We start from the raw sequence: 144,179 nt of genomic DNA, 5'->3' as shown, positions 1-144,179 counted from the left end.
GGTCAATCATACTTGGTGACAGTGCTTCTTACTTTTACAAATGGCTTTTTCAGTTTGATTTGATATACCTGTGAAGTAATTCTACACAGTACTTTGTCAAGTAGAAGGCATTAGAGCTGACTTGATAAGAAAAAATGAAACACTGGTCAAACGAGACAACACTTTAATTAAGATTTTGTAAAGAATAGGGGTGCCTGGGTGGCTCAATTGGTTAAACGACCGACTTTGACTCAGGTCATGGTCTTGAGGTTTGTAAGTTTGAGTCCCAGGTCTGGCTCTGTGCTGACAGCTCAGAGCCTGGAGCCTGCTTCAGATTCTGTGTCCCTCTCTCTGCCCCTCCCCCACTCATGCTCGCACTCTCTCTCTCTCTCTCTCAAATAAATAAACATTAAAAAATTTTTAAAAAGATTTTTTAAAGAATAAAGATCATCATATGAATAGCAAGCCATTTTGGTGTCATTCAAAATATATTGAAGAATAACTGTCTTTTATCAGATGTGTCTTGTAAATTTTTTCTCCTAGTTTGTGGCTTGTCTTCTCATTCTCTTGACACTGCCTTTCCAAGGGCAGAAGTTTTTAATTTTACTGAAGCCTGGCTTATCAACTATTTCTTTCACAGATTGTGCATTTAGTGTTGCACCTAAAAAGTTATTGCCATACTCAAGGTCACTTAGGCTTTCTTCTATATTATCCTTTGTTTTTAACGTTGAAAGAGAGAGAGAGAGAGAGAGAGCAGGGGAGGGGCAAAGAGAGAGGGAGAGAGAGAATCCCAAGCAGCCTCCACACTGTCAGTACAGAGCCTGACTTGGGGCTCTAACTCATGAACTGTGAGATCATGACCTGAGCTGAAATGAAGACTTTGACACTTAGTCAACTGAGCCAACCAGGTGCCCCTCTTCTATATTATCTTCTAGGTGTTCTTTGGTTTTGTAATTTACATTTAAGCCTGAGATACATTTTAAGTTAATTCTTGTGGAAGGTGTGAGGTCTTTGTCTAGATTTAAGTTTTTTGCATGTATATATCCAGTTGTCCTAGCACCATTTGTTGAAAAGATTACTTTTGTTCCACTGTATTTCCTTTGCTTCTTTGTCAATTATTAATTGGTTCTATTTAGGTAGATCTATACCTAGGCTCTCTACTCTATCCCATTTAATCTATTGGCCTATTCTTTCACTGATACCACGCTGTCTCGATTATTGCAGGTATATAGTAGGTATTGATATTGATTAGTACCAATTTTACCACTTTATTCTTCTCTCTCAATACTGTGTTGACTATTTGCATGTTATCCAAAATGTACAATAATTCTTACAATTCGACAGTAAGAAAACAAATAACACAAATTAAAAATGGTCAGAAGACCTTAACAGATTATTTTACCAAGCCAAATACACAGACAGCAAATAAGCATATGAAAAGATGCTCGCTATCACATGTCATCAGGAAAATGCAAATAAAACAATAAGATACCACTACACACCTATTAAAATGGCACAAGTCCAGAACACCAAAAACATCAAATGCTGGCAAGAGTATGGAGCAACAGGAACTCATCCATTCTTTGCTGATGGAAATGCAAAATGGTACAGCCACCTTGAAAAGGAGTTTGGCAGTTTCTTACAAAATTAAACATACTCTCACCATACGATCCGGAAATCACACTCCTTGGTATTTACCAAAGAGTTAAGAACTTATTTCCACACACAAAAAAAACCTGTATGTAGATTTTTATACCAGCTTGATTTATAAATGCTAGAACTTGGAGGCAATCAGGATATGCTTCAGGATATCCTTCAGTAGGTGAATAGGTAGGTAAAACTATGGTACATCCAGATACTGGAATATTATTCTGTGCATAAAAAGAAATTAGTATTAAGGCATGAAAATAAATAAAGGGAATTTAAATGCATATTGTTATGTGAAAAGGTTATATTATGTTGATTCCAATTATATCACAGTTTAAAACAAAAACAAAACTATGGAGACAGTAAAGAGATCATTGGCTAGGGGAAGGAAGGGAAGGAATAGGAGGAACATGATTTTTCGGTCTGTGAAAATACTCTGTATGATCCCATAATGATTGATAAGTGTCATCATTCATTGTCCAAATCCACAGACTGTACAACACTTAGAATAAACTATAATATAAGGTATGGACTTTGATTCATTATGATGTGTTAATGTAAGTTCACCAACTATAATAATGAACACTCTGGTGTGTGGGGGGATATTAATAATAGTAGATGCTGTGCATGTGTGGGGGCAGAGAATATATGGGAAATCTCTGTATCTTGCCCTCAATTTTGTTGTGAACTCCAGATGGTTTCAAAAAGTTGTCTTAATTAAAAAAATACTTTGAAGGTGGTATATGTTATCCTATTGAATAATTCCTCTATTGTTTTCTACTTTGAATTTAAAATTTTTTTAATTTGTATTTTTGTTTACTCAAAGTCACCTTACATCAATATTCAAGTGCTCTATTTGATTCTCCACGGCTGCAATTAACATTCCTTTTCCAGTTGGTCTCCTTGAAAATCCATTTTTATAAAGAAGCTACATTAGAGAGTCATTTTTTCTCAGAATTTTTTTTTTATTTTATGCTTATATACAATATAATTATACAATATCTTTGGCTTTATCACTATCATATTATATTTAAAATTTTAGTTTGTATTGTTCCCTCAATATTTTGGCTTTAAATTTGTATTCCTAAGGCGCCTGGGTGGCTCAGTCGGTTAAGCATCCGACTTCAGCTCAGGTCATGATCTCACTCTTAGTGGGTTTGAGCCCCACGTTGGGCTCTGCGCTGACAGCTCAGAGCCTGGAGCCTGCTTCGGATTCTGTGTCTCCCTCTCTCTCTGTCCCTCCCCCACTTGCACTCTGTCTCTCTCTGTCTCTTGAAAATAAATAAATGTTAAAAAAAATTTAATTTGTATTCCCAACTCAGTATTATATTTTATTCAAGATACAATTTGTTTCATTATAATTGGATTCATCAAAACCACAAGATACCTGTCAGAATGGCTAGAATCAAAAAGACAAGAAATAACAAGTGTTAGTGAAGATGTTGGGTGAAGGGAACCCTCATGCACTGTTGGTGGGAATGTAAATTGGTGCAGCCACTGTGGAAAACAGTATGGATATTCTTCAAAAAATTAAAAATAGAAATAACATACAATCCAGTAGTTCTACCACTGGGCATTTACACAAAGAAAATGAAAACAATAATTTGAAAATATTAATCAGCTCTATATAGGAATGGAATCTTGCCATTTGCAACAACATGGATGGACCCTGAGAGTATTTTGCTAAGTGAAATAATTTAGACAAGAAAAAGACAAATATCATATAATTTCACTTATATGTACAATCAAAGAAAAAAACAAACAGACTCTTAAATACTGAGAACAAACTGGTTGTTCCCAGTGGGGGGCAGGGTGGGGAATTGGTGAAATAGATGAAGGGGATTAAAAGGTACAAACTTCCAGTTATAAAATAAATAAGTCATAGGGATGAAAAGTCATAGGAACTATAGTCAGTAATATTATAATAATGTTCTGTGGTATCAGATGGCAACTATACTCATAAAAAGGGAGTGTAGTACAATATATAGAATTGTTGAATCATTATGTTGTACACCCAGAGCAAATATAACATTGTATGTGATTTATTTTTTAATAAAAATAAATTTAATTTGTATGTTTCAAACATACATTCTACCAGTTGTTCTCACTTAGAATAGTATAATAGTTATTCACTGATTACCTGTCCTGAGTATTCTTTTCTCCAGTTCATTCTCCACTCTGTAGAGTGAAATTTTCAGACAGAGATGCAATCATGTGCAGCCCTGCCTCTTTGGACATCCTCAGTGATTTTATACCACCCTTATCATAAAGATCAAGCCATGGACATTGCTTGCTTACAAGACACTGTGTAGTTTGACTTCTTCCAGATTTTCAGTTACCTTTCAACACATCCGTCCTCATTTCCAGACCTCTGATATCCTGGATTCTTTTAGTTCCTCTAAATCATCATGGTCCCTCTCCTTGTGTTTCCATTGTGACACCCATTTCCACATTCTTCCCTCTATTAACTAACACTTTTTTTTTTCAGATCTCGGCTTCAATTCTGTCCTAGACCTAATGGCTTGGTTCACATGATATCTACTTACATTTTATTCCTATCATCCAGCAAAGTCCCTAGTATTTAGTAGACTGCCAATAAATATTAGTTAAGAGAATGAATAAACATTCCTAACACCACACTTTTGCCTGGCCCCAATTCTCTATTTAGAATACTGTGTCCCAGGTATTCTCCACCTATAAGGATCATACTCTTCTAAATGCTAGCTCAAATATTGCTTCTTCCATTATTCGACTCAGTCCCTCAGCTAAAAGCAGTTTCTTACTTCCTAAACATGGATTGTACTTTCTTTAGTGAAAGCAATTATATCCTCCTTAATGAGAAACATCAATATCAAAGTTAAAAAAATGCTTATCTTTATAACTTCTATAACATTTAGCATGATTCCTACCATATTATATCATCAATATAATCAATATTATATGTCATCAATGTAAATTCATTATGCATATATTATTCTCCCAGATAATTATCTTTATGACTTTCTTGTACACCACTTTCATGTTTTCCCTTGAAGATAAGGAACACAACCCTTTCTGATTTCTAAAGTCTCTAAAATAAAGTATAAGAGAAGCAAGATTATTCTGGATGTTGCAATGGAAAGTGAGTAAGAGCAAAGTAATTTGATCAGTCCTATAGTAATGACAACAGTTGGACGTCTGTTAGATGTTTAATATACACTAGTCATTTTCTGTTATTTACCTGCATTATACAGATAAATCCTTAAAAAATTCTCTGAGATATGGCTGTTAATAACATTTCACTGATGAGGAAACTAGGGTTAAAAAATGTCAAACATTTTGCCCGAGGTTGCTGCATAGTTCACAATATAAAAGGAACAAACATACAGACAAACATCTATTTTGACCTCATGTTAAATGCAAAAGAGTTATTTGAAAAATCTCTCTATATAAAGTGGGTAAACTTTACTGTACAGGATAACTTAATTATTATTTTTTACCATTGATTTTAGTCAATTTCTTAAGTAATTTTAATTTTAGGTGTACTTCCTTATCCTTGTTTTGAATTCTACAATTCTATAAACTTAAGAACTTCTAAACATCTCTACAAATGTTGAAAAAACTGGAATCTAATTAATAGAGTTATCCTTGTAGTCTTGGTTTCATTGGGGTTTCTGCTTCTATTCCATTTGTAGAGCTTCTTGTAAAACTATGTCAGCCTAACATGAAATCACACATGTGAGCACACATACATGTTCAAGTTAAAATCATAAATATTCTGGAAAAAATTCACTATAAACTATTTATGTGTTGTTTTTTTTTTATGGCAATTGCAAAAGAGAGCACTGGAGAACATATAGAAATAACCCTTCCTTAAGTATGGTCATCAGTCTTCTTTCCATCTGATGTCTTCCTTTCTACTTTCTTTGCTTGCTACCTCCCATTTCTCTTTTAGAATACAAACAAAGTTATCTCCATGCAGAGAACGTCTAGTATGATGTTAAAATAATATAATTGTACATATATGTATGTATGCATATATGTATGTATATATACATTCATTCATTTTATTCAACTAGTTATTAACTAAACATAATTAATATTTAAAAAACTTTAATCATCCTTGAAGTAGTAATGAAGCAATGATATAAATCTAGAAAAATAACCACAAGGAAATATTTTTAATTATCTTCTAGAGGTATTGGTTACCTAGGAAATACCAGCTGGAGAAAGTATAATTAACATGGCTTTTCAACTGTATTATTAAAATTGAAAAATGAAGTACAAAGTCTACAACCTTTTCATTGATTACATTTTTCTCTAAACTTGGTTGTAGCTAATGAAATTTCTAGTAGTTCATTAATGTCTTTAATGTATAACATTTGACTTAGTCATGAATGTGTACAGTAAAAACTTCAAAACAATATAACCTAATTCTTCATTTTTAAAATAATTTTGAAACATGATATTTTCCTATAAGGAGTATAATTTCTACATACTTAAAAATATTATTTTTCAAAACTCTACCTATAGCACTCAGAAAGTGTCAGGGAATTCAAACCTGAATTTTTGTTCTATTGTTTATTCTATAGACCCTTTCAAAATTCAAATTAGTTTCTACTTCCTATGTTTCCCATCTGAAGGAGCTTGATTATTTCTGCATGTTCATTTTTGTATGTATGAGCATGTACATGTTTTATGTGTTGACGGAATGAAACACATACCTTAAGCATTGTTAAACACCTGATTAACCATGAATGTATGTATAACACTAAATTCCCTAACTCCTTTTTTGTCTCTACTTCATGTAGGATCCTAGCTCCCAGAGAGGCCATTCAGATTTGCTTTGGAGTCACCAGAAGTTTTGCCAGACATCATCATCATGCAGCTAATAATAATGTTCTTTCTCTCTGGCTCTGTCCATCATCGCCTCCCCTTAAAATGTTCACTCCTGGCAAAGCTAATTGTGGTTTTCTCTTCAATGTCATTATTGTGGCTGCCTACTTAAGAACATGCTTGATCAGAAGTCATTATTATCGGGGTGCCTGGGTGGCTCAGTCGGTTAAGCTTCCAACTTCGGCTCAGGTCATGCTCTCACAGTCCGTGAGTTTGAGCCCCGTGTCGGGCTCTGTGCTGACAGCTCAGAGCCTGGAGACTGCTTCAGATTCTGTGTCTCCCTCTCTCTCTGCTCCTCCCCTGCTTATGCTATGTCTCTGTCTCAAAAATAAATAAAAACATTAAAAAAATTTAAAAAATAAGTAATTATTATCTATATATGAAGAACCAGAATAATGCCATGTGTAAGGATAAAATGACAGAATTCTCTTTGAGGAAGGAGGGACTACCTTCTCACTTTCTCCTTCTTAGTGTGTCTTCTTTAAAACATAACATAACAGACAATAAAAGGAATAACCTTTTGAGATTTTACAATGCAAGATCACAGGCTTTCTGACACTTAGAACTATGAAAATATACCTCACCAGTGAATTCAGGGTTCTTTCTGGGAGTACAAAGGAGACAATCACAAAGTGCATCCATGCATCTCTCAAGGAGAGAAGAGAAGTTTTCATTGTTCTTTCTTTTACTTTACTACATACATGTGTGTGAGATTCAGTCTGGACTTTGTAGTTTTTATGAATTTGAGGTCTTCAAATAAACCATCTTAATGCTTATCTTTCAAAGTTAGAAAATAAAAATATTTTAATTTTATTTTGGAAAAGTTTATTACTTTCAGTTTTCCCAAATACATATAATGTATCAATCTTTACCTTCAGAACAAGAAAATGAGTACAATAATTTGTAGACTCATTGTGTCCTAAAGAGTATATGTCTTGTTACTATTTTAAACTGAATTTTAATTATATTATTAAATATAATTAAATTAAATGTAATTCATCTTTCTTTCTTTCTTTCTTTCTTTCTTTCTTTCTTTCTTTCTTTCTTTCTTTCTTTCTTGGCCTCTGTTCTATTTTGAATGGTATCAGAATTACAAAACCCAGTTATTTGATATAAGAACTCTTACAATATATCTATCACTATTGTTTTCCAGTCTGTTTACCACACATTACTTGAGTGCTTCATTTTTAAAGTAAATCATAGTTTCACTTTTTTTTTTAATGCTTAAGAGGTTAGGAAATATATTTAAAGATGTTTGTAAACAATATTTAGTGATTACAATTTTTTCTGTTATTTCAGCTTTAGTAACTAATGGAATTCTGGAACTTTTTAGGTGATTCAAAATAGTCAGGAAGAAAATGTTTAAAAGCAAAAAACAGTATAGTATACAACTAATGCCAGCTAAAATAGAACCTAGTTTGTTTTCCTGATGGGAAATTATGCTGTTTCGCCATTATTGAATAGTTTTGTGTAATTAATTCCTTTTTTATTCTCATAGCCAGATTTGAATTTACACAGCATATCTTTTTATAACTTAAACACAAAACTCTGTAACTATTTCAGTCAACATATCTATGTTGTCATAGAGTACCAACTGCTTTGCCTAAAAAGGCAAACTTTCAGAGGAGGCAAAAGAAAGCTAGATCTATGGACCTTTCACATTTAAATAACTCTCTTTCAAACAATGAATTCATTTATTCAGAATGTATGAACTAAATCTGGTAGGTTTGTAAAGTTATTGAAGAATTTATTAGAAAAACTTAATATTTTTTGTTGCATAACTTCAGGTCTCCTAGGTATAACTGCACTGATTTGTGCTGTTTCCAACTTTCTGTCAACTGATAATACTTACAATGATCTTTTATATTCTTAGTACCAATTGTATTTCATCATTCATAATTTTCCTGGTTAAATTTTACTATTCAAAATACAAAAAAGAAGAGGCACCTGGGTGGCTCAGTCAGTTAAGCATCCGACTTTGACTCAGGTCATGATCTCAGAGTCTGTGAGCTTGAGCCCCTTGTCTGGCACTATGCTGACAGTTCAGAGCCTGAGGCCTGCTTCAGATGCTGTGTCTCCTTCTCTCTCTGCCCCTCCTCTACTCATGTTCTGTCTCTCTCTGAAAAGTAAATAATCAGTAAAATACAAAAAAGAAAAGAATTCATAAAAAAAAAAAGCCTTGAGTATGTATGCAATTAGAGTTACCTTAAATTTTTCTTGATTCAAACATCAACAGATGTGATTATCCTTAAGTGGTCTCACTCTTCCTTTACTGTTTCCCTAACCTTTTTTCTTTATCTACATTGTATCATTAATAATAACTCTTAAAATGTACCTCATATTCTTATATGGCCAATTTTCAGATATACTGTAGATAATAAAATAAGGGAATGGCTATGTCTGGGTAAAAGACAGGAAAGTGGTAACACTTTATGATAAAGTCTATGTTTTAAAGATAAGATAAAAATGCTTTCAAAATTGATGTTTTACCATGTAATTCAGCAACCCAGTGTGGGTGTTTTTAGGTGGAATCTTCATCATGTGCTCACAATTGAAGTGCAGACACTTCAAGTGTTTCATATAAACACTTGACGTTTTTGGCATTTTATTATTTATATTTATTTGTCTATTGGGCTATAAATTAAACACTAATCTATGTATAATTTTACACAGATTAGATCATTGTATTTTTTTAAATATTTTGACTCTTCTGTTATACTTGTTCATTCAAGTAAAGTTTATGATAATTATATAAAATTTCAAAATATATCACTGGAAATTTTATTCAAATTATAATAATTTCATAGTTAATCTTCTATGCAAAAAAGATAGTTTATAGAAAATGCATTTTACATGCTAGAAAGTAGTATGTTTCCCCATTTATTTTCAGATAATTTTTTCAGTTCTAAGTAAAGTATTTTAGGTTTTTCTATGTAGGTATATCACTTTTATTTCTAGTAGTTTACCTTTTTCTCCCTATTGCTGACTATGGGATTATCTTGCTTAGCTACATGGAAACCATTGATATAGGTATATCGTGATGGTGATATTCACCCTAAATAAAATTCATTTATTATTTTTAATAATTTTTAAAGTAGTTTTCTTGTGTTTTTCAGGTAGGAAATCTTAAAATATCTGAATACATATTTGTTGTTGTTGAAAGAAGAGGAACATGAGATCAACCCTCTTAACAAATTTTTAGGTGTATAATAGAGCACTGTTAACTATACGTGCAATGTTTTATAGAAAACATCTGGAATTTATTTATATTGCATAACTAAAACTTCATACATAGAATAGCAATTCCTCTTTCCTCCCTCTCCCCAGCCCAGACAACCACATTTTACTTTTTTTTTTCCTAATCAGATTTGATAAATATACCTCACCTTGTCAAGTCTCAGGACCTGATCATTCTCTTAAATGTGGTTACTCATAACATTCAGGTCTCATCTCAAATTCTATCTGCCCTGAGAAAATACCTCTGACAACGCTACCTATCTTCTTCCTGAACTCCCTGACTCTATTATAAAAACCTATGCAATTCAACAATTCAATCTCTAAATCCCTCAGTTTCTGTAGTCATTATTTTTTAACTTGTTTAGCTTTTTTTTCCCCCCAATTAGAATGTCTTATTTTCCTTTGTATTTTTGGTGTGATTAAAAGTAATAGTAATTAAAAAAAATAATGTTTACTTTTGAGAGAGACAGAGAGAGAGAGAGAGAGAGAGAGAGAGAGAGAGAGAGAGACCATGAGTGGGGGAGGGGCTGTTAAAGGGAGACACGGAATCTGAAGCAGGCTCCAAGGCTCAGCACAGAGCCCAACGCCCAGGTTCAGACTCACGAACTCAGGAACCCCTGAGATCATGACCTGAGCTGAAGTCGAAAGCTTAACTGACTGAGCCACCCAGGCACTCCAGTTTTGCTTTTCAATTGGGGCATTTCATCAATTTTCTTTCAACTTTCAAATTACTGAATGTATCCTTAAATCTATGTTATAGACTGACTTCTGATTTTTAATTCCTCATTATTCATTCCTTTTTGGCTTTTTCTATATGAAATATATTTTTGTCTGGGTTAACCATTTTATTTTTTTAAATTATTTTTCCTGAGTTAATATAAAATAGTATATTTTGAATACTTTTTATTTTTAACAAAGATTTTCACATCTAACTATTTTTCCATAATGAGTTAATCAGGTATTTTGATCCTAATTTTCATGTTTACATTATTTTTATTATAGTAGCTCTTCTTTAAAAAACACAAATGTTTTTAATTTTTTTTTTGAGAGACAGAGTGAGCATGAGCAGGGGAGGAGCAGAGGAAGAGGGAGAGAGATAACCCTAAGCAGGCTTTATGCCCAGAGTGGACCCTGATGAAGAGCTCAATCTCACAACTGTGAGCTCATGACCTGAGCCAAAATCAAGAGTTGGATGGTTTAACCAATTGAGCCACCCAGGCACCCCTTAATTTTTACGTAGATTTAGAAAAAAAATGTCTTGACATAATATAATTACTTCTCCATACAGACATATTGTTATTATTTTCTTTATTAGTTAACAGGAACTACTTAAAAATAAATTCATCAGTAAATATGCAGAAAACATATGAGTATCTGTTGAAATTGATGTTGAGATTAAAATTTTTGTTAAGCATAAAATTATATTCTATAAATGGAAGACAGACACATTTAAATAATGTGTAAATTTAATATAATACCAGTATGATTACTAAGTGTTCTGGTAAAAAAGTATATTATCAAATGTTTATTTATTTATTTTTTTTTAGTAATCTCTGCACCCAACATGGGGCATGAACTCATGAGCCTGAGAGCAAGAGTCACGTGCTGTTCCAACTGAGTCAGCCAGATGCCCCCAACCTGTGAAAATGACACTAATGTATCAAAAATAGTAAATATATAAGAATAGTTTAGTTAGTCATCACATCTCTTACTTGGAATACATAATTCTAAAATCACGTTTACATCTAATTTACCGCCTAAATTTTTCAGTGAATCCTTATCTCTGATAGAACAATATGTAATGTGTGTACCCTAAAATTATCATTTTGAGATAATCTGTGTTAGTGTTACAAGGAGGCTTGCATGCACATGTACACAAATGTGCATGTGTGCATGCCCCCACACAAATAAATGCTTGCAATAATACCCTGCATAGACTTCAAATACTTCTCTTCACCAGCATTTTCAAATGATAAAATTAAATCCATATGGTGATAAATTTTAGTTTTTTACCACTCACAAACTGTGTTTCAATGAATATTTTCTTTTTGATTTCTCCAAATAATTCTCACATAAAAATAATTTTTTGGCAGTGAGAAATGTCATGGTCATTGACTAGGAATAATAAATATATTACAACTAATATTTTATTATAATTAATAAGTAGGGATACTAAATATATTGCATTAAATATCAATCAATAAATATAGTTAATTATAAGATGATAAGAACATATGACTGTGTTTTGGAAAGTAGATAAAATAGCATTTAGAAAATAGGATGAAAATATCTGCCAACTTGTATTCAGAGAAAAACTACGTTAACAGCTGACTTCTCAAGAAAGGAAAGTAAAAATAAAATTATAAGCCAGAAAAATATGGAATGCCATTTTGGAACTCACGATGAATATATATATATATATTCATATTCACATATATATCCATATATATATTCATATTCATGTCTATTAATATATTAAATGTCTATTAAAATTATCCCTCAGAAATGAAGATTCCCCAAAAAGAAACTTTCAGGCCCAGAAATTTTAGTTGCAGAATTCTACCAAATATTTAAATAAGGATTTACATAATATTTACACAGTATTTCCCCCCCACCACAAAAAAGAAAAAACGAATACTTCCCACTGCATTTTCTAAGGCTGTTATTACCCTGATAACAAAATGAGAGAAGCCAATACAAAAAAAAGAAAATTCCAGATGAATATTGCTCATGAACTTCTATGTAAAATTCATTAAAACATATTAGCAAATCAAATCCTACAATGTATAAATATAATTTATATGCAATGACAAGGGGAATTTAATAAGGTATGCAAAGATGGTTCAACATTAGAAAATCAATCAACGTAACCAACCACAACTGGCTAAAGAACAAAAATTACATGAGTATCTCAACTGACTAAAAATAGCATTTAACAAAATGCAACAAACAAAATTCTCAAAGAACCAAAAATAGAGGGAATCTTATTAACCTGACATAGAGCATCTACAAAGAATCTATTGCTGAATGGTTAAAGACTTAATGCTTTCTCCCTAAGATCTCCCTAAGGTCCAGAAGAAAAGAAAGATTTTTTTTTTTTTAAAGAAGGATGTTTACTTTTATCCAACTTGGTCCTGGGTTTTCAAATCAATATACTGAAATAAGACAAATAAATTAAAGTTATGCATAAAGGAAACAAAGAATTCAACTATATTTATTTATAAACAGCATGACTTCCTACATTGAAAATCCTAAAAATATACAAAAAAATCTTTCCTAGACTAATAAGTGAGCTCAAAAATGATGCATGATACAAGATCAGCATATAAAAAAATAAGACAAATTTCTAAATGCTAATAATCAACACGTGGAAACCAACATTCAAAACATAGTATCATTTACATTTACTCCAAAGATAATGAAATACTTTGGTTTGAAAAAGCAAACAAAAACTACAAATGAAAAATATATTCAGGGCACCGGGGTGCTCAGTTGATTGTGCATCCTCCTTTTGATTTTGGCTCAGTTCATGATCCCAGGACTACGGGATCAAGCCCTGCACTTGATAATCTTTTCAAATTATTTTCAAGTTGTTTTTATAAATTTATTATAATTTCTATCAAAATCCAAACAAGGTTTTTTATAAACATACATGAGTTAAACTATAATTTATATAGAAAGGCACAGATACCAGAATAGCTAAAACAAGTTTGAAGAAGAAAAAAAAAAAGAACAAAGTGGGGAGATATTATTGTTCCTAATTATAATGCTTATTATATAGCTACAGAATTTAATAGACTGTTATTTTGACAGAAAGATGGATACATGTATCAATGGAATAGGATAAAAAATTCAGAAAAAGACCTACAAAATTATCCCCAACTAATTCTGACAAAGAGGTAAAATCAATTAAAACCAATTTGGATAGTCAAATAGAGTTTGCAACTACTGGTTCTGGAGCATCTAGAGATCCATGAGTAAAAACAATTGAACAACCAATCAAGGCTTAAACACTATGATACTTGTTGAAGAATAGTTGGCTATAAATGTATGGAATTATTTCTGAGGTGTCTTTTCTGTTCCTTTGGTTGATATGTCTGTTGATATGCCTGTTTTGATTATTGTTGATTTGTAATTGATTTTAGAATAAGGAAGTGTGATGCCTCTAGTTTTGTTCTTGTTCAAATTGCTTTCAATTCTTTAAATCCACATACATGGGACATTTTCCAATTTATCTCACACCATATACAAAAATCAACTTAAAGTATTAAAGACTTAGAAATAAGACCCCAAACTATAAATCTACTAGAAGAAAACACAGGAAAAAAGCTTCTTGACATGGTGTGTCAACATTTTTTTAGATATGACATCAGAACAACAAGCAACAAAAGCAAACAAAGTTTGCATCAAACTAAAAGACTTCTGCACAGCAAAAGAAACAACAGAGTAAAAAGGCAGCCTGCTGAATGGAAGAAAATATTTAAAAGCCACATATCCAACATGGAGTTAATTTCCAGAGTATGTAAGGAACTCATACAATGCAATATTAAGAAAACAAATTGGTCAAAGTGGACAAAGGGCTTTTAATTTCTCCAAAGAAGACATAAAAATGGCCAACAAATGTATGAAAGATGTTCAATACCACTAATTATCAGGGAAATGGAAATTAAACCACAATGAGCTATCATCTCATACCTCTTAGGTTAACTATTATAAACAAATCAAAAAGATATCTTGGCAAGTTTGTGGATAAATTGAAATTCTTCTATACTATTAGTAGGAATATAAAATAATGTAGCTCTTTTGGAAAACAATATCTAGGTTCCTCCAAAAATTAAAACTAGAATTACTATATGATCCAGCACTGTCACTTTTGAGTAGGTATCCAAAAGAACTGAAATCAGGATTTCAAGGACATCTGCATTTCCATGTTCAATGCACCAAAATTCATAATACGGACGTGGAAACCAAATAAAAGTCCAATGATGAAGAGGTAAAGAAAATGTGATACATACGTATAACAGAATATTATTCAGCTTTTAAAAAGAAAGAAATCCCGCTGTTCGTGATAACATGGACGAACCTGGATGACATTATGTTAAGTAAGATAAGTCAGTCATAGGACAAATACTACTGTATGAGGCATCTTAAATAATCCAATGTACAGACGTACACAACAGAATGGTGGTTACCATGCAATGGAGGATATGAAAAGGAGAATATGGAAACTTATTTAATGGGCATACAGGGACAATTAATTATACAGAACAGGGAGGCTCTAGAGATCTGCTGTTACAAAGTGCCTATAGTTAACAATAAACGACTGGATATTTAAAAATGTATGAAGAGGATAGATCTCATGTTAAGTGTTCTTACCACAAAAAATGAAAGAAAGAAAGAAAGAACAAAACAAAGAAGGAAGGAAGGAAGGAAGGAAGGAAGGAAGGAAGGAAGGAAGGAAGGAAGGAAGGAAGGAAAAAGAAAAGAAAAAAAAATCACATCAACCAAAGGGCACAAGGAAATTTTTGGAGGTGACAGGTATGTTTACTTCCTGGATTGTGGTGATGGTAATATGAGTGTATGTATACATATGTCCAAACTCACCAAATTGTATGCATTAATTATATGTGGGTTTTTTGTATATCAATATACCTCAATAAATATGAAAAGAGCCATTAATAGATATCTCAATAGAGAGACTATATGGATAGAACACGCAAAAAGATGTTCAACATAATTAGTCATTAGGGAAATGCAAAATAAAACCACAATGAGATGTCACCACCCACAATACTCTTGTCAAAAACTGAATAAAATTAAAAATCAAGTTTCTCAGTGACACTAATCTCATTTAAATAGCCACATGTGGCCAGTGGCCACTATACTGTATAGCACAGATTTAGGATATTACCAACCTAATTTTAGTACATTTATCATAATACATCTCTGTCAATTTCCCACATAAACTTTACTCATCAAAATGAGATTATGCCCTTAACCGTTTGAAGGAACCAGCCGAATGAAGTCTCATTCAGCACTGCCATGAGGATAAAGATCCTCTTTTGGAAACCACTGCAAGGCAGTGGACCATCGCCAAACCACATGCTGCTATTGCTCTTACTGTCCTCTTTAGTTCTGACTCTTGGGGAAGCCTGGAAATGGGAGACATATGTAAAATATAGACAAGATCCCATGGGTAATATGTGTATGTGGAGTGATTGGGGCCCTTATACTAATCATGGGATGAGGGGACTTTACCAGAGGAAATTGATAGGGGGTTTTCAATCACCTTGTATTGGGTTCATTTATAATCAGAAATATTATTCTGTAAGTCATCCTACTAGTACTAGATATACTGCATAGAAAGTTCCTTGGAAATTAGTCAAAGATATGTTTAAATGTTGCCCCTGGCCAAGATATTGCAATGCATTGTGTCCTAAGTTTATGACTAATCCTAAAGGTTGCCATTGTGAAGTGTACAATGGATTAGAAGACAACCTGTACCCTAATGTGTATAAATAAATTGTAAAACTCTGACTGCGTCAATATGAACACAACAACATTGTAAAGTTTCTTAGAAAAGTTAAATATTTACTTCACAGGAAGATCATGACCCTGAGAACCTGGTGAACTTTACACGAGAATTGTAATAAGATAAATGATCCTGTTTGTGACATTGTTAAAGATTTCTTTTCATTGTATCTACCTTATGTAAATTGAGGAAATAACCTTTGTGAAACTTTCTATAAACTTTGTACCTTCCCCTTTCCCAAAAAATAATCATGTTAGACTATATATGTCGGTACACACATGCCTGCCTCATGCCTGTCATGTAGAATTAATCATCCCCCACCTGTTTAGACTCCGGTCCCCAAGTGATAAATAACTCCTTTGCTACCTGCAATAAAGGCTGATGTGCAGAAACTGAAGTGTGACTTCCTTCGCCGACGTCCACCCATCCCAACAGGACCCTGACTGCTGGAGCAGGTCTCCGGCAACCGTTGATACCCAACAACAATATCCAGAGGCTAACCTCACACAAACATATGGGTAATGGTAGGATGAGTCCATAACCTATTTATTTGACTCAAGTTGGAATGCAAGGCAGATAAAACCCAAGCTTCTTTGACAATAATATAAGCACCACTTAGAATTGCACCAAAATACACAAACTTACTTTCATAAAAACACAGAGAATACAGGCAGCAAGAGAGAGCCTGATGGACGTGTAAGGAAGTCAAATGACTTCCCCTATCAAAAGCTTCCCTCATCTAACTTTGGATAGTATTTCTTGTACTTGTGTTTGGCTCAAGATTCCAATAGATATTTGAGCAGTGAAACTCCCAAGTACTTCACCTAAAACCCATACTAGCTTCAACCTTCCAATGCCACAAAGCAGTTTTCCTAATAGTCTTCCTGGTATTAACCACCCTAGGATCCATGGCTTTTGACGCTGTAAGAAAAGCATAAGTGTGGGGCACCACAAAACAATTAAAGGAAACACAGACAGCCATGTCCGAGGAATTATCCACACAAAGGCATATACAAAACAAAATGGTTGGTTAAGGTTGTCATACAAACAGGCCAAAGTTGGTACCTGTGTATTGGCCCCTCTGTTGATTACTTCCTAGCAAGCTAGGAACATTAGCTTAAAGGCTGCTGGCACAAAACTCAAATTCTTAAACATCCAAGTACAGCTTGAAGTATAGCTCAGATCAGCAACATTTTAGCCATATAGAGCCTACCTGCTTTCCATAACATGTGAAAATTCACTCAGCATCCAATAGTCATGGAAAAAAACACAAAACTTGTAACTATAGAAGACCACAATCTGCTGCTGTTGGAGCTCAGCGATGCATATTCCTTCCCCACCTTGCTGCTGAGCAACACCATCTAGACATGTTAAGTTGCCTCTCCACATTCCCTCTCCCCTGAGAGTTCCCTTGCCATTTCTATTTTAGGCTATGATCCTGCACTGCTGCCTCTGGAAGATTTCTTGGTGTGAATGAATCCTTCAGGCAATCCTTTTTAAGTGGCCACCCAATAAAGATTACTGTGCAATATTGCCTTCTCATGGTCACTTTTTTTGGTCAGCTCTGAAATGCTCATACTTATCACATTCACTTACTTGTAGCTTTCAGCCACCACTTCACATTTGCATCATGGACACAATCTCTATATTCCTGTACTTTTCTAAGTAGTAGACTAGTTTTTCTTGTTTCTTCATAATTGCTAGCTTGGTGGGAGGGACAGAACTTGTTATTTAATCAAAACATTAAACAATACTTAACCAAAATATTAAATAATTAAAAAGAGTGTATACCAGTAAAAATGAATTTATAAAAGTTCAGGTGTTTATAGAATATTTACAGTGGTAGTATCAAATATTAGTTATTTACCTGTCATAAGGAAATCAGAATAGTAGCATAAGACTTCTGTAAAATGTATTATTTTCAATGGAAATAAGTTATATATATACTTAATTTTTAGTATTTTTTTCTTTTTGGTAAAATTAATGGAAGCAATGCCTAGAAATCTATACTCATCTGAATAGTCTACTTTTTCTCCAACAGTCATCGATATTTAGCATTTTAAACAATGTGATTCTCAGTGGGCCCAAGGGCTGTCACATTCTTTTCTAAGAAAGACTACAGGGGTGTCAGAGTTTCAAGATAGCATTATTAGAATAAAACCTTCTACTCATATCAAGCATATATGAAAATCACTGTTGTATAACAGCTTGAAAGCTCTGGGCTTTGTTAAGTAGATAGCATCACATCTTGTCAGAATCATCAACCACCAACTGGGACTGTGATATAAGAGTTTAAAGAAGCACTGTTACCTTTTCAGTGGAGGGGATTAATACTTAAAATGGTAGTTTTCACCCTCTTTTATATTTCTCTGAGTTGAGTTAGTTGATTGTTTTACTCTGGGCAAAACCATTCATAAACTTGTGAATTTAATCATTGTATTCCTTACCCAAATGCTTGCCTTTATAAAATAGTTTCCATTTAAATAATTTTTCAGTTTATTTGTGGCTAAAGAATAACAGTTATTCTTTCTAAAAGTTTAAAAAACTAATTAAATGGTAACAAAGAAAAGTCTATCTCTTCCAGTTTTGTTATCCAGAGCCTCAACACTAGGTAGTAGGTATTAGACAAAATGACAAAACTTATTTAATAAGTAACACATGTCATCCCATAACTAAATCTAAAATTAATGAAAAAATATTTCTCAATTTATATGAATAAACATTGCTTTTATCCTGTAATCTATTCTGTCCAAATATTCAATTAAAGGGAGTAACTTAAATATGACACATTCTATTTGTTTTGATCACTACATTTACTATTTAAAAATTGTTCAAATGTGATAACTTGATGGATAAAAACTGTAACATTTATCTTCTTAAGTGAAAATGTGTACTTTAACCCAGGATTTATAATGTTCAGTTTTATAACTTGTATACAGTTTTTGACTCGGTTGATACTGTGGGTGCCCCATCTACAGCCCTTAGGCCTTAACAATTCCGGTGTCTTGGACAACTTCCAGCTGCCACTATCTCTACCTCTGCCTGAGGGCTTTCTCCAGGGAAGGCTACCATATGCAATCAGAGCTGGGAGTTCAGGACTGGGAGAAGCTCTCAAATAAATTTATACCAACTTCCTGTCTCTTGTATGGAATAACAAATGTGTGTTCTACACTCTTTCTCATAGTGCTAGCTGGTTTGATAATACAACTTCATTGGCTTCTTTCTGTTTCAGTTTCAAATTTCCACTGCCCTACTGGTATTTCTCTACCTTCTAAATAAACTACTTCTTGATTCTTATCTCAATGTTGTTTAAAACATTCATCAATTAGCCTTTTGTAGTCTTGCCAACAAATTTTCAACTTCTGTTAGTTTATTCCCAAGATAAATGAAGTTCTCTATTTTTATAATAATAACACAGAATAGTTTCCCCACCCTCTTATTTTTTTTTTAAGTTTATTTATTTATTTTGAGAGAGGAAGTATGCATGTGAGCAGGGGAGGGGCAGAGAGAGAGGGAGAGACGGAATCCCAGGCAGGCTCCACACTGTCAGTGCTCCCATGCAGGGCTCAAACTAATGAACCATGAGATCCTGACCTGAGCAGAAGTCTGCCCCTTAACCTGAATCATCCAGGTACTTCTTTTTAAACATCATATTCCCCTCCAGATTTTCTTGTTTCTCTGCTCATCTTCTACTCATCTCTGCTCATAAACACTTTGAAAAAGTTTATATCACCTGGGTGTGCCTACTCTCCCTTGGTACAGGGCCACAAGGCATCTCACTCAATTTCTACCTTTCTTGGTATCCTAGGTGCAGTGGGGATAACCTCAGGCTAAACAAGAGGGACTAATGGGATGGCTTGGCCCATGATTCACACCAACTTAGAGTTATTAGAAACATGAGGGCAAGAGGTGTGTTAAGAAACGAAGTGCACATGAGCTAGCTCCTCCGTACCTGCAGACAGGCTCCCATGGATGGGTCCATGTATGAGCCCTTCAAGACTCACCATGGCCTCAGGGGGGCACCTGTGAGGAAACACCATCAATGAATACTTCTTGATAGCATTTCTTATAGAGTATCACCTTCTAACACCTTATTTACTCTTCAACCCACTCTATTCCAGCAAAAAAGCTCTAACTTTTCCAGATTACCAAATGTGTTTGTCAAAGTAACTATATTTTTAGATCCAATGAGCACATCTCTGCCTGCATCAATAGGAGCAGAATTTGGTACAATTGAACACACCCTACTTCTTATGAACCTTTGCACTTACATGGCTCTCAAACATTTAGCTGTTTCCTTCTACAGTTCAGTAACAAACTGTAGAAATGATTCCTGAAAGTATAGTCTTTCCTCTCTTTTTCTAAAATGTGCTTTACACGAGCCATGAATGTCTCTTTAAGTTTATTCTTTCTCTTATTTGTAAATGGAGAACCAATTTATACACAGCCTCAAGACAAATATGAATCTATGTAACTTGCTCTATTTATCTCTGATGATATACATTAAAAAAAATAAACCTCTTTGTTTATAGAACTTTATTTCATCTCTTTCTTTAAAGCTTTCAATATCCTCTCAATCTCATCATGAAATTCTGGACCAGGTCACCATCATCATAAGCCTGAATAATAAAAAAGCATTTTCAACTGGTATCTGATTCTGTGCTTGCTGTCTCTCCCTAATCTATTCTTCACACTGGAACCAGAACGACTTTTTCCTTTTTTTTTTTTTTTTTTCTGACACAAGCCCCATGCTTTAAGAATATGATTTAAATTCATTCCTGTAGCCTAAAAGTCCAACAGAATCTGACTGTGCACTAGCTTTTACCTATCATTTCCTAACAGTCTTCCTTTTCTGGATAAGTTTTTGTTATACAATTATAATGGATTAAGGTACTGTGAGACTTTAAAAGAATATAAATATAAAAAATATTGAAAAAATATATGAGAGTGAATACTAATTTAGAATGTGCAGAGAAATCACAACAAATTACATCTTTTTGAAGACTTACATATTCTATAACATCACAAAATACAAAAAAAAACACCCCACATTATTATTAATTAACTTCTTCAACTATTCTATAAGATTATCCTTGTGTTTGAGGGTTGGATATTCTAATTGTGTTTTCCTATCACAATAATTTTGTAATGTAATTTTCTAAATATAAGGTTAGCAAGATAATTTAGTCTTATATCATGATTGGTCTTTATTTGTTATTATGTTTTGTTTGATGCCTAAGCTATGAGCATTTGAAAACAGACATATTATGGTTTGTGTACTTAAATGCACAGATTTTGATCACTTTAATTTCAGCTTTTTTTTTAAGAACTCAGGTTCTTTTTAAAAAATGTTTATTTATTTTTAAGAGAGGGAGAGAGAGAGCACGAGTGGCAGAGAAAGAGAGAGATAGAGAATCCCAAGCAGGCTCCATGCTGTCAGCACAGAGCCCAACGTGGAGCTCGAACCCATGAGCCATGAGATCATGACCTGAGCTGAAATCAACAGTTGGTTGCTTAACCAACGCACCATCTAATTTCAGGTTATTTCAATCAAAGAAGAAAAATAAATTCTCTGTTTATATACTATGTGAGGTGCTCAGATCAGATGGGGGGGCACCAAATGTGGAGCCTCCTAATTGGGTGGGGGCTGGCAGTGCGGTCACTGAAAGAATTCATCCAAGGCAGAACAAAAGGGACAGAAGTTTATTTAATACACTGCTGGAGTGGCAGTCAGAACAGCAAAAGAGAGACTGTCTGTCATGAGGTAGTGGTGAGATGCCATAGTTCTAGGGCAGAGTGAAAGAGTATGGGCACATATGGGATTTTCCCTTTTTGGTAATCTTAGAAACTTGCCTGCTTATATTTGGTCATTAGGGCCTCTGGCTACTTCGAGGTGGGTTACTTAATGAGCCTATCTGCATTCAGCAAAGTTTCCATTGCTCAATCCTGTTGCTTAAAAGTGGTCTCTATATACTACAGTATCAGTTCCTGATGGGTGAGAATTTCCATTTTAACTAGGCCTCAATGGGAACTAAATCTTCCACATTATGATTGGTAATTTTTCTGTGTTCATTTCAAATTTTGTTTCTCCTCCATTGTACCTTATCCTTCCAGTATGCATTACCAAAGCCCACCTTTTTTTCAAGGTTTAAGTATATCCACAGAATAAATGAGGGATATTCCTAGAAGACATTTGCATTCAAGAATGATTAAGAATTACCATTATACTTAACAGTATACTGAAGACACTGGTATGTATCTACATCTACATCTATATCTATGTCTTGCTAAATCCAAACCAAATGTATCACCAACTAAACATCCATTCACTGTGTCCCCAAACCATTTGTTATACTTTGAATGTTAATCTTAGTGCTTTTTCTCCTTCCTTGTGAGTAACTTGTCCTCATAGTAAGAGGCATCCACACTAATGGTAAGAAAAAATGACTTTTAATATGGGAATTGAAGGAAAAGAATTTAGTTAATTTTCACTTTTTTGACACACAGCATTTGAAAAAGGAAAAGGAAAGTCTGAGAGAAATGCTACTAGAAGTTAGAAATCTAACAAATGAGATTGAGAGAGAAAGTGAGATAGAGAAGGAGAGAAAGGAACTACTTAAAGTCTTCAGAAAGTTTGTATTGAAAAAAACGGGGATCAGTAAACATTCACTTCTGAATTTTGGGTGTGGGCCTTAAGGACACAGTTATGTACACACAGTTATGTGTCCCTTGAGGGACAAAGACAATGTATGTCCATGGAATAAATGAATAGATGGATGAATGAATAATATTTGTCTCCTTCAAAGTCCTGTACATTTATGTTAGGAAATAATTAAAAAATAACTTTTAGAATATGCTCACCATAACTTTGAGTCCCTGTTCTGTTGTTTACTAAATCTCTTTTATCTTCACTTGGGATGAATAGAAAAGAAATAACAAGAAATAAATTTATCTAAAATGAGTAATCACATTAAATATAAATGATCTAAGTCTAATTAAAAGATAGAGATTATAAGATTTTATAAAATAGCAAGATCAAAAAGAAACCAAATTAAACATAAAGTCATAAATGGATTAAAAGTAAAAGAATGAAAACAGATATCAGAGTTAGGGATTTTAATACTCCTTTCTTAATAATTGATAAATCAGTAAACAATGACAATATAGATAAATACTATCAACCAACTTTACCTAATTGACATGTATAGAACACTCCACCCAATAACAAAAGAATATACATTTTTTTCAAGTTTACAAAGAAAATTTACCAAAATAGACCATTCTATTCTGGGCCAAAAAATAACTGAATTAATTTAAAGGATTTAAGTCATACAAAGTATGTTCTGATTACAGTGTAGTTTTATTAGAAGTCAAAGACAGAAAAAAATCTCTGGAAAATTCCCATGTAATATGAAACAAAGTAACAACTTTTAAATAATGCACGAATCAGAGAAGGTATTAAAAAGGAAGTTAGAGAATATTCTTATTGAATGAAAGTAAAGATGGCAGTTAAAAAAGTAGAAAGATTCTTTTAGTCACTGAAGATAAAAATACAAATATAAAATATTTTATATACTGCCACTAAGGAATGATACAGTGGTAAATTTATAGTAGTATTTGCCAATAGTAGGGAAGAAAAATAGTTTCAGAACAATGACTTCAATTTACAACATAATAAACAAAATGGAATTAGTAAATCTAACCTAAAGTAAGTAGAGGAAATTCAATGATAAGGATGAGATAAAAAAAATCACTAAAATAGGAAACATAAAGACAGTAGAGAAAATCACTTGTGACAAAATCTGGTTCTTTAATAAAATCAAATGAAAACCCATGGTCAGGGTGATGATGAAAAAAGGATGGATGACAAAAATTATCAATATAATTGATATCACTACAGATTCTATAGTTGTTAAAAGCATAATGTCTTAGCCAGTTCAAGCTGCTATAACAAAATGTGATGGACTGGGTGCCTTTTAAACAACAAAGATTTATTTCTTGCAGCTCTAGAGGCTAAGGAGTCCAAGATTAAAGTGCCAGAAGATTCAGTGTCTGGTAATAGCTGCTTCTTGGTTCATAGATGGCCTTTTTTTTTTCTTTCTTCTGTGTCCACAAGGAAGAAGTGGCAAGGAAACCCTTGGGTTTAAAAGGGCACTAATCTTTTATAAGGGAAAAACCCCCATGACTGATGGGCCCAAAGGCCCCACCTCCAAAATTCATCACACTGGGGATTAGATTTTAACATATGATGTTGAGGGGACACAGATATTCAGCCTATAGGAAAGAAAAAGGAATTACAAACTAACTGCATGTTAGTAATTCTACGGAATGTGAAATAGACAAATTCTCATAAAACAAAATTACCAGTTATTCAAATTTAATTAAACAAATTAAATTTATACATATAAGTCTTTCTGCAAAGTCTAGCCTCACAGGCTTCACTGATTAATCCTACCAAGCATCAAACAATCTATTAGAAAGTGTTTCCAAAAATTGAAAAGGAGGGAATACATTCGAACTTATTCTATGAATTCAGTATTACCTTATAGCCAAAATCATTACCAGAAAACTACAGATTATTATCCCCTATAAATGTAAAAATTTTACATGTAAAATTTTATAAATGTAAAAATTTTAAATAAAAATTTTTGCAAATCAAATTCAGCTATAAATAAAACAGACAATGCATAATGACCAAGTGAAGTTTATTTCACTAATGTATGGTTGCTTTACCTTAAAAAAATCAATGTAATCTATAATAATAGCAACACTTAAAGGAAAATAAATATGATATTCTTAAATGATGGAACAACAACAACTACAAAAAAAAACACGCTTGATCAATTCCAACGTCCATTACTGATAAAAACTGAATACTCTAGGTGTAGAAGGTAACTTTCTTAATCTGAAGAAGGCATTTATGAAACTCTTTACTAGCATCAATCCAAATAACAAAAGAATAAATATATCCACCCTATGATCAAGAACAAAACAAGTATATTTATTGTCATTGCTTCTATTCAACAATGCACCAGAAGTTCCTGTGGATGCAATATGCTAAGTAAAGGAAAGACAACAAGACATTCAGAATGGAAAGGAATCCAAACACTGCCTTTATTCACAGATGACATGAATAACTATATCAGTGGTTTTCCACCAGTGGTGATATTGCCACCAGGAGATAATTGACAATATCAGGAGATATTTTTAATTATCAAAACAAGTATGGTACTAGTGACACCTTGTATAGAGGCCAAGGATGCTGTTAAACATGCTACAATGCACAGGACAGCCTAAAATGCCAATAGTATTGCTGTTGAGGAATTCTGTTCTGGCAGAAAATATAATGAGGTCTACAATAAAGCTAGTTAAAACTATTAAGTGAGTTTAGGCAGATTTGTATGACACAATACCAATACACACATACCAATTGTATTTATATATAAGAGCAGTAGACAACTGGAAATGGAATTTCAAGTCATCACTTATGAGAGCACCAAAAAATATAAAATACTTAGAGATACCGATATAACTGAATACCTACATAACTGAAACTACAAATATTATTGAGGTAAATTTATGAATACGTAATACATAAATGCACAATACATAAATAAATGAAGATACATACCTTGTTCATTGTCAGAAGACTCTGTGTGTGCATGTGTATGTATGCAGCTGTATATATATTAAAGTTACAAGGTCTGATCATACAAAGTCTAAGCAGGGTTATGGATTACCTTTCCCATTCACTGTTATTAGGGATGTAAAATGGCACAAACACTTAGAAAATCTGATAGTTTCTTAAAACATTAAACACATGGGATGCCAGGGTGGCTTAGTCAGTTAAGCGTCACATTTCAGCTCAGGTCATTATCTCATGGTTCCTGAGTTTAAGCCCCATGTCAGGCTCTCTGCTGTTAGCACAGAGCCCACTTCAGATCCTTTGTCTCGCTCTCTCTCTCTGCCCTTCCCCCACTGGTGTGCACTCTCTCTCCCTCTCTCTCTCAAAAATAAACATTAAAAAAATAAAGTTAAACACATACCTTTCATATGACCCAGCCATTCTCTTCCTAAGTATTTATCCAAAAGAAATGACAGCATATGTACTTTAAAAAGCTTTGCATGAATGTTCATAACTGCTTTACTGTAGTATCTAAAATCTGGCAACTAATCAAATGTTTACCAATTGGTGAATAGATAAATAAATCATGATATATCTGTGCAATGGAGTACTATTCAGCAATAAACAAAAGGGACCATTTGTATCCATAATGGATTCATGAGTCTTAAAAAACAATCCTACTAAGCATAAGAAGTCAGACTATTAACCACCACTACCATCGATATAAAAGAGTATGTAATGTATGATTCAACTTACGTAAAATTACAGAACATGTGAACTAATGTGCAGTGACAGCAGATCTGTGGCTTACTAAGGACGAGGTCATGAGGGATAATAGGCAGGAATTCCAAAAGGGCCTGTGGAAATTTATGAGATTATGAATACATTCAGTATCCTGATTGTGGCTTCAAAACCCATCAGTTTGCACATGTTAAATGCATGAAGTCTACTGTGTGCAAATTATACTTCAATAAAGTTGTTAAATATCTAAATAAAATTCATATTATGCATTTTCAACTTACTACATTTATTTTCAAATATGTTCATACCACTTTATTTTTTTAAAGATCAATACAACTGTAAATGCCCATTTCTTCTCTTCTTGCTTTTGTGCCATTTTTATTGTACATCTCATCTCATATTTTGTTGTAAACTACAGAAAACATTGTGTGTATTTTTAATCTAAGTCGACAGGATTTTTTAATACTCTTGAAAAGATACAGAACACTATTTTATATTTACCTACATATTCATAATCTCTTGTGTCTTCTTTTATTTTGAATATACAGATTTCCAATATGTAAAATTTTCTAGAATTCATAACTATAAATCTCAATTTTCCTTTAGGTATGAGGTGCATGAGGTGATTTTTTTTTAGTGCACCAGAAAAATACAAGACTACAGAGGAGTACAATAATTTGGAATATTCCCTTTAAGTCATAGGAGGTAAATATGATTTAAATATGTTAATCTACAGTTATTTGGGCAAGAATGATATATTTCACCATAGGACATACTCAAAAGCTTATGCAAATGACTTATGTTCTACATCTCACTAGCCTGACCTTTTATTTAAAGCACATAAATATTCATTTAGCATTTTTATTGTGCTTTCAATTAGCAAAATCTTCTAAGCTGTTCTTAGTCAATGTTTGAGGAAATCTTAACAGTTTGGAAGAATTAATTATTAATGAAATACTTTTATAAATATTGAATGCATATTTTATAGTATAAATATCATTGGTAATGAAAATATTAACAATTTAGTAAGCTTGCTAAGCATCACTAATAAGCAATATATTTTTAATGTTATTCAATAAGTATGAAATAACAAAGTAAAGGTAAAAATCCATATGCAAAAAAGTTCTTAAATTGCTTATTTATAATTAAATTCACTTCTTTCCACTTGTGTTGCAGATAACAATTTCTGTGAATGGCCAACTGTTTATAGAAGGAGAATGAGAGCTATTAAACTTCTTGTTATCTTTTATTTTTTCAAGATTAGATGTTTCTCAAAATAAGAGGTAAAATTATAGATTACTATAATTATTTAACAATAAGCAGTAAAATAGTTTTATAAACAACAGTTAATTTTTGAGTACTTATTATTCTTTAGAGGACTGTTCCAAGAACTTTATAGGGATTAACTAATTTAATTTTATAGCATTTCTTTGAAAAAGACACTATCAATAACTCTAATGTATGGATGAGGAAACTGACTTGCAAAGAAGTAACTAGTATAGGATTCTAATATAGAATATTGGGAAGCTAGGGTTTGAACATAGGCAAATAGGACACAAAGCTCACATTCTTAATTATTATGCTTAACTATATGAGACACAGGAACAGCAAATAAAATAAATTGACTTTGTATAAAGTACAACCTTTGCCGGTCTGCTTTCATAATGTTAATATTTTAATGAGGAGATTTTTAACCTGAAAGTAATGCCAAGTTCCTGGATGACAGTGACATGCTGCTCAAACTATTACACTTATGCTTAGGCATTTCATCCCTGAAGAACTATAGTGATTGTCACAATTTCATATAATTATCTGCCTTGGAAATGAAAAGAACTGAAAAAACATCCATCAAATGTCTGGGTTTTTTTTTCCTATGAGCTTAGGACCTTCTGACAATAGTTGTACATTTCAAGGCTATGGCTCAAAATCCCATGATACTAAAGAAGAATCTGAAAATTGACATTATGCATTTTTCCCCACAGCAACATGCCTTATTATATAGATGACTTCATCTATTTCAAACTGTGCTCCAATTTAAACATCCTCCTCAAATGCCTTCATATTTAGCATCTATTCTTAAATTTGGGACTAGAATAAAGTTCTTTGTGGTTTCTATGGGGATGATTTTGGAAAGTAAGGTAAAAGAAAATGAAAAGTTTCTTGACCTCTACCCATTCCAATTGTTTGAAACACCTCTTCACAACAAATTCATATTATAGATACAAAATATTTCACTGTGAAAACTTTCATGAACTGGCATTGAAGACAGTGCTAAAGAGATAAATTTCTGTAACTTATAAGGTCACAAATAACAATATTTCCTTATGTATTTGAGGTATTCATCCATGAAACTATCAGGGCATAAAGTAAAATCCAATAGAAAACAAAAGGAATAATTTGTAATCTTTATAAGAAATGCATACTATTTTCAAATATATACAACAAAAGTACCCAGATAAAAATAAGAAATGGAATTTTTAAAAAGCATACCTTAGAAGAAATAAGAAATATATAATAATATAGTCACACCAAATATTGTCTTGGACATACACTTAATTTTTAAAAATAGATATTATTTTTAGAGTGATCTTATGTTCATACAAAATTGAGGAAAAGTACAGAGTTCCCATATACCTCCTGTCCCCACACATGCATAGCCTCCCCTACTATCAACATCCTTTTCCCAGGGTGGTACATCTATTATAATTCATGAATCATACATTGACATATATTTACCTAGGGGCTCACTCTTGGTGTTTATAATCCATGGATTTTAATAAATATAAAATGAAATTTTTCTATTATTAGAGTATCATACAGAGAATTTCTATTGCCCTAAAAGGCCTCTGTGCTATGTACATTCTTATTCATTCTCTGACTATTCTTTCTTCCCTATCCCCTGACCTTTGATATCCAGTGATATTTTAGCTATCCCTATAGTTTGTCTTTTCTAGGATGTCATACAGTTGGAATCATACAGTGTTACAGTACTTTCACATTGTTTCTAATACTTAGTAATATGCATTTTTAAGGTTCCTCTCTGCCTTTTCATGTCTTAATACCTCACCGTTTTTTGTTTGTTTTGTTTTTTTCGTTGTTTTTTTTTTTTTTTTTTTTTTTTTTTTTTTTTTTTAGTGAATACTATTCATTGGATGTATCACAGTTTATTCATTTATTGGTGCATTTACCTATTGAAGGATCTCTTGGTGGCTTCCAAGTTTTCACAATTATCAGGAAAGCTGCTGCAGATATCCATGTGCAGGTTTTTGTGTGGACATAAGTTTTCACTCATATTAAGGAGCACACTTGCTGGATTGTATGGTAACAGTATATTCAGTTTTTTGTTTTTTGTTTTTTTTTAATTTTTTCTTAATGTTTATTTTTGAGAAAGAAAGAAAGACACACAAAGATTTTGAAGCAGGCTCCAGCCTCTGACAGTCAGCAAAGAGTCTGAAGAGAGGCTTAAATTCACAAACTGGGAGATCATGACCTGAGATGAAGTCGGATGCTTAACCGACTTAGCCACCCAGGCAACCCAAGTGTATTTAGCTCTGTAGGAAACTACCAAAATGTCTACCAAAGTAGCTGTACCATTTTGCTTTCCCTCTAGCAAACAAATGAGTTCCTGTTGCTCTATGTGCTGGCCAACATTAACATGATCTACATGCTCAACTCACATAAATACCATTTTGTTGTTGTTGTTGTTATGGTGAGAACGTTAAGCTCTACCCTCATAGCCAGCTTTGGGTAGTATTGACATTTTGACAATATTTATTCTTCCAATCCATGAGCAGGGAATGTTTTTCCATTTCTTTATATCTTCTTCAATTTCCTTCATAAGCTTTCTATACTTTTCAGCATACAGATCTTTTACATCTTTGGTTAGATTTATTCCTAGGTATTTTATGCTTCTTGGTGCAATTGTGAATGGGATCAGTTTCTTTATTTGTCTTTCTGTTGCTTCATTATTAATGTATAAGAATGCAACTGATTTCTGTACATTGACTTTGTATCCTAAAACTTTGCTAAATTCATGTATCAGTTCTAGCAGACTTCTGGTGGAGTCTATCGGATTTTCCATGTATAATATCATGTCATCTGCAAAAAGTGAAAGCTTGACTTCATCTTTGCCAATTTTGATGCCTTTGATTTCCTTTTGTTGTCTGATTGCTGATGCTAGAACTTCCAACACTATGTTAAACAACAGCAGTGAGAGTGGACATCCCTGTCGTGTTCCTGATCTTTGGGAAAAACCTCTCAGTTTTTCCCCATTGAGGATGATGTTACCTGTGGACTTTTCATAAATGGCTTTTATGATCTTTAAGTATGTTCCTTCTATCCCGACTTTCTCGAGGGTTTTTATTAAGAAAGGTTGCTGAATTTTGTCAAAGGCCTTTTCTTCATCGATTGACAGGATCATATGGTCTTATCTTTTCTTTTATTAATGTGATGTATCACGTTGATTGATTTGCGAATGTTGAACGAGCCCTGCATCCCAGGAATGAATCCCACTTGATCATGGTGAATAATTCTTTTAATATGCTGTTGAATTCGATTTGCTAGTATCTTATTGAGAATTTTTGCATCCATATTCATCAGGGATATTGGGCTGTAGTTCTCTTTTTTTACTGGGTCTCTGTCTGCTTTAGGAATCAAAGTAATACTGGCTTCATAGAATGAGTCTGGAAGTTTTCCTTCCCTTTCTATTTTTTGGAATAGCTTGAGAAGGATAGGTATTATCTCTGCTTTAAACGTCTGGTAGAACTCCCCTGGGAAGCCATCTGGTCCTGGACTCTTATTTGTTGGGAGATTTTTGATGACTGATTCAATTTCTTCGCTGGTTATGGGTCTATTCAAGCTTTCTATTTCCTTCTGATTGAGTTTTGAATGTGTGTGGGTGTTTAGGAATTTGTCCATTTCTTCCAGGTTGTCCAGTTTGTTGGCATATAGTTTTTCATAGTATTCCCTGATAATTTCTTGTATTTCTGAGGAATTGGTTGTAATAATTCCATTTTCATTCATGATTTTATCTATTTGGGTCATCTCCCTTTTCTTTTTGAGTAGCCTGGCTAGAGGTTTTCAATTTTGTTTATTTTTTCAAAAAACCAACTCTTGGTATCGTTGATCTGCTCTACAGCTTTTTTAGATTCTATATTGTTTGTTTCTGCTCTGATCTTTATTATCTCTCTTCTTCTACTGGGTTTAGGCTGTCTTTGATGTTCTGCTTCTATTTCCTTTAGGTGTGCTGTTAGATTTTGTATTTGGGATTTTTCTTGTTTCTTGAGATAGGACTGGATTGCAATGTATTTTCCTCTCAGGACTGCCTTCGCTGCATCCCAAAGTGTTTGGATTGTTGTATTTTCATTTTCGTTTTCATTTCCATATATTTTTAAATTTCTTCTCTAATTACCTGGTTGACCCATTCATTCTTTAGTAGGGTGTTCTTTAACCTCCATGCTTTTGGAGGTTTTTCAGACTTTTTCCTGTGGTTGATTTCAAGCTTCATAGCATTGTGGTCTGAAAGTATGCATGGTATGATTTCAATTCATGTATACTTATGAAGGGCTGTTTTGTGACCCAGTATGTGATCTATCTTGGAGAATGTTCCACGTGCACTTGAGAAGAAAGTATTTTCTGTTGCTTTGGGATGCAGAGTTCTAAATATATCTGTCAAGTCCATCTGATCCAATGTATCATTCAGGGCCCTTGTTTCTTTATTGACCGTGTGTCTAGATGATCTATCCATTTCTGTAAGTGGAGTGTTAAAGTCCCCTGCAATTACCACATTCTTATCAATAAGGTTGCTTATGTTTGTGAGTAATTGTTTTATATATTTGGGGGCTCCCGTATTCGGTGCATAGACATTTATAATTGTTAGCTCTTCCTGATGGATAGACCCTGTGATTATTATATAATACCCTTCGTCATCTCTTGTTATAGCCTTTAATTTAAAGTCTAGTTTGTCTGATATAAGTATGGCTACTCCAGCTTTCTTTTGACTTCCAGTGGCATGATAAATAGTTCTCCATGCCCTCACTCTCAATCTGAAGGTGTCCTCAGGTCTAAAATGAGTCTCTTGTAGACAGCAAATAGATGGGTCTTGTTTTTTTATCCATTCTGATACCCTATGTCTTTTGGTTGGCGCATTTAGTCCGTTTACATCCAGTGTTATTATAGACAGATAAGGGTTTAGAGTCAATTGTGATGTCCGTAGGTTTCATGCTTGTAGTGATGTGTCTGGTACTTTGTCTCACAGGATCCCCCTTAGGATCTCTTGTAGGGCTGGTTTAGTGGTGATGAATTCCTTCAGTTTTTGTTTGTTTGGGAAGACCTTTATCTCTCCTTCTATTCTGAATGACAGACTTGCTGCATAAAGGATTCTCGGCTACATGTTTTTTCTGTTTATCACATGGAAGATCTCCTGCCATTCTTTTCTGGCCTGCCATGTTTCAGTAGAGAGATCGGTCATGAGTCTTAAAGGTCTCCCTTTATATGTTAGAGCACGTTTATCCCTAGCTGCTTTCAGAATTTTCTCTTTATCCTTGTATTTTGCCAGTTTCACTATGATATGTTGTGCAAAAGATCAATTCAAGCTACGTCTGAAGGGTGTTCTCTGTGCCTCTTGGATTTCAATGCCTTTTTCCTTCCCCAGATCCGGGAAGTTCTCAGCTATTATTTCTTCAAGTACACCTTCAGCACCTTTCCCTCTCTCTTCCTCCTCTGGAATACCAATTATGTGTATATTATTTCTCTTTAGTGCATCACTTAGTTCTCTAATTTTCCCCTTATACTCCGGGATTTTTTTATCTTTCTTTTTCTCAGCTTCTTCTTTTTCCATAGTTTTATCTTCTAGTTCACCTATTCTCTCCTCTGCCTCTTCAATCTGAGCCGTGGTTGTCTCCATTTTATTTTGCAGCTCATTAATAGCATTTTTTAGCTCCTCCTGGCTGTTCCTTAGTCCCTTGATCTCTGTAGCAATAGATTCTCTGTTGTCCTTTTACTGTTTTCAAGCCCAGCGATTAATTTTATGACTATTATTCTAAATTCACTTTCTGTTATATTGTTTAAATCATTTTTGATCAGTTATTTCCTGGACTTTTTTTGAGGGGAATTCTTCCGTTTCATCATTTTGGATAGTCCCTGGAGTGGTGTGGGACTGCGGGGCACTTCACCTGTGCTGTCTTGAATAACTTGCGTTCATGTGTGGGGCCGCAGTCAGACCTGATGTCTGCCCCCAGCCCACCGCTGGGGCCACAGTCAGACTGGTGTGTGCCTTCTCTTTCCCTCTCCTAGGGGCAGGATTCACTGTGGCGTGGTGTGGCCCATCTGGGCTACTTGCACACTGCCAGGCTTGTGGTGCTGGGAATCTGGCATATTAGCTGGGGTGGACTGGCAAGGTGCACAGGGGCGGGAGGGGCAGGCTCAGCTCGCTTTTCCTTTGGAGATCTGCTTCGGGAGGGGCCCTGTGGCACCGGGAGGGAGTCAGACCCACCAGAGGGATGGATCCGCAGAAGCACAGCGTTGGGTGTTTGCGGGGTACAAGCAAGTTCCATGGCAGGAACTGGTTCCCTTTGGGATTTTGGCTGGGGGATGGGCGAGGGAAATTGTGCTGGTGAGCTCCTTTGTTCCCTGCCAAGCTGAGCTCTGTCGTCTGGGACTCAACAACTCTCCCTCCCGTTGTCCTCCATCCCTCCTGCAATCTGAGCAGAGCTGTTAATTTATAACCCTCCAGATGTTAAGTCTGCTTGCTATCAGAACACACTCCATCCGGCCCCTCCGCTTTTCCCAGCCAGACTCAGGGGCTCTGCTTGGCCAGAGGGCCGCCCCTCCACCCCACCTCCCTCCCACCAGTCCGTGTAGTACGCACTGCCTTGCCGCCCTTCCTACCCTCTTCCGTGGGCCTCTCGTCTGTGCTTGGCTCCGGAGACTCCGTTTTGCTGCTCTTCTGGCAGTTTTCTGGGTTATTTAGGGAGGTGTAGGTGGAATCTAAGTGATCCACAGGACGCGGTAAGCCCAGCGTCCTCCTATGCCGCCATCTTCCCCTGTGCTCCTCATAGCAAGTTTTAACTATAGTAACCAGGCTGCATATTAGATTCCCCAATTTTATTCCTCTTATAACTGGAAGTTTGTACCCTTTAATCAACATCTCCCATTTTCTGTATCACTCAGCCCTTGGCAACAACGGTTCTACTGTTTTCAGGAGTTTGATGTTTTTAGATTCCATTTTAAGTGAAATCATATGGTATTTGTCTTTCTAAGTCTGACTTATTTCACTTAGCATAATACCCTCAATTTCCATCTATGTTGTTGTCAATGGTAGGATTTCCTTCTTTTTGTAGCTGAATAATATTCCATTATATTAATTAATTGGAATATTTATTTATTTATTTACTTATTTTCATATTTATCTATCACATTTTTTTAGCCATTTATCTGACAATGGACATTTAGGTTGTTTCCATGCCTGGCTATTATGAATAATAATGATTCACTTGGGGCTTCTGGGTATCTCAGTTGGTTAAGGTTCCACTCTTGATTTCAGTTCAGATCATGATCTTATAGTTTGTGGGATAGAGCCCAGCATCAGACTCCACACTGACAGCATGGAGCCTGCTTGGGATTCTCTCTCTCTTTCTCTCTCTCTCTCTCTCTGTCTCTCCCCTGCTTGCATTCTCTCTCTCTCTCTCAAAATAAATAAATAAGCTTATAAAAAGGAAGTGTATTTAAAAAAAATAATGCTGCAATAAACATGGCAATAGATATCTCTTTAGTTCATCTCCTTTGGATTTATATCCGGAAGTGACATTGCTAGATCATAATCACAGATACATTTTTAATTTTTAAGGAAACTCCATACTGCTTTTCATAGTGTCTCTATCAATTTACCTTTCTACCAACAGTGGATCAGGATTCTTTTTTCTCTATGTGCTCATCAACATTTGTTGATATTTCACTGTGGTTTTGATTTGCATTTCTTCGATGATTAGTGATACTGAGTATCTTTTCATGTACCTGTTGGCCAACTGTATGTCTTCTTTGGAAAAATGTCTATTCAAGTTATCTAATTTTTAATCTTATTGTTTATTAGATATTGAATTGTAGGAATTCCTTATATATTTCAGATCTTAACCCTTATCATATATATATATATATATATATATATATATATATATATATATACACACACATATATATATAAGTTGTCAATATTTCCTTCTATTCCACAGTTATCACTTTATTTTGTTGATTGTTTCTTTTGCTCTCAAAAACTTTTTACTTTGATGTTAGTCATACTGGTTGTTTTTTTTATTTTTTGCTTTTGTTGTTTTCAAATCAGGTTGTTTTTTTAGCACTTTTGAACACTTTCTACGTGTGTAAGTTTTATGTGTTTAGAACGTTATAAAAGTTTTGATACTTAATATGATAGAATTTTATTAAAACACATGAAACTCTCATGATTGGCAATGTAAAAAAAAAAAAAAAATTGTACTCTGTCTGCATGAATTGCCCAGGTAATTGCAGTTGGAAAGATCGTCATTCAAAAGTAGTTCCATCTAAGCCTTTCCAGTTCACTCCACTTCACTTTCATTAGGAAGTCGTGGCTCTACGAGGATATATTCTATGATTTTTAATATAGAATTCTTAAGCAACTGCCTTCTCCTGGAGATCCAATGTGTTTTAATATAAAATTACTCACATATTCATTGAAATGAAAATAAGATTTGCTTTTATTTATAACCTTAATTTTGAAATTTGAACTGAAATCAATTTGTGAGTTAAAGTAATGCTTCATAAAAAAAGGAATACTTTGTAGAATCTGTCAAAATTATTAAAACTTTACAATGTGTTAAGCAAGTAACCCAAATAAATAAACTTAAGAATTAAACTATGTTGTTAAGGGTTTCTGTTCATAAATGTTCCTTAGGGTGCTATTGATATGGATGAAGAATTGGAAAAATGTACATAATAAATATTAGGAAACTATTTAAATTATGCAAAACATAAATATATTTTACCATTTTTTAAAAATCAGATGTTAAGAAAAGTATTTATGAAATGTTACTAAATTAAAGATTAGGTTTAAGGATATATCCAGTGTGAAGCAATTTAAAAAAAAAAAGGAAAAGGGGGATAGAGAGAAGGGTGTGGAGGTTAAAAATTTTTTAAATTTATTCTAAGTATTTTTATCTTTTTATTTTATTTCGTTCTTTTTTGTTCTGCTATTGTAAATGAAATTATTTCTCCAATTTCAGTTTCAGATTATTCATTGCTAGTTAATGGAAACACAACTGATTTTTGTACATTATCATGGGTTTTTTTAAAAACACCTTTCTATCTTGATTAGCAATACAAACCTCACATTCATTCAAAAACTACCTTAAGGACAAACTGCACTTTGATACATTCTCTGAAAACTCATCCTTACTGATACAACCCTTCAATAAGTGCTCATTGTCAGTGTATTGGTTGACTCTATTAATATTTTCTATATGGTTCACATTGATCTTGTAACCTCACTAAAACTGCCAATTATTGGGATTGAAGAACAGGACCAAGTGACTAATGCAGTAATGACATAGTACTGTTCAGTGAATGAAGCAATGAGGTATTATTCCAGAATGTTTTGATTGATCACTTGTTTCCTTTACTCTTTATTCTGGTTGACTAGCCAGTAAAGTCTTCTCCCACAATCAAATACTACTATCATGTACTACCATGTACATTTTTCTGTATGCTTCTAGTCAGCAATAAAAAAGAAAACCTTTGCTAAAACCCGATTAGCTGAAAATTCTTCATTTGTAACCATAGCTCTAATGTAGCTCTATGTAACCATAGCCCTAATGTAGCTCTATGTAACCATAGCCCTAATCCCTAGGAATAGGGCAATGAGCTATAGCTTAATTTTTCATTTTCTATGGTTCCTTAATTAAATTATTCTTATTTACATTCTGTTATCACATTCACAAAACACTCCTAAATACAAAGATGAGAAAAGATGGATGTCATGTTAATTACTGTACATTGCCATAGATGATTTGGTGGTACATATGAGAAATCTGTAAAACAAAATAGATTGTGTATACACACACACACACGCACACACACACATACACATACATTTTGCTCTTGGTTACTTAAAATAAGGCAGAGATTATGTTACCTTCAAATTTTAGTACTTAATGTTCTGTATTCTAATTCACTTATAATAAATTTAATTTCAGTATTTTACTTTTTATTCATGTAATCAGAGTGGGGAGTTTCTTTTCAAAACTCAGCATCAATGTGAGAACCCTCAAATACGCTGAATGATTAGGTCGTTCGTTAATGGTTATTTTTAACATTCTTTCTATTCTCATTCTCATTACACTTCCTCTGTGTATTCAAAGAAATATCCAAACTCCTAACAGTAATTTGGAAAAATGAGTTTAAACAACTTTGACCTCTATTTAATAAATGAATATTTCTGTCATTGCAATAAAATTTCATCAGACACTGTAATATAAAAGTATGACAAACTTTAATGAGTAGAGGGGAAAAACATTCTTCTGCAATGTTCTGATAAGAATTTGTTTCTGTAAGAGATTTTAGTCTTTTGTAATTGGGAAAGCCTAATCCTCACATATTAAAGATCAAATGTAGTAATATATTACTCTCATTATATTTCTTTGGAAAACTAAGAAATTTGACATTATGTGTATATATCATTAACTTTTTATAAATAAGTTGTTCTTTGAACAATTGAAATTTGTTATTTTAATTAATTTTATGCTTTTTTTACTGAAGTATAATTAACATACAATTTTATATTAAAGGTATACAAAATAATAATTCAACAATTCTATATGTTATTCAGTGTTAACTAGTATTATATTTTTATGTTAGCTTAAGTTTATCAATACAATAATATAGGTTTTAAATATTGTGATGTATATATACTTTAATATCTGTGATTATACACTTCAAAATATAAATGTCTCTCATACTTGTATTTTTTAACAAACTTCAATGTCACCAAACAAAACAATTTACACCACATTTATAGTATATCGTATTACATAGCAAAGTTGTATTTAAAATTGCATGTCTACGTTTACTTTTATCCATGGTATAAATTTGAGGTTCTTTTTGGCCAGAATCTCCGACAAAGACTTCGAAAGAGCTCTTAAGATAATACATGCAACCTACACTCAGCAGGACTTCATTTTCTTTAATTGTGGTGGATTTTTTTCACTTATTTAAAACTCCTCTTTTTGCCTATCAACCTTATCCACATCACTGAGATTCAAAAACTGATAAAGATTCATGTTCATAAATGAATCTTAAATAGTACATAGTGATAAAGTTCTGAGTGCGACAAGAGAAGAACAAAAATAGTTGTACAGATGTTTTAAATTTGTCCAATAGAGGTTAAAGGTGGTTTTTGAGGTGCACTCTCTCAACCTTCATCATTTTTCGACAAATTTTAAATAATAATTAATGATGATGATTATTTATTTTTAATTTAAAACTCTGATTTTATAGTTTCACTGGTGAAAAAGAGAATCCGGTGTCACAAAGTCTGTATAGTTGCATAGAAGCAATCAGACAAAGCTGAAAGTCTTCTGTTCCTTTTAGGGTAAGGCATTGCCTCTACTCTAGTACTCAATTACCTGTCATCTCCCTGAATCTGAGGCTAAAGGTGAGTCACCATTTATCATCTGTTAGTACTCTTGTTTTCTTCTAGTTGGAATTAATAAAGAAATTAAAATGTACTTATTTAAATAACATAGTACCTGACAACAAAAAAAACCCCGATATTTAATTAAAATGGGTTTATTGTATATTAAGCCATCTTCAACATAAAGACACATGTTCTCTTCCCAAAAGAAAATGTCTCCCATTTTTCTTTGTTTTTTTCTATCTTTCTTTGAAATTCTTGAATATATTAGCTTTAATGAGTATAAAGGAAATAAAAAAATAAACTACAAAAATGCATAATTCATGGATTTACTAGAAAGTCTACATTTAAATATATCTTATACAAACTGACATAATAAACACTATTGTTTCATGTATGTAAATGTCATAAAGCCAGTGTGCTCAAGCTTTTCACATGATTCTTCAAATTTGTTTCTTTATTTTTACTATAGCCAACTTGTCAGAGTTAGTCATTTGATCTTCATGTCTACTTAAGCTGTTTGAGGTATAATAAAATTTAACCATCTTAATATAGTTGGAATTGTAACTAATTGTTATATTTTATTTAAAAATGTTATTTATGGGGCGCCTGGGTGGCTCAGTCGGTTAAGCGTCCGACTTCAGCTCAGGTCACGATCTCGCGGTCCGTGAGGTCACGATCTCGTGGTCCGTGAGTTCGAGCCCCGAGTCGGGCTCTGGGCTGATGGCTCAGAGCCTGGAGCCTGCTTCCGATTCTGTGTCTCCCTCTCTCTCTGCCCCTCTCCCGTTCATGCTCTGTCTCTCTCTGTCTCAAAAATAATAAAATAAACATTAAAAAAAAATGTTATTTATGCTTGGAATAAGTTAGCAGTAGTAGCAAAATATCTGAATTTATTTAAGACACCATAATGTCAATAAGGGTAGTAAAACCAAAATCTCTAGGACAAAAAAAAATCTATAAAAAAAATAAAATCTAGGAGACAAGATGTTCTTTTTTTTTTTTTTTAATTTTTTTTTTCAACGTTTTTTATTTATTTTTGGGACAGAGAGAGACAGAGCATGAACGGGGGAGGGGCAGAGAGAGAGGGAGACACAGAATTGGAAACAGGCTCCGAGCCATCAGCCCAGAGCCCGACACGGGGCTCGAACTCACAGACCGCGAGATCGTGACCTGGCTGAAGTCGGACGCTTAACCGACTGCGCCACCCAGGCGCCCTAGGAGACAAGATGTTCTAACAAAACCTGAATGGGCATGTGGGAAAAGCCACCTACACAAGACATCCATTGCATTAGCAACTAAAGAAATCAGGGAAAAACATAGTGACCAAGGTAAGAACAGATAACTTCTGGGAGTAGAAGCTAAAATTAACAATGCAGGTACAATAGGGAGAAAGGAAAGAGAAGATCAAAATTAAAATGGAGAAGTATTCTAAGAGATGTATATGAAAGCATACTTTTAAAGGTACTTTGGTGTACTAAAATTCTTTTCTTTTCTTTTATTTTTTTTTTAAATTTTTTTTTAACATTTATTTATTTTTGAGACAGAGAGAGACAGAGCATGAACGGGGGAGGGTCAGAGAGAGGGAGACACAGAATCTGAAACAGGCTCCAGGCTCCGAGCTGTCAGCACAGAGCCGCACGCGGGGCTCGAACTCACAGACCGCAAGATCGTGACCTGAGCCGAAGTCGGCCGCTTAACCGACTGAGCCACCCAGGCACCCCCTAAAATTATTTTAATAGGTCCAAGAAGAAATTTCATCTATAATTACCAAAATAAAGTAATAATGATCAAATCCTGTACAAAGTTATAAGGAAAAAGAGTAAAGAGTAAATTAATGGAATATTAGTTATTGACAACGTGTCAGATTTGTTTATTGAAAAATATAAAAAAATATTTTCTAATGTTTAAAAATAAAATACTGAATAAAGACAGGTAGATGATATGAAAAAAAAATATATAAATAAGGATCAAAACACCCAGTAGTGAAGTAACAGAACTTAGAAAACAATCAGATGCAAAAAAAAAAAAAAAAAAAGATTACTTCAGAAATAATGACTAAAACTAGAAGTATGAAATGGAACAAACTAAATAATGCAAATACAATACAAAAGAATCAAACAAGAAAGGAAATAATTCTTTGAAATAAACAGAAAATGAAAAAGAGGAAATAATAAAAAGAATCAAAACAATAAACACAGTTAAAAGTTCTCCAAATATAACACAGAGTATTATATAAATAATAGTTCCCTCTAAAAAGAAAATCATAACAATAAAAGAAGAAAAATCATAATTCAAGGTCATTTTTATTACATAAAGTACCTCATAAAATTATGCATTAAAAAAACCCAGTACCTAGTATTTGGGAAAGACTACATGGAATGACCAACACTAAAACATGCTATTAAGACTTACTAAATTTTAAAGGAATGAGATACTACTATGTAACTATTATAAAAGCTAAAAGCAATACAATTGACAATGACAAGTGCTGACAAGGAGGTGGAACAATTGAGACTTTCCTACATTGCTGGTGAGAGTACAGAATGTTATCTTCATTATGGAAAAGAGTTTGTCTGTCTTTTAAACCTTAAAATTGTACTTAGAATATGACCAAGCAACTCCACTCCTAGATACTTATAAAAGATAAGTAGAATCTTATTTATCCTTATAAGAGAGAAATGACAGCTTATAAAGTCATATAAAAGCCAGTAAACAAATGTCACTAACAGCTTTATTAACAATTACCCCAGATTAAAACTCATCCAGAGTTCCACCAACTGTTGAACTGATAGCCAATGTATGGGACATAGAAATGATGGAATACTACCCAACAGTAAAAATGAATGAACTAAAATATGCAACAATATTAATTAATATAAAAGCATCATGCTAAATGTAAGAAGCTAGACTCAGAAACTTTCATACTGTATGATTTAATTACATGAGATTTTGTAACAGACAAAGTAATAGACAGGAAATAAATCCTATTATTTGTTTATGTGTATTTTTGTACAGAGGTGGCTGATGTCAAAAATGACATATCAGACCAAATGCACATCACATATATGCAGAACATAGAACATTTCAGTCAGAGACAAAAGAATACACATTCTTTTCAGTGGCACATAGAACATTCTCCAGCACAGATCACATATTAGGCCACAAAATAAGTCTTGACAAAAAAAAAAAAAAAATTAAAGTCATGCCATGAATATTTTCTGACCCCAATGCCATAAAACTAGAAATCAACAACAGGAAAAAATCTGGAAAGAGCACAAATACATGGAGATTAAATAACATGCTCCTAGGGAATTAATAGGTCAACCAAGAAATCAAACAAGAAATCAAAAATTACATGGAAACAAATGAAAATGATAACACAATAATCTAAAATCTTTGGGACACAGTGAAGGTGGTTCTAAGAGGGCATTTACAGCTATACAAGTGTATGTCAAGAAGCAAGAAAAATCTCAAATAACCCAACCTTACACCTAAAGGAGGTAGAAGTAGAAAAACAAACAAACCCCAAAACCATCAGAAAGAAGAAAATAAAGATTAGAGCAGAAATAAATGATAAACTAAACAAAACAATATAACAAATCAATAAAACCAGGAGCTGGTTTTTTGAAAAGATAAACAAAATTGATAAAACTCTAGCAGGACTCATCAAAAGAGAGAGAGAGAGAAAGAGAGAGAGAAAGAGAGAGAGAACCCAAATAAATAAAATCACTAATGAAAGAGGAAAATAGCAAGCAACACTACAGAAATAAACAATTGTAATAGAATATTATGGAAACCTATAAACAAACATATTGTACAACTCAGAAGAAACAGATAAATTCCTAGAAACATATAACATACCAAAACTAAAGCGGGGAGAAATAGAAAATTTGAACAGATCAAATACCACCAAAGAAATTGAATCAGTAATCAACAAGCTCCCAAGAAACAAAAGTCCAGGACTAGAGAGTTTTACAGGTGATTTCTACCAAACATTTAAAGAAGAGTTAATACCTATTCTTCTCAAACTATTTCAAAAAATACAAGTGGAAGGGAAACATGCCATTTCATTCTATATGAGGGCAGGATCACCCTGACACCAAAACCAGACAAAGACACCACAGAAAAAGAGAACTACAGGCAAATATCTCTCATGAAAATAAATGTAAAAATTCTCAACAAAGTATTAGCAAACCAAGTCAAATAATACATTAAAAAATTATACACGATGATTAAGTGGGATTTATTCCTGGAATACATGGGTAGTTCAATATTCACAAAACACACAATGTGATACATCACATGAATAACAGAAAGAATAAAAAAACATTTTTATTTCAATAGGTGTAAAAAGCAATTGACAAAATACAAAATCCATTCATGATAAAAACCCTCTGCAAAGCAGGTTTAGAGGTAGCATAATAACATAATAAAGACCTTATACAAAAAACCCACAGCCAACATCATACTCAGTGGTGAAAAACTGAGAGCTTTTGCCCTAAGGTCAGGAACAAGACAAGGCTGTCCACTCTCACCACTTATTCAACATAGTACTGGAACCCCTAGCCACAGCAATTAGAAAACATAAAGAAAAAAAAGGAATCCAAATTAGTAAACTCTCACTATTTGTAGATGACAGGATACTATATATAAAAAATCCTACAGACTGCACCAAAAATTACTAGAAGTGATAAATGAATTCAGTAAACTTGCAGGATAAAACATCAATGTAGAGAAAATGGTTGCATTCCTATACAATAATAATAAAGTAGCAGAAAGTGAAGTTAAGAAAATAATCCCATTGGGGCACCTGGGTGGCTCAGTTGGTTAAACATCTGACTCGGTTTTGGCTCAGGTCATGATCTCACAGTTCATGGGTTCAAGTCCCACATCGGTTCCACAGCTGGCAACACAGAGCCTACTTAGGATTCTCTCTCTCCCTCTCTCTCTACCCCTTGTCTGCTTGTGCTATCTCCCTTTCAAAATAAATAAATAACCTTTGAAAAAAAAAAGGAAGAAAACAATCCCATTGTATCTAAACAATAAACAATTGTATCTAAAACAATAAAATAATCTAGGAATAAACTTAACCAAAGAGGTGATGGACTTGTACTCAGGAAACTATAAAACACTGATGAAAGAAATTTAAGATAATGCAAAGAAATGGAAATACATTCCATGTTCGTGGGTTAGAAGAACAAATATTGCTAAAATGTCTATACTACTCAAAGTAATCTACAGTTTTAATGCAATCCCTATCAAAATATCAACAGCATTTTCCATAGAACTGAAATCCTTAAATTTGTATGGAACCATTTTTCATAGAACTGAAATCCTTAGATTTGTATGGAACTAGAGAAGACCTTGAATAGCCAAAGTAATCCTGAAAAAGAAAAACAAAATTGGCATCACAATTCCAGACATCAAGTTATATTACAAAATGGTAGTGATTAAAACAGTATGGTGCTGACATGAAAATAGACACATAGATCAATGGAATAGAGCAGAAAAAACAATTATAAACCTACAAGTATATGGTCAATTAATCTCTGACAAAGGAGGAAAATGAATATACAACGGGAAAAAGTCTCTTCAACTACTGGTGTTGGGAAAACTGGATAGTTACATGTAAAAGAATGAAACTGGGCCACTTTCTTTCACCATACACAAAAATAAAGTCAAAATGGATTAGAGACCGAAATGTGAGACCTGAAACCATAAAAATCCTTGAAGACGGAACAGGCAGTTATTTCTCTGACATTGGTCAGGGCAACATTTTTCTAGATATGTCTCCTGAGGCAATGGAAATAAAAGCAAAAATAAACTATTGGTACGACATCAAAATAAAAACAAAAGTCTCAAAAAAAAAAAAAAGTCTCTGCACAGCAAAGGGAATAATCAACACTAATGAAAGGGAACCTACTGAATGGGAGAAGACATGTGCAAAGACATATCTGATAAAGGCTTAGTATCCAAAACATATAAAGAACTGATACAACACAATACCCTAAAATCAAATAATCCAATTAAAAATGGGAGGAGGCATGAACATACACTTCTCCAAAGATGACATCCAAAAGGCCAACAGATACATGAAAAGATACTCAACATGACTCATCAGCATGAGATATCACCTCGCTCATCAGAATGGGTAAAATCAAAAACACAAGAAACAAGTGTTGGCAGGGATGTGGAGAAAGGGAACCCTCTTGTACTGTTGGTGAAAATGCAAACTGTTGCAACCACTATAAAACAGTATGGAGGTTCCTCAAAAAGTTGAAAATGGAACTACTCTCTGATCCAGTTATCACACTACTGGGAATTTACCTCAAAATTATGAAACATTAATTTAAGGAGATATATGCATCCCTATGTTTATTACAACATTACTTATAATAAATAGTTAAACTATGGTAACAGCTCAAATGTCCATCAGTAGATGAATGGATAAAGAAGATGTGGGGTGTGTGTGTATAATGTATATATAAATATATATTATACATTAATTATTATATATTAAATATGTTATATATTATATACTAAATATATAATATATAATGTATATATAATTCCATTATATATAATGGCACATTATTCAGCCATAAAAGAGAATAAAATCCTGTCATTAGCAGCAGCATGGATAGAGCTAGAGAGTATAAAACTAAGTAAAATAAATCAAGCAGAGAAAGACAAATACCATATGATTTCACTTATATTGGAATTTAAGAAACAAAACAAACAAGCAAATGAGAAAAAGAGAGAGAGAGAGAGACAAAAAGAAACAGATTCCTAACTATAGAGAACAAACTGATGGGTACCAGAGCGGAGGTGAGTTTGAGTATGGGTGAAATAGGGGAGGGAATTAAAGAGTACACTTACCATTAAAAAATAAAGTAAAATGATAAAAAATAAATAAGTATTGGCAAGGATGTAGAGAAAAATTAACCTTCATGCACTACTGGTAGGGATGTAAATTGGTGCTGCCACTGTGGAAAACAGCATGGAGGTTGCTCAATAAATTAAAATAGAACTGCCATGTGATCCAGTAATTCAGTAATTCCAATACTATTTGCCCAAAGAAACAAAACATTAATTCAAAAAGATATGCTCTCCTATATTTGTGGCAGCATTATTTACAACAGCCAGGATACAGAAGCAACCCAAGTGTCCATCAATAGATGAGTGGATAAGGAAGTAGTGGTACACACTCACACACACACACACACAAACACGCACACACTGGAATATTACCCAGCCATAACAAAGAATATCTTGCTATTTGTGACAACATGAAAGGACCTAAATGGTATTATGCTAAGTGAAAAAAGACAGAGAAAGACAAATACCATATGATTTCACTTATATATGGAATCTAAAAAATAAAACATGAATAACACATGAAAAACAGAATCAGACCTATTAATACAAAGAACAAACTGATGGTTGCCAGAGGGGAGAGTGGTGGAGTGTGATGGGCAAAATGGATGAAGGGGAACGAGAGATACAGGCTTCCAGTTATGGAATAAATATCATGGGGATAAAAGATACAGCATGCATATAGTCCACTGTATTGTAATAGTGTTATATGGTGACAGATGGTAGCTACACTTATAAGCACAGCATAACGTACAGACTTGTTGAATCATTATTTCGTACACTTGAAAGTAATGTAACATTGTGTGTTAACAACTAAAAAAAAAAGAATGAAAATACTTTATATTTAACCTTTTACAGGGTTTCTTTTTTTAAATTTTTTTAATGTTTATTTTATTTTTGAGGGGGGGTGTTGCAGAGAGAGGGAGACACAGAATCCAAAGCAGTTCTAGGCTCCAAGCTGTCAGCACAGAGACCGACATGGGGCTCAAACACACAAACTGTGAGATCATGACTTGAGCCAAAGTTTGACGCTTAACCGACTGAGCCATCAAGGCTCCCCCTTTTCCTGATTTTCATGTGGTGATAATCAAATTAAAATTTAAAATCTGGATTTAATTTGCTTCTCTGAAACATTTAAAACAGGAAAGAATGAAAATGAAAAGAATGAAGTAGGAAATTAATTTAATAACTAAGCTCTGATTCATTAATGAATTTATTAATTTTATTTCTCCAGTAAATCCTCACTGAGCATCTATAACATGTTTCATTTTTTTGGTTCTAGGATATAAGACAACAAAAAATAAAATAAAATAAAATAAAATAAAATAAAATAAAATAAAATAAAATAAAATAAAATAAAATAAAAAATATATACCTGGCACCAAGGAGCTTATTCTTCAAAATCTTTTCTGTATCAAAAATCAAATAAATATGCACCTCAATTTACTTCTGATTTTTATTTGATTTGTTTTATATCAAAATATTTAATAGATTTGAATATTATTTGATGTGAGATTTTTTTCTCTAAAAATATTTTTATACCAATTTTTACATTCTCCACCACCCTTTCCCATTGATTTAGGATGTTTTCTTTAAATTATATTCACACATTATATTAGCAGATTTTCTTGCTAAACTTTGTTTTAAACTTTGTTTTATTTCTTTGTCCTCTTTGTTGTTTCACCTGCTCGTATTATGCTATTTTATTTTTTAGCTTAATATTTTTGGGTTTTTTTTTTCCTTTGATTTTATTCATTTATATATTTTATTTTAAAGAGGAAGAGAAAGCACACAAGCAGGGGATAGGGACAGAGGTAGAGAAAGAATCTTAAGCAGGCTCCATGCTTAGCGTGGAGCTGGATGGGGGGCTCAATCCCACAATTCTGGGATCATGAACTGAGCCAAAATCAAAAGTTAGAAGCTCAGCTGACTGAGCCACCCAGGCACCCCAGCTTAATATGTTTTTTAAGATTTTTTTTTTTTATCTTTAAGTAATCTCCAAACCCAAGCGGGGCTCGTATTCACAACCCTGAGATCAAGAGTCACATGTTCTACCATCTGCGCTAGCCAGGCACCCATTGTTAGCTTAATATTTTGAACATATGTAATGATATAAATAAAATAGTTATGCAGGAAGGGCTTCAATCTGCAACATTATAAAGATGATAAGACTAGGAGCAGGGAAAACAATTAATATAAAAACACGTAAATACCAATTGTCCTTTTATAAGTCCCCTCCCTTAGGATTTTTGAAAACCCTGAGTTTTAGCAAAAAACCTCTGGTTTGATTTTTTACCATATTCTTCTTTTTGTATTTTCTCTTTTAGCAGTTTAACTTCCACGTGTTTTCTACTCAACTTGATACACATTGTCTTTCACAGATAATGCTCAGTCTAGAAGAGTACTTTTGCTTTATCACTGGATTTATATAAAGGCCTTGTTTGTTAGTAGCCTGCTTTCAGTATTAATTCTGAAATATTTTGTTTTAAGCCTTTAATTCTTTCTGTAATGGTCCCCAGAATTCTGCATTTGTGTTTGCTAAAAAGATCAGTGGTTTCATCTAGACCGTGACTCTGAACTTGATTACATTTGCTTTCTTTGCTAGAAAGTGTTGCTATTCAAACTGGAGATAGGGCTGAAGCTGAAATCAATGTCCTTGTACAGGGTGATGCTTCATGAAGTAACATCACTAAAAATCAGGAGAACCAATAGTTCAGGAGCCTTTAGAAATTCACTGCTCACCAACATGTGGTCTATAAAAACACAGAGCCATACAATGTAAACTACAGAGCCAAATAGCGTATACTGGCAAAACTTACATTAATAATGTTTATAAAGTGTCCTCAGAGAAAATTCTATTCTAATTGTTTTCTGGCTGGCACTTATGTAAATATCCCATGTCCACATGAATCAACATATCTGTTCAAGCTTTCCTATAATTATTCTTTGTGTTGACCCTGAAACATTGAACTTGCAGGACTTTGTTAGATGACAATTTTAAGGAATTAAGGTATAGAAACTGTCACTAGTAAATTTGTGCATATACAATTATGTATTATAAATACTAAATCTTTTAACAAATTTGCATTCAGTAATATGGTCACTTAAGTCCTGCCAACTGTTGAGTAATTCTATGATAATATTATACATATTAAAATAAAATTCCATATTCTAGGATTAACGTTTTGCTTTTGAACTGCATATTCACTCTGCTTTTTTCTTACAAATTATTTTTCTGCAATTTTTTGTAATATATTCTCCATATTAGTTTCAAGGTATCATTTCATTTGTAACTTTTTTTCTGATTGATCAATGAGGTTAGAAGAATTCATATAATTTCTATTATATATTGTTATAAAATAATATTTTAGTAATATTAACAACTATTCATATGGTATAAGTGAAATTGCAATATAAAGGTTAATGAAAATATCTTCCTTTTTATTTACCTAGATTTATAACTCTGTAGGAAATCAGAACTATATTAAACCTCTATCTCTCATCTAAACAGAAATTAATAAATTGAGTATTTTAAAGAACACAATTGCTTCCTAAATGAATTTTACTGAGGCTTGAAATCTAAAAAGTTAAGCTTCAAATTAGAGCTCAAATTAAAATAGAGCCAATTCAAATATTAATTTCCTAGGAAACCAGAATCAATACATTAATTCACAAACTATTTTTTAGTCTTTTATGAAATCTACTTCCTAAATGAAAACCTATAATCAAATAACACAAAACTTTGAAATGACTATATATATTCTTTTTCTTTTAGTGAAAATAATTTTCTAACAATCTTAAACTTTTCATTATTTTGAACTGGCTTTATTATTTGTACCTTAACTTTGCATTATTGACTGTAGACATATATTGAATCACATAATAATTAATTAAATAAGTTAATTACATAATGGGTTATTTCTAATAAAATAAGTTACACACAGATTTCAGAATTCCTACTTTTGTTCTTGCAAAAAATAAATGTTTGGGATTCCAAGTTATGTTCATTACATTGGCTAATGTAATGAATTATTAATTCAAATTAGAAAACAAACTATAAAGTGATTATGATTTACTCTAAAAGACTTCAAAATACTGTTTGTATTAATGTTGTATACAATGATCATAAAATAATCTTTAGGTGCTTTTTAAATTGAATTGGGAACTTTAATAATATCACGTATATGAAGCTTTATATATATAGTTTTATGTACAGTATAGTTAAAATTTTGTTATTTGGATACGTCTTATATTTTAAAGTAAATTTCAGAAAAGATTAAGTTCATTGATTAATTCCATGATTAAATTTCAAGCTGAATTAATGTAATGTATGTTCATTTCCTTGGAGGAAAAAATAGACCATTAATATGAATACAGATAATGCCTATATCCTTTGGTTTGAATAGCACATTTTGTTAAAGTTGCTACTAATTTTAGTTCTTTACTATTTGGCAAAGAAAATTTGAATATTGCACACTTTTTAAGACTTTCTATTAACATGACTTTATAGATATTAAAATTTTATAGAGGTAAGTGGTGTGATCTAGGGGTAAATCATGATGTAAATGTAATTAAATATAAAAATTAAAATATCAAACATCGAGCATTTATAATTTACAATTGGGGCATTTCAGGTCTAAAGAAATTCATTAAGAAGCCATTATTATTAAACTGTTTTAGATGTTAAAATATTATTAATACAGGTGGCCCTTGAACAACACAAGTTCAAACCATGCGGGTCCACATACATGTGGATCTTTTCCATAATTACAGTATAGTATTGTAAATGTATTTCCTCTTCCTTATGATTTCCTTGATAACATTTTTTCTCTAGCTTATTTTATTGTAAGAATACAGTATTTAATATACATAACATACAAAATACATGTTAATCAACTGTTTCCATTATTATTTTTTAATGTTTATCTATTTTTTTGTTTGTTTTTTTTTCAGTTTTTATTTTTATTATTTTTTTTAATATATGAAATTTATTGTCAAATTGGCTTCCATACAACACCCAGTGCTCATCCCAAAAGGTGCCCTCCTCAATACCCATCACCCACCCTCCCCTCCCTCCCACCCCCCATCAACCCTCAGTTTGTTCTCAGTTTTTAACAGTCTCTTATGCTTTGGCTCTCTCCCACTCTAACCTTTTTTTTTTTTTTTTCCTTCCCCTCCCCCATGGGTTTCTGTTAAGTTTCTCAGGATCCACATAAGAGTGAAACCATATGGTATCTGTCTTTCTCTGTATGGCTTATTTCACTTAGCATCACACTCTCCAGTTCCATCCACGTTGCTACAAAAGGCCATATTTCATTTTTTCTCATTGCCACGTAGTATTCCATTGTGTATATAAACCACAATTTCTTTATCTATTTTTAAGAGAGAGAGAGAGAGATTAAGAGTCTGCACAAGCAGGGAAGGGACAGAGAGATGGGGGACAGAGGATCCAAAGCAGGTTCCATGCTGACAGCAGAGAGCCTAATGCGGGGCTCAAACTCACAAACTATGAGATCATAACCTGAGCCAAAGTCGGACACTTCACTGACTCAGCCACGCGGACACCCCAACTGTTTCTATTATTGTTAAGGTTTCTGGCCAATACTAGGCTATTAGTAGTTAAGTTTTCAGGGAGTCTAAATTATATGCAAATTTTTAAATGAATGAAGGGTTGGTGCCCCTCATCCCTGAGTTTTCAAGGGTTAACTATACTCTTGTACTCATGAAAGGTAATTTTCATAGATGATTAACTTTATATAGCACTGATGACATTTTGCCATATATAACTATTACAGATAGAATGATACATATGTTAAGATATATTAAACATTCATTTATTGCACTTGATCTTTAGTTGGTGCATACATAATAAAAATACCCATAGATCAGGGGAGCCTTGGTGGCTCAGTTGGTTGAGCATCCAACTCTTGATTTTGGCTCAGGTCATGATCTCACAGTTTGAGTTCGAGCCCTGCATATGACCTTCTGCATCGGGCGCTCTGCTGACAGTGTGGGCCTGTTTGGGATCCTCTCTCTCTCCCTCTTTATCCCTCCCTGCTCGTGCTCACTCCCTTTCTCTAAGTAAGTAAATAAGTAAATAAATAAACAAACTTAAAACTCCAACAACAACAAACAACCCATAGGCCAAAGTCAAAAAATATATAACACAACAAAAAAAAGTGCAGTAAAATTTGTAAGTGTTCCAGAGATGTTAGAGAAATATAAGTATGGGAGCAATTCAAATTACTTGGGGAGACTTTGCAAGTCACAAAAGACAGGATGTTTTATCTGGATATTAAAGAATAAGTACAATCCCAAGACACAGAAGAAGAAAACACCATTCATGGATGAAGGGGTAGTCCTAAATAGCATGGGAAAGTAAAGGTAAAAATGATATTCCATAATCATAAAAGCACAGGATCTTCAGGGTCAACCAGTAGAACTACTCTCATAAAATATGTATGGAAGAATTAGTTAGTTGTGCAGCACACTAAGACAAATGATGACACAGCTTCCCTGTGCGACACAGAACTCTAAGATTTCCATGATTCCCAGACTTGCCTTGCTAACTCTACTAGTGGATGATTATTCTCATAACCTGCACAGAGGAAGATACACTTTCACTTCTCTGATATTATCGAGTAATGTTCCTAATGTTTTTCCTTATCCCAATACACTATGGCTTGGTTACAGTAAAAAGGTTTCAGGACTTGTTTCTAAAGATCAGTTGCACTGCTTCCTGCTTTGCTGTTGTCTGGAACACTTATTAAAATACGAATCCACAACTACTGAATCAGAAAATTTTGAGGTAGGCCCCTGGTATCAGGGGCAAGCTGCCCATGTGATTCCTATGTGCACCAACTGTGAGAGAGTCACTGATATGAACTTTGCAAGATGACCCTAGTATGGGCAGAAGGAGAACATAATTACATGGAGCCAAGCATGTTTTTATGGAGACTGGGTATGGCAAGCTTCATTTTCAGAAAATGGAATTTGTTCCTTAGCATACCGCTAAAGGTGAGGAAGACAACAAACACAACAAAAACAACAAGGCAGAAAGAAATACAAAGTAGATATTTAATGAACAGCTAAATTATTCCTGTAACTACTTGAATCTTGGCAGTTTTATGAGGCAAATATTAAGCTGATTTGTATGGAAATAAACTGAGGCATGAATATGATGTTAGAATACAACTAGTCTATTTACATTAAGGTGGTTTTAGGATTCCAATATGGTTTTCCTTAACTCTAGGACATATAAATTGCTATGATTGTATCTTCCTCCACAGAGATGGTAAGTGCATATTCAACTATTCAAGCAATCTGCACAAACTGAAAATTTGTCTGTCATGTTCCCAAGAAAATCTCATTATAAGTTACTGGACAAAAGGGTAGAAAGTATATTGAACATTCCTTCTGGCAATTGCTCTTATTTTAGATTATCTGGTAGGTTATATTTAAATATAGATCTCTGCTATGGGTTTAATATATGCAATTGCATCTTACAAAAATATTGGAAATATCATTGCAATAACACAGTGTTTGACATCTATTAACAGTATTTTCTCTTCTGCAATTCAAAGTTATTAGGGAATTTCTTGTTACATATTTGTTCAAGGTAATTAATCTTTTTCCTTTTTCCATTTACTCATTATCTCCTAATAAGTAGTGACACAATTTAAAAAAGAAATCATTTGCTTTTTTTTCCCATTACTTTTTTTTGTGATATTTAATGCTTACCTTAATAAAAGCAGTACCTTTTTTAATAAAATAAAATATTTGATATAATTTAGACTTATTTTGTTATCATACAATAAAAACATTATTATCAAAATTTGACTTATTGCATTATCATTATAATAAAAATGATAAAAAGATAACTTTTCATCTTTAAACAATTTACTTCAGTCCAAATATATGCCAAGCACTATAGTGTGTTCATTCTCTCATATTTTTTAAATGTTTATTTATTTATTTTGAGAAAGAGAGTACGAGTTGGGGAGGAACAGAGAGAGAGGGAGAGAGAATCCCAAGAAGGCGCTGCATTGTCAGTACAGAGACTGATGCAAGGCTGGATCTCACAAAACATGAGATCATGACCTGGGTCAAAATCAAGAATCAGACACTTAGCTGACTGAGCTACCCAGACACCCCATTCATTCACTCATATTATACAAAATTAAATTTTAAAGAAACCTTATAATTTAGTCATTATAATTGTCTTCACTTAAAATGAAGAAACTAAGATTTACTCAACACTGTCAAATGATGCAGCTGAATATCAAAGCCAGGTTTTCCCAATACAAGTTCAGTGTTCTTTTTCTTCACAACATAATACATTTACTCTGCTTTATGTTATTCATTTTTAAGATGTCCACTTCTAGTGTGTCTTTAAGGACACACACAGTGCAAACATCATATAACCCTGACTCAAGGCAATTCAAAAATTAAAGCATTTATAAATTCACATAATAAATCTTTGGCTACAGCAGGATATGGGCACAATTCACTCTTGCTCTTTTTCTGTTTTTCTCTGATTGTCCTATTTTAACCCTTTCCAAATGGTGGCGTTTTCATTCATTTGGCATCAAGATGATTAGAGATGTGACAGATAGAAAATACAGTGTGCACAAATGAGAAAAATGTCCCTGTTATTCAGTGGAGTGAAGAAATTTTAATCCGATTATTCCCAGGTACTACTGCCTTATGTCTCATTAGCAGTCTTTGCAATCCCATTCCTAAGCCATCCACCAGTATAGGGTTGGTGAGTACCATGATTCACTTGGGTTAGTAAGAATTTATAACTTGAGCTGGAAATGTGGTTGGCCTACCTTGAGTCACCTAAATGATACTGGGATTCTGTTAGGAAGAAGGAACCAAAAAATTTATATTTTAAGTAAACCACTGACAACATTTGCCATATGTGTCATCTGTAGTGAGAATATAGTTAGAGAGACTAAGATATACATTCTGAAAGAAAAGATGTGCAAACACTTGTGTTTGGGGTGTGTGTGTGTATGTGTGTGTGTGTGTGTGCATTTGTTGAAAAATATAGGCAAAATATGTAAAAGAATAGAAATCTTAACAAGATATAAGATGCTATTTAAACAAATCAGAACAAATTATATACATATATTTACGTTTAATTTTTTATGATGAAAAGGAAGAGGATACATTTAGGATGTTTTAATTTCTCTACAGACATAGGGCTTTACTTGATAATTCAAGGGAGGTTTTATTGTTAAACTATTAAGGGTGGCAGAAAATTTCAGGCATTTTGCTATTGTTTATATTGTTTACTTAGGCTATGAAGGCATCTTGTGCCAGAAAGGTGAGCTTGATTTGGTAAAAAGAATAAATCAAAATAAGAAATGTAATTCTGTGTGTCCTCCTAGTACAGTACAATTAGTACCAAAGTAAAATAAATACTCATTGCTATTTTCTGAGATAAATGTAAGCAATAAAAGTTCATAGAGAAAAGCAACTGAATTAGTCGAGTTAAGCCAGACTATGTGGTGGTAACTAATAAATCCTGAATTTACACTGTTGTAGGACAAGAAAAGTTTATGTCCTATTCACAGAAGATCTGCTATAGGTCAGAGAGTGAATTAAAAATAGTGACAGGTTGCCCCACTCTACAGGTCTTATAATGCCACTCTCTCAATATGTGGAGCCTAGAGAGTGGAGAGGAAAAAAGAGATGAAATGGCTTTTAATTCCCTTAGTTGGACACATATCACTTCAATATAATCCAACTACAAAAAGAGGAGTCTGCACTATAACGGAGAATATATGGATAGTCAATGTGTATTAAATTGCAATGGGAGCTTTGGCTGGGTGAGTGAGAATTGGGTTTAAGAGGTTAAAGAAGGAAGAGAGGAGGTAAGAGGTGGTGTTAGGTTTTTAAGTGTACTCTAGTATCATGTCTTATCTCTTGAGTGATTATTCTTCCCTTCTTTACTGCAGGATTTGCTTTGACCAATGAAATACTATCAAAAGAGAAATTCCACTCCTGATAAAAGCCTCAAGATCCAGTATTTCCTATAATCTCTTTTACACCTAAAATGATGAGTGAACATGCTCCAGATAGAGTCTGCTTAACCAACACTACAGGGGACAAGCAAGGTCAACTAAGTGGGCCTGTGGACTGTCTTTTTTTAGTTTCAGGTTTTCACGATTGTTTCAGCAACTTCACAGGCATGGATTTATTCCATTGCTCAAGTGAATGCTAACTCACTCACATGAAATTCCAGTAGAGATACCACACCTAGACTTCTGAAGATGAAAGCTGAACCAAATGAGCTATTATGGACTCAAATTTGTTCCAGCTCCTACTAAAGTTGGTGAGCTCAGAGCTCACCAGCAGGTTCTGTGTAATGCCTGTGCTGTACAGATTTGGTTCATTTATGGACTCTGTGCAAGGGTAAGCTGGTCACTTGATGTCTCTGAGGCTCTTCAAATTGGGAAAATAACAGTAGCTAATTCAAGGATTTTTGTTGTTGTTGTTGTTGTTCTTAGACTCTACCTAAATTATGCTATTTAAATTTGTCTCAACAAAGTTAAATGCTTTTGATATAGAATAAATATTTGTCAAGGAAAACAATTATTTTATAAATTTAACATTTAAAATGTAGGTTGATTTGAAATATCACTTACATATTTCTAAGAGGAATGTCTTAAAATACCTTTATAATATAAAGATTGCAAAGGTGACTTAATTACTATAATTGATGCTACTTTCCATAATTAACATATATATCCTTTTAAAAAAAAGTCCTCTCCCTACCTTTCTTTCCTTTTTTTTTTTTTTTTTTAACTTCAAAGCAGCAATGTGGGAGGAAGCAATTTAAACACTGACAATTTTTGGTAAGGACCCCGTGGGTGTACATGCAGAGAGGCACATAAGAGTTCAGTACTTTACTGTTAGGTGGTTTTAGATGCATATTTGTATCTAAATTTATCAACTGTGAGATGTAACATGTGATTTGACCAAGTTTGAAAATCCCTTCAAAATATATATTAGTGGCTTGAAGTAAAGAAAAAAAAAACTAACTCAATTCCCAGTTGTGCCGTCAAAGCTCATTTATACATAGAAAGCAGATTAGAAATTTATTGCTTTTTTAGACCCAGGGTAAAGGAATCACAAGATATATTTTCACAAGGGCAACTAAACCAGTTGAAGTTTATAGCACAATAAAATAACAGAAATTACCGAGTGTTTTGGGGGCAACAAATGGCAGTGATCTCACTGTGTTACCACAGAGGTTTGAAATGTTAGAAGAATCTTAGTGTGTAGGCTATAATTGATAATGGCAAAATACTCAGTGGATACATGAATGAACAAAAATGATGCTCTGAGGACCAACAATGATTCAGAAGACTCTCTAGATAGTAGGCCCACGGTAGTCGTTTGCTTTGAATTATGTTTCTTACACCAGTTAGAAGAAAAAAAAATCATTTATTTGAAAAGCTAATCACAAATATATTTGTTAGGAAAAAAATCAGTAGTAAGCAAACTTCATCAGGACTGCTGTTTTTAAAAAGTATTTTAAATTTTAAAGAAAATAAGATTCTGTTCAAGATTTTCATGATATAAATTAAGTTTGAAATCCAATTAGTAGTGTTTTAAAACTATGAGTCAATTTTAAAAGTAGATTACTCTGGGGGTGCCTGGGTGGCTCAGTCAGTTAGCATCCTACCTGACTCTTGATTTCAGCTCAGGTCATGATCTTACAGTCGGTGGGATCAAGCCTCGTGTTGGGCTCTGCACTGACAGCGTGGAGTCTTCTTGTGATTCTCTCTCTCTCTCTCTCTGCCCCTCCTCTGACCATGCTTTCTGTCTCTCTTGAAATAAATAAACATTTTTTAAAAAGTTGTCTACTCTGATTCTTTTTCTTCCCACAAACTGAGTAGTTCTGAAGTGTATTAAAATTAATCTTTGAAAAACATATCTATACTTATCTAATACCTTAATATCTAATGAAAACTATACACATAGAACATGAGGGTAATGAATATCTTAGATATAAAGTGTGGCATTTCAGAAATATTCAATTACACTAAAATTGTCCTAAAATTTTCAGCTCACGTGAATTATTTTCTCTTGCATTTCTATTCTCAAAATACACATTTTCTAGCTAAGTTATATAGATAAAATCCTGAGCAGCAACTATGTTTCATTTAAAATAATTTGGAGCTTTACGGGGCACCTGGGTGGCTCAGTCGGTTAAGCGTCTGACTTCAGCTCAGGTCACGATCTCGCGGTCCGCGAGTTAGAGCCCCGAGTCGGGCTCTGGGCTGATGGCTCAGAGCCTGGAGCCTGCTTCAGATTCTGTGTCTCCCTCTCTCTCTGCCCCTCCCCCGTTCATGCTCTGTCTCTCTCTGTCTCAAAAATAAATAAACGTTAAAAAAAATTTAAAATAATTTGGAGCTTTGAGCTAGAACTAACTATTGATTAAAAATTTTTTTTTTTAACGTTTATTTATTTTTGAGACAGAGAGAGACAGAGCATGAATGGGGGAGGGGCAGAGAGAGGGAGACACAGAATCTGAAACAGGCTCCGGGCTCTGAGCTGTCAGCACAGGGGCCCGATGCGGGGCTCGAACTCACAGACCGCGAGATCGTGACCTGAGCCGAAGTCGGCGCTCAACCGACTGAGCCACCCAGGCGCCCCGAACTAACTATTGATTAAATGAGATGGTATATCCATTTCAATATTTCCAGTGTAGTTTAAAAAAAAATAAGTTCATGTATTTGGCTATTTAAATAAACAGAGTGGACAACTAAGATATATAACAAATTTGTGGAAGCTCTTTCTGATTAAAAAAAAAAAAGATACAAAAATCATAGAGATAATCATGCATAAGGTTATGAAACATTTTTATAGAAAATAAAGGATACAATCATATTTTGATTTTAAATTTATTCTAATATTTTTATTCAGTTTCAAGTTTTTATTTAAATACTAGTTGGTTAACATATAGTGTAATATTGGTTTCAGGAGTATAGTGATTCATTACTCACATAAAACACCCAGTGCTTATCACAAGTGCCCTCCTCATTACCCATCACCCATTTAGTCCATTCCCCACCCACCTCCCTTCCATGATACAGCCATATTTTTAGAAGAATGTTGGCTTGTGCATAATTCCTTTTTAAACTAAATGATACTTATTCATTGATTAGTTAGTGGCTATAAACTAACAATTTAAAATTTCTTTGGAGACTGGCTGCAAAGCAGACTGTGTGTTTATATAACAGACAATAATAAATGCATAGTCAACAAACATATGAATCATGTCAAGTGAGCTACAAGTATCTAAAATATATTCCTATAATAGGAAATAAAGGCAGGAAAACAATAGTTTTAGGATGGAGACAATTTAATCACAGACATCACATACCTAAAGAAAAAAATATAGCTGGTACCTTTCTTTTTAATTCTCATCAAGAAAGATTGAAGACTTTATCTTTTAGAGACAACTGGATTTGAGTCAGGATATTTTAACTCAAGAATGAGTTATGGCTACTCATTGTTTAGGTTCTTCCCAGCCACAGCCCATGTCTTACTCTTATGATGTCTTGTATTACAGTACAAGTCAATATGGTGTATAAAACAAAATAAAACATTTAAAAACAATATATTGGGACTGTTTTCTTATTAAAATTCAGTTTTGTTTGACTAACGTAAATTATTTAGCTCACAAATGTCAACGTCCATCAAAATTTTATTAAACTGTCACTAAAAGTGAGAAATTAATATTTATACATTGGAATTTTTATTTAATTTTCTAAATAGTCATATTTAGAAATATTTTTATCATTACTGATAGCACAATAGTACTGCATGCATTCTTCATTTAAATAAACAAATCAGCTAATTAAAATTTCTTTATATTTTCATGTTTACCCATTTACTCATTGCAAAACGTCATTATTGGTATAACATCATTAAGATATCCCCTGAGCTTTATTACTGAGAAAAGAAAATCTATAATTAAATCACAATTAAAATATTAATTAAAATTTAAAAACCACATAATCGAATATGGCTAAAGAAACTGAAGACTGCAACCAAAAAAAAAAAGTAGAGAAAGAAAATGATAAAAACATATGTTTTTTTTTTATATCCTCACAAATTTTGCAGTAGCAAATATGTCTCCTCCTTCAGCTTAGCTGAATAGTGTTGAGAGAATATCCCACAAAGCCTTGTAGTCTGGAATCACAGACAGTGGTAGATGGACTAGGGATTTAGAGGGCAAGGGAGATGCTCTAAGTGAAAGCACCAATTTATCGGCCTCTGACAATCCTGAGTCTGCAGGAAAAACCAGGATGGTGGGCAGATAGCAAATGACAATGAAACAAGGAGTAGAAACTGAATGTTTATCTTCTGATTCGATAACTAGTTAATTGATAAGGTATTTTAAGGTATTTTAAGTTTCAGGAATTATTCCTGTTGAGATTTTTTTTAACATTGGATAAATTATATATTGTATACTTGGATTTCCCTCTAATGTATTTAACGTTTATAAAACAAAAATTTTACTGAATGTCATATACAACTTCATGTAGATTTTCTACAATGCAGCATATTTCATCTCCAAAAGCCATTCAATAGTGATATTATTTAATTTTAATTAGATTCATAATATATGATTAATTTTAATTAGACATACAATATGATTAAGTCTATCCCAAATGTCTATATAATTGGAAGATATGTATCAAATTTATATGAAGGGAAAACAGGTAAACATTTTAACCTATTTAACATAGATAATTTAACATTCAGAAACATACATGACTGACATTATTTGTTGACACAGACCAATTCTAATATATTCTAATATAAACCAAGAGGTTTCCCAAGTCATGCTACAAATTTGTGCCAAATATAGGATGCTTTACTATGAAAACATTGGTTCACTGTTGACCTATACATGTTAAATACTAATTGGTTTTGGATGTCCTATAATTCACAGGCCGTGTTATCTTGTGAAGATAATTATATTGCAGTTTCTTTAAAGTTTTAAGCATGTTTTGTTCCTAGATATCATGTTGTAAAATTCCAGAACTACGAATTTCAGCACGTCCAGATTTATCATATTACCTTTTTTTAATATTCTAGTTTTACCACTACCATCACGATCACAGCTACTACTGTTCTACCACTACTCCTACTTACTAGTACTAGTGATGCTACTAATATGTGTCACATCTATCACAGCACATATTTGTAGGGCTGGGATATGTCTTTCTTTCTTTATTCCATGATTTTAAAGGTCATGTGTACTTTTTTATTCTCCCACTCTCCTCTATTGTGTTTGGTACACAGTAGTCATTTAACATCTATGTTTTCACAGAATATGATGCTTTGGCTAAAACTTCAAGAAAATGCTAGTTTTTAGTTAAAAATTTCATTGTTGAAATATTTTTGACATTGATTTATAATTGTGAGACTATGCTCCTAGAATAAGATATGTGGATGTGCTTGTGTAAGTCTTCCTAAGAAAAAGCATTCTTTTAATAGATATACAAGATGCTATCAGCCATGAACATAAAAAATAAAAAATAAAAAAAAAATCACTATAAGTTTCTTTGAACCAGACATTTAAATTCATGTATGTTACTTGGAATAGAGTTTTATCATTATTGCATACGTGCCTGTGTGTGTGTGTGTGTGTATTATGTATATATAATATATATATTTAATGAGTTATGTTTATTTAATAATTCAAAGTTATAGAATGTAATTTTGATATTTCTCTTTGTCCAAATATTTTAGGGAAAGTTCTTTGTTAACTTAGATTTTGCTGTTTTTACTTGTATTGTTTTCATAGAGATACTTGGCCTGGACAAATTCTGCTTTTTTACTTTACTAAGGTTTTCTTTGTGGACAAACATATTTCCAGTTTTAAAAATTCACCATAATAATTGGCAACAAATATGCACTTCATATTTGTAAGATTCCCATCATGTGCACTTATGAAACATATTCAAATACATTATCATTTTTTAATTCTTATGAACCAATTTATATTTACATTGATAAAGGTATTTTAAGTTTCATTGTATGTATATTTTCCCATGTCTTTTTAGATAAAAATATTTTTTCATGCTAAAATGTTATATTATTTTGTATAGAAATATCAGAAATATTAATCATAGATTTTACCTATAATCTATATAAAATTATCCACTACTACTTTATCATTTTTAATTTAATTTTTATTATACAATGATTATCTTGGCTTCTTACTTTTCTTACTATCTAATTACTGTATCTTTAAATATTCTTTCAATTTTTCTGGGTTATTTAGATCTAGATTGATCTTTTTTAAAACATTTTAACCAAAAGTTTTCTCTTGATGTTATGTGAAATATCCAAAAAATAAAATGAATTCTATCTGGGAAGCTTGTCTTGCTTCATTGGTAAAATAAACATGACAATCTTCTCAATACACTATGGGAAGAAATTAAAATACAACCTGATGATAAGAGAAGCTTTATCATTAACATAGAGTTGCCTACAGAGCGTGAGTAAGGTTAATCCCGACAAATAAATCACACCTGACTTTTTCTAAGTTCCAAATCTCGTCACATCTTCCATTGTCCCTACCTTGAATTATAGCAAGAGATGACTGCAGCTGTACCACTCATGCCTCAGCAGTTAAGACATATCCAATTTTCCCACTGATATCATCAATTCTAGTTCTTTTAGGAGCTCTGAGCTTTACAGACAACTCCTCCTAAAGAGGTAACTGACAGACCAAGTAATCTTCCGTTAGCTCTCTACCATGAAAGGCCTTCCTCCTCTTTCACGCTAGTGTGTTAGACAAGTGGACATACAAATTATTGTCCTTTCCTCACAATCCATCTGCCTTAGCTGGACCAGCAAGCCCTTACTCTGGAACACATTTCAAAAACAAACCCAAACACACTTTATTTAATTTCTCATGAAAGAGTACATTATCCAGGATCTAGCAAATCAATGTACTGTTTTGTTCTCACTCCCTGCCATACCCATGCCTCTCTTCGAGAATAATCACATGCCTAGGCTGAGTAGCAATAGAATGAAGGTGCTGAAGGTCTGCTAAACTTGGCCTGATTAACTGTAAAGGTGAATCCTTGCTATGTTTTAGAAACCAAACCAAATAAAACACTAAAACTGGATAGTTTTCCTATCTTTTGTCTTTATGATTTGACATCTTTGAAGAATACAGGCTATTCATTTTGTAGCAGTACCCCTATTTGGGGTTTTTCTACGCTTTAATTACAACTGTGTTTTCATAGATTTTGTATTTGTCTATTTGGCATTCATTCAACACAGGCCAAGTTATATTAATTATACTTTCTTATGTTCTGTATTCTTGATGCTTATGCATTTGCAGCCTCACTGAATGGGAACAGACTGCCCCCTCTCAGGGCTAAGCTAATTTTTAGCTAGCAAAGTCTTACCTGGGAGCATGCCTTTCACATGCAAACTAACTGATCCAGAGCCACACCACCAGCCATCTCCTTATCAACCTCACACACAAAGCCAATACTTCCCTTCCCCTAAATCTTCTAGGGCCAAGTGGAGGTGCCTAGAGACCACTCTTATTGCCCAAAGCTTGTTGGAATTATTCAAACTAGCCAATCCTAAATTGTTTGCTTTGCATTTTCTTTTCTGTGGAAACCCCATTAAAGATTTTGGCCTGGGCATTTCTCTTGCTCCCGCTTCTGTCTCCCAATCAATATACTTTCCCTGTGGCCCTGCATGTGTGACATGCCCTTGTCTCAGAAAAATAAGTAATAAAAATCTTCTCTCAATGACACTGGCCTCTCTGTATTGTCACTCAGTTATCTCCATAAATTAAAATTCCATGGGACACATGAGACAATTTCCTTATAAACAGAATCAGATTATGCATTTTGGGCAGGAATGGCATAGAGGTAATGTTTCCTTCTCAATATACTTACTACAGCAGGAAGCACATGATTATCTCTCCCTCTAATTACTAGTGATATTAATTTGAATACTCAGTTAAGATGGAGTTTGTAGGTTTTCAAATGTAAAGTTGTTTCTTTTTAAAATTAATAAGCATCTTGTAGTAAATATGAGATGCATATACTGTCTTTCATATTAGCTCTCACTGACTGGACTTATCATTCATCAATTACTTTTGCCTGAAACAATTATTACTATGATGATCACCAGTAGTGATCAAATATCCTTCTTCATCTAATCTACCTATGGAGACTGATTTCACTCTTCAAGGTTTAGCAACATATGACTACATAAAAAAAAAATCCTCCCTCTGTCCCATATGGGTAACATTAATATTTATTTATACATCCATAATTTTAATTTATAACTTCAGCATGTCATATGGATGACTTAATTGCCCATGTATTTTAAATTTTCACTTGTTGGATTATGATCTTGCCCAAGACACAATTTTTTTCCTTACATAAATATCTGACATAACTTATAGGAGGTAATAATAGTGATTTCAAAATATATGCACATGCTTTGATACTCCTTCCTTCAAGAGTTCTAGTCAATGACATGTAAAAGGAACCAATTTTAATACTGGCTGGTGACATCTGCCAGGAATAATCCTCCACATTCTTTCTCCTTCTACTGAATGTTTTTTTTTTTTTAATACATAATTACTTGACCTTGGAATTCAAATCTGGAAAGTGGTAAAACTGTACATTTGAAGAATCCTGTGTTCCTAAACTATAAGTTGAGATAGGCTGCCCACCAAGCAGGAATGACCATGGTGGACTTTGTGTAAGTGACATATTTTTCATGGCTGTTTCAACCAATGCACATTTAAATAATTGTTTTTTTGCTACAGCAACTGATAGCACCTGATTTGATATACCTCATTTACTTCAACTGAGTTCAAGTATGAAATATTACAACATAGTATGTGACAATTGAAAAGTTCCCCTATTGGGTGGTATATGGGATAATACAGAGAAAATATTTAATACTTAGTTAAGTAAAATAGTGGCTTTGGGGAAGTTTTCCATATTAGTTTTCACTGAGATAGGACTTGGGTTCCAAAAGAGGTGAACAGTGAAAAACGGACAAGAAAGGACAAAGGTTCAGACTGTATGTTATTTGTGAATTATGAGAAGAATATTCTACTGTGCAAAGAAATATATATTGAATTTCTACTTTTAAGAACAGTCATAAACAAGTTAGTTACAAAGTATCCAGATGAATGAAAACAAACTAGAGAAAACTGCATTATTCAGAATGTCTACTTGTTTGTTTATTGTCAGAATGTCTATTTAAATGTCAACCTATCAATATGCCAAACTGCATCTGAATTCTAAGGTTATTAGAGCTAATAGTCAAATAAAAAAATTTGCCAGGTATATTATAGAGGAGATCACTAGAGAATGCAACAGTAGTTCATCCAAGAGCACGGACTTCTTGAACAGAGATCTAAAAAGTCAGGTCTTAGGCATGTGTTCAGGTAATGGGATAATAGAACCATGCTGACAACTTTGTGGAAATATCAACTGATTAGTCATTAGTCATATATATAGGCTCTTTCTCTGAGGAGCACTGCTATGGTTTAAATGTTTATATCCTTCTAACATTCATATATTGAAATCCTAATGCCCCACGTGATTATGTTAGGAGATGGGGTCTTTAAGAAATGTTTAGAATATCAGGATGGAGTCTTCATGAATGAGACTAGCACTCTTTAAAAAGAGGCTCCAGAGGAATCCTTGGTCCCTTCTACCATGTACAGACACAGTGAAAAGGCACCAGCTATGAACACGAAAGAATTCTCACCAGAACATGACCTTGCTGGAACTCTGATCTTGTATTTCCCAGCCTCTAGACTGTGAGAAATAAGTTTTTGTTGTTATAAGCTACTCAATGTGTGATATGTTGTTACAGCAGCCTAAACAGACTAAAACATGCATAAACTCATAATGGGCTTATGTCTTGAAAGAGAGACCTCGATAAATCAACAAAATCAATGAATAAATGAGTAAATGAATTATAACATTAACATAAATAGAAGTGGAGAGGAAGGCAATGATATTAAATTCAATGGTTAGTGCTGTGGTAGGCAGCCTCAAAAATGTCACCCCAGTGACATCTGCTTTTTGGTATTCACATCCCTGTGTAATCCTCTCCTCTTGAATATAGGGTGAGCATACTGACTCACTTCTAATAAAATGAAATTATAAGATATCACTTCTGAGATTAAGTTACAGAAAGACTGTAGCTTCTGACTTGGGCTTCTCTATAATTCTCTTGATTACTCTGCAGAAAGTTGATTGACATGTGAGTGGAACTATGGAGAGGCCCATATGACAAGGTATTATTGTCTCCAGACAACAACCACTGGAGATCTGAGACCAGCCTACAGCTACATGTGTGAGTTTGGGAGCACATCTTCCCCAAATTGAATCTTAATATAACAATAGCCAGGACCTATATCGTATTGAAGCCTTGTAAGAAACCCTGACTCAATGATATCTAGATCTTTGACCCTCAGACAACGTGAGATAGTAAACGAATGTTAAAATAGGCCTCCAAGTTTTGGGGTAATTGTTCCACAGAATTAGTTAACTAATATAAATACCTTTTTCATTTTTATCCAGGGGTAACTCCTTATTTTTGAGGGCCTAATGATCAGAAAATGAAAGAAAGCCTAAATGGCATTTAAAGTTGTAATTTTGCTCATTTTTGTGAATATTATCATAAAAATATACTTTCCTTCATGTATCCAAATATGCTAAGGAAGATGGTTACCAAATTGTAGTATAAAAATGTGCTCTATTAGATAAGTAAACATCACTTAAAAACCCAGTCCTATGAGGTTCTGATTAAGTTCATCTGAGCTAGTACAGATCTTCCTTAACATTGTCACTGAAACCATCATAAATTGAAAATATTCTGAGTCAAAAATGCACTAAATATACCTAACCCACTGAACATCATAACTTAGCCTAGCCTATCTTAAGCGTGCTCAGGACACTTACATTAGCCTACAGTTGGGCAACGTCATCTAACACAAAGCCTATTTTATAATAAAGTATTGAATATCTCAAGTAATTGATTGAATATTGTGCTGAACATGAAAAACAGAATAGCTGTATGGGTAGAGAATGATTGTAAGTATATGGGTTGTTTACCCTTGTGATCATGTGACTGACTGGGAGCTGCAGCTTGCTGTCACTGCCCAGTATCATCAGAGAGTTATCATACTGCATATTGCCAGCTGGAGAAAAGATCAAAATTCAAAATTTGAAGTACAGTCTCTATTGACTGTGTATCACTTTCGCACCATCATAAAGTCAAAAAACCCTAGATTGAACCACTGTAAGTCAGAAACTGCCTGCCCACAAGAATCTAGACATTTAAAATTTTTCTACAATGATTATAGTGTACAGGCAGGTTTGAAATACAATGATAAGTTAATGCTTTATATTATTATGATAAGGTACATAACACATGAAAACATTATAATATACCCTTACTGGAACATAAATATTATAAAGTCAAATGCAATACATAATGTATTAATGCATCTCTTCATACAAAAAAAAGGACCATTAAAAGCGTACTCAGTTTCAATACAATGCCTACATTTGCAGCAAAACATTTCTAGTCCACCAATCAATAAAGTAATATGAACTGAACACCTGTTAGGTTCTCCATTTGATCCCATAAAATCCTTCTCTTCCCCCACAAAAATCCTTGTGTTAGGTATTTTATATTACATTGGGATTTGGTAAAATAAATTTCACTCCAGGTTCTGTAGACAGAAAATGGCAAAAGTATGATTTGTATTTGGGCACATCTAACCCCAATTGTACTACATCTTGTGAGCTATAGAACGCTGTGCTCAGTGGTGATAGGTACATGGTAACACTGTACACACACCACAGGGTGAGGCAACTCAGGTTTCCATTGTGTTGATTGTGCCTTGAGGCAAAACTTGCTGGGCGGATTCATTATGAATCAAATTTATATTCACTTGGAGAGCTACTAGATTTCCCCTTCTCCAGAAATCAAATTGGTTCCTGCCCTAATGTTATCTATCATTTCAAAATGAGGAAGACAGGACAAGGAGAAAATATAATGTTCAAACAAGAACTTGAAATATTTCAAACAATTACTATCTGCTTTATTCACATATTTAGAGATATGCATTCTATGATGCCACTGAAATGATATGATAACAATGAATATGTCTCACTCAGATCTCCTGCTGTGGGAAGGGATACTGACAAAAGGCCCCCGTTACTGCACTCTGAATCCATCATCAAGTTACCACTTAAGCCACACTCCAAAAAGGCTGCTTGAAGCTAATAACTGAGAGCAGCAAGATACACTAATGCAGATCCATACATATAAAATATAAAATTCCTTTGATGGGAGACTTTGGCTCCAGGATTCTTCATTAGCTTGCTGAATCTTTTTTAGATCTGTGCTACAGTCTGAATGCCTTCCTACACAACCATTCTTCTCTCCCACTCTCTTCTACAGAGGTAATACATGTACCATGCTCTGAAGGTTCTCCTCACTATCTCTGGCTTCTTCTCTCTTTTTCTGTCAGAGAAATTTTCCTCAATAATCTTTTGTCAGCCTAATTCAGCTTGAATGTCTGCTTCTCAGAAGACCCCAACTAATGCAAGTGATGCCAAAACGTCCTGCTGGAGGAGAGGACCACTGAAGTGGAATAATTCAAGCATTCAAAAGATTAATGGGCAACGATATCAACACAGACAGTGGAGTTAGCTTGTTTCTGTTAAATTGCACCAATACCCTGCTGAGGGACAATAAGAAATCTAGAATTAATAGCAGGCATAAAACACACTATTCAGATATACTGCTCATGCGATAATTATCATTGACTGTTGGTCCCAGCTGCTGCTCTCTGAATCTAGCAATACATTTGCACTAGGCCTGGTGTCCCATATTTATTATTCCTAGCCAGTGATTGAATATAACAAGGATACAAATGCAGGTCAATTTCTGTAACATGTGGGACTCTTCCGATGGGCTGGCTGGGGTTCAAGGACTCCACTGGCCTGACTGAAACTTTCTTACAACCACAGTGCAATCAGAGACTTTCTACTTAACCATCCTGCTTTCTCTCCTACACAGTGGTCAAACCTACATTGCAGTCTGAAATCTTTTCCAGGCTTCCCGCCCATACCCACTGTCCCTCAGAGGTATTTCTCCCGATAAATCACTCCATGTCTAATCCTGTCTTACCTTCTGCTTTTCCAAGAACCTACATCACACAAATTCAAGTCTTACTCTAATCACATCACGTTTACTGTCATAATATCCATCCTATTCCATCTATTTAGTGTTAGTCATTGGTTGGAGGTGGGTACTTAAATTTAGCATAGGGAATACTGTTTTGTGACTTTTTTCCTGCTCTCTTGTTTGCCCTAATGTAAATGGGTATTTTGTTAAGAGTAGATATTTAATGATAAAAAAAGTAGATATATCTTTGTTTCTTGACTGGATTTCTAAAATTGCTTTCAGTACATTGATCATGACTTGCAGTTAATTAGAAGTCACTGACTGTCATCATTTAAAGTATTTAATTAAATATATCATGTGTTTATACTAACCTCACTGCCATAAGCCTATTATTTTTTTTTTAATTTTTTTTAACGTTTATTTATTTTTGAGACAGAGAGAGACAGAGCATGAACCGGGGAGAGGCAGAGAGAGAGGGAGACACAGAATCTGAAACGGGCTCCAGGCTCTGAGCTGTCAGCACAGAGCCCGACGCGGGGCTCAAACTCTCGGACCGCGAGATCATGACATGAGCCGAAGTCGGACGCTTAACCGACTGAGCCACCCAGGCGCCCCGGCCTATTATATTTTAAATCAATATAACTTGTTTGAAATGATCAAACTATTACTTGAAAAAAATTTTACCTCAAAAATGAGAAAAAACTTGTGTACTGTGTGTGGATGTGTATATATTACATTCTACTACTGTTCTCTAAAATATGGCCTCTTAAAATCTATTCTTACAGTGTTTTATATCTACACATTATTTAACACTATTTGGATTGCAGGTGATACGTCTTGCTATTTGAACTGACTTAAATAAAATTGACAAAATTTTTAAAAATCTGTCATATCAAAAAGTGGAAAGTTTAGTAATGCAACTGGACTCAGTAATATTTATAATCCTTGGCTTGTTTCTAGATATTTCTGTCTCCTTTTTCTTTAATTCTCTGAATGGTTGCTTCATATTTTCCTCACTGAATATTGTCTTTATTTTCATGCTGCCAAAATTGTAAGATGTATGATTTACTATTTCTGCCACTTAAGATTTTTGAAGAATTTAGTTTGAAAAATTGCAGAAATGTGCTCTTGTTTTATCTTATGTCAAACAATCTCTCTTCGGACCAAGAACTTGCAGCTTATGGGACTGTAGTAACATAGGAAAGATCTTTCTAGAACCACATGGTTAGAGTAATGATAGGAGTAGAATCCAGTAGAAAAGACTATTCTAAGAAGAAAGGAAGAGACTGTTCATAAACAAAAACAGAAAAAAAATATTGTGCAGTATATTATGAAATTTATGTCATTATTCCAGAGTTTATGATGCAATAGACCAATGTTAGCACATAACATTTAGTACTAGTGTAATATGTTAGATTGGGAAAGTATAATTAAAATTTATTGTTAAATATAAGAGCAAATTCAGGGATATTTGATCAAGATGGTTTATACTCAATAGTGATTTTTAAAAATGTTTACTTGAGGGGCACCTGGGTAGCTCAGTCAGTTAAGCCTTCTACTTCAGCTCAGGTCATGATCTCAGTGTTCATGAGTTTGAAACCTACACTGGGCTCTGTGCTGTCAGCACAGAGCCTGCTTCAGATCCTCTGCCTCACTCTCTCTCTGCCCCTCCACTTCCTGTGCTCTCTCTCTCTCTCTCTCTTTCTCTCAAAAATAAACATTAAATAAAAAATAAAAAAATATTTAGTTGAGTATTTTGTTTAAGAGAAGTTCAGAATAATAATACTATTATGATTCAAGCTCATTAGTCATTCGATTATAAGTCAGAAATCATTCTAGGTTGCAAACTATTTATCAAACACAGTTCAGAGTCTTCCACTGACAAAGATCTAAGCTCATAAATTCACATACAATTTTAATAACTCAATATACCATCAGATTGATCACATCTTTTTCTACTATTTTGTACCTTCTCTGTGTCATATCACTCATCATATCATACTAAAATAATTTATGTATTTGCCACTACTGGTTTACAGTGAGTTTCTTGAAATTAGGGACACTTTCCTATTTATATCATTTTTTGTATTTGTCAAATACAAATTTGGATTTGGATTTGCCTAGTGTAGTGTGCACTCTGTAAAGATTTGTATTTTAATAGAAAAAGAACTAACCAAAAACAAAGATTTATTACCAAACATTCAGGATTCATCATTATGAAAAAAAAATGTAATTTGAAATGAGGGAAAACAATCTATCTGAAATTTTTTAGGTCCTAAACAAAAGAACTTTACACAAAAAGGCAAAGCAGTAACATACCTATTGGAAACTTCTTATATAAACAATAAGTTCAGACCTACTCAATATTGAGACATTGAAGTACTGACCATAACTAAGGCCAAGTGTGATTCAGTGTCTAAAACATACTTAGGCATTTAAGTGAAAGTCAAGAGGGTGCAACTTCGAAGCTGACAGATACACAAGAACAGAAATGACTTCTTTGTATAAAGCAAATATGAATTCCCTGAACTATAACTAAACTAGGTTATATTATGATGACAAAATAGTTAAACTGCATTTTCTAAACTATTTAAGGCATATTGTGACAGTCACAAACATGTTTTTGTTTTTTGTTTTTATTTTAGGAGAAAGAGAGAATGAAGGGAGGGAGGGAGAGAGAGAGAGAGGGAGGGAGGAAGAGAGAGAATCTTAAGTAGTTTCCATGCTCAGCACGGAGCTCAATGGGGGTCTAGATTCCACAACCTTGGGATCACGACCCCAGACAAAAGAGTTGGACGCTCAACTGACTGAGCCACCTAGCTGTCCCTAAATATTTTTTTTAAGATTTTATTTTTAAGTAATCTCTATAGCCCCACTGGGCTTGAACTTAAAACCCAAGATCAAGGGTTGCATGCTCTACTGACTGAGCCAGCCAGGCACTAATAAACATGTTTTAAAGTAAGGCAATCATAGAACAGCAGGAGGCAAAGATATAGACAGGATAGTTCAATTTTTTAAATGCCTCATTTTTAAAATACAAATAAAATCAAATAACAGGAAGACAAAGAACTGGCAAGTAAGTCTTCAGATGCTTTGCATTTTTCCTGTACTTGGTATTAATAAAGATAGCTAGAGAATTAAATGTGTTTAATAACTTAGATTAAAATCTCACTATATAAAACAATATGAAATGCAGAACAGAGGTGAATTTTTGACTTGGAATCTAAAAAAATGTAAAAAAAAAGAAATAATGAGAGTGACACACTGAAGCATAAAGCTATAATTATATGCTTCCCTTTTATAATACGAGGAATAATTCCATGATAAACGATGATGAGAAAAATATTCTAAGGATATAGTGTTTATCCTCACAAGATACGGAATCTTAAAAGGCGTCAGGTATTAGTCAGTAAATTACTTCTTTCTGGGTACTAAGTGACAGCGTGCTGCTCAGGAAAAATTAATTTAGTGTGTTATGTCTTTAGAACACACAAGCTAATGTCAAATTATGAAATAATTATCACATAATTATTTTTATTAATAATAGTAATATATTCATGTTATACTCCATAATCAGCAAGATTCCTCCAGTAAGTCACTCAGTAAAAATAAGCTACATATTTTAGAAGCTAATTAACTTTGTCAGGCTACTAAGCACAATTTAACATACTAAAGTTGCAATTTACTAGGTGGCAGAAGTTGACCAAAATGAGACCTATCAGCTCTGCAATTCAAAATCATTACAGTTTTTGTGATCTCTGAAACTTCCACTCCATAAGGGGCCTCACATGAGAAATATTTTTACAAATATTTAAAGAAAATTTATCCTTACTATCATACTATTGTGACCAAGACTATGGATTGTTGGTCTCTGAGTGCTGAGTACAGGCTCCACTGGGAGGCTTCTAATGATACATCCAAAGAAGTATGCAAAATTATGCCCATGACAAAATTAATAGATGAGAACCTTCAGAGCTCCAGCACATATTTCTTCAAAAAAGCCTTTCATGCAATTGGTCATGTTCATATACGAGTCACATTTTAAAATTTCACATGATAGTATAACACCTGAAATCAGAAATTACACTCTCTTCCCTTATTCAGCACCATTTAGGAATAATCATTTCCAGTTTTCTACCATGACCATCTTGAGGAGGAAATTAAACACACACACACACACACACACACACACACACACACACACACACACAGAAAATAGGTGAGACTTAGAAACTTTCTCTTATTTAGAGAAATCTATACTGCACTTGATTTTCCTAAGAGAATGCTGATGTCATTTCACATATGCCCTGCTTTTTTATTACAATATGGGTTTTTATTTCCTTCTTTTTAAATTATTTACCTACAGGAGGTACCTGAAAGCAAAGATATGACACAAATTGGTAAAATCTATGAAGCTAATTTTATTTTATGACATATTGTGTTATTATGGTACTGAGACTGATGTTTCAATATTTCTGAATGTTGAAACTAATGATCATATGTTTTAAATGCTGTGACACCAACAACGGACATTCTGATTGATTGTCTATAATTATTTGTTATGAGAACATAGTGGTGACAGTGTAAAATATCATGTTCACAATATAATATATGAATTTCTAAGATGGAAAATGATTTGAATTTCAGTAAACATTTTGGAAAACTTACAAATACAGTTAAAATGACAAAGAGGCTATAGTTTGGAAAATGAGTAGAAAATAATATTTTGAAGTAATAATATAAATAAACATGTTAACTGTTAATTCTGGAAAATCTGGAGTATGATGAAAGGATTTTTTTGAGACCTTCTTACCATCAACATTTAAACATCTTCTGAAATAATAGACTTGTTCTGCCTCTCTCTCTCCTATAGGTACTTTACTCAGTTATTTCTTGTAAGTTTCTAAATTCTGATAATAAAAGCCTTGATTGTATCCCAAACCCAAGCTATGTCTCTGCATTATTCAAATTATGGCCAACACTATTACCCAATAACCAATTGAGAATAAAAGGATTACCAGCTGGTATGTAATTCAGGTCTCCTTTCCTGAAGTCACCTGGGGATAAATGGTCTAGTCAAGCGTTCTAAACATGCTAACTAGATCTCTTGATAGTATTTAAAAAAATTTTTTTATGTTTATTTATTTTTGAGACAGAGAGAAACAGAGCATGAGTTGTGGTAGGGGCAGAGCGAGAGGGAGACACAGAATCCAAAGCAGGCTCCAGGCTACGAGCTGTCAGCACACAGCCTGATGTGGGGCTTGAACCCACCAACTGTGAGATCATGACCTGAGCCGAAGTTGGGTGCCCAACCCACTGAGCCACCCAGGCACCCCTTGATAGTATTTATTAATGGATGTTTCCCTATATGGAAAGCTTTTAGCAGGATATACCTCAGTTGTATGCCAAACACACTTGAAATGTATAGATTTGTAGTGTATGGTGCTCAGAAATATATGAGATATGTAATTATTATAAAAAGTGTTGGTATTTCTTGATTGTGCTGTTTATAAATTTATTGCCTCTTAGCTATGAATTCACTGTTTTAGACAGCTCTGTGAAAATGGATCTGAGTAGTTTTAAATATCTGTTTTTCCTCTGCCAGTTGGCATAAAGTTTTGTCAGTAGAGCCTACTGTTGGAGGGAGTTTTGTTTCCTAGTTCTGTGGTGCTGGCTTTGCAGGCTCCTGCAGTGCTCCCAACTTCTCTAGAGCCTATATCCCAGCACATAGCAGGAAGCAGGATCTGGCAACCAGCAGCTTCCTTTGACACCTCTCATCTTCTGACAGTTTTGTAGAAGAATGGCTCTTTCCCAGTGCCCAGCGATATACTCCATGTCAACCAGCAGCGTTCAGTAGAAGATTGATTCCCCCAGCATCTCAGCCATGGGCTCGTCCACAGGATGGGGCTGCTGCAGTGCACAGTAGGCAGCATTCCGTAGAGGGGACAATTCCCCCAGCATCTTAGCCCTGGGCTTGTCCAGTACGGGGCTGCTGCAGTGCACAGTACGCAACAGAATCTCACAGGGCATAATTTTAGCCAGTACCGAGTACCAATGTGGGTTTCTGGCAAGTTGTAGAGGACATATTTCCACAGCAAGTTCTGCTGGTTCTTCCTTGGGTAGTCTATCTCAACCATAGGATTAGTGATTGTTTCTTAACCATAGGGTTAGTGATATATGTATGTGAGCATGCACACAGACATACATACACACATAAAATGACATATTTCTGATAAAATCACTCATCACTTTTTTTTTGAGAGAGAGAAAGAGAGCACCTGTGAGCACATGTGTGTATGGGGGAGGGGCAGAGGGCTAGAGAGAGAGAATCCCAAGCAGGCTCCACACCCAGCACAAAGCCCAACATGGGGCTTGATTTCAGGAACCTTGAGATCATGATCTGAGCCAAAATCAAGAATCTTAAGCTTAACTGACAAGGTCACCCAGGTGCCCCAAAGTCACTCTTTAATCTATATTATAATCCCAAATTTCTATTTTATTTTACATACTAATTAGATAAAGTGGACCACATGATTTGCCCTATTCAGTTGTTTGTTCACTTTCAAGTGTGTCCTCAGAACCTGTGCTTGCTTCACTTTCTAATATTACCTCTATGCAAGGTAAGAGAAGTAGACCCAGGTCCATCTTACCATGAGAGTTTTATGAAAGAAGCAATCTAAATAAAATAATGCAATACAAGAGAATAAGGCACAAAAACCAATTATTTAAAGAGAGAGCTCCAGGTTGAACAGCTTTTATTTGCTCTCTTTACGAAAATGTTCCAAGTCAAATTGTGTTACAATTATTATTATTGACATTTCTAGTCTTCATTGATGATGGAATAAAATGATAGGGACAATCATTGATTTTATCTAGATAAATAGTGCTTTACTTGGATTTATGCATGCTGGGGATAGTTGAGCCAAAACCAAGTAATAATAATGTGGAAAATAATTGTATTGCTTAATTTCATTAAAATTGGAAGTTTTCTTTGTGAAAAAATTATGACATTTCCTTATAACATTACAATACCGATAAACTCAAATATTGGTATTTTGGTAAACTCTTGAAACAACTATTCTTAGGAATATCAAATATTCACCTGCCCACTTACCATTTTCACTTGAATGTCTTATAGGAAACTCAAACACAATATGGTCAGCTAAAACTTCATTCTAATGTTCAGTACTGCATTTAACCAAATAAACAACTAATGTTTCCCCTATCTGTAAATGTCACCAATGTTCACTCAATTACCGAAGGCAAAAACCTAGGAGTCATAATTAAATCTGCCTCTCATTTGCATTAAATTTTGATGTAGGATACCAGGTAAAGTGATTAAAGAAGGCTAGAGGTTTTTTCAATGACTCTTTTCCTTCTTCTTAAGTTTGTAAACATTTGGTAAATTGTAGGGAATTAGCATTCCCAAAAGAGTGTACCCATACTTTAACTGGCATTTATTTAGTTTGTATAATTGGAGAGGATTCAGAGACCAGAGTGTGAAACAAACTGCCTGCAAACCAGAGGAAAAAAGATAATAACCTCTAGAAAAGACAGCTATCTGTTAAATTGCTAATATCCAGGCTTTTCTGAGTGAGACTTGGTATCTGAATTGGGACCACGCCTGTCCCCAGAAGGATCAGGGATCAGTACACATGTCTGCCATACAAAATTCAAAAAAAAAAAAAAAAAAGAAGTATACCAGATGGAGAGTTATATAGGTGTAAGAAATTGTATTCCAAAGTGAGAGAAAGAAAAAGAAAAAGAGAGACAGAGAGAGAGAGAGAGACAGAGATAGGAAAAAGGGAGGGAGGAAGGAAGGCAAGAAGGGGAAGAAAGAAAGAGAAGATAGTGGGTTTTTTTTTTCAGTGTTTCTCAGAGTTCTGAACTTATTTAGCTGAGCAAGAGAAATTGAATAGTGCAAAGATTTGCCAAGGTCAGATATTTGAAAGAACTCACTAGACTGTACAAAGCATACTGATCATGGCTATTATTTAGGGCAAAGGTTATGGGCAACAAGAGAGAATGCAGATGAGCATTGTCAGTCCATGAGACAACCTATGTGCGTACTCCTCAAGGGTTTTTATTTGAATTCGTGTATTGTGCTTCTGGTTTCAACCATCAAGATCTGTGCAAGAAATCATGTAAACAATTCAGGCTTATTAAACTGGTTAGATGATTGAAAGCCATTGTTAAATACACAAACACTGAGGGTCTTCCAGGGAGTTTTAGACTTTAAGAGCATATCATAAATCCACTGTCCTTATTTTGATCCAGAAGACAGAGTTTCTTAAGTCCAACTGTAAATTGGCTCTATTTCCCCAAATAACTCTGTAAATATTGTTTTCTTTTCAATATTAAGTGACTAAATATTTGTATTGGACATGGATTAAATGCGTTACTTTGAATATGTGTATATGTAGCGGTTTATTTATTTATTTACTTATTATTTATTCATTTACTTATGGTAGCTAGAGCTATTAGGGACCTTAGTGACAACATCCCCCCAATAATAGCTTAAAAGAATATATTCACATGTGCCTGGAAATTTTTCCTTCCTTCCTTCCTTCTCCTTCTTTTTTTTCCTTCCTTTCCTTTCTTCCTTCCTTCCTTCTCTCTCTCACTCTCTCTCTGCCCCCTCCCTCCCTGCCTCTCTCTCTCTCTTTCCTTCATTTTCTCTCTGACAAAAATAATGGAGATTACGGCAGCCACAATTTGGGACTACAGAGGGCAAATGTTATCCATGGAAAATGATAAAATGTAAAGCTGAAAATGTTGAAAGGAGGATACTAACCCTTATTCTACCACCCAGATGATCCAGGGACTGGTATTCTAACATGCTTAAAAATTTTTCTTGTTTCAGACAAATCGGTATCTTAAACCTGCTTCTTGATATTCATATTCTCCATTAAAATAATTTTTAACAGAGACAGAGTTAATGTGTGAGAAATTCCTAAGGAAATGACTAATTAGAAAGATTCTGAGTAGCTAATTTCTTGCTTTGTTTATAATGCATTACTTAGGATAGGCAGAGACAAATTGCCTGATCACAGTTTGTTTTTTTGTTTTTTTGTTTTTTTTTTTTTTTTTGAAAACCCATTCCTCAACTCCATAAAAACCCTAGTACGGAATGAGCAAAAATTTAAAGAGATTGATACAATGGCAGAAAGAGTTAAACTGTGAGAAATAACTATATCCAGGTCAAAAGCCTTGACAGACTATTGGCTTGGACACTAAAAATTTCTGGGAAAGGATCCAAGAGAGTTAGCACCAAGATAAAGAGCTATAAATCTTAAGAATGAAGTTCTCTCTGCATCTAAAGGACCACCTTACTTATACTTCTCTTTTTAAATTTAAAAATATTTGCCTTATAAAGTCTGAGGCAGAGAGTAGGGACCTATCAAGGGTAACAAATCTTAATCTTTTTCTCCAGATTCATTAAAATATTAAAAGTGTCTGGAGGGACCTTAAACTGTATGCCAGAGTTCAGGTGTTTTCAATGAGATAAAGTGTTTTTTGTTTTTGTTTTTGAATAGTGAGATTACATTAAAAGAGAAAAACTAATTTTCAGATAAAATAAGGAACATAAACCTGAGTTTGCTAAGTTCAGGTAACTGGGAATGTTTTCTTGTTTCTCTGGCTATATTTTATAATTCATTTATGCAGGGGCACCTGACTGACTCAGTCAATAGAGCTCGTGACTCTTGATCTTAGGGTCATGAGTTTGAGTCCCACGATGGGGATGGATATCTATTTCTCTATCTCCCTATCTATCTATCTATCTATCTATCTATCTATCTATCTATCTATCTGTCAATATACAAATGTATAACAGGCTAGGCTGGTTGTTGCAATAAAACCACACACACACAGGCCATTGATAACTAGGCATTCTAAATGGGATATCTCAGAGACCTTAATCCTCATCAAAATTATAAAACAAGAAGATACATATATTGAGTACCAGAATTAGTGAGTGAAATTTGGAGCATAATTTGGAGCAACCAGGAATTATCTAATACAGTATTTATGATGCATTTATCTAAATAACACCTGGAAATAACCTCTGGGTGTTAAAAACTAAATGAGGATATGCAATAGGGATAAGAGGACATCTGATATCATAATTATTTTGAAAAATGTCTCTTCATTCCATCTTCTTTGATAGAAAGTCAATGATCTGAGAAATTAATTATAATTTCACATTACTTTGGGAAAGCAAAAAAAAAAGCCATATTTCCTGTTTTTTGTTTTTGTTTTGTTTTTATACCAGAATATATAAATTTATCCATAGTGACATAACCTTAAAGATCATAATATACACAAGTGGACTGGGAAGTTGGGTTCTCTGGGAAACAGAATCTGAGACAGTTTAAGTTGAGGAAATTAATTGGGATGTGCTCTTTTGATGAATATTGCAGAGGAGTAAAAAAAAAAAAAAAAAGCAGAACTGGAAGAACAAGAATCTGAAATGAGATTCAGTTACAACAACAGTCTCAGTTCATCAAACTCAGAGCTCTGGGATGGGGATGACTGTGCAGACTTGTCCCATATTGCAACAAGGGAACTTGGCCTACATCTCTTGCATTGACCAGTCACTTGCATTGATGACTTTCCAGATAAGAGGGATAACTTTGGGCAAGAAAATGTTCTTCAGATAAGAATTCTTGGAGAGGCACTCAGTTGATTATTGTCAGCTCCCAATGTTCTCAGCACCTAGGTAATGAATAATTATTCTAACAGTGGTCAACTCTAGGAATCCTCAAGAGTATCCGGTATAGACCTATCACTTTTGTTCCTTGGAACCACTTACTCATATAATAAGTTAGGGAAGTATATTCTCCATAATCTGGTCAGCTACTTTTCCTGGAGTATTTACAAGTTGACATTTAGTAGGATAAACTAAAGTCCTCACTGCTGTGCCTGGTCAGTGTTATACTCCTACAGTTGTATACCTGTAACTACAAATTGATGTTTCCCATACTCTACTACCAAGTCTAGATTTTTCTCATGTTTGGCTCAAAATTCTATTTTTTTAAGAGATGTACATGATGGCCTAATAAATTCATCACTGAATGCTCCAACTACTGGTTACCAAGCACTTCTCAGACAATGGTTACTGAATTTTTCCAATTACTGTCAAAATTTGGCAAAGGAGAGATATACAAATGGGTCACCTGAAAGTCTGAATCTATAAAATTAGTCCCATTGTCAGGGAGGAAGACCTTCCTCTATCCTATGGTCAATCTATCTGGATTTAGAATCAAACTGACATAATAGATTAATAGTAGAATATCAAATTTAATTGGTATACTGATGAAATTCCAAAGACACTGAAGCAATAGGAAGCTTATATGAGTTATGGAGAGGGAGAGGGTCTGAGGACACAAAGAAGACAAAACTCACTAGCAAGAAGGTGAAAGGAGATGTTTGGAAAAACAAGGTTGCTCTATTGTGCATCTAAGTTCCTTAGGAAAAGAGGAATCTCCTTAATAACTCTCTTCCTATTATAGGCTCTCCTTTCCATTATAGATTTAGATAGTTATGGGGGAGACAGAACACTTTTTCTGTATCTGCTGGGTTTTTATTATTTTTAACTCGATATGATTTTTTTTTATTTTAGAAAGAGAGAGAGCAAGTGAGCAGAGGAGAGGGTCAGAAGGAGAGAGAGAGAGAGAGAGAGAGAGAGAGAGAGAGAGAGAGAGAGAGAGACAATTCCAAGCAGGCTCCATGTTCAGCTCAGAGCCTGACACGGGGCTCGATCCCAAGAATCTGGGATCATGAACTGAGCTGAAATCAGGAGTCAGATACTTAACTGACTGAGCTACCGAGGCGCCCCTCAATATAATCTATATGCCAAAGTGGCCCATCTAGAGGTAGCCTGCCATGCACCCCTACACTATCATGCTCTGATGATCAGTGTTAATTACCACTAAAGGGAAAGTGCCTCCCTTTCTTGCTTACTATTGTCTCGGAAAGGGAAATCTGAAGTAAATGAGTGCCAATCATAATTTAAACCTTGATTAGACTCTTGCTGTGACACCTGGAAGCATTTTCCTCTTGGGAACATAGCCTACCGTTGAGTGGACAAAAAGGCCAAAGTTCCCAAGTATGTCACAAGGAATGCAAGTAAGTGAAACCACTCCTGCTAATGTCCCTTAAATTGCACTTATGTATTGTACTTATTAGAGGCACAGAACCTCATAATTGTCATTGACTTAGAATGCATATTTTACCACAGGAGATGGTACCCATTTTCACAGGATACCATATCCAAATGGTACTTCAGTTGTACCTTCAAGTGGTCATCACTTTGCTTTATTAAGCTAGCACCTTCTGAGTGATGATTGATACTGTATCTGATAGAATTCCTGGATCTTGAGTCATGTGCTGGAATTTGTGTATGTGTGTGCATATGTATGTGTGTGTGTGTATGTATAATGGGTCTGTTAAACCAATTTAGTATTATTCAGGATGCTTTGTTGAAGAAAACATTCTGTAACATGTAAACAGTGACTCAGGCCAAGAATTTGAGTAGAAGAAAGGTGCTATGGTATGAATGTTTGTATCACCTGTTCCCCTCCCCCAAATTCACACACTGAAATTCTTGCCCAATGTGGTGGTTAGGAAGTACGTATTTTGGGAGATGTCTTAGGTCATGAGGGTTGGAACCCTCACTAATTGGATTAATGTTCTTCTAAAATGAATTCCAGAAAGATCCTTCTTCCCTTCTACCATGTGAAGACACAGTGAGAAGCTTCCACCTAAGAACCAGGAAGTGATCCCTCACTAGCCACCATGCTGAATCTTCTGGAACCATGATCTTGAACTTCCCAGCTTTCAGAAGTGTAAGAAATAAACTTCTGTGTTTATTTTTTTTTAAGCCACCCAGTCTGTGGTACTCTGTTAGAACAGCCTGAAAAGACTAAGGCAAGAGGGAATCTCTTATTTAATAAGTGCTGATTCCTATCAAGATGAATTGTCCTCCTTTTGGGGGTTGAAGGAGTCAAATGTAATCTGTCAGCCACAACAAAGTGGCTGGTTACTCCTTTTATAGGACAGTGACACACTGACAGTTCATTATTGTTCCTTGTTGGTGGCAGGTTGGATATGTGGCAGTTACAGTAGCCAAATTACCATTCGCACTTCATGTTCACCATTGTAGTTCCATTCACATGTCTCCTTGTTGTGACCTTGTAACATATCGCATTTCAGGCCCAGATCAACCAGTCAAGTTATTCACTGTGTGTGTGTGTGTGTGTGTGTGTGTGTGTGTGTGTATGAGAGAGAGAGAGAGAGAGAGAGAGCGCTTGTGAGAGCTCTTAAGTATGCGAGAGAGCATTATATACTTTTCTTGGGCTTCTTCTCTTTTTTGACAGAGTGGAGGTCCAGATGCAATGCAAAAAGTCTGCTCATCAGGAAGATTTCCCTTCTTTACTCCCTTTCAAGTTCACCTCAAGTGTGGCTGTATTATCCCCAAAATATACTGTTAGACAGTACTGACATACCTATGCCAATCTACAATGTGTGAATCAAGCAAAGCCCTTTTCCTTTTTCATTTGTTGGTCACACTGGAACTCCAAAAAGACATAGGTGTCAGCTGATGGGAGAGGCACTGGTACAACTGTGGTAGAAGATGTAGGGTCTGGGTCCCTGCACACATAGCTTACTTGCCTCCTCCAGTATTGCTTTTGAACTGGATTTGCCACATTTACCTGGAATAATGACTGGCCCACCCAATCTTACTACTTAATAGGTGAACCAGAGCTTATTTGATGTTCCTTGGTCAGGCACATCACCTCTATCAGGACTCCCTATCATACCAGGAGCTATTTTGAAAAAGATGTATAATTTTCCTCTGTAGAAAAAAATGGTTTTTGCCAATAATCTAGGAGGGGGCACGTGCAATTTTCCTATCGGGGCTTGCTGTAGCTATAAACTCCACAGGTCATCTTCCTGTAGCACTAATACTTTTAATACTATAGGTCTGCAAGACTGTATGGCAACAAGTAGCACAGACTTGCATCACACACTGGACCTTCTGTAATGCCCTTTTCTGTTCTGGTCCACAGTCAGTGCTGGTGGCCTTTTGTGTCATCTGGTATATGCATTAAAGCAGTATTACCAATTGGGGCACGTAGTAATCCAGAACTCCAGAGGTCTATCAGAGATTTTTCTTCCTTTTCCTGTTGTGGAAGGCATAACATGAAATAATTTATCTCACTCTGGAAGACTCATCAGGGTGTACTGATACCCTAAACCACCAGAGGCCTCATAGTTTTACTGTAGTGAAATGTCCCTGAATCTTTGTAAGCTTTACTATCTACTACTGTCTGCAGTGCATGCATCTTACCAATACTTTTAACCTACTGGTCACTTCTTGTTTACTGGGAGAATTAAAACAATGTTGTTGATACAGTAGTCCAATGTATGAGAAATGGCCATATTTCTATAGAACATGTTATGGCAGAGTGGAGGACAGTGTGTACTGTTTAGGATCCCACCTATGTGCAAGCTCTTTCTGAGATAGTTCAGTTCTACTGAGAAGCAAATACCAAGACCTAATTAGACAATGAAGAGATGCATGGTGCAGGAAAATGTTGGCAGAGCCTTCAGACCATGATGCAGGTGTTATAACTGTGAGAAAAAATGAGGAATAAAGGAGGACTGGAAGGGACAGACTGGGACTGCAGTGAAGTTCTGAAAAATTCTTGGCCAATTAGATGGAAAGCCCTAGAGGGAAGAATGCCATTAGTTGAGCACCACACTGGGCTGGCATGACCCAACAGTAGTCCCCTGCCATGTTCACTTCTTGTCGGTGAGCAGGCCAGAAAGAACACAGTTTTGTCATGAGCACTGCCTAATATCCAGTTGTGTGGCAACCGGAAGGTGTCTACCAACTACCCTGCTCACAATAGATTTTCTTTAAAGTAAAATCAAACAACAAAATAAATGAACCAATCCCAAAACAGAGTGACACAAGGGAAGCTTGGGAGATACTAGATGTGACTATTTCCTTGATTGTGATGATGGTATTGCCAGCGTCTGACTGTGTCCGAACTCATCCCACTGTAAACATTAAATATGTGTGGTCCTTTGCATACCAGTTATACCTCGATAAAGGTTTTTTTAAATAAAACAAGTACAGTGCTTGCTTCAGCAGCACATATGCTATATAAAGCAAGTACATCTTAGCAGCACAACTATATGGCTGCCAAAGTCTACCCCTGTTAAGTTTTATACAGATATATTGTGTTTTTAAAATAAAGCATACGGGATGCCTGGGCGACTCAGTCAGTTAAGCATCGACTTCGGCTCAGGTCATGATCTTACGATTCCTGAGTTTGGGCCCCGCGTTGGGCTTTGTGCTGACGGAGTGGAGCCTGGAGTCTGCTTTGAGTTCTGTGTCTCCCACTCTCTCTGCTCTGTCTCTCTCTCTCTCAAAAATAAACAAACATTAAAAATTTTTTAAAATAAAATAGAGCATGCAGTTTCTGGATGAGATATCAAAACTACTTACAGCAGTAGCAGCAGCATCTCCCCTTATCCCACTCTCCCTGGGGCAATGCAATAAGGGCGGTTGTCAGCTGCACACACAGAGGACTGTACTGATGAGGGATGCTGATGTAATAAATTTGGGAGTTTATACAGGAACTGCTGCACAGCTGCCGTCCTCCTCTCCTGAGAAAGGGAGAAAACCCTCATATCTCTGAGAGAGGTCTCCGGATTTTTACAGTCTTTTGGAATATAAACTAATGGCTTGGGTTTTATCCTTCGTTGGACTGTAAACACGTAGCTCAGAAGAGATAAGCTACAAATCTCTCAGAGGTATTTTACTCTTAGGGTTACTATTCAACAATTCTTTAACCTAGATTGCCTGTATTTTTTGCTCCAAAAGCCCTGAACATTCAGAAGCATGAAAATATCTTCTCTACAATTTCACAGCACCATGTGCTACACAAATCACTTCTCCACACATATACGGGAAGTAGTTCCTCTATGGCTCTCGTGGGCCTCACTTCCTCAGTTGAAATTTAGAAGAAGGTTAGTGACATGCAGGCCCGGTTCTGCAGTTGTTATCAGGGCCACAGTAGTTCCCATCACCTTCCTCTTCCCATTATCTTCCTCTTCCATATTTATTCTAAATTCCCATTCTCCATTATTACGTCTACAGGTTTTGGTGATTTATATGGTGATAGTACTTAAACTCTCATTCCAGAGTGACATAAGCTCTCGTTACCTATATTCTTTCCAGGCTACAAATGCTGCACATATGCATTCAAAGTTACAGTTAGACAAGAAAAATACTCATGGATGCTGAAATGGATCACCAGGGTTACACATCTTTCTTTCCTGCTCTCACTATGTAAAAGTATCCCTAATCTCTTTCTATGATCAGGAATAACCACCCTTGCTACAACAGTGACTCCTTTTCTCATCTTCTGGTGCTTAGACACCAAATATATAAAGTATTTAGGAAGCAGCTAAACTTGTAATTCAATGAGATATTTGCTATTCATGGGAGAGTGCTTTTGTGTGGAAGAAAATTCTCCTTAATCCAACCTTACAATCCACCACCCTTGATTCGGCATCTTCAGGATCTAATCATATACACACCACCCTATCTTCTGCCAGTACATACTTGTTGACTAAATTCTGCAATTCATTCATAGTATAGCCTGTTCCTTTTTTATTATACCTAGCTCCTTCCACATCAGTGCTATAAACAGTGCCTGTAGTAAGCTAAAGAATGGCCACCCAAAAATATCAAGTCTTAATCCTTGAGACCTAGAAGTGTTACCTTATGAGGAAAAAGGAACTTTGAGATGAGATTAAGGTAAGGATCTTTAAATGGGAAGATTATCACTGATTATCAGGGTGGGCACAATACACAGTCACCTGTATCCTTATACTCAAAAGACAGGAGATTTGACATACACAGAACAGGAGAAAGCAAGGTGAAGATGGAGACAGAAATTGGAGTGTAATGACCATAAACTAAGGAATGCAGATAATACCAGAAGCTGAGAGGCAAGGAATGGATTCTTCTCTAGATCTCCTTGAATGAACACGTCCCTGACGACACTTTGATTATTACCTACTAACACTCTTTTTAGACTTTGAAAGAATGAATTTTAGTTGTTTTAAGCACCAAGATTGGGGTAATTTGTTACAGCAGCCATAGGAAACTAACACAATGCTAACTATTAAAATTGTGGCCAGGAGATATGCAGATAGATGATGAGGGGAGCAAGTGTTTCCTACAAGGATATTTTCTTCAACCAAGAGGTAAGTTGTATGCTGTGGCACAAAGATACAAAGGCAAAATTTTCCAACTGCAAAGGTTTCAGGAGAATCTGAGATTTGAAGACTTCTGAGTGCACATTTACAAAGAAAACTCCATAGGAAGTCTCAGAGTCCTAATCCTTCCTTTCAGGGCCCTGACCTTAGTATAACATATTGCTGGGATTGAGAATATAACCTTCTCAGGAGCTCTGCTTCTCTCATAATTAAGTCTTAGCCCTGATCCTATGTATTTTCTGTGTTCCAGCTATAGGAAATGAGAATCTCTGTACATGCTGCAAATGAGGCCATCTGCCTTTCACACTTAGGTTTTAAGTGAGGATTAATCATCCTCAGCCTTTCCAAGGCATCAATTGAACTCAGCAGCATCTACTGCAAGAAACAAGATACCCTTTCTTAAGTCTCTACCATTAAGTCTCAAAGTTTCAAGTCCTTTTTTTAAAACAGAGTGAATATAGTTTAGGAAATAAAGACATTAGGGAATAGCTAGACAATTTCTGACTCATGTAAATATGAATTTCAACTAGCATCTAAGACAGTCCAGAGAGACCAACAAAACAATGGAAAAAAAGAAGTGATTTTAAGCAATTCTTTCATGTTGTGATCTGTTCGTAGGACAGAGTTTTAGAATTCTTTTTTGATTGGAAAGTAGTAGTAATGCAAATAATCGTCACTTACACTTAAGCAACAAATCCCCTGAAAGATTTCTGGTTTCTCTAAGTACTTGTCCCACTCACGCCTGGGTAGGTAAATGGCTGTGATCAGCGAGAAAGTAGAGCCAGTGTTGGGGATCTTCCTCCCTGAACCAGACAAGAGAGGAGGCAGAAACCAGCAAGTCTGTAAAGCAGGGTAGGAGTGGGGTTGGTCTGCTTGTGGCAGGGAGTTTTTTCCTCATCAACTTTGCGTTTGTTGGGTTTCAAAAATTCTGTGACAGATTTTTTGGTCAAGTTTTTTCATTTAAAAAGTACTAATTTTAAGAACAACTTAAAACTGCCATACATACATGCAGACAAACACAGACACACAAAGACACAAATGGTCTATAAAACACTCTCCCTTCCTTCTGAAGGTTTTACTTAGTATTGTTGTCATTAATTGGCTTTTACTATTAAACTTAAATAGCCAATTGGGACAAACAGTTCTGAGCCTGTTTTTTTTCTACCAGTGATTAAGACTGAGTTGACAGGTATTATGCATAATATTCATTTAGCCTTCTGAGCTTCCTGGGCATACGTGGGGTTGGGGATGAGTATTTTGTTCTTGAAAGAGGCAGAGGAGATGATATCTAAGCGATATGCTATAGTATTCACCACAGCTGCCTACATAAATCAAATATTAAAATCATGATGTTTATTATAATTACACATGACATTAAAACTAAGTATCCAAATATCTTTATACAATTTGCAAAAACAATTTGATGATTGATACATGATGGTATACCAAGAATGTTAAAGCTAAAACCCCCTTAGACCAAGTAGAAGACGATGTGTGGATAAAATAACTCAAACTAAGAAGGGAAGAAACAATGCTCAAAGGCATAAAAATGTAATGAATATTTTTATGAATGTGAACATGGGAAATATAAGACCATATAATTATTTAAATTAAAAATTTTATTACATTGTTTTTCAATAGTTTTAAAGACTAAAATATGAAATACTATTTAAACAAAAATATGAAATATGAACAATGACAAAATATTATACTTCCTCTCTACTAGATTAATTTTCTGCATATATTTTAATTGTTTTTGTATGTTTTGTATGTTTACATTTTGTTTCAAGCTAAAGAAAACCAAATTGTTTTTAATTTTTAATTTTTTTAATGGTTCTGTTAGAAAGAAAATGCACTTAACTCCCTTATCATTTCATTTCCTCTTTATACTTTTGATGGTTATGTCTTTAGATCAATTAGTAGCCATACATTTTCATCTATTATGGATCAGAAGTATAATATTGTACCCTCTAAGTATTGTACTTCAAATTATGATAAATACAGCAGCTGCCTGATACCACGGGGGTCTTACAGTCTCCCAAGCAGAATGTGTCTCATAGAGTCCCACTGTGATCTTAGGTCTCCTTTTTTTGTTCAAACAAATTGTATGTTTTAATTGACATATTTTTCTGAATGATAAATGTTTACATCTTTTTCCACTGAGGATATATTTTACTGAAGCAACCTGCAGAGGTTAACTAGGAATTCCATTAGTGGTGTACCTGTAAAATATCTATCTGCCTTTGATCTACTGAATCTTCTCAGAAAGTAAGAACAAAACAGGCAGTCCTAAAGTTAATTAGAGAACAGTTAGTTTAGAGAATATATATATTTGTTTAATTCAGCTGAGTAATGTTACTCTCTGTGCCTCTGTGGGAATCACAGACAAAAAGGCTATGGGGACCTTTATTCATACTATTCTATGTTGACTGAAGGACAAAGTTGCTGACTAGAAGTTTACAGCATTTGTATAATGGTCTGGGACTACTGTCCTTGACAAAATAGACTGGAGTAAACTGGAATCTACCTCAGTTATAAATTATTTTACACTAGATTAAGTTAAAATGACTAATCTTATTCTGGCAAAATATAACAATTGAAAAAAATTGGGTGGGCTATAGAGTTGCAAACAAACCCTCAAATAAAGCCATATAACATAAATTTCTGACTAATTAGAAATTTAGAAAAAAAAATGATTCTGAGGTAATGAATAAAAACACTTAGAAACTGACAGCCTGGGTCTTCATCACTATTGGAATGGGCCTATTTCTGGGCCTTCCCTATGATTGTGCCAATTATCTGTTTATCCATTTCCATGCCAACACCACATCATTAACTTTTATTGTTTGTAATAGCTCTGTATCTGGCAGGCCTTTCTTGGTTTTCTACAAGACAGTGTTAGATTTTAATGGTTCTTTATTTCTTTCAATGACATTTTGAATCACCTTGTCAAATTCCATAAAGTGCCATACTGGAATTTCACATTACATTAAGTTTGTGTCTTTATTTCCTTGAATAAATCTACATCATTTATGTCTATTGCTTTTCTATGGTTTTAAATAAATTTTATACTTTGATCAAAATGATGTTTTTCTCTATTAGATTAATTTTACACATATATTTTGTTTGCTTTCAAATTTTAATTTTCTTTTACCTGTATTGGAAATGGTATTATTTTAATGGTTCTTAGAAAAAGCAAATATTTGACTTTTGTTACTGTAGATACTTTTCCTTTCTTTTTTAAATTTTTTGTAATGTTTATTTATTTGTGAGAGAGAGACACACACACACAGAAAGACAGAGTGGGAGAAGGGGAGGGGCAGAGAGAGAGGGAGACAAAGAATCCAAAGCAGGCTCTAGGCTCTGAACTGTCAGCACAGAGCCCTATGTGGAGCTCAGACCCTCCAACCGTGAGATCATGACCTGAGATGAAGTCAGATGCTTAACTGACTGAGCCACCCAGGTGCCCCTGTAGATACTTTTTCTTAATGGGAACTGTACAATACGGAAAGTACATTTTCTTCTTTTCTAATACTTATATTTTTCTATTTATTTATTTATTTAGTTATTTATTATTTGATTTATTTTGTTGGTTAAGAATTAAATTAAAGACTAGTACTAAAGACATGGTGTCTATGTGTGCATTTTGGTCCTTAAATTTGCTGTAGGGTTGTGATAAATAACATTTATTAAGTTAAAGATACTCTCCTAATTTTCTATGAAGTACTTTTAATTTCAAATGAATCTTTGATTTTATGAAATACTTCTTTATCAATTACTTGTATCAAATGCTTTTGTATTATCTTAATAATGTGAATTATTTTAATCTATTTATTTAAATCATTTCAAGAATGAAATGTAATGTCAGGAATTTTATTACTGATTAAAAAGTAGTTATTAACATTATATTAGAGTTATGAATTATATAAACATACTTTTTTATAATTGTTTATAAACATACTTGGCTTTTATATTGTATCATTGCAACAGGATTGATATTAGATTTCCTAATTAGACTCTCATGAATCAGAGACTGTAGTCAGTATCAAGCTTTTCAAATTAAATACAAGGTGAAAATGGAAGAGGCCAGGATCTCCTTAGGTCTTTTCCTTCCTTATTTGATATTCACTGACCCAGATTAAAAGATAAATTTCTAAGTTAGGTAGGCAGTAACCATACTGTACAGAAGCCAGGTAGTGAAACATCTCCACTTTAAAATGGCTTACTTGACATTTTCTTGGATGCCATGTCTCACAAATTCATAGATTCCAGGCTTATTTACCATTAGCAAATGGGTACATACTGCTAAAAGCAAGCCATCTGTTTTTTTTTTCTTTCCCACAAACTTTCCTCTGATAAGGAAGTGATCCACAGTTAAACCATTCACATCTTAATTATAAATTATCAGATATAAAGAGAATGAAATGCCAATGGCACATTTTAATAACTTTTGCACAAGTGAACCATCATGTAATAGCCACCCAGGTCAAGAAATAAAACCTGGCCAGCACTGTTGGAGGTGCCACAAACTCCTTTCTAATTAGCAACCTCAAAGGTAACACAGATTTTTTGATTTTTATGTTTTTGTTCAATCTCCTGATTTGTTTTGTTTTTTAAATAAAAGTATCAGCTGAGTTTTCATAAGCCTGTTGGCAATTTGTTTTCTTTTGAGAAATGTTATTCTGGGTCTTTGCCCGTTTTTTAATGAGGCTATTTGTTTTTGTTTTTGTTTAGCTATTGAATTTTAGGAGTTCCTTACATATTTTGGTATTAACCCCTTATGAGATGAGTGGCTGGCAAATATTCTTTGGGGAAAAAATGTCTATTCAGATCTTTTGCCATTAAAAATAATGAGGTTATTTATTTATGCATGCTATTGCATAATATGAGTTCTTATGTATTTTGGAATATGGACCCCCTATCAGATGTATGGTTTGCAAATATTTTCTCCCATTCAGTTGGTTGCCTTTTCTTTCTGTTTCTTTTGCTGTAGAGAAGATTTTCAGTTTGATGTAGCCCTTCTTGTTTATTTTTGGCTTTTGTTGTTTGTGCATTTGTTGTCATGTCCAAAAAATCATTGCCAATACCAATGTCAAAGGAGATTTTCCTCTATGTTTTCTTCTGGTAGTTTACCGTTTCAAGTTTTACACTTAAGTCTTTAATTCAATTCAAGTTAAATTTTATGAGTGCCATAAGTTTGTGAATATCTGCTGTTGAGTAGAAAATTTTGTATGTGTCAGTTAGGTCCATATAAGTGCTATTCCAATCAGTTTTTTCTCTATTGTTTTTCTGTCTGGATGCCCTATCCATTATTGTAAGTGGGTTATAGAGTCCCATTCTAGTACTATACTGCTGTCAATTTCTGCCTTGAGTTCTGCCAATATTTGCTTTATAATTTTAGGTGCTCTGAAGTTTGATGTGTATATATTTATCATTATTATATCTTCTGGTTTAATTGACCCTATTATCACCAATATAATGACATTTTTTTTGTCTCTACACTTAGATTTGAAGTCCATTTTGTCTAAAATAAGCATAGTCACTCCTGGTTTCTTTTTGAAATATCTTTTATCATCACTTCCCTCTCAGCCTATTTGTTTCTTTAATTCTACACTGTATGTTTTGTGGATGGGATGTTGCTGGATCTTAGTTTTGTTTGCTTTTTAGAAGAAGCTTAAGTCCACAATAAAACTGAGCAGAAAATATAGTTTCCATTTATCTCTTAAGATATGTTCCACCTCCCCAATATTAATATTCTCCACCAGAGTGGTATATTTATTACAGTCTATGACCCTACATTGGCACATCATTGTCACAGAAACCCTGAGTTTACATTTTAGTTTACTCTTGGTGTTGTACATCCTCTGTGTTTGGAGAAATATATAATGACATATATACCTCATTGTTATGGTATCATACAGAGTATTTTTTACTGCCCTAAAATCCTCTGTGCCCCATCTATTCACTCCCAGCCTCACTGAGCACTTACCTTTTACTATCTCCATTGTTTCACTTGTTGTTAGGACTTAGTAGAGACTTTGAAGCTCCTTACACATGGAACTGGTGAAAGGACATCTTGTTTTTGGATCCATTCACTCTATGCCGTTTGTTTGGGGAGTTTTATTCATTTACATTAAGGTAACTTTGGGTAAGTGAGGACTATTGTCATTTTGTTAATTGTTTTTTATCGTGCAATTCTTTTGTGCCTCTCTTCCTCTCCTGCTTTCTTCTTGTTTCTTTTTATAATGTGTGCCCATTAAGAAAATTTTATCTATTAACTTTATATTAGGGCATAAAGTAACTTATGCATCACCTTTATAGCATTAATCTATACATGTCTATATATTTGCCTTTACATTAATGCTTTTAAACGCTTTTGTGTTAACATGTTTTTATTTCAATTTGGAGAACTCAAGTATTTCTTAAAAGACGGGTCTTGTGATAAAACTCCCTAAGTTTTCGTCTGAGAAAGATTTTCTCTTTCCTTCATTTCTAAAGGATAATTTTACTGGTATAAATTTCTTATCTGGTAGTTATTTTATTACTTTGAATATATTATCCCATTCTTTCTTGGCTGCCTAATTTCTTCTGAGAAATCTGTTAATAATCCAATGAGCCATTTTTTTTAGTTGATTTATTTATTTTGAGAGAGAGAGAAAAAAAAAAAGCATGAGTGGGGGGGGGAGGGGTAGAGAGAGAGAGAAAGAGAGAGAATCCCAAGCAGGCTCCACACTGTCAGAGCAGAGCCCGACAAAGAACCATGAGATCATGACCTGAGCCAAAATCAAGAGTCAGACACTTAATCTACTGAGCCAGCCAGGTGCCTGAAGCCATTCTTATACATGACAAATTACTTTTCTCTTGATACTTTCAAAATTCTTTGTCCTTGACTTTTAACAATTTGATTATAATGTGTCTCAGTGTAGGCTTTTTTTAGGTTGAAAGTATGCTATGTGCCATGGAGGGAGAGGGTTGGGGGAGGAAGGAAGAAGGGTGGTGGACAAATTGGTAACTCTTTTACCTCAAACTTACTTGGGAAAGTTATTTCCATAAAGATGATGGTTGAAGGTTGAAGTATGTTTATAGCAGTTGAAACCCTTAGACCTGGTGCCTCCTGTCACATGCTGGAAACTAAATCAAACTATGGTAATAGGATAGAAGGATTTGTCTGGCAAGCAAATGCATTTTCTCTGATGGTAGAAATGATAGAAAGATAGCTATATTTTTTATTGATTTGAACTTCTAGAGTTTACTGTCATAAATGTGTTAAAGAAATTACATTGTATCTAAAATTTCTAGATGTCATAAGTTACCATATTGCTATAAATTGAAGTTTTAACTTACTTTATAAACATATTTGTAAATAATCCATAGCTTGAGCCACATCAGTTTGGTATACATTTAAGATGGTTTACCTTTTTTTAAAACCACATTTTATAAAAAAATTTAATTAGTCGACCTCCCACCCCCTCTTACTGTTGATGTATTTATCGTAAAAAGTAGGCAAGAATACAGAACAGCAGAGAAAAGTAAAAACAATACACATTGCACGTTCCAAAGCTTGAAAAGTCTTACACAATGATTTATACATGGTGTCTAATTTACAACTCCTGATTTCTTGCTGATAGGCTACCTAGAGAATTGAAACTATTAACTGAAAGATTTGCACAGTGAAAAATTATGTCCCCCAAATTTACTTTACTGCCTTATCATTATACATATTTCAGGGAAAAAAATCTCAGTAACAAAGGATCCATCAATAAGAAATTACAACCATTAAGTAACAGACTATCCTTTAGATTTGAATTGTGCAGATTATTTCCTTGTCATAGCTTGTTTAGTTTGTGACCTAGATTAATGCTACCTAATGTTTTAAAGAAGAAAATAATTAATTAAATTCAATGAAATATCTGTTTTGTCCTTGAACACTTACACAGAAATAATGTAGTCTGCAATAACAAATAGTAATAACACCTGAAGATTAAATGTATATTTTCATCAAATCATTTCATTTTGATTAATATAAAGATATGTCAATTTGCAAATGATAACCTCAGTAATGCTTAATTCAGTAGTCTTAAAAAGCTCATTTATTCTTGACCCACTTTTGGTATAAATTGAAAACTGTTGTAATAATAAAAATTGCTGTTGGAAACAAGATTTCATCAGCTTTTATTAGGTGCCCTTTGATAATAACTGATTTTTGAGATGGTATATATTTCCATCATTTTAGAGATTGTTAAGGCAATTCCCTCTGATGATACTAAAATATTTTTAGGCAATAATGTGAAAATAGTGAAAGTACATCTAAATACTTTTATTGTACCCTAAAGCTATTCTATGAATATATAAATTGACATTATTTTTCAGTGTTCTGTGATTAGAGAAAAAAAAGTGACTGAAAAATAGAGCCTGTATATTGCTTCACAATATCCAGTTGCCAATAACATACATTGATAAAAAAAGAATCAGGCTAACCTGAAATAAATTATAATGTTATAAAAATTGTATTTCTTTATTCACAACAGTTTATTATAAAATATAGGCAGATTTCAGCTTCCAAAATTTTATGTTTTCAAAGTTATTCAAAGGACATTTTTTATAGGTAACACTTTAAGTTACATTTGCATTAATCTAACCTGGAAATAATTGTTTTAATAGTATCAAATGAATACAATCAAAGCACTTTTTGAATACAATCAAAGCAATTTTTTTCTCAAAGCTGAGCATAATTTCATTTTTATAACCAAAAATATAATTTAAGAATCTACCATTTAATGGCTTAACCAAAACAAATCCTCAAATAGCATGTCTATTACTATTAGAAGTTGCTTTTTCATTTTCTTAATGGTGTCTTTTGATGAAACAAAATTTCAAATTTTTATGAAACTCAACTCATCACTTTTGAAGTTTTATGGTTGAACTTTTGACTTCCTTCCTACCAAAAGTTGAAAGATAATTCTTTAAAAAAAATTAGGTCTTCTTTTCAACATGATTTGGTTGTTTTCAATCCTTTGTGTTTATATATAAAGTTTGAAATTAACTTGTTAATTTCTAAACTTGTTAATTTCTACAAGACTGTTGGGATTTTTATCAGGATAAATTTGCAACTACCAATCATTTTAGAGAGAGTTGGTATCATAACAATACAGAATCTTCTAATCCATGAGTATGATACATCTCTACACTTTTAAAGACTTAACTTTTTTTTTTTTTTAGTACAGTATGGTCGTTTTCAGTGTAGTGGTCTGCCTTCAATAAAAGTTATTCCAAAATAATTGATGTTTTTAAAATCTCATTGAGGAGCAACTGGGTGGCTCAGTCAGTTAAGCAGAGACTTTTGATTTTGGCTGAGGTCATGATCTGAGGCCATGCATTGGTCTCTATGCTGACAGCATGGAGGCTGCTTGGAATTCTCTCATCCTCTCATCTCTCTCATCCTCCCCTGCTCATGAACTCCCTCTCTCTCTCTCCCACTCTTTCTAAATAAATAAGCACTTAAAAGAATAAAATAAAATCTTATTGAAAATAGCATTTTTAATAAAATATAACTTTTCAAAATTTTTGCTAGTTTGCTAGTTTATAAAAACAAAATTGCTATTTTATTCTTAGACTTTGGTAAATTCACTTATTACATTTACATACAGACATATATGGATGTAAAATACTTTTATTTATTCCTTCTCTATCATTATACTTTTTATTTAATGTTCTTAGATTATTCTACTATTTAGGCCCTCTAGAGTAATAATGAATATAAATGTTAAGATGACACACTCTTATCTAAGCCACCAAATTAGAAGAAACCATTCAGTATTTCATCTTCAAGAATATTAGCTATAGATGGTCTGTACACAATCTTTATAACTTGACAAAGTCAACTTATCCTACTTTATGAGAGATATTCTGAAATTACAAATTAACTTTGAATTTTTCCAATGCATTCCCTCCATTTTTTGAGATGATTAATTTTTTTCTCTTTTTCCTGGTAACGTAAAATATTAGTTTGCTTTTTGGGGATATCAAAATTACCTTCCATAATTGGGATAAAACCATGCCAAAGTTTGTTAAACTTTTTGTATGTTTCATAATTTGATTTGCTAATATTTTCTTTAAAATTTCAGTTTCAAGGGGCATCTGGGTGGCTCAGTTGGTTGAGCAACCAACTTCTGCTCAGGTTATGATCTCACAGTTGGTGAGTTTGAGTCGGGCTCGCTGCTGTTAGCACAGAACCTGCTTCAGATATTCTGTCGTCCTCTCTCTTCCCCCACCCCAACCCCTTTATCTCTCTCTCAAAAATAAATACTTTTAAAAAGAAATTCAGTTTTGGGGTGCCTGGGTGGCTCAGTTGGTTGAGTGTCCGACTTTGGCTCAGGTCATGATCACAAACCTTTGTGAGTTCGAGCCCCGCATCCAGCTCTGTGCTGATAGCTCACAGCCTGGAGCCTGCTTCGGATTCTGTGTCTCCCTCTCTCTCTGCCACTCCCTCACTCACACTCTCTCTCTCCTTCAAAAATAAATAAACATTAAAAAAATGAAAAAGAAATTCAGTTTTTATGTTCATGAATTACTTTATTCTTTTAAAAAAATTTTTTTTAACGTTTTATTTATTTTTGAGACAGAGAGAGGCAGAGCATGAACAGGGGAGGGGCAGAGAGAGAGGGAGACACAGAATCTGAAACAGGCTCCAGGCTCTGAGCTGTCAGCACAGAGCCCGATGCGGGGCTCGAACTCACGGACCGCGAGATCGTGACCTGAGCCGAAGTCGGATGCTTAACCGACCAAGCCACCCAGGCACCCCACTTTATTTATTCTTAAAATAAATTTGGATGTGTTCAATTTCCGTCTATTTTCTAAAAGAATTTGTGTAATTGTTATGATTTATTTCATTATTAAATGTTTGATAAAATTTAACCCAATTAAGCCATTTGGGCCTTGAGACTTCTTGGCAGAAAAGTTTTAAATAGAATTAAAAAAAAATTAGATGTAGAGATGAGCTAGAGAGTATAATGCTAAGTGAAATAAGTCAGTCGGAGAAAGACAAATATCAGATGATTTCACTCAGATGTGGAACCTAAGAGATAAAACAGATGAACACAGTGGAAAAAAAAGAGAAAGACAAACTAGAAAACAGACTCAACAATAGAGAACAAACTGAGGGTTATTGGAGATGGGCAGAAGGGATAGGTCAAATGGATGATGGAGATTAAGGAGTGTACTTGTGATGAGCACTGGGTGTTGATGTAAGTGATGAATTCTACACCTGAAACTAATATTATACTGTATATTAACTAACTGGAAGTTAAATAAAAACTTGAAAAGAAAAAAAAAAGGTAGAGCCCTTCATAGTTTGCAATTCTCCATGTGTCAAGTTTGACAAATTTTGTTTTCATATTTTTTAATTGTATTTGAAATGTTAAATTTATGAACATAAATTTTTCTTTATACTGACTTACTATGCATTTCAGGTCCATATGATAGCTGATGTCTCCTCCTTCACTTCTAATGTTGATAGTTTATATCTTTTTTTTATCAGTAATGTTAGAGACTCATCTGTATAACTAATAATATCTTCAGCAGTAGGCTTGTTAAATTTATTATTTTTTCTTTGTTGGTTTCTACTTTCATTTTAGTTATTTTCTTCCTTCTACTTCCTGTTTATATAATTTTGGCATACATTTCTAGTTTCTTAATGTGGTATATTTCCTACTTAACATGTAATTATTTTTCAAGTATTATGATTTTATTTATTCAATTTCTATTGTCTAATAGTTTCTGTTTTTTGCAATCTATAGAATGATGTCTTTATGCCTTTACTCAATTCATAATAGCAGCAATATAGTCCTTGTCAATTAATTCCAACATCTGGGTCAACTCTTGGTATGTTTCCATTTAGTGCAGTTTATTCTTTAGTTTATGGGATATATCTATATCTGTATCTGTATCTGTATCTATATATCTACATCTATCTATCTACATAGATACATGTATAGAGACAGATACATACATACATATGTATATGGACCCACAGATAGATAGATATTTATTGGTGATATACATATACATATATACATCTCCATATACAGATGTATCTGAACAAAAATCAATGTATTGAACAAAAATAAAAATGTTTTTTAGGAAAATAAAATTACTGACTCTTTATAATGTGCCGTTTACAGAGTCCATTATATATATGATAATATAAATACAAAAATTTTTGTTGTTCTGGTTGGCAATTAAACTACTGATAGATACTCCTGAACCTGTCAGGCAGATGTTCTTTTTAAGGATAGGTCTACTTTAGCCTTCCTTTTAGTTGTAGTTCATGCACCTTAATGGAGAATTGTCCTTATTCACAAGCGTGATCTTTTTGAGTTAACCTAAATGATCTATGTGATCAGTGACCAAGGGCTGGGCTTTAGCTCCAACATTTTCTAGAAATGCATACTCTGTGATATCTTTGTTTATATCATCAGATCCACTTTTTGCTAGGCTTCAGAATGGCATCCATGAAAGTGCAACCAAAAGCTTGGCCAATGACTTGAGAACTCCTTCATATATCAGTTGTCCCTTCCCAAGGTGGACTTATTTTTTGAAATAGCCTGCCCCACAAATTCCAGCAACCTAAGAACTACTGACTTTCCATTTCTACATCTCATTTCAGCTTAGGATCCATTTCCTTGATTAGGAATATGTTCACAGGATGAAATTTGGGGTGAATATGGAGTTGTTATCATGGTTTCAACTTTTCTCACTGTGTTTTATTATTCAATGCCAAAAAACAGCTGCAATATATATGTGCCCAGTTTTGCCACTGTTTAAGGTGAAGGTTACTCCACCTTAGCTACAGGTAGAAAAATAGTTACATTTTTAACACTATCAGGAATTTTGTTAAATTTTTCCTTCCTCAAATTTTTATTTAAGTTCTAGTTAGTTAACATACAGTGCATAACATACAGTGAAACCAGTGCATACTGGTTTCAGAAGAAATTTTGCTAATTTTTAAAAAGCCACTGAAACAAGCCTCTGCCTAAAAATTAGAAAAACTAATTCCTCACACACACACACACACACACACACACATACACACACCCAGTAGAAAATTATAAAGGTCTAATCTTACCTAAAATTATCTTAACAAACAAGAGAATTAGAAATAATACTAAGGACAGTATGTTCGCACCAACAATCTGTGACAACTATCAAAACTTAATGTACTTTTAAAAAATGATTAAAAGAGACACGCCTGGGTGGCTCAGTCAGTTAAGCATCTGACTTCAGCTCAGGTCATGATCTCATGGTTCCTGAGTTTGAGGCCCACATCTGGCTCTGTGCTGACAGCTCAGAGCCTGGAGTCTGCTTTGGATTCTGTGTTTCCCTCTCTCTCTCTGCCCCTTGCCATCTCTCTCTCTCTCTCTCTCTCTCTCTCTCTCAAAAATAAATATTTAAATATTTTTTAATAAAAAAGATTAAAAGACATTAACACATACAAAACAAGAAAATACAATATGTGAAAATCAGAAATAATCTGAAATGGGGTAGAAGAACCAATGAAAAAATTAAAATAAAATAAAAATATCATTTAGAAGTTAAATTAAACAAATAAGAACCTAAGAGTGCATTAAAGTGATGATAATATTTTAAGCACTGTAGAATGTTAAAAAGAGACAAATTAAAAGTCAAACATAGGTCAGTTTCAACCAAGGGAAGATGGCAGCATAGGAGGGCTCTGGGCTCACCTCGTCCTGCTGATCACTTAGATTCCACACACACCTGCCTAAATAACCCAGAAAACCACCAGAAGACTAGCAGAATGGACTCTCTGGAGCCAAGCATACACAAGAGACCCACTGAAGAGGGTAGGAAGGGCAGAGAGGTGGTCCGCACTACACGGACTGGTGAGAGGGAGCCAGGGCGGTGGAGGGTCAGCCTGCCCAGCAAGGCAGAGCCCCAGAAGGCTGGTTTACAAAAGCAGAGGGGCTGGATTCCATGAGTTCTGAGAGCCAGTGGAACTTAACATCTGGAATGTTAAAAGTCAACAGCTCTTCTCAGAGAGCGGAGAGTGGGAGGGTGAGAGGACACCGTCGGGGAGAGCTGTTGAGCCCCAGAAGACACAGCTCAGCTAGGCAGGGAACAAAGGCACTAGCAAGCGCTATTTCCCTCTCCCATCCCCCAGCCATAATCCCAAAGGGAACCAGTTCCCCTCACCGAACTTAATTGCACCATGCAAACACCCAACGTTGTGCTTCTGTGAATCCATCCCTCCAACGGGTCTGCTTCCCTCCCGATGCTGCAAGGCCCCTCCTGCAGGGGACCACCAAAGGCAAAGCAAGCTAAACATGCGCCTGCCATCCCTGTGCACCTTGCATAACCACCCCAGCTAATACGCCAGATCCCATGAAGGCAGCATCACAAGCCTGGCAGTATAGCCCCTGGACAGGGGCCACACCACTCCACAGTGAGTCCTATCCCTGGGAGAGGGGAAGATAAGCTACACACCAGTCTGACTGTGGCCCCAGCAGTGAGCTCGGGACAGACATCGGGTCTGACTACAGCCCCACCCACCAACACAAGTTACTCCAGACAGCATAGGGGAAGTGCTCTGCAATTCTGTGCCACCCCAGGGACTACCCAAAATGACAAAATGGAAGAACTCTCCTCAAAAGAAAATCCAGGAGGTGGCAACAGCTAATGAATTGATCAAAAACGATTTAAGCAATATAATAGAAAAAGAATTTAGAATAATAGTCATAAAATTAATCACTGGGCTTGAAAAATTAATAGAGAACAGCAGAGAATCTATTGCTACAGAGATCAAGGGACTAAGAAATAGTCATGAGGAGCTAAAAAATGCTATAAATAAGGTGCAAAATAAAATGAAGGTGACCACAGCTCAGATTGAAGAGGCAGAGGAGAGAATAGGTGAATTAGAAGATAGAATTATGGAAAAAGAGGAAGCTGAGAAAAATAGAGATTAAAAAGTCCAGGAGTATGAGGGGAGAATTAGAGGACTAAGTGATGCAATCAAGCAGAACAATATCCGTATAAAAGGAATTCCAGAAGAGGAAGAGAGAGAGAAATGGGCTGAACATGTACTTAAACAAATCATAGTTGAGAACTTCCCTGATCTGGGAAGGAAAAAGACATTGAAATCAAAGAGGCACAGAGAACTCCCTTCAGACGTAACTTGAATCAATCTTCTGTACAACATATCATAGTGAAACTGGCAAAATACAAGAATAAAGAGAAAATTCTGAAAGCAGCTAGGGATAAACATGCTCTAACTTATAAAGGGAGACCCATAAGACTAGTGGCAGACCTATCTACTGAAACTTGGCAGGCCAGAAAGGAATGGCAGGAGATCTTCAATGTGATGAACAGAAAAAAATATGTAGCCGAGAATCCTTTATCCAGCAAGTCTGTCATTCAGAATAGAAGGACAGATAAAGGTCTTCCCAAACAAACAAAAACTGAAGGAATTCATCACACTAAACCAGCCCTACAGGAGATCCTAAGGGGGACTCTGTGAGTGAAATGTTTCAAGGACCACACAGTATCAGACGCATCACTACAAGTATGAAACCTACAGACATCAGAATGACTCTAAACCCATATCTTTCAAAATAACACTAAATGTAAATGAACTCAATGCTCCAACCGAAAGACATAGGGTATTAGAATGGATAAAAAACAAGACCCATCTATTTGCTGTCTCAAGAGACTCATTTCAGACCTGAGGACACTTCAGATTGAAAGTGAGGGGATGGAGAACTATCTATCATGCAACTGGAAGTCAAAAGAAAGCTGGAGTGGCCATACTTATATCAGACAAACTAGACTTTAAATTAAAGGTTGTAACAAGAGATGAAGAAGGGCATTATAAAATAATTACAGGGTCTATCCATCAGGAAGAGCTAACAATTATAAATGTCTATGCGCCGAATACAGGAGCCCCCAAATATATAAAACAATTAATCACAAACATAAGCAACCTTATTGATAAGAATGTGGTAATTGCAGGGGACTTTAATACTCCACTAACAACAATGGATAGATCATCTAGACACAGGATCAATAAAGAAACAAGGGCACTATTCTGAATGATACATTGGATCAGATGGACTTGACAGATCTATTTAGAATTCTGCATTCCAAAGCAACAGAATACACTTTCTTCTCAAGTGCACATGGAACATTCTCCAAGATAGATCACATACTGGGTCACAAAACAGCCCTTCATAAGTATAAAAGAATTGAGATCATACCATGCACACTTTCAGACCACAATGCTATGAAGCTTGAAATCAATCACAGGAAAAAGTCTGGAAAAACCCAAAAGCATGGAGGTTAAAGGACACCATACTAAAGAATTAATAGGTCAACCAGGCAATTAGAGAAGAAATTTAAAAATATATGCAAACAAATGAAGATGAAAATATGACAATCCAAACTCTTTGGGATGCAGCGAAGGCAGTCCTGAGAGGAAAATACATTGCAATCCAGGCCTATCTCAAGAAACAAAAAAATCCCAAATACGAAATCTAACAGAACACCTAAAGGAAATAGAAGCAAAACAACAAAGACACCCCAAACCCAGCAGAAGAAGAGAAATAATAAAGATCAGAGAAGAAATAAACAATACAGAATCTAAAAAAACTATAGAGCAGATCAATGAAACCAAGAGTTGGTTTTTTGAAAAAATAAAATTGATAAACCTCTAGCCAGGCTTCTCAAAAACAAAAGGGAGTTGACCCAAATAGATAAAATCATGAATGAAAATGGAATTATTAAAACCAATTCCTCAGAAATACAAGAAATTATCAGGGAATACTATGAAAAACTATATGCCAACAAATTGGACAACCTGGAACAAATGGACAAATTCCTAAACACCCACACACTTCCAAAACTCAATCAGGAGGAAATAGAAAGCTTGAATAGCGAAGAAATTGAATCAGTTATCAAAAATCTCCCAACAAATAAGAGTCCAGGACCAGATGGCTTCCCTGGGGAATTCTACCAGACATTTAAAGCAGAGATAATACCTATCCTTCTCAAGCTATTCCAAAAAATAGAAAGGGAAGGAAAACTTCCAGACTCATTCTATGAAGCCAGCATTACTGTGATTCCTAAACCAGACAGACACCCAGTAAAACAGACAACTACAGGCCAATATCCCTGATGAATATGGATGCAAAAATTCTCAATAAGATACTAGCAAATCGAATTCAACAGCATATTAAAAGAATTATTCACCATGATCAAGTGGGATTCATTCCTGGGATGCAGGGCTGGTTCAACATTTGCAAATCAATCAATGTGATACATCACATTAATAAAAGAAAAGATGAGAACCATATGATCCTGTCAATTGATGCAGAAAAAGCATTTGGCAAAATTCAGCAACCTTTCTTAATAAAAACCCTCAAGAAACCTGGGATAGAAGGAACATACTTAAACATCATAAAAGCCATTTATGAAAAGCCCACAGCTAATATCATCCTCAATGGGGAAAAACTGAGAGCTTTCCCCCTGAGATCAGGAACACAACAGGGATCTCAACTCTCACCGTTGTTGTTTAACATAGTGTTGGAAGTGCTAGCACCAGCAATCAGACAACAGAAAGAAATCAAAGGCATCAAAATGGGCAAAGATGAAGTCAAGCTTTCACTTTTTGCAAATGACATGATATTATACATGGAAAACCCGATAGACTCCACCAAAAGTCTGCTAGAACTGATACATGAATGCAGGAAAGTCACAGGATACAAAATCAATGTACAGAAATCAGTTGCATTCTTATATACTAACAATGAAGCAACCGAAAGACAAATAAACTGATCCCATTCACAATTGCACCAAGAAGCATAAAATACCTAGGAATAAATCTAACCAAAGATGGAAAAGATCTGTATGCTGAAAACTATAGAAAGCTCATGAAGGAAATTGAAGAAGATATAAAGAAATGGAAAGACATTCCCTGCTCATGGATTGGAAGAATAAATATTGTCAAAATGTCAATACTACCCAAAGCTATCTACACATTCAATGCAATCCCAATCAAAATTGCACCAGCATTCTTCTCGAAACTAGAACAAGCAATCCTAAAATTCATATGGAACCACAAAAGACCCTGAGTAGCCAAAGTAATTTTGAAGAAGAAGACCAAAGCGGGAGGCATCACAATCCCAGACTTTAGCCTCTACTACAAAGCTGTCATCATCAAGACAGCATGGTATTGGCACAAAAACAGACACATAGACCAATGGAATAGAATAGAAACCCCAGAACTAGACCCACAAACGTATGGCCAACTCATCTTTGACAAAGCAGGAAAGAACATCCAATGGAAAAAAGACAGTCTCTTTAACAAATGGTGCTGGGAGAACTGGACAGCAACATGCAGAAGGTTGAAACTAGACCACTTTCTCACACCATTCACAAAAATAAACTCAAAATGGATAAAGGACCTGAATGTGAGACAGGAAACCACAAAACCCTAGAGGAGAAAGCAGGAAAAAACCTCTCTGACCTCAGCCGCAGCAATTTCTTACTTAACACATCCCCAAAGGCAAGGGAATTAAAATCAAAAATGAACTATTGGGACCTCATGAAGATAAAAAGCTTCTGCACTGCAAAGGAAACAACAAACAAAACTAAAAGACAACCAACGGAATGGGAAAAGATATTTGCAAATGACATATCGGACAAAGGGCTAGTATCCAAAATCTATAAAGAACTCACCAAACTCCACACCCGAAAAACAAATAATCCAGTGAAGAAATGGGCAGAAAACATGAATAGACACTTCTCTAAAGAAGACATCCAGATGGCCAACAGGCACATGAAAAGATGCTAAACATCGCTCCTCATCAGGGAAATACAAATCAAAACCACACTGAGATACCACCTCACGCCAGTCAGAGTGGCTAAAGTGAACAAATCAGGAGACTATAGATGCTGGCGAGGATGTGGAGAAACAGGAACCCTCTTGCACTGTTGGTGGGAATGCAAACTGGTGCAGCCACTCTGAAAAACAGTGTGGAGGTTTCTCAAAAGATTAAAAATAGGTCTACCCTGTGACCCAGCAATAGCACTGCTAGGAATTTACCCAAGGGATACAGGAGTGACGATGCATAGGGGTACTTGTACCCCAATGTTTATAGCAGCACTTTCAACAAAAGCCAAATTATGGAAAGAGCCTAAATGTCCATCAACTGATGAATGGATAAAGAAATTGTGGTTTATATACACAATGGAATACTACGTGGCAATGAGAAAGAATGTAAATATGACCTTTTGTAGCAATGTGGATGGAACTGGAGAGTGTGATGCTATGTGAAATAAGTCACAGAGAGAAAGACAGATACCTTATGTTTTCACACCTATGTGGATCCTGAGAAACTTAACAGAAGACCATGGGGGAGGGGAAGGGAAAAAAAAAGGTTAGAGAGGGAGGGAGCCAAAACATAAGAGACTCTTAAAAACTGAGAACAAACTGAGGGTTGACGGGGGATGGCAGAGAGGGGAGGGTGGGTGAGGGGTACTGAGGAGGGCACCTGTTGGGATGAGCACTGGGTGTTGTATGGAAACAAATTTGACAATACATTTCATATTTAAAAAAAATAAAAAAAGTCAAACATAAAAAACAGTATAAATTATTTAAGAAAAGGTAAGGAATATTAAATATTGACAATGAAATTCCAAATTAATAGGAATTCCTGAAGGAGAAACCAGGTAAGGGAACATATACTAAAATTTATTTAGGAAAACTTTATTGACTTAAAATAAATAAAGACTATATAATGACCTAGAATTATCAATATATATGGTAATAAAACTACCTGACTTTAAGGCAAAGAGTAAGACCTTTGGGCACATAGACAGAAAAAGAACACATGATGTGTAAGGAAAAAGTATTGTATGCCTTTGATAGCACCAATTTATGCCAGAAAAACTTATCAGGAATAATATATTTAAAATTCTCAAGGAAAAAAATGTTACCATGTACATCCACCATTGCTGACCAGATGAATATTTAAGTTCCAAGAGTTCATAACTGTTTCTTCATTAAGGAAGAGAACAGCAGAGTCAAATGAAGACTTTCCTTTGCAATAAACATTCTTTAGAGGTAAATAATACTATGATATATAAATGCATCTCTTCTGATGTAACTGTTTTATAAGTGCCAGAGAAGAGCATAATTGCTTATGATTAAAGGCCTGATAAGAGGACAAGACAGTTGTTAATAGTCAAACTTCATCTTCGAATAATATTTTGTGAACTGAATGGACATGAGATCTTCCCACAAATTAATAACCTGTTTATTTAGAATCCTCAACTGTAGATAACAAGTCATTGAGGGGTCAACTCTATCAGGACCAACAACATTTAGCCATAAGATAATGCTGTTTGGGGACTAAGGATGAAAGCCTGGAAGGGTATGGAGTTGTTTTCAGTCCATTCTTCTTGGTCCATTGCTGGTTATCATGGCAAGGGAAGAGAGACTGGAGAATCATATGTAAACATTCCACTATTTCAGTAAAATAAAAGCATATATAATATACTTAAATATGTTATATATTAAATAATATACATTGAATAATATATTAAATATGTTATATTTAAATATATAAATATCTGTATCTATATCTTTAGCTATCTCAGGTCATATTTTTATTTGACAAAGCAAGTCACTTTGCCTTTGAACTTACTTCCAGAGAACTCAGAATTGGTAAAGAGTTGATGGAATATTTGGTGAATATCACGATATCCTATTAAATTATACTATTAAATGTTACTATTTCCATTATACAGATGAGGTAAATGGAGCTATAATTATTGAAGTCCCTTGTTAAGGTGACATAGTTACTGAGAGGTGAAGCAAAAATCCACACTGAGCAGCCTCACGTAAGAACTCACATGGCAAAGCACTGTGCTATGGTTACTTCTCTTTGCATTACACAGATTGTACTATTGAATCCATGTTGTTATATTTAGATACTATCCTGATTTTATGCAGCATAATATCGCTTTCTAGTTGGAATATTCCTTTCAGAAAGCCTTATGCTATCTACATTTCCAAATATAAACCACATCTGGCTTCCCTGACACAGCTCAACTATTCTTAGGCTTAGACAACAACTGCATTGAACTTCTGAGATAATTCTGTGTTAAACTCAGTGCTAAGAGGGGGATCAAAGCGCCACAGGTCCTCTATTACCCTATTTCCTGAGAAATAGTAAGAATACACATAATAAATTTTAACACAAAGGAAGCATATGGTTTATGTGCTATTCTACCTTACAAGTATAGAAATTACAGAAAATTCCATTGAATCAAATTAATATCAATTTCATCAGCTTGGCAGTTTACTCATTTAGTAAAAACATATGACCTATCTTGACAATACTAAAGCTATTCTGCATTTATAACACTCACAATTATAAGGAACATCACAACCAGTTGCAGAAAATGTGACTCTGAGTATTACAATTGGCACTATTTGAATTTCCCGACATTTTACTATTTCAATCCTAAATTCTTCAGTGGGAAGGAAGACTAACAATTTAGGTAGAATAATTAGTACATAACTCTCCTGTGTAGTCTGTACATTTGAAATGCATGCACACAGTGTTAACAAGATGAGTGTGTGCTGTGTGTATGTATGTGTGTGTGTATGTGTGTAAGCAAAGGACAAGTGGTGTTGACCTATCACTTTTGTAAATCAAATAATATAGGGGAAAGACCTTAAATTAATTATAATAGCTGAAATTAAATAACAGGCACAAACATACTTAAAGAATAATTATTATTGTACACATATTATAAAGATATTCATACTTTTAAAAAATGAATAATTTGTTCTTGACCACACAGCTACAAAATGACTGTGTGGATATTTGAGCCCAGTTTATTTCTAAAGCCTACAAACTTTATGCTGTTTGATGTTTCATTTTTAAAGAGACAACAATAAATGATACAACATCTGATTAGGTGCAAGCCAATATATGTACTACATAAATAAAAGTTAAGGTATATATGCATTGGTTTCTAACAGCTGCCATACCAAAGCACCACGAATTGCATAGCTTAAAACAACAGAAATTTATTCTCTTAAAGTGGAATCTAAAGTCTGAAGCAGATAAATCTAACCAAAGATGTAAAGATCTGTATGCTGAAAACTATAGAAAGCTTATGAAGGTAATTGAAGAAGATATAAAGAAATGGAAAGACATTCCCTGCTCATGGATTGGAAGAATAAATATTGTCAAAATGTCAATACTACCCAAAGCTATCTACACATTCAATGCAATCCCAATCAAAATTGCACCAGCATTCTTCTCGAAACTAGAACAAGCAATCCTAAAATTCATATGGAACCATAAAAGGCCCCGAATAGCCAAAGTAATTTTGAAGAAGAAGACCAAAGTGGGAGGCATCACAATCCCAGACTTTAGCCTCTACTACAAAGCTGTCATCATCAAGACAGCATGGTATTGGCACAAAAACAGACACATAGACCAATGGAATAGAATAGAAACCCCAGAACTAGACCCACAAACGTATGGCCAACTCATCTTTGACAAAGCAGGAAAGAACATCCAATGGAAAAAAGACAGTCTCTTTAACAAATGGTGCTGGGAGAACTGGACAGCAACATGCAGAAGGTTGAAACTAGACCACTTTCTCACACCATTCACAAAAATAAACTCAAAATGGATAAAGGACCTGAATGTGAGACAGGAAACCATCAAAACCCTAGAGGAGAAAACAGGAAAAGACCTCTCTGACCTCAGCCGTAGCAATCTCTTACTCGACACATCCCCAAAGGCAAGGGAATTAAAAGCAAAAATGAATTACTGGGACCTTATGAAGATAAAAAGCTTCTGCACAGCAAAGGAAACAACCAACAAAACTAAAAGGCAACCAACGGAATGGGAAAAGATATTTGCAAATGACATATCGGACAAAGGGCTAGTATCCAAAATCTATAAAGAGCTCACCAAACTCCACGCCCGAAAAACAACCCAGTGAAGAAATGGGCAGAAAACATGAATAGACACTTCTCTAAAGAAGACATCCAGATGGCCAACAGGCACATGAAAAGATGCTCAATGTCGCTCCTTATCAGGGAAATAGAAATCAAAACCACACTGAGATACCACCTCACGCCAGTCAGAGTGGCCAAAATGAACAAATCAGGAGACTATAGATGCTGGCGAGGATGTGGAGAAACGGGAAACCTCTTGCACTGTTGGTGGGAATGCAAATTGGTGCAGCCACTCTGGAAAGCAGTGTGGAGGTTCCTCAGAAAGTTAAAAATAGACCTACCCTATGACCCAGCAATAGCACTGCTAGGAATTTACCCAAGGGATACAGGAGTACTGATGCATAGGGGCACTTGTACCCCAATGTTTACAGCAGCACTCTCAACAATAGCCAAATTATGGAAAGAGCCTAAATGTCCATCAACTGATGAATGGATAAAGAAATTGTGGTTTATATACACAATGGAATACTACGTGGCAATGAGAAAGAATGAAATATGGCCTTTTGTAGCAACGTGGATGGAACTGGAGAGTGTGATGCTAAGTGAAATAAGCCATACAGAGAAGGACAGTTACCATATGGTTTCACTCTTATGTGGATCCTGAGAAACATAACAGAAACCCATGGGGGAGGGGAAGGAGAAAAAAAAAAAAAAGAGGTTAGAGTGGGAGAGAGCCAAAGCATAAGAGACTGTTAAAAACTGAGAACAAACTGAGGGTTGATGGGGGGTGGGAGGGAGGGGAGGGTGGGGGATGGGTATTGAGGAGGGCACCTTTTGGGATGAGTACTGGGTGTTGTATGGAAACCAATTTGACAATAAATTTCATATATTGGAAAAAAAATAAAATAAAGTCTGAAGCAGAATTGATTCTTTTTTTATCAGAATTTTTTCATTTTTTTTATTCTTACTTTGTTTTCATCATGATAAGTGTACTCTTTTAATTCCCATCACCTATTTCACCCATCTCCAACTCACTTCACCTCTGGGAACCATCAGTTTGTTCTCTATACTTAAGAGTCTTGATTTGCCTTTATCTTTTTTTCCTCTACTCATCTGTATTATTTCTTAAATTCTACATATAAGTGAAATCATATGGTATTTGTCTTTCTCTGACTTATTTCTCTCAGCATTATATTCTCTAGCTCTATCTATGTTGTTGCAAATGGCAAGATTTCATTCTTTATTATGGCTGAATAGCAGAACTGATTCTTTATGAGGACTCGGAAAGTAAATCTATTCTTTGCTTATCGTCTAGCATGTGGTGACAGCCAGCAATCTTTGGTGTCCTTGGGTTGTAGATATAACACTCTAATCTCTGCCTCCATCTTCACATGGTGTTCTCCATCTTTGTCTTCTTACAAAAACTTAAGTCATATTGGATAAAGAGCCCAGTCTACTCCATTATAGCCACATCTTAAATTTAGTCTAAACACAATGATGCTCTTTTTCAAATAAGATCACATTCTGAGGTTTGGGACTCAGGAGACTTCAACATTATCTTTTTGATGGACATATTTGAACCCATAATATCCACTACAGGCTGAAATGCTGTATTATAATTAATATATCTTCAGAATGTATTATCAATGACACAAGGAGAAACCATAAGAACTTCTTAATCTTCCTTCCAGTTGAGAATATAATAACTTTTGGGTTTGTTACACAGGGTAAGACTTAAAGATATTTTCTTATGGAAAAAATTCAAAAGTGGGTAAGACCTAGCAAATTAAAGATAATTCTAGCAAGTCTAATTTTATTTATTTTTACACTTTTTAATAAATTCCAGCTAGTTAACACACAGTGTAATATTAGTTTCAAGTGTATAGCATAGTGATTCAACAATTCCATACATCACCTGGTGCTCAGCACAAGTGTGCTCCTTAATCCCCAGTACCTATTAAATCCATCCCCCACTATCTCCTCTGGTAACCATCTTTTTTTCTCTATAGTTAAGAGTTTGTTCTCTGTAGTTAAGAGTCTGTTTCTTGGTTTGTCTCCCTCTCTTTTTTTCCCCTTTACTTATTTGTTTGTTTCTTAAAATCCATATATGAGTCAAACTGTATGGTAGTTGTTGTTTTCTGACTTTTTTGTTTAGCATAATACTCTCTAGCTCCATCCATGTCATTGAAAATGGCACGATTTCATTATTTTCTGTGGATGAGTAATATTCCATTGTGTATATATATATATACCACATCTTTATCCATTCATCAGTCAATGGATTTGCAGATAACAGGATACTCTATATAGAAAACCCAAAGGATTCCACCGAAAATCTGCTAGAACTGATAAATTCAGTAAAATTCCAGGTTACAAAATCTACATACAGAAATCTGTTGCATTTCTATACACCAATAATAAAGCAACAGAAAGAAAAATGAAAGAATCAATCCTATTTACAACTGCGCACACACACACACACACACACACACACACACACACACTAACCATAAGCTACCTAGGAATAAACCTAACCAAAGAGTAAAAGACATGTGCTCTTCAAACCATAAAACACTGATGAAAGAAATTGAAGATAACACAAAGAAATGGAAAAAAAATATTTCATGCTCAAGGATTAGAATAACAAATATTTTTAAAGCATCTATAGTACCCAAAGCAATCTACACATTTAATGCAATCCTCATCAAAGTACCACCAGCAGTTTTCACAGAGCTAGAACAAACAATCCTAAAATCTGTATGGAAACACAAAAGACCCCAAATAGTCACAGCAACCTTGAAAAAGAAAAGCAAAGCTGGAGGCATTATAATTCCAGACTTCAGACTATATTACAAAGCTGTAGTGATCAAAACTTCTCTATAGTTAAATAGACAAAAAATTTTGACAAAGCAGGAAAGAATATCCAATGGGAAAAAGATAGTCTCTTCAACAAATGATGTTGGGAAAACAGGACAGCAACATGCAGAGAATAAACTGAACCACTTTCTTACATCATACACAAAAAATAAATTCAAAATGGATGAAAGACCTAAATGTGAAACAGTAAATTATCAAATCCTAGAGGAGAAAATAGGCAGCAACCTCTTTGACATCAGCCGGAGCAACTTCTTTCTTGATAGGTCTCCTGAGGCAAGGGAAACAAAAGCAAAAATAAACTATTGGGACTTCATCAAAATAAAAAGCTTCTGGACAGTGAAGAAAAAAAAATCAACAAAACTAAAAAGCAACCCACAGAATGGGAGCAGATACTTGCAAATGACATATCTGATAAAGGGTTAGTATCCAACATCTATAAAGAACTTACCAAACTTAATACCCCCAAAATGATTAATTCAATTAAAAAAATGGGCAGAAGAGATAATAAGACTTTTTTTTTGCAAAGAACACATACAGATGGCCATCAGGCACATGGAAAGATGTTCAACATCACTCATCATCAGGAAAATACAAATCACAACTACAATGAGATACCACCTCACACCTGTCAGAATGACTAAAATCAACAACACAAGAAACAACAGGTGCTGGCTAGATGTGTGAAAGAACACTTTTGCAGTATTGGTGGGAAAGCAAATTGGTACATCTACACTGGAAAACATCATGTAGGTACCTCAAAAGGTTAAAAATAGAACCCCCAAGCCCAGCAATTGCACTACTAGGTATTTAACCAAAGAATACAAAAATACTAATTCAAAGGGATACATGTATGCCAATGTTTATAGCAGCATTATCTACAATAGCCAAATACAGAAACAGGTCTAATTTTAATTTTAATCTTTAAACATCTAGTAAGGGGATAGTAAATGGGATCATTGTTTTTATACTAACCATTCACTACTGTGGAAAGAGGCCAAGATTCAAATAGGGAAGAGTGTTATGTTAAAATATGATAAAATTTATGAGTTTAGAAACATATTCTGTTTGCTGAAAACAGTAATGATCCTAATACAATAGTAATGTTTGTTCAGACAATTATACCAAAAGCCCTTAGAGGCAGAGACCAATTTTGCATGTCTTTGATATGTTTCACATCCATAATATTATAAGAGGTAAGGGAACTAATTTAGTACTTTGCATATATTTTTCTTCATATTTATGGTTGGGTTTTAATGAAGTATTTTGGTTTATAAAAAAAGTGTTTTCTTATACATTTGTGTTTTAATGCAGAGTTAAATATATGTTCTATATATGAAAAGAAATAAAATAAAAACATATTAGATTTCCAAATTTCTAACTATAGTCAATAGCAATCCAACATTTGGACCAGGTGTTCCCAAATACAAATCTATAGTTAATTTCACTAAAACATGCCCATATAAAGTAAATAAAATTAAAAATAGAGAATAACATCAAAAGAACAATTTCAGAATATTCTTAAGAGAATACCCATGTAGGAAACACCATCTTATTGATTTAAGAGTGAATTTTACTTGGTGACTTGAATACATTAAGAATGTTTATAGAAACAACTATTAATTGTGATAGTTAAAAATGTATCCTGTATGTTTTTAAAAAACTTCATATGAAATTATCACCATTGCCATTAATTTTAAAAGTTAACAATTTCAATTTTATAACTCAATTAGTGAAAATATATGGAGTTTACTGCCTTTAAAGATTAGGTGAACTTGTAAAAAAATCCGAGACATTACATAATAAAGTAAAATAAGAGCCATTACTTTAGTTATAAATAAACATATCTCAGAGCTAATTAATGTCTTAAATGGCAGTGAGAAAAGCATAACAGAAACACTACATGCAATGAGGTAAACTGGGCAATATTAATTTAATGAACTGGACAAATGTAGTAGCTGTAAAAAAGAATAATATTGCAGAGCACTATAACTGTCCTGACTAGGTATGGCTAATACAAAGTATTAGTAGCAATAAATATACTTCATATATCTTCTGAAAAATGTCCAGTGATGTACAATAACAACTAAAAGACACTGAAGACTAAAAAAATCTGTATTCAGAAATGAAGGATGGGGAAGCTTATTTTAGCAGTAATTTAGATAGATTCAAAGGGTGTACAGGTGTAATTTCTGTACAGGTGTGCAGTAATTAGTTTTTGAGGTTACAAGTTAAAAGACAATGATTATGCAGTTTCATGACTGATGTTTACTACTCGCCATTATATTTATCCATAATAATTGTTAAAATTAATGTTATTTTACCAAAAATGAGTTACTATAATTATAAGCATCAGTCCATATTGTTGAAGATTAAATTCACTTTTATATTAGGGAAAACACGGGCACTGAATCAATTGAAATTGCATTTATATTTCTGTCATATAAAAGAGGTGTGGAGGTAAGCAATACAGAGTTGGGCATCTCTGTGGTGTTCTCTATACACCATTCCACCATCCTCATGTATAGCTTGTAGCCCCGTGTCAACTGATGTTTCCCTTTCACTCTCGATCTCCATTCATGACAACATAGGCCAGCATAAGAAGGAAAGGGAGAAAAGTCAGTTCTTTCCTTATAAATCAGCTCCCATTTAAGTAGCAGTGTAATCTCACCCAATTTATAATTCATTAGCCAGAATTAAATAAAGTGGCAAATAATGTGCTGCAATTGAAATTAGAATACATATTCCTTTTTATTCTTCCTAGGGAATAATATTGTGCCCAGATGCCCAGATCTTTAAAAAAAAAAAAAAAAAAAAAAGGTTTGTATTTCTAGGGAAAAAGGTTAATGGATATTGTCATCTCTACCAGAAAGCCCAACTATGAAAAGTCCTGTTTGTAAACTGAACAGTTGTAGAAGTACTAAATTCAAAATGTTCACATTTTCAATTATGTAGACAGGGTGAACTAAACCCATAAAGTTCAAATAGTTTTCCCAAAGTCACACAAATACTTAATGGAACTACGAGAATATGAATCTTGATCTCTTGGCCACTAGTTAATGACTGACTTGAATATAATATTTTATCTTCAAATTTGTTTCTAACCAAGAACAAAATTTAATATTACATTTTAAACAAGTGAAAAAGTACCCTTTGAAGCTTTTTTTAAAAACTTTTTTTGGCCAATTCTTCAAATGCAGTGAAACACATGGATATAAATACCCAGATCCTAAGTGTTCATTTCAATAAATTATCACAAAATCAACAAATCTATAACTATCCAGCAATAAAAAAAAAAAATTACTAGAACTCTAGAAGCCCCTGATTTGCCACCTGTGAATCAAGAGTTCCTTCCTCTACCCAAAGTTAAGTACAAGCCTGATTTTTAACACCATAAATTAATTTCACCCAACTTTGTTTTTATATTTATGGAGTCATACATTTATACTTATTACATTTATGAAATGTATCCTTCTATGTAGCTCGTTCATAAATTACTTGTTTATTTTCATACAGTGTCATTGGTTAAGTTTATTAATATTCCATTAATAGGCATTTGAGTCATTTCATTGTTCTGAATACTGTCTGTATGAATGTTCTTGTGCATGGATTTGGAGCAAGCATACAGGCATTCATATTTGTTTTATAGCGAAAGGGAAGAATTGCTAAGCTATGTTGTATGTGGATAATCAATCCTGTTAAACTTTCCACCTGTTTGCACTAATTTTACTTCTATCATTAGCCATTGAGAGCTCGACTTTGTTCCATATTCTTAGCTGTTATAAATAGTTCTTCATAGTCTTGATGCATTGGAGAGATGGGGGACTGGGTTTTATACTCCTACACTGGTATCCTTTAGGTGAAAACTCTTTCCCTCTCTGGACAACTTCTTAGAAAAAGGTTGGCAGCAAAGTAGCCAGAAGCAGCAGCTGGACAGATAAGTTACTTAGTAAAGGCGCACATACCTGATGCGTACCAACGTGACATTAGTCCGGCTCACAATCACGTAGTAATAGTAGTTTTAGGAATAGAGCAATTAAATAGTCAAAAATACTGGAGCTACTTAGAGGCAAATGCCTTTTTCCCTTCAACAACAATATTGACTTCATGAGGTATACTAATATCATACTAAAAAGAATTATGGACACTGCTGTAGCTATTTCTTTAGGTCTCTGAAAGGATCCATGCTGTTTTTAATGTATCTCGATTTGGTCTTTTAAGTTTTAATTCAAAATCAAGTCACAGTTCCAATAATTAGAAATAACTTTGTCTTAAAAAGTGATTCAGGCCACTGCTAATGTAAAATCAATTAGGCGTAACACTCCTTAAATCTTAGAAAAGGAGCTAGTTAATACTGTTATTGCCCTAAGCTGTGATTAGAAACATGTTTTATATGTGATTTTATTTGACTAAGATGTCTTTTCCAATGCTTACACACACAATGCTACTATACTTGTTCTATGATATGCTATGTGGTGGTAGAAAAGGTATCATGTATCATATTTTATCTGAATATTTTCGTTGTTAATGTGTCTTTCAATCCATTCCAAACTTGTATTTTAAAAATGAGCCTACGGATTTAACATATCCCATATAGGAAATTTTCTTTTAAAATTATTCTAATACTACATTGCCAGGAACAACAATAACAGGAAAAAATCAACATATCCCAGGTGGCATATTCTTCAAATATTATTATCAGAATCACAAAAATAAGAGAAAATTTATACATTCAAAAACAAAAGACTACTAGATATAAGATATTTCACAGAAAATGAACAGATTGAAAAAAGAATTAAGGCAGTAGCCTTCGTTGGTTATCTTTTTATGGAAGATGCACTGACTATACAAGTGGAATCCTACAGAGTAATACAAAATGTGCATAATAAAGTCTTATAAACACAGTCCTTTTCCCATAAACTGTACCTATAAATACTCTATCCATTATTCATGGATCATTCCAAACACCAACTTTTAAGAAATCATACTTGAATCATTCAACTGGATGTTTTTCATTTTTTTTCTATGTCCCTTGTATTTGCACATTATATATTTTCACAATAATTTTGGGACATTTCTTACTACAGAAATGCATGGGTTTAGGACATTCAGCTTTGGTTTACCCAGGGATTCCTGAACATTGATTGTATTGTGTTTAATTGGTATATAACATTTCTTTTCATGAATAATGATTTCTGTCTCCAACAATTACAATTTTGTGGTTTCAAATTATTGACCTAACTTAAAATTGAGAATTACAAGGCACATATAGGTGTGCCTTAGTTATTTTGATCATTTCCTAAATATACATTAAAAAAGATAATAAAAATATACTTTAAAAAAGATAGTAATTCACTATCTGCACAAATAGATAACCTGTGGAAGTGTTTAAGTACGCTCTATGTTTAAGTGTGTGTGTGTGTGTGATTTCTTCCCAAATTTCATGATGACACAAAAAGATTTCATCAATGTCTACACATTGTGGCTCAGCCATAAAATAGTAATTTAGATCTTTCTGTGCGCATGTGTGTGTGTGTGTGTGTGTGTGTGTGTGTGAAGTTTCATTCTTGTTTTAAAAATGAAGAAATGAGTCCAAAGGACTTTAAATGACTTAAAATCATATAATAGTAAATTAAGAAGAGCATTTCCAGTCAGATGGTCTTCATATTTATATTCTTGCTTGTATTGCTTTTTAGTTCCTTTCTAGTACCACTAAGTAATTTATGTTTCTGTTTTTACTCACTGTGATATCTACATGAATTATTTTTATGCTTATAATCTTACATAATTTTAACGTGTGAAATGTCATCTTGTTTATTGGTAATATGCATTTATATATTTATTAATAATAAATCAGTAATAAAAGTTAATAAGTGCATGTTTTCAATATATTTCAAAGATGACCTCACTTAGAACCTGGGTTATTATTATTATTTATTTTATATTTTGTTGCACGTTATGTGTTGAACATTATAATGATCATGAGTCTTTACTGGCAAATGCTCATAATACTTTAGTATGTAGCAAACCAAATTTTAATCAGTATCTCTTTTAAATTATATATTTATTTATTTGTTTATTAATTTAATTTATTTATTTAGGGAGAGAGAGAGCATGAGCAGAGACAGGAGAGAGAGCATTCCACGCAGGCTCTGTGCCATCAGCATGGAGCCAGATGAGAGGCTCACAAACCATGAGATCCGATCTGAGCCGAAATCAAAGAGTCTGACGCTTAACTGACTGAGCCACTGAGGTGCTCCTCAATCAGTCTCTCTTAACCTGAGAAATATTTTGAAAGACTGCACTAAAATGTATACTGTAAATGTTTAGTATGAAGATTTCTTAGAAAACTACAAGAAATTGTATATAGTTTTAAATTAACTGTGTTCTTCATATTTGTACTTTAATATATATTAGAACTATTACTACATACAAACCTTTTTTCTAGGGTGCTCTTTAATAAAATCAGCTAATGACTAGTTAGCAGGATGAGTATATACATACTCATCAGAGAGTTGGCCCTTTCAGATGAGTCAACCCACAGGAAGAAAACGTGCATATGAGCTACTGAACTTGGGAGATTCCCACTTTGATTCTGGGCCTTTTTCTCAACCAGGAGCAAATATCATTCTTATAACTTCTTTTAGAAGTTCCCTGACTCACTGCATTGATCATTCAGGAGGTAGGGATACCCTTTATGGAAGGAGCGGCTGATATGAATGCAGTCCAGCACTGCCCACTGGGCAAGATCACTATCAGATGATGGGAGCCTGGGGTTCCTTGTGTGTTCTGCTCCCTCTGCCTGTAAGCCCTCCTCCACACAGCACCCCCCCCAAAATCATATTTAACAATTATACTACATGGTACTAATAACCTATGTTCCCTTGTCGCTCTATAATAAATCACAAATAAGTAGTAAACAAATAGAACTTTTAAAAAGTAATTATTTAATTAAAAAAATTACTTTAGAAAGAGAGCACACAAGTTAGAGAGAGGGGGAGAAGGAGAGAGAGACAGAGAATCCCAACCAGGCTCCATGCTCAGTATGGAACCCAACAAAGGGCTCAATCCCATGACTCTGAGATCATGGCCTCAGCCAAAATCAACAGTCGGACACTCAACTGACTGAGCCACCCATGTGCCCCTTAAGTAACTATTTTAAAATACATTCAAAAAGAGAAAGATAGAAAAATTTAATTTTTGAGAAATCAGTTTTACTTTTTCTTTATATTTTCGTCCAATAAGAAATTTTCAATCACTGAAAAACATATCCTTTTGAAGGAGAAATAGTATATGAAATAAAATATAGGTACAAGTTGAGGTAATCTCTTTGAAGCCCAGTAACAGTTCTAAGAAACTCTTCAGGCAAAAATAGAAAATCTCATTAATATCACTAGCTTATTTGGAAAGAAGACAAAAGGGTTCCAAAATTTAATGGCTACAATTCTTCAGAAGCACCCATCTGGAAAAACCCTAATACTCATGCTAATACAATTCTGTTTTTAAGCACATTATGGAGTGTGTGTGTGTGCATGCATGTGTGTGTGTGTGTGTGTGTGTGTGTGTGTGTGTGTAGCTTAGAATACTGATAACACAGCATGGAAAAATATGAAGCCATTTTTACTTTTAAAAGTTCAAATGATAGTCAGAATTTCTATAATTTTATGTTGTTTCCATTTATAAGTAAAAATGCAATTTTGTTCATTCTCCCAGTTTTAATAGTTTTCTACATAAATAAAAATTTAAAGTGAAATATATGCTTGCTTTTTAGCTTTCAGTTTTACCTCAGAAAGGAGTGAGAAGCATTAGTTTTTCAGAAATAAAATACTCAATGATTTAATTTATAACAACAACAACAATAAAGGTGTCCCTTAAACTGCAAATTAATTTCCCTAAGTGTAGGAATTATACCATTTCAGTGAATGAAAAAATAAATTTAAAAAACCTGTTCTCAGTTTTCTGCTTGTTTCTCAAAACTCTTCTGTGACAGTGGGAGAAAACTTATTATCTGTTGAGCCCTTGCTACTGCAAATATAGTCCATGAACCAGAAGCACCAGCATCATCTGTGAGGTTGTTTTAGAAGTGCAGAATCCAAGAACCTCATCAGAACTACTCACTCTGTATTTTAACTAGTACCTCAGTTCATCAATTTCCAGCTGAAGTTTGAGAAACCTTTTTGCAGGCCTGTAATTCTTAAAGTTGGTTACACATAGAATCACCTCATAGGATATTAGAACTGCTGGTGCCTGAATCCATCCTGTTATTCTGATTTAGTTAATCTAGGTTTCACTGGACATTAAGTTTTTTAAGTTTCCCTAGGTTAACCCAATGTGATTCCAAGTTTGAAAACTTATTATCTAGGCTCCTTAAGAATGCTTTACTTCATGAAATTCTAATCACAATCCTGCAATTAGGACATTACTGCTTCCATTTTGTAGATGAAAAGAGAACTGAAGGTTTCAATATGCCAGAACCAGAATTTAAATTATATCCATACTTTTTCTGTAAATGTCATATTGTCTCTAATACATGGTCACAGGTCTGAGTGAAACTCAAGAGCACATATATTGAGTCCTATATATATAATCTAAAAAAGAAATTCTTGGGCTATTTTTTTCATCTAAGATTCACGAACACTGAAGTGATTTACGAGTCTATTTCATTAAAACCCGGCTTTTACAAAGCATCATCAAATTTGAGGAGTGTTGTGAATTATTATTAGGTATTTATGTGTATGACATTGGTTAATTTGTGTATGTATGTGTGTATTTAATGTATAATCAGGATGCCACATTGAAAAAATAAGGGAAGGTTTGGTTAGGGCTAAATATATATATATATATATATATATATATATATATACATATATATACATATATATACATATATATACATATGTGCATATATACATACACATGTACATATACATATGTACATATACATACATATGTGCATATACATATGTACATATACATGTGTACATGTACATACACATGTACACATATACACACATGTGTATATACACACATGTACATACACGTGTGTGTGTGTATATATATATATATATATATATATATATATATATATATATATCTTGAATTTATATGCCTACTTGAAAATCTTATCAATTGCTTTATATAGGGCACACACTCAAAGCTACATTCAGGCAACAAATATGAAAATGGGAATTTGAGCAGTTTCAATAATCATACTTTTTATTAGACAGAAATAAAATTTATAGATATAGAAAAAAACCCCAGCTAGACATTAAGATTTAAGGGATTTTATTGAAAAAGTTTCTTCATAAAGAACAGAAAAAATAATCTCCAAACAGACAAACATTAAGTGGGTATTCTTTTTTTAAAATAATTAAGTTTTGAAGCTTTTTAAAAACTGAACATAAAATAATCTTAACATATAATCTTAAATTATGTTTCACCAGCAGACTAATTCTGTGAAAGTATTACATGAACTTGTAAAAAACACTAAAAAGACAGTAACTATAAATTTAGCCAAGCATTGTATATAATACAATGTAATTTATACATTTTATTTTATATATACTTAGCTTCTTAGATATAATTCTCATTACATTTTATAAATGAAGAAAGTAGATATTAAAGTTAATTATTAGAGTAGATTTAGTTTAACTAATGGCTTGTGAAAAGTAACAGCTATCAGAATGAGCAGCCATAAGTGAAACTGAGACTATCTTGGCCTACTTATTCTCCCATATTTTCAACAATAAAGTATTTCCCTTCCTTATTGTAGGTCTTGTAAACCTCAGTTTGAGAAAAGGTGATATAGATGAGGAATCAGACAAGGAAAGGGCAAATCCAGCCTTCCTCAGGTTCTTGTAAATAAAGTTTTATTTACACCCATCTGTTTCTGATTGTCTATGGCTGCTTTCACACTACAATGGTACAGGTGAATAGTGACAAAGATAATAGAGACTTTTTGGCTTGTAAAGCCAAAAATATTTACTACACAATCCCTTGTTGAAAAAGGTTGCCAAGCCATGACCTAGAACAATGTCTTCTGAAATGTTAAGTGTGGAATATATTGATTATAATCAGTGTGCCTTGAAAAAAAGTTTTCAATAACATCTCTGAAAAATTATAGATTAGCAAAACTAAACTGTTATTCAACTGTTTTTCAGAGTTTTAAATAAGTTAATATTTTTTGTGAATCTTAAAGGGGAGATTGTAGGGTATAATTTCAATATATTTTTTTTAATTATAGGATTTCTTTTTCTTTTAAAGCAGCTAGCTTGTGAGTGCTAGGGTTTCAGTAGAGCACAGCCTGGTTAGCATTGCACTTGATAATTCTATATTAATTTCTTATTTCAATAAACATAATTTCTGGTATACATTTAATTTTAAAAATAAATTTAGATAAAATAACATGTTTAATGATAGCAATGATAATCATTGTTTATAAAAAATCTGTTAAATAATTAGCTGATAAGCTAAGAATTATTTTTTCTCACCATCATTTTAAACTGATTGAACATCTAAATTTATTTTCTTTTACCTGATTACTTTTAAAACATCAGCTCTTTCCACAAAACTTTTATGGGAAATATAAAAATGTTTTCATTGAACATTTTTTTATATGATGTCTGCGAAAACACAAGCAAGTCAAAGAAATAAATGTGTCATTAAATTTTCACTCTAGTTCCCGGCCCCTCTTGTGACTACAGTCAGTGTAGGAATTGATTTCATAGCAATGAAAGGTGGGATTGGAAGAAATAATCTTAGTGTAATACTCCAAGAAGCATTTACTTCTCTGTTTAGATGCCAATTTCTGTTTTGAAGCTGTACATTTAAGGTCATACTCTCCAGAAAGTTTCATTGAAAGGTTGCTGTTTGACAATCTCAAATAAATTCAAACATGCATGTTTTAACAGTGTCCAGTAATTGGTAGGATTGATATTGAAGAACCAGGCTAAGAAGCTGGGTATGGTTGAAGTGCATATACTCTGAATTGGTACCATTTCCAAGGACTTAGTTTGTTTTATTTTTAAATTTTTTTTTTTACATTTCAAGTTTTTATTTATTCTAGTTAGTTAACATATAGTGTAATATCAGTTTAAGGAGTAGAATTTAGTGATTCATCTAGTGATTCATCACTTCCAAATATCAACTGGCGCTTATCACAAGTGCCCTCCTTAATACCCATCACTAATTTAGCTCATCCCCTCTCTAGCTTCCCTCCAGCAACTCTTAGTTTGTTCTCTACAGTTAAGAGTCTTTTAGTTTGCTTCTCTCTTTTTTTCTTTCCCTTATGTTCATCTGTTTTGTTTCTTGAATTTTACATATGAGTAAAATCATATGATATTTGACTTATTTTGCTTAGCATAAAATACTTTAGCTCCATCCACATCATTGCAAAGACAAGATTTCATTCTTTTTGATGGCTGAATAATATCCCATTCTGTGTGTGTGCATGTGCGTGTGTGTGGTATTACATCTTCATCCATTCATCAGTTGATGGACATCTGGGCTTTTTCCATAATTTGGCTATTATTGATAATGTTGTTATAAACACCACCATTGTTATTTAACATAGTACTGGATCCTAGCCTCAACAATCAGGCAACAAAAAGAAATAAAAGGCATTCAAACTGGCAAAGAAGAAGTGAAACTTCCACTATTCACAGATGAATAATACTCTATGTAGAAAGCCTGAAAGACTCCACCAAAAAAATTTCTAGAACTAATACATGAATTCCACAAATTTGCAGGATAAAAAATCAATGTACAGAAATCTGTGGCATTTCTATATACCAATAATGAAGCAGCACAAAGTGAAACCAAGGACTCAATTCTATTTACAACTACACCAAAAACCATAAGATATCTAGTAATAAACCTAACCAAAGAGGTAAAAGATCTGTACTCTGAAAACTATAGAATACCTATGAAGGAAACTGAAGAGGACACAAAGAAATGTATTGGCAGAACAAACATTGTTAAAATGTCTATATTACCCAAAGAAATCTACACATTTAATACAATACCTATCAAAATACTACCAACATTTTTTTGCAGAGCTAGAACAAACAATCTTAAAATTTGTACAGAACCACAAAAGACTATGAATAGTGAGAGCAACCTTGAAAAAGAAAAGCAAAGCTGGAGGCATCACAACTCCAGACTTTCAGCTATATTATAAATCTGAAGTCATTAGGATGGTATGGTAATGGCACAAAAATAGACACATAGATCAGTGGAATACAATAGATAACCCAAAAATGGACCCACAATTATATTGTCAACCAATCTTCAACCAAGCAGGAAAAAATATCAAATGGAAAAAGAGAATCTCTTCAACAAATGGTGTTGGACAGCAACACGCAGAAGAATGAAACTAGACCATATACACCATGTACAAAAATAAATTCAAAATGGATGAAAGACCTAAATGTGAAACAAGAAACCATCAAAATCCTAGAGGAGTACACAGGCAGCAACCTCTTTGACACTGGCTGGAACAAATTATTAGACGTGTCTCCAGAGGCAAGGAAAACAAAAGCAAAAATAAACTATTGGGACTTCACAATAAAAAAGCTTCTGTACAATGAAGGAAACCATCAACAAAACTAAAAGGCAACCAAGGGAGTGGTAGAAAATATTTGCAAATGACATATATGATAAAGGGATAGTGTCTAAAATCTATAAGGAACTTACAAACTCAATACCCAAAAAACAATCCAGGTAAGAAATGAGCAGAAGACATGAACAGATACTTTTCCAAAGAAGACATCCAGATGGCTAACAGATACATGAAAAGATGCCCAACATCACTCATCATCAGAGAAATACAAATCAAAAAACTAAAATGAGATATCACTTCACACCTGTCATAGTGGCTAAACTTAACAACACAGGAAACAGCAGATGTTGGCAAGAATGTGGAGAAAAGAGATCTCTCTTGCAATGTTGGTGGGAAGGCAAACTGGTGCAGTCACTCTGGAAAACAGTATGAAGTTAAAAGGTTAAAACTAAAACTACCCTATGACTCAGAAATTGTACTACTAGGTCTTTACCCCAAGAATACAAAAATGTTGATTTAAAGGGACACATGGACCTTGATTTTTATAGCAAAATATTTCTGTTACTATATTTATCTATAAAGGTCAAAATCATTATAAACCCTCAACCAAAATGTTTTATGTTATTCACTGCCATTTATACTCTTGAAAGAGAAATAAGAACCATACTATCAACTCTCCTTAGTGAAAGGCACTTTCTTAAAATATTCAAGTTAAAAACCCAGGTAATTTTGTTTATGTATTTTTTTGACTCTGTATTTTTGGACTTTGTATTTTTTCTGACTTTGGTATAATGCCATAACACATGTGATTCAAAACCGAAATAAGAGGGGTGCTTGGGTGCTCAGTCGATTAAGTGTCTGACTTTGGCTCAGGTCATGATCTCAAGATTCATGAGTTCAAAGCTGGCTTGGGGCTCTCTGCTATCTGTGCAGAGCCTACTTCAGATCCTCAGTCTCTTCTCTCTGCCCATCCTCAGCTTGTATATGCACTCTGTCTCTCTCTAAAAAAAAATACATATATATATATCGATATATCAATATACATATATGTACACATACACACATATATACACATATATACATATATATACATATATATGTGTATATATATATCTTATATATATGTGATATATCATATATATGTGTATATATATGATATATAAAATATATATAAAAAAAGAAAATCACATAGGACAGGAGAAATGTTTGGGCAAATATATTCTTCTGAGAAATACGGAAAAGTGGGAAAAAAAGTGACCCTGTATAGCCTTTGATCAGGAATAATTGAACGTAACTGGAATAAAAAGTGTGTCTGTTACTTAATTTTACCTTACATTTTCAGAAATGACTGTGGTATTGGCTGCTGTATTCTGCAACATCAGTTTTTGGGAGCATTGCAATAACCGGCAGCTTTTTATTAATCAGAGCATTCCACAACAGGTCTGGATTTTTACTCTGGATTTGCAGTGGGAAAGGAGAAGCTTGAAAAGAGGCACACAGATTTGCTATTTGATAGGTGTAGCAACATGCTGTTTTAACAACAACAGGGGCGCCTGGGTGTCTCAGTAGGTTAGCATTCAGCTCAACTCTTGGTTTCAGCTCAAGTCATGATCTCACAGCTCAGGAGTTCAAGTCCAGCACTGGGCTCTGCACTGACAGTGCGCAGCCTGTTTGGGATTCTCTCTGTCCCTCTCTCTCTCTGCCCCTCCCCCGCTTGCTCTGTCTCTCTCAAAATAAACTTGAAAAAATTAAAAACAACAACAAAACAATGAATATACTTTCTTGATTATAAAAATCATTGCATTTTTTTACAATATAATACTCTATTTTGTGCATGAACTTTAAAAGAAACTCAAATTTGACAATCCCAAAAGATACTCCAAACATTTTACATCTGATTTTCTTAGGAATAAATGCTTAAAAGGCAAGATATTTGCCTTTTTACTCTAAGAAGACCCCATCCTATTACCTTAAATTCTGTGAATTCAAACCTCATATGGTTTGGAGTGAAAAGTAACTTATTTTGGTAAAAGCATGAAAGAGAAAATAGGTAAAGTTTGATATATCTCTTACTGAATGAGAGAAATGTAAAGTGTATCATCTCAGAAGGCACGGCATGTTTAGTTAAGGTCAATACGTTCAAAATAAGTAAACACATATGAAATAGTTTGCTCCAGCCTATGAAAATTTGATAATTAACCTTGTCAGTGTTTTATCAAGTGCACATTATAATTGTTGATTTTGTTTAAATAGAAGATTTAAGACTTAATTCACTGTTTAAATAGAATATTTTTTTTTTTTTGTATTTATCATTTTACCACTGTTTAAAGCCAGGGCTGATTCACTGTACGTGCGCGCACAAGCGCACGTGTGTGTGTGTGTGTGTGTGTGTGTGTGTGTGTGTGTATGGAAACAAATTAAAATGCAGAGCATATACAGATAGTATATTTAGAATTTACTCCATATATGATTTTGTGTGTATTTTTTCATATTTCTTTATTTGTATGCTAAACCATTCTTTTCCAGCTCTTATTTTTAAAATTTTATTGTCTTAAATTTCTATTTGACTATAGTTATCATATAGTGTTATATTAGTTTCAGGTATACAATATAATTATTCAACAGTTCTAAACATTACTCTGTGCTCATCATGATAAGTGTACTCTTTAATTCCCATCACCTATTTCACTCATCCCTCCACTCACTGCCCTTCTGGTAATCACCAGTTTGTCTCTATAGTTAAGAACCTGTTCCTTGGTTGTTTTTTCTCTGTCTCTTTTCTTCCTCTGCTCATTTGTTTTGTTTCTTAATTTCCACATATGAATGAAATCATATGGTATTTCTCTTTCTATGACTGACTTACTTCACTTAACATTATACTCTCTAGCTCCATACATGTTTTGCAAATGGCAAGATTATATTAACACATTTTAATATCTATTTATTTTTGAGAGAGAGACAGACAATGTGAGCAGGGTAGGGGCAGAGAAAGAAGGAGACACAGAATCTGAAGCAGGCTCCAAGCTCCGAGCTCTCTGCACAGAGCCCAATGTGGAGCTCAAACCCATGAACTGTAAGACAGATCATGACCTGAGCTGAAGTCAGACGCTTCACCGACTGAGCCACTCAGGTGCCCCAATATTAAACCATTTTAAATGTAATTAATACAATAGGGAAATAGGAACTTTTTTGAAGTAAGTTTGAGTTGAAACATAACATTGAAGTCTTTCTAATCCATACTCATCAGCATATGTTTGAGAAAAAAATATGCTATACTGATTATCCCATTATATTTCAATAACAAAAAATAAAAAATAAAAAATACAATATTAGTATTTTTAACTTAAGATTATAATAGATACTAAAAAAATAATTTATTGGTGTGCCTGGGTGGTTCAGTTGGTTAGGTGTGTGCCTCTTGACTTCAGCTTAGGTCATGATCTTGAAGTTCGTGAGTTCAAGCCCCACATTGGGCTCTGCGGTGACAGCAAAGCCTGCTTCGGTTTCTCTATCTCCTCTCTCTCTGGCCTTCCCCCAGTCTTACTTTCTCTCTCTCTCTCTCTCAAAAATAAACTTAAAAAAATAAGTAAACAAAAAATAAAAATAAAACATAATTTATTAAAGATTTATGTGCACTAGCTAAGTACCAGAAAAAAAACAATTACTGCTAGGCTTATGTCTTCAACAGCTAACTATTAAGTGAGCAGACTTCTATACATATAACTACAAAAATATTTCCATAAAGGATGATGTAGATAAATTAATATAATTATATGGTAACAAAGGAAGTAATAGTCAACCTTCCCTTGGAGAAAGTAAAGAAGGTTTTACAGAGCAGGAAACAGTGGAGGGGAATCATTATTTTATTGCTCTTTTTATAATTAGAATTTTGCCTTCTGGGAAGAGAATACAAAAAAATTCTGGAGCATAATGAAAAAGTACAGTGTAAGGATGGGTCTTGCATATTAGGAGAACAAGACTATTCATTTAACTAGAGTAACACAGTACTGATCAAAATAATAAGAAATTAATCAGAAGAGATATATTGTGATTAATGCTTTTGGAAATCAAACAAACAAATAAAACTAATATTCAGTGAAACAGTGGATTATATTATGTACCTTTTCAAGAATTAGAAGGTGAATTTTTTAAGAAGTAAATGACATAATTATATATGTATTTTTGTTGTTGTTGTTTAAAAAAGGCAGTTGACTGTTGACCTTATTGGGGCAGTTGCCAAAAAAGAGGTTAAAAATGGAAAACAAAATTGAAAGATATTTAGTAAGTATACACTTTGAAACAAATGTAACTCATAGTTTATTTTTCTGAATAGCCCTAGGATATCTAAGTACATAGATCAACCAGAAATGATTAGAAAAATGGCTGCCAGGCTCCTGGGTGGCTCAGTTGGTTGAGCATCAGACTGATTTTGGCTCAGGTCATGATCCCAGGGTTGTGAGATAGAGCTCCACATTGGGCGCTGTGTTGAGCGTGGAGCCTGTTTAAGATATTCTGTCTCTCTGTCTCCCTCTCTCCGTCTCTTTTATTCTCTCTCTGTCTCCCCCCAACCAGCTCCCTTTCCCTGACACGTGGTCTCTCTCTAAAAACAAACAAATAAATAATATAAAAATGACTTACTGTCCTAGACAATGTAACAGATCTAATCAAGCTCAATAAATGAATGTTATTTAGGTCTCATGCATTGTTAATAGTATAAATATAAACATGAGACATAGAAAATATATTTGACTTCATTGTCCTCCAAATCCCAGCAATTCTTATTACCATTCATTCCTTTTTTTTTTTTTTTTTTTTAATTTTTTTTTTTTCAATGTTTTTTTTTATTTATTTTTGGGACACAGAGAGACAGAGCATGAACGGGGGAGGGGCACAGAGAGAGGGAGACACAGAATCGGAAACAGGCTCCAGGCTCCGAGCCATCAGCCCAGAGCCTGACGCGGGGCTCAAACTCACAGACCGTGAGATCGTGACCTGGCTGAAGTCGGACGCTTAACCGACTGCGCCACCCAGGCGCCCCTACCATTCATTCCTTTTATTTAAAAAATTGCCAGCATCACTTGTTACTACATAACCACTTTATTGATAGATTTTTTAAAAAAATTTTTAATGTTTATTTATTTTTGAGAGAGAAGAGAGAGAGAGAGAGAAACTGAGTGCGAGCTGGGGAGGGGCAGAGAGAGAGGGAGACACAGGATCTAAAGCAGGCTCCAGGTTCTGAGCTGTCAGCACAGAGCCCGGCGTGGGGCTCAAACCCACGAACTGTGAGATCATGACTGAGCCGGAGTCGGACGCTCAACCAACAGAGCCATTCAGGCACCCCTGATAGATTGTTTTTAATACATGCTCAATGACAGCAGAATTTTCTAAGGACATCTCTACATCTTTCTTATCAACTATCTATCTATCATCTATATATTTCAATCTCTATCTTTTTTTAAAATTGGTAATGAATAGCACATTGAACAATCTACAACATATGAAATCAGTGATGATGGACAATTAAATATCTTGGAAAACAAAGTTAATGGACAATTAAAATTTTATTGAGAGACTAAAAATATATGAAACCTAATCACTCAAATAGTTGGGGAAGAGAAAGTAAAAGCCAGTAAGCATGATGATTTATTTAGCAAGAATTCAAAAATTCTTAGGACATGGAGACACTATATATTTCAGAAGCCAGGGATGTAAGTGGGGCTAAAAACAAAGACTGGTGGAAAGATTCATGAGAAACCATTAAATATCTAGATCCTCTTTGTGTATGTCACATATCATGTGACTAACCCACTTAGACCATGAAAGAAGGCTGGGAGTGGTGGGTAGAATAAGGAGGGATTTTTGCTCTCTGGAGATGTTTGCACACCTAAGGAGAAACTACTATATAAAAAAATAAGAAAATTAAAAGAAATATTACATTTTGATAACTCCAGTCTACCTTTTCTTTGTAGGACCCCAGAATTCTGACATCCAGTCTCATAGTCCCTAAGTGTCAGGCAAGAATCCTAACCTAAGTGATCTGGTTTTACAGTTTGTGCTTTTATGTATGTTTTCATTTTTCTCTTGAAATATATAGTTTGGTTCTCTATATTAACCAATTGATTTATATGTAAACAAATGACAGGATTCATTTTCTACCATCTACCAGTGGAAAACTGACTAATTCCAGTGCAAGATTACACCCTCCCCAATGGCATTATAAGCAGTTTATTTTCATTAATATTAATGTTTCTTTAATTAGAATATAGTGCTTTTTAAATTGTTTTCTTTATCACAGGCACACAAATAACCCTCAACATTTAATATTAAGAGGTGTATACTGCAAATATGAAAGTTGTGCTTTTTAATAGCTTGCTAAACAACTTATTGAGATATAATTCACATATATTTACCTATTCTTAATGTATAATTCAATGGTTTTTTTGGATATTCACATATATGCACAGCTATCACCACAACCAATTTTAGAACATTTTCATTGTTCCACAAATAGATACCATGCACATTAGCAGAAAAGTGTTACTTCCCCTTAACCCCTCTGACCCCAGACAACTGCCAATCTATTTTCTGTGTGTATAAATTTGCCTATTTTGGGCATTTCATATAAATGTAAACATACAAATTACGGGTTTTTTGGTAGCTAGCTTTTTTCACTTAGCATGTTTTCAAGGTTCATCCAGGTAGCAGAATACATCAGTACCTCATTCCTTTTAATTGCTGAATAACATTGCATTGTATGAATATATCTCATTTTATTTATACATTCATCAACTGGGTATTTGTGTTGTTACCACTTTTTGCCTACCATGAATAATGCTGCTGTAAAAATCCCTGTACAAATTTTTGTGTGGACATATGTTTTCTCTTGGGTAGACACTAAAGAGTAGAGTTACTGGATCATATGGTAATCCAATGTTTTAAAATTTTGAGGAACTGCCAGACTCTGTCAAAGCAATGCGCCATTTTACATTTCTGATAGCAGTGGAAGAAGGTTCCAACTTATACATATCCTTTCAAACTCTTTATTATCCATCTTTTTTATTATAATCATCCTAGTGACTGTAAGGTGGTATCTGACTATGGATTTGATTTACATTTCTTGAACACTATTTGATGTGCTTCTTTGTTTACTTGTTTTTTTGGTTTACTTTTTAAAGTTTTGTATTTAGGTCTTTGATTCATTTTTTTTAAGTTTATTTATTTTGAGAGAGAGAGAGAGAGAGAGCGAGCGAGCAGGGGGAAGGCAGAGTGAGAGAGGGAGGGAGAGAATGAATCCCAGGCAGGCTCCACATTGTCAGAGCAAAGCCTGATGGGGGGGCTCGATCTCTTAAACCATGAGATCATGACCTGAGCCGAAATCAAAGAGTTAGTTGTTTAACTGACTGAGCCATACAGGCACCCCAATTTAGGTCTTTGTTTCTTCTTGAGCTAATTTTTGTATATTGTGTGAGGAAGGGGCCCAATTTCATTCTTTCACACGTAGACATCAAATTATCCCAGCACCATTTGTTGAAAGGACTATTCTTTCCCTCATTGAATGTCTTGGCAACCTTGTTAATATTCAATTGGCCATAAATATGAACGTTCATTTCTGGACTCTCAAGTCTATTCCATTTATCTATATGCCTAGCCTTACTCCAGTATCATACTGTTTTGATTACTATATCTTTGTAGTAAATGTAAACATCAGGAAGTGTGAATCCCTTAGCTTTGTTATTATTTTTCAGGATCATCATTATATTTCAAGATTGTTTTATTCTGGTTCCTTGAGTTTTCATGTAAATTCTTTGAATCAATTTTTTTGTTTGTTGGTTTGTTTGTTTAAATTTCAGCAAAGAAGCTTTCTGGGATTTTGGTGGGATAGCCTGCTGTGCCTGGGGTATAGCCTCTATGCTAAGAGTAGGGGCTAGGTACAAAAAGGAAAGCTGGTAGAGGAATACAGCCCTCAAACTCTCACCTGGAATGTACTTTATGCAATACAGAACTAGAGGAATTATAGCTTCGGAGGGAAAGCCCCAACTTTTTGTGCACACCCATCTTGAATGGATCTTCTATCATGCTGTGCCGGGGGAAGAAAAAAGGTAGGCAGCAGGTTGTGGCTCAAATGCCACAAAATTGCTGGGTTTTGTTGATTTAATAGGTTTTCTCAAATAAGTGTGGTTTTTCTTGCTTTTATTGTTATGTAACGTTAGGACAAACTCCAGACATTTTCAATATGTGTGTGGCTTTTAAAAAATAGTTTATGGTGTGGTATTTAAAAAATATTGAGAACAGATGTGCCAGAGCTCTACATACCTTCATTTCAGAAGTGGATCTTCACTATTGTGTTTTAGGCCATCATATTCAAATGAAGTGTTTTTAAATTTAAGCCAACATAAAAAATCCCAACTAGTAAATGACTATTGGCTTGTATGTCCAAAGGGAAAACTACTGTTGTGTAAATGTTCATTTGATATTAATGGAATTTTACATTTATATCATAGAAATTTTTTAATTTGAAAAGATTTGATATCACCCTTCTTATGATTACTTATTAGAAATAATTTAGCTAGTTTATTATTTAAAATATGCCATAAATCAATTTGAAAGCAATAAAATAGAAGTTGAAAAAGTTTCTGAATATAAATGGAATTATAAATGTATGAAATGAAATGATGGGTAGTAAAGAAACAGAAATAGGATAGTAACAAGTTGGAAAGGACAGGAAATGTAGCAAGGTCGTGACAGTAGTTAACCTTATTTTCTAAGTTCATTGTGTCACAACATATAACTATAGCCTTTTTAAAATACAGAATAAAATCAATTTTAAAAATCAATAAAAATAACTCAGAATGATCACTAACTAACTAACCACTTCGATAGTGGCCCCTGGATACAAATTATTTAAAGTCAGATTGAATACACAAAGGATATGATAAATCTCTACAAGAGAAATATCAAAAATAATCACCTCATTGCTTTGCCTTTGAATATCTATGCATTTAAATAAATATTTTTATTTTTTAAATAACAAAAAGAAAAGAAATTTGTGGACGTGGTGGATACGTTTATGGCATAAGTTATGGTGATAGTTTCAAGAGTGTATACTTATCTCCAAATTCATGAAGTTGTACATATTATATATGGAGAATTTTTGTATGCCAATAATACCTTGATAAAGCAGTCTGAAAATTATTTTCATGTTTATCTCATTAAGATTCTTAGTTCCTTATAATATGCATTATCTGATACAGGTCTGATCAATAGCTGCTACATAAAACCATACAGTAAGCTCTCAGCAGCTGCTACCTAAAACTCTAAAGCAAGCTCTTATTATGTATTTGTTAATTATAAGTTTAAATTTGTTTAATACAATGATCCATACTCAAATAACTATGCTATCATCCATTGGTAGGAGTAATTTTGGAAATATAGAAGACAATGTCATTCTAGACATAGAAGGAGGAAGATGGCGGTGTAGGAGGATGCTGGGCTTACCGCGTCCTGCTGATCACTTAGATTCTACCCACACCTGCCTAAATAATCCAGAAAACCACCAGAAGACTAGCAGAATGGATTCTCCAGAGCCAAGTATAGACGAGAGGCCCACGGAAAAGGGTAGGAAGGGCAGAGAGGCAGTGCGCACTACATGGACTGGCGGGAGGGAGCTGGAGCAGAGGGGCAGCCTGCCGGCAAAGCAGAGCCCCTGAGTCTGGCTGGCAAAAGCGGAGGGGTCGGACGGAGTGTGTACCTACTGCGAGGAGGACTTAACATCTGGAAGGTTATAAGCTAACAGCTCTGTTTGGAGAGCGTGAGGGCTTGAGGACAACGGGAGGGAGAGTTGTTGGGCCCTGGACGACAGAGCTCAGTTTGGCAGGGAACAAATGCGCTCTCCAGCGCCATCTCCCTTGCCCATCCCCCAGCCAAAATCCCAAAGGGAACCGGTTCCTGCCAGGGGACTGGCTTGCTCCACGCAAACACCCAACACAGTGCTTCTGCAGATCCATCCCTCTGGTGGTGGCGGGTCTGACTCACTCCCGGTGCCACAGGGCCCCTCCTGAAGCTGATCATCGAAGGAAAAGTGAGCTGAGTCTGCCCCTCGCGCCCCTGTGCACCTTGCTGATCCACCCCAGCTAATACACCAGATCCGCAACACCACAAGCCTGGCAGTGTGCAAGTAGCCCAGACAGGCCACACCACCCCACAGTGAATCCCGCCCCTAGGAGAGGGGAAGAGAAGGTACACACCAGTCTGACTGGCCCCAGCGGTGGGCTGGGGGCAGACATCAGATCTGACTGCGGCCCCGCCCACCAACGCAAGTTAATCAAGACAACACAGGGGAAGTGCCCCGCAGTCCCACACCACTCCAGGGACTATCCAAAATGAGGAAATGGGAGAATTCCCCTCAAAAAAACCTCCAGGAAATAATAACAACAGCTAACAAACTGATCAAAAATGATTTAAACAATATAACAGAAAGTGAATTTAGAATAATAGTCATAAAATTAATCACTGGGCTTGAAAACGATATACAGGACAGCAGAGAATCTATTGCTACAGAGATCAAGGGACTAAGGAACAGCCAGGAGGAGATAAAAAATGCTATAAATGAGATGCAAAATAAAATGGAGAAAACCACGGCTCAGATTGAAGAGGGAAAGGAGAGAATAGGTAAACTGGAAGGTAAAATTATGGAAAAAGAGGAAGCTGAGAAAAAGAGAGATAAAAAAACTCCAGGAGTATGAGGGGAAAATTAGAGAACTAAGTGATGCACTAAAGAGAAATAATATACGCAAAATTGGTATTCCAGAGGAGGAAGTGAGAGGGAAAGGTGCTGAAGGTGTACTTGAAGAAATAATAGATGGGAACTTCCCTGAACTGGGGAAGGAAAAGGCATTGACATCCAAGAGGCACAGAGAACTCCCTTCAGACGTAACTTGAATCGATCTTCTGCACGACATATCATAGTGAAACTGGCAAAATACAAGGATAAAGAGAAAGTTCTGAAAGCAGCTAGGGATAAACGTGCTCTAACATATAAAGGGAGACCGATAAGACTCGTGACGGATCTCTCTACTGAAACTTGGCAGGCCAGAAAGGAATGGCAGGAGAACTTCAATGTGATGAACAGAAAAAATACGTAGCCGAGAATCCTTTATCCAGCAAATCTGTCATTTAGAATAGAAGGAGAGAAAAAGGTCTTCCCAAACAAACAAAAACTGAAGGAATTCATCACCACTAAACCAGCCCTACAAGAGATCCTAAGGGAGCTCATGTGAGACAAAGTACCAGAGACATCTATACAAGCATGAAACCTACTGACATCACAATGACTCTAAACCCATATCTTTCTATAATAACACTGAATGTAAATGGACTAAATGCGCCAACCAAAAGACATAGGGTATCAGAATGGATAAAAAAACAAGACCCATCTATTTGCTGTCTACAAGAGACCCATTTTAGACCTGAGGACACCTTCAGATTGAGAGTGAGGGCATGGACAACTATTTATCATACTACTGGAAGTCAAAAGAGAGCTGGAGTAGCCATACTTATATCAGACAAACTAGACTTTAAATTAAAGGCTGTAACAAGAGATGAAGAAGGGCATTATATAATAATCACAGGGTCTATCCATCAGGAAGAGCTAACAATTATAAATGTCTATGCGCCGAATACAGGAGCTCCCAAATATATAAAAAAATTACTCACAAACATAAGCAACCTTATTGATAAGAATGTGGTAATTGCAGGGGACTTTAACACCCCACTTACAGAAATGGATAGATCATCTAGACACACAGTCAATAAAGAAACAAGGGCCCTGAATGATACATTGGATCAGATGGACTTGACAGACATATTTAGAACTCTGAATCCCAAAGCAACAGAATACACTTTCTTCACAAGTGCACATGGAACATTCCCCAAGACAGATCACATACTGGGTCACAGAACAGCCCTTCAGAAGTATACAAGAATTGAGATCATACCATGCACACTTTCAGACCACAATGCTATGAAGCTTGAAATTATTCACAGGAAAAAGTCTGGAAAACCTCCAAAAGCATGGAAGTTAAAGAACATCCTATTAAGAATGAATGGGTCAACCAGGTAATTAGAGAAGAAATTAAAAAATGTATGGAAACAAACGAAAATGAAAATATAACAATCCAAACGCTTTGGGATGCAGCGAAGGCAGTCCTGAGAGGAAAATTCATTCCAATCCAGGCCTATCTCAAGAAACAAAAAAATCCCAAATATGAAATCTAACAGAACACCTAAAGGAAATAGAAGCAGAACAGCAAACACACCCTAAACCCAGCAGAAGAGGAGAAATAATAAAGATCAGAGCAGAAATAAACAATATAGAATCTAAAAAAACTATAGAGCAGATCAATGAAACCAAGAGTTGGTTTTCTGAAAAAATAAAATTGATAAACCTCTAGCCAGGCTTCTCAAAAACAAAAGGGAGTTGACCCAAATAGATAAAATCATGAATGAAAATGGAATTATTAAAACCAATTCCTCAGAGATACAAGAAATTATCAGGGAATACTATGAAAAACTATATGCCAAAAAACTGGACAACCTGGAAGAAATGGACAAATTCCTAAATGCACACATGCTTCCAAAACTCAAACAGGAGGAAATAGAAAGCTTGAATAAACCCATAACCAGCGAAGAAATTGAATCAGTTATCAAAAATCTCCCAACAAATAAGAGTCCAGGTCCAGATGGCTTCCCAGGGGAGTTCTACCAGACATTTAAAGCAGAGATAATACCTATCCTTCTCAAGCTATCCCAAAAAATAGAAAGGGAAGGAAAACTTCCAGACTCATTCTATGAAGCCAGTATTACTTTGATTCCTAAAGCAGACAGAGACCCAGTAAAAAAAGAGAACTACAGGCCAATATCCCTGATGAATATGGATGCAAAAATTCTCAGTAAGATACTAGCAAATCGAATTCAACAGCATATTAAAAGAATTATTCACCATGATCAAGTGGGATTCAGTCCTGGGATGCAGGGCTGGTTCAACAATAGCAAATCAATCAATGTGATACATCACATTAATAAAAGAAAAGATAAGAACCATATGATCCTGTCAATCGATGCAGAAAAAGCATTTGACAAAATTCAGCATCCTTTCTTAATAAAAACTCTCGTGAAAGTCGGGATAGAAGGAACATACTTAAAGATCATAAAAGCCATTTATGAAAAGCCCACAGGCAACATCATCCTCAATGGGGAAAAACTGAGAGCTTTTTCCCTGAGATCAGGAACACAACAGAGATGTCAACTCTCACCATTGTTGTTTAACATAGTGTGGGAAGTTCTAGCATCAGCAATCAGACAAGAAAAGGAAATCAAAGGCATCAAAATTAGCAAAGATGAAGTCAAGCTTTCACTTTTTGCAGATGACATGATATTATACATGGAAAATCCGATAGACTCCACCAAAAGTCTGCTAGAACTGATACATGAATTCAGCAAAGTCGCAGGATACAAAATCAATGTGCAGAAATCAGTTGCATTCTTATACACTAACAATGAAGCAACCGAAAGACAAATAAAGAAACTGATCCCATTCACAATTGCACCAAGAAGCATAAAATACCTAGGAATAAATCTAACCAAAGATGGAAAACATCTGTATGCTGAAAACTATTGAAAGCTCATGAAGGAAATTGAAGAAGATATAAAGAAACGGAAAAACATTCCATGCTCATGGGTTGGAAGAATAAATATTGTAAAAATGTCAATACTACCCAAAGCAATCAACACATTCAATGCAATCCCAATCAAAATTGCACCAGCATTCTTCTCGAAGCTAGAAAAAGGAATCCTAAAATTCATAGGGAACCACAAAAGGCCCCGAATAGCCAAAGTAATTTTGAAGAAGACCAAAGCAGGAGGCATCACAATCCCAGACTTTAGCCTCCACTACAAAGCTGTCATCATCAAGACAGCATGGTATTGGCACAAAAACAGACACATAGACCAATGGAATAGAATAGAAACCCCAGAACTAGACCCACAAACGTATGGCCAACTCATCTTTGATGAAGCAGGAAAGAACATCCAATGGAAAAAAGTCTCTTTAACAAATGGTGCTGGGAGAACTGGACAGCAACATGCAGAACGTTGAAATTAGACCACTTTCTCACACCATTCACAAAAGTAAACTCAAAATGGATAAAGGACCTGAATGTAAGACAGGAAACCATCAAAACCCTAGAGGAGAAAACAGGAAAAGACCTCTCTGACCTCAGCCGTAGCAATTTCTTACTTGACACATCCCCAAAGGCAAGGGAATTAAATGCAAAAACGAACTATTGGGACCCCATGAAGATAAAAACCTTCTGCACAGCAAAGGAAACAATCAACAAAACTAAAAGGCAACCAAAAGAATGGGAAAAGATATTTGCAAATGACATATCAGACAAAGGGCTAGTATCCAAAATCTATAAAGAGCTCACCCAACTCCACCCCCGAAAAACAAATAATCCAATGAAGAAATGGGCAGAAAACATGAATAGACACTTCTCTAAAGGAGACATCTGGATGGCCAACAGGCACATGAAAAGATGCTCAATGTCGCTTATCAGGGAAATACAAATCAAAACCACACTGAGATACCACCTCACGCCAGTCAGAGTGGCCAAAATGAACAAATCAGGAGACTATAGATGCTGGCGAGGATGTGTAGAAAAGGGAACCCTCTTGCACTGTTGGTGGGAATGCAAATTGGTGCTGCCACTCTGGAAAACAGTGTGGAGGTTCCTCAAAAAATTAAAAATAGACCTACCCCATGACCCAGCAATAGCACTGCTAGGAATTTACCCAAGGGATACAGGAGTACTGATGCATAGGGCACTTGTACCCCAGTATTTATAGCATTACTGTCAACAATAGCCAAATTATGGAAAAAGCCTAAATGTCCATCAACTGATGAATGGAGAAAGAAATTGTGGTTTATATACACAATGGAGTACTACGTGGCAATGAGAAAAAATGAAATATGGCCCTTTGTAGCACCATGGATGGAACTGGAGAGTGTTATGCTAAGTGAAATAAGCATACCAGAAAGACAGATACCATACCATATGTGTTCACTCTTATGTGTGGATCCTGAGAAACTTAACAAGAAATCACGGGGGAGGGAAAGGAAAAAAAAAGACGTTAGAGTGGGAGAGAGCTAAAGCATAAGAGACTCTTAAAAAATGAGAACAAACTGAGGGCTGATGGGGGATGGGAAGGAGGGGAGGGTGGGTGATGGGTATTGAGGAGGGCACCTGTTGGGATGAGCACTGGGTGTTGTATGGAAACAAATTTGACAATAAATTTCATATATTAAAAAAAAAGAAAATGTCATTCTCTGGGGGGAAGCATTACTCCCAAGTGATAAAAGGGAAATGGTCAGACGAAAATTAAGGAATAACCTAACTTCATCTTTGTCCTTTCTTTCATCATTACCTGGTTCTATTCTTATTAAAACATCATAGCTTTCATTAGTGTACAGTCTGGAATCACAGACCATGAAATCAAATTTTTGGTCTACCACTTCTAGCTATATGATTTTAAACTACAAGAGCCACTGTTTACTCCTTGGTAAAAAGAATATAGAATTAATACCTACTCACAGGATTGCTTTCATTAATTAAATGGGTATACTGTCTGACATATGGGTAAGTATTATCATTGTTTAGTCTAAACATGTTATGTTGCAAATCAGTATTTTGAAACAATAAATTCATTTATATATTGTATAATTAGCCTCCCCAACTATATTCTATATGCTAAGTGTCTCATATTACACACAAAAATATCAAAACTCTAAATAGTTCATTAGCATGTATCAGAATTACCTTGAGGGATTGTTCAGAACAGATTTCTGCTTCATTCCCTGAATTTCTATCTCAATAGGTCTGAGTAAGGCTTAAATATTCTATTTTAAAATGTTTCCAGGTGATGTTAATTTTGCTGAAACAGGAACCACACTTCAGAGAACCAGTACTCCAAATCATACATCAGTTGCTATATTTAAAATTTTCATTCATCTCACAAATCCAAGGTTGAATAACATCTTATTTTGTCTTATGTAACTAGATTTGTGTCTTTTTACATGAAAAAGTTTGCTCAGACTTCTAGTTTTTCCTTTTTCTTTATTTCTTTTTTTTTTTTTTTTCTGACTCATAACCATCTCTGGAAGTTCTGCAGGCCATCATCTCTATTTCACTATAATATCTGTCTGGGAATGTCCTCAACATATAATTTACCCTACAAGTGATAATAACCAACAATTTTATAGTATTTACCATATACCAAGAACTCTTCTGGATATTCTTACACAATTACTAATTTAGTCTCAAATGATCCAATGCAGTAAATACTAATATTATCACTATTGCTTTATTAATGTAGAAACAGAGACAAAGATCATTAAACAAATTGCCCAAGTTCACACGGTTACTAAATAGCAGAAAATAGATTTAAACTCAAGCAGTCAATTTGCAGGGTGCTTTTTCTTCTTAGTTACTATCACAAACTATCTCACTTTATAATGTGGATCTGAACATTTTTTTTTTCACGGCAGCTACTCTTTCATATTTTCTTTATTCAGTAGACACAAAAATTAAGTTAGGAAATGACCCAACACAGGGATAATTTATTTGAAACATACCTAGTGATTTGGTAAAGAACAGATTTTCTTTTTTCAGCATCTTCTGTTTTTAAAAGTTTCAACATATACAAGTTACATATATATATGTGTGTGTGTATATATATACACACACACATATATATGTAAGTATGTATACATACATATATATACATATATATATGTATGTATACAGGTATAGATGCTTGATGTTTGTGTATATTGTCCCAAAATAACAAAGCTTAGTAGATTAAATTTATATTGTCACAGGATGAAGGAATACTTTAACATTTCTGCCATCCAAGTACTAACCAGGCCTGACCCTGCTTAGCTTCCAAGATCAAATGAGATCAGGCGTGTCCAGGGTGGTATGGCTGTAGACTACTGTAACATTTCTTATGGCGCCCATTATCAGTAAATTTTTAAAAATTTATGTTAAAATATGTATTGCATATCTCATAGTGACATTCAGTGAATACTCCCACCTTCCTACCAGGAAAAAATATGAAAAAGCAGAGGGAATGATATAAACTTCATTTATGATTAAGTCTAATATGGAGGTTACAATGTTCTAGCTGAATCTCTGAATCAAGTCAGATTACCCACTCAGTCACAGTATAACTCAATGACAGCAGCTCTTACCCTCTTCAGGATCAGAGTCCACGCTTCGTGAGAAACTCATGCCCAGGGGAAAAAAATGGCATGGCAGTGCCAATTAAGCATTGCTTTTTAATCATTTCCAAGTTTCCTTTGGTGAAAGCAGGTAAAGGGGGTCTTAAAGGGAGTAAGAAGTGTAACAAGAAGGAATTTTTTGTGACTTGGAAAGAACTATCAGGAAGAGTAAATAAATAATGCCCCATGATCATCCCCCAGCTCTATTTCCTTAACCCACTGGGCTTAATATTTAAGACCATGATCTACCAAAGATGAGATTATTTGTTTTATTATAGGTGATAAACAGTCTCTCAATATAAGCCTGCTCCCACCTTCCTGATACTGCCTCTACAGAACTAAAGTTTCCCCTTTGAGACCACTGGAGAATGGTTAATATTTTGCTGTCTTGGGCTGTGAAATAGATCTGAATAATATACTAATTAAATTTCATGCCAAAACTACTCTGCTTCAAGGCTGAAAATCTATTCTGTATTCCATTTCTCATCCCAAATTAGGTTTAGTCAGATTACAACATAGCCTATCAGAAATTATCCAATGAGCCTAAATGACTTCATTAAGATATCTAATAATAAAATTCATAAAGGCTTTCAGTAATAGAATGCCAACATCATAGACATCCCATAAATTTGAATATAAGCCCCTTAGCAGTCTGAACTTTCCAAGGAGATATTAAAGTTCAAAGATTAAGTCCTCTTACTGGTTAAATTTCAAAGGAATTCAAGTCTGAAATAAAAATATCCTGCCTTAGTATGTTAAAAATCCAAAAGAATTACAATCTATCCCAATATCTTATTGTGCTTTGTCTTAACCAAAGTGGTTCTTCAATCTTAGGTGCTATTAGAGTTCTGTCAGCTGCTGGAATATGAGATTACTTTCATCGGAACTATTGAGGTTCCTTTAGAGATCCAAAAGTTGAATTAACTTAAGGCCACGTCTTGAGGTAGCTCATATTGTTATTAATAGTGCAAATAATACTATTGAACTCACAAACATCAAAGTTAAAAACAAGCTCATCCCAATCCTAGAGGAATAAAGTTTAGGCAAAACTGTTTTTAGAATCAATTTCTTAGTGATGACCAAGACCATAGCAAAGATTCAGTGACAGTTGAGGAAGGAAGAACCTATGAAGATTTTTGTTTTCATCTGAACCTGCATATCAATCAGTTAATACTTTTTTGCTCAGAATTAACAATGTGAGAATTTGAACAATATTCTAGGTAAATTTTTATTTAGTCTTATGTGTTTTTGATATCTAGGCTAAAAATATGCTTGAATCTCTCAGGTCTGAGAAACCTGCCAATCCTATGGAAGGCTTTCAGCTAGTGTTCATCTACCCTTACCTAATAAACAGCATTCAGGAGAATCATAACTAAAGCTAATATTTTAAATCTTAATCTTAAATCCATTAGACCTACAGAGAACCAGTACTTCTGTCTTGTTCTCCTTCAGGTAACTGCCTTTCTTCTCTTCAGATTTGTATGTTTTTGTAGGCAAACTTACATGTCCATGTACATAAATGTTAGCAGCTTGAAATTACTCTTGATCACATGGACAAGCTACATATAGCTGAGGTTAGTGCTTCTAAAGATTTCCTTGTATACTTACGCCTATCCAAATTTAAAGGAATAGATCTAAAGCTACCTACCTAACCTCACACTAGTAAGTTCTCAGTAATGCTTTCTATGGCAAGCAAAACTCATCAG

Source organism: Panthera pardus, unplaced genomic scaffold (genome assembly GCF_024362965.1).
Source record: "Panthera pardus isolate Hobbes unplaced genomic scaffold, ASM2436296v1 HiC_scaffold_7, whole genome shotgun sequence".
Classification (NCBI taxonomy): Eukaryota; Metazoa; Chordata; class Mammalia; order Carnivora; family Felidae; genus Panthera; species Panthera pardus.
The sequence above is the reverse complement of the archived record's forward strand: the minus strand, read 5'-3'. Positions refer to the sequence as shown.